Source organism: Notolabrus celidotus, chromosome 16, assembly GCF_009762535.1.
Source record: "Notolabrus celidotus isolate fNotCel1 chromosome 16, fNotCel1.pri, whole genome shotgun sequence".
Classification (NCBI taxonomy): domain Eukaryota; kingdom Metazoa; phylum Chordata; class Actinopteri; order Labriformes; family Labridae; genus Notolabrus; species Notolabrus celidotus.
Genome location: NC_048287.1, coordinates 31,776,687 through 31,900,433, shown reverse-complemented (window position 1 = coordinate 31,900,433; position 123,747 = coordinate 31,776,687). Strand labels below are relative to the sequence as shown.

General features: G+C 42.1%; 2 protein-coding genes across 5 annotated transcripts in view; both read left to right on the top strand.

The window, feature by feature from the left end:
* Nucleotides 1-2,052: 2,052 nt before the first annotated feature.
* LOC117828087 (tenascin-like) lies at nucleotides 2,053-116,624 on the top strand. Of its 4 annotated transcripts, XM_034705074.1 has the most exons (27): nucleotides 2,053-2,324; nucleotides 3,927-4,100; nucleotides 6,100-6,150; nucleotides 6,612-6,714; nucleotides 9,037-9,184; nucleotides 9,405-9,514; nucleotides 23,777-23,899; nucleotides 33,498-33,588; nucleotides 43,185-43,947; nucleotides 55,173-55,491; nucleotides 57,052-57,109; nucleotides 57,230-57,442; nucleotides 69,280-70,926; nucleotides 76,224-76,339; nucleotides 93,963-94,116; nucleotides 97,349-97,618; nucleotides 108,159-108,281; nucleotides 110,074-110,217; nucleotides 110,563-110,682; nucleotides 110,762-110,911; nucleotides 112,568-112,710; nucleotides 112,793-112,925; nucleotides 113,004-113,155; nucleotides 113,232-113,328; nucleotides 115,037-115,192; nucleotides 115,285-115,448; nucleotides 115,564-116,624. In XM_034705074.1, the coding sequence occupies exons 10-27, from the start codon at nucleotides 55,366-55,368 to the stop codon at nucleotides 115,648-115,650; spliced, it is 4,053 nt and encodes a 1,350-aa protein (XP_034560965.1). In that variant the 5' UTR covers nucleotides 2,053-2,324; nucleotides 3,927-4,100; nucleotides 6,100-6,150; nucleotides 6,612-6,714; nucleotides 9,037-9,184; nucleotides 9,405-9,514; nucleotides 23,777-23,899; nucleotides 33,498-33,588; nucleotides 43,185-43,947; nucleotides 55,173-55,365; the 3' UTR covers nucleotides 115,651-116,624. The 4 variants fall into 4 exon arrangements, with proteins under 4 accessions (XP_034560965.1, XP_034560964.1, XP_034560966.1 ...); XM_034705073.1 differs by lacking the exon at nucleotides 6,100-6,150; XM_034705075.1 differs by lacking the exons at nucleotides 6,100-6,150; nucleotides 6,612-6,714.
* Nucleotides 116,625-119,132: 2,508 nt separating this feature from the next.
* Nucleotides 119,133-123,747, top strand: part of LOC117828089 (LIM/homeobox protein Lhx9-like) — a 7,694-nt gene continuing 3,079 nt past the window's right edge. The window contains exons 1-5 of the mRNA XM_034705077.1: nucleotides 119,133-119,270; nucleotides 122,052-122,184; nucleotides 122,310-122,512; nucleotides 122,602-122,710; nucleotides 122,791-122,926. Of these exons, the coding sequence (XP_034560968.1) occupies nucleotides 122,059-122,184; nucleotides 122,310-122,512; nucleotides 122,602-122,710; nucleotides 122,791-122,926 (574 nt within the window). The 5' untranslated portion in view covers nucleotides 119,133-119,270; nucleotides 122,052-122,058. The remainder of the gene's footprint in view (nucleotides 119,271-122,051; nucleotides 122,185-122,309; nucleotides 122,513-122,601; nucleotides 122,711-122,790; nucleotides 122,927-123,747) is intronic.

Here is a 123,747-nt window from a genome sequence, read left to right as displayed (position 1 = left end):
GATTCAGACAGATGAAATAAATATTCATGCATCAAAAAAAAAAATTCTATTTGTTTTATCAATTGAAACAGAAGCTTACTGTCATGATTGATTACCTTTTTGGATAATCCTTGATCTGTTTTGGTTGTAAAATACCAGAAAAGGTGAAAAAAGCTGAATTAAAAAATTATAAAAGTGTCAACAAACGTCTCAGTGATGCAGAGACGAACAGAAAGGAGTCAAAAATGAGCTTTTCTCTACATTAAAGGTGATATTGATTTTTATTAATGTCCCTTTAGGAGAAATCACCTCACTTAGAAGAAGCTTTATTTCATTTAGATTGGTAGATTGTCAGTATTCTGCAATAAGAGGACCTTCCTGAAGACATTTAATGCTGACTTAATGAGTCATTTTAATATTTTAAAGGGTTTTAAGTGTAACAAAACTTGAGTTGAGAACCACCGACCTGATCAGGGACAAATATCAGACCCTGTTTTTTAAACGTCAGACCCTCGGTTCATCTCTTCCAGCATGCAGCGATCCGTGGTGACTAAAGGTATCGATGTAAATACTGCGACGCACGCAGAGTAAACTTTGTGTTTTTGTATTTAAATGCTGAATAAAATAAATGTGTAAATAAATCTTTGTAATTCCATCCCCTCTGAGGAGACAACTGAACTGCTGCCTTCAATGTTTGTAGAAATGAAGCGATGAATTTCATAAAGATATAATAAAGTGACTCTCAGAGCTCCTGTTGTTTGTTTTGAAACTCTCACACAGCACCACAAAATAAACACAATGTTAACCTTTTTATTTGGGCATTGTTTGTTTGTTTGTTTCCTTCGTTTTTGGTGTAAACAAACAAAAAAAATGCACAAAAAAAAGGTTAAAAATGTGTATTAAATCAGCTTCAGATGTGATATCCTCCCAGGCTGCATCATGATGAAATCTAGGCTCAAACATATTCGAAACAGTCTGCTTAAACTCACAGCTGCAGGTCACCTGAGGCCTCCAGCTCACAGGTGAGACGTCTGATTACACAGCTGTAAATGTTTTGAAGCTTCAATGAGCTGAAAGTAACCCTGCAGAGGTCAGAGTCATAAAAACAGCAGCCTGAGGAGACATGGAGGCAAAGGTGGAGGAGGAGCACACACACACACACACACAGCCAGGGGGTGGTCACACCTTATTTTACTCCCACACACACACACACAAGTTTCTTCATGCTTATCTGAGGAAAACATCTCATGTTGAAGTAAATCAGAGCCCACATGAGGAGATTTCAAATCCTAATAAAATAAAATTAACTTTAACATTTTATTTTATTCTATTTCAAAATTCTACTTCACTACATTTATTTGACTTTTAAATGTGAGGCATTTTTAACAGGGTGCGTTGCAGGAGAGTAAAAATAGTTCATTTCCACATGAACTAAATTATGATTATATATATAAAAAGAAATTGAATAAGTAGAAAAATTCTGAAGAATAACATAATGCTTTTACAGTAAATACAAATTTAAAAAAGTGATGTTTGAGCTCTGGATAAAGACTAATAAATCGAAGAAGTACTTCACTTCATTGTACTATTACAGGACATGTACTGCGCATGCGCAAGGCCAACGGCTCAATCTGCTGGGCGGACCCAAGCGGCAACAGTTGTCGTAATTACCATAATATACAAATTATGAATTAATAATTAAGCACACTAAAAATACTTCTAAAGCTACTAGTACTACTTCTACTACACTGTTATTAATAATAAAACACAGCATTCCTAAAAATAACATTTAGATATTTAAAATAAGGAAGGTATTCATTAAAATTCAAACATTTTTTGCTTTATGATAGCATTTCTTATCATCATAATATTTTACATATTTAAAAAAAAATTCTCAGATGATTATTTATCCTTCAATAAAAGTTTTAGCCTCATTTCTGTCCTTTTAGCATTTATGGAACTGAAAAATGTGAAACCCGCTTGCTCCTCTATAACAGAAATTACGGTAATCATTTACTTCTACTGATATGACGTCATTGATCATGACCTTTGACCTTTTTTTTAACATTGACCGTTAGCTGCTGTTTTTATTGCTACTTTCTCAATATCTTATTAATTATTCTTTATTTATTATCTATTTCTGACAGTTTCCGGTTAGTAAAGTGAGAAATTTAAATTAAATTAATTGTGTGAATAATAATAATCTGAAGATTTAACAGTTTTTCACACCATCATCTCCTGTTCACGGATGCTAACTGCTAGCTAGCAGACATCTTGACTCCACTAACAAGGTTCGTAAAGAAGATGAAGAGGACGGTGATGAAGAGGAGGCTACATTAAAAACTGTGAGTTATCTTTATGAGTTTAAAGAAAGTTACTTCTGTCAAGTTCTGTTTGCATTGGGCTAAAGTTAGCTCCAGGTTAGCTCCAGCGCCTAGCAAGCAACCGGAGGTACTTCACTCCCACTTCCGGTGTTACGGTGATATTAATATATGGCATTAATCGAGCGTGAAGGTTTAATAATATGACTTTTATGGCTTTTAATAATAAATGTGACATTATTTAATCTTTTTTATGCATCTATATAATTAGTTGTGTTTTATTATAATGGTCTCTGTCATGAATCTACCTCTATGATGGCTAAAATACAATAAAAACACCTATGACAGAGGGAAATACAAACAACAAAAACATTATAAAAGGCATTTTAAAATCATTTTAAAAAGAGGAGAAGTTAAAAGAACCGACTTAAACTGAAGTGAAATAAATCGAGACAGTTATTAAATATAGGAGAAAGTATTACAGTGGATTGATAAGATAATTATTAAGATAAAATATTGAATTAAAACTATGAAATAATTTATTGTATTCTTAATTTATAATTTTTATTTTTATTTATTATTTATTTTCTATTTATTTGTTTATTTCAACAGGGACAGTGTACAGCCATTTATTTGTACCAGAGTTAGCTAGCAGCTAATTTACATCTGTAGTCCCTGGGCAGGAGACAGAGGCGATGCCTCTGTTAAAAACAAATAATACATTATTTAAACACCTACACAATAATACATAACTACTATAAAACAACAGGGATACATTTACATCAAAACTACCAACACAATGATAAAATATAAATAGCTAAAAGCACTACACTATGAAGGTCCTTGTATTTAAGTGTGATGAGTCCATGATTGGGTTGATTTTAGCCATGATTTCATCCTGGATTAAATTCAGCAAAGCTGCAGCACTCTCTGATTTTACTCGATAATGACTTCCATGCAGTTGTTGCTCTAATAGAGAGGAGGGCTGATTTACCAATTATAGAAAGTAAGAATAATATGGAAGAGGATTAGACCCACTGAAAAAATAAATTAAGAGCCAATTATTTTCATTATTATTATTATTATTCTGAGATTAAAGTCAGAATTCTGAGAAAAAAGTTCTGACTGTTTTTCTCAGAATATTTATAATAAAAAAATGATCTTTACCTTAATTTTTTTTTCAATGCCCCTAACCTTCTTTCGTAGAATAAAGTAATAAAAAATAGTACAAAAATGAAGAATATTTTGCTTTTTACAAAGCACTGAAAATCAAAGTAATACATTCAAACAGCAAATGTTACATATACTGCACAGTAAAATATTTTTTTGCTTGGATAACATGAGATACATTTTGTGTGATTCTCAGATTTGATTTTAAAGAACTGGATTCTGTTTACTGGGATGAAGTTAGTATAAAGCATGATGTCATTAAGTGCCTTTAAAATGGAGAACAGGATACATGGTCCTCTAGGTCAGAGGAGATGTCTTCCTGAATGTTTTTAGTGTTTTAAAGTAATCTAAAATATCATATTTTACCCGTTATTCTAAAAATATTAACAAAAACAGAAAAATAAAATCTTGCAAATAATAAAATGTGACTAGTTTTCTTCCTTCCTTTGTTGCCAGATGACTCCTGAGGTTAGGATCAGAGTTAGCAGTTAACTTACAAAAGCATCAGTAATCAAGGCGGGCCCTGAGGACAGTGGACCGGGATGAAGGGGGCCTACATGCTGCCACACACCAGGGATGCTGTCCCAAGACTGTGGAACAACAAGGGGGCGAGGTCGTCCGTCGTATCAGGTAGGACAACCAAACCTCTATAAATCAGCAGACAGACACGTCACAACAACAACACCTCATGACTCTTCTGAAGAAGACTGTGTCAGACCTGATGAACCTCTTTGGACTGTAGTGGTGTAAATCACTGCTGGTGCTTCATTCAGCAGCTAGAGGGCGACGTAGAACTGATAACAGACGATTTGTGAGGCAGACAGGTGTTTGCTGCACTCTGAGTTGTTGTACTCTTGAATTTGCAGCAACTGTAATTTGATTTACAGTGAAACTTTTGGGAATAACAGTCAGAAATGACCGTTCTTAAAGTCTCCTACAGGATCATGTATGTTTAAAAATGTAGATTACAACATTATGTGCTGTTTCTACCTGAACAAACTCTAATCTGTCTCTTTAATGACCATAAACAACCCTGACTGCTCTGTTTCTTACTCTAAAATTAACTTGTTATTACTCACATGTTCATGTTTGTTACAGAGAACGACACAAAAACACACCCACGTCTAAATCATGAATGTAGAGACCGCAGAAACACACACACAGTGAGTGTGTGACAGGGAGACGCATCAGCCATCTGATTCTCAGCATGAGGTCATCTCCACTATGTGTGTGTGTGTATGTGTGTGTGATGAAGTCATAGTGTATGCTTCACTGTCCTGGTTTATAGCTCTGTATTAATGAGCTCTTCCTCTGCAGACTCTAAATCAGCAGCTGATGACAGACACTGCTGACTCTTAGTCTCTTGCCCTCTCTCTCTCTCTCTCTCTCTCTCTCTCTCTTTATGACTCTCTCTGTTGACTCCAGGCCTGGCTCCGCTCATCATGACTTTGGTTTGTTGTTGTAGTTAAGTGAAATACGATCTGGTGATAACACAGAGTCGTTTATTCTGAAAATTAACCGGATGTTTTCATTATAAATATCTTAAAATCATCAAAATGTTCAAGAATTGTTTTTAAAAATCACCTTTTGTTTATTTTTTGTGATTAAATTTATGAACCATAAAGACAGAACCTTGTTTTTTTGCACCAGGCCTTAAAAAGTAACATTTAACACAGAGTCTAATGGGGTCTGACTCACTTCTGGAGTCTGCCTCAAGTGGACACTCGAGGAACTGCAGGTTGTTTAGTGCTTCAGCATGAGCTTTATTTTTCAACACAGGAAGTAGGAGAAAGAAAAAGATGATGGAGGAAAACAGGATAAAGGTAGGGTGGGGGAAACTAGGGATGAAGTTGAAGGAAAGGAGGAAAGGAGAAAGAGAGGAAGCAAGGTAGGGAAAGTGAGGGAGAAAGGTAGCGATGTAGGAAAGAAGAGATGGAACTCTTCCTCTTCCCTCTCTTTTCATTCCCTTCCTCTCCTGTCCAACTTTCTACGCTCACACTTTTCCACAGCTTTTGTCTCATAATCCTCACCCATTTATTTCCCTCCCTCCCTCCCTCCCTCCCTCCCTCCCTCCCTCCCTCCTTTCAGAGTCTTTTATTCTGAAAATTAACCGGATGTTTTCATTTTGTTTTGGTGAAACCTGACTTCCTGTCCCGCTCCATCTGCTCTGTTGAGATTGATGCGTCGTGCTCCGGCATCCGGCAACAATAGAAGTCTTGTGTATCTGATCAGGAGGACTCCGACCTGCCGGATCAGAGACACAGCCAGGATCCAACGGAGCGGATCCAGTGGAAGTTAACACATTGACTAGAATAGAAACCTATCAGATCCGGAGCTGTGACGAATCAGAGACAGATCTGGTGGAATTTGGCCGTAAAGATAGTTATTGTGGTACATTAGCAGATTAGTTAAGAAGCACTTAATCCACCTGGTTAGCGTTTAAATATTTTAAATAAGACTGACACAGGAATATTAGCTAACTCAACAGATATTGACATCATTAACCGTAGCTAGTTTTAATCTAGCTCAACAAAAATGAGTACCTTCTTCAGATCCCTGCAGCGTGAAGCAGAGGTTTTGTGTTTGTGTGAACTTTGTGTGTCTCTTAAAGTAGCTTTAAACCCTGCAGGTATCCAGCGTGTGACATAAATACTGAAGTCTTCCATCATATAACAAAAAGGTAAGAATGAAAAGAGATTGATGTGATATTTCTAACATGTGCTGCACGTCATGGCAGCTTTAATATCTCCTCCTCAGAGCTCGTCGACAGTAAACATCCATCAGGAGAGACTCGAGTCCTGATTTATTCCGTCCTGTCGGAGTTACAGGGTCAGATTTAGAGCTTCTGTTGAAGGCCAGACGCTCCTCCCAGATAAAACATGTAAAAACTACAGAAAGAAAACAGAGAGAGTGAGGTTTCAGGGATTTAAAGCAGCACTTGTTCACTCGGTTTCCTCTGACGGCACCTGAGGGTCACACAAAACCTGAAACCTGAACATGACGCCTTAAAGAAACAACGTCTGTGTTCAACATGTCTGCGCCGTCACGACAGGAATAAACACAATGAAACAAGCAGCCAAGTCCTCTTAATCTGTTCAGTATTCTGACATGCTGATAAAAAGATGAATTATCTCTTTACAGTGTGTGGACTTCTCTCTCTGACGACAGCAGTTTCCTCCTCGTGGGACGGAGCTGACTCATGACGAACTGGCTGATGGAGCCTGTTTGTGTTTGGATACAAACAGTAAGTGTGGGAACTCGTCTACATGATGTGTAATGCAGATATTTTCCATTGTAAACAAGCTGCTCAGGCGAGGAGCAAATAAACATCCAGAGATTTTATAGCTGAGAGTCATCAGACCGGGAGTTCTGACATTATTATTAGTTGCAGAGTATTACAGCCTTTTTCCACCAGATCCGTCTCTGATTCGTCACAGCACCAGATCTGATAGGTTTCTATTCTAGTCAATGTGTTAACTTCCACTGGATCCGCTCCATTGCGTTCCGGCTGTGTCTCTGATCCAGCAGGTCGGAGTCCTCCGAATCAGATACACAAGACTTCTATGTTTGCAGGATGCCGGAGCACGACGCATCAATCTCAACAGAGCAGATGGAGCGGGACAGGAAGTCAGGTTTCACCAAAACAAAATGAAAACATCCGGTTAATTTTCAGAATAAAACTCTCTGAGAGGAGGGAGGGAGGGATGGAGGGAAGTAAATGGGTGAGGATTATGAGACAAAAGCTGAGAAAAGTGTGAACGCAGAAAGTTGGACAGGAGAGGAAGGGAATGAAAAGGGAGGGAAGAGGAAGAGTTCCATCTCTTCTCATCCATCCATCCATTCATCCATCCATCCATTCATCCATTCATCCATCCATTCATCCATCCATCCATTCATCCACCCATCCATCCATTCATTCATCCAGTCAACCATCCATTCATTCATCCAGTCATCCATTCATCCATCCATTCATTCATCCAGTCATCCATCCATTCATCCATCCATTCATTCATCCAGTCGTCCATCCATTCATTCATCCAGTCATCCATCCATTCATCCATCCATCCATTCATCCATTCATCCATCCATCCATTCATCCATCCATTCATTCATCCAGTCATCCATCCATCCATCCAGTCATCCATCCATTCATTCATCCATCCATCCATTCATCCATCCATTCATTCATCCAGTCATCCATCCTTCCATTCATCCATCCATCCATCCATCCATCCATCCATCCATTCATTCATCCAGTCATCCATCCATCCATCCATCCATTCATCCATCCATCCATCCATCCATTCATTCATCCAGTCATCCATCCATTCATTCAACCAGTCATCCATCCATCCATCCATTCATTCATCCAGTCATCCATCTATTCATCCATCCAATTATTCATCCATCCATCCATCCACCCATTTATTCATCCATTCATCCATTCATCCATCCATCCATCCATCCATCCATCCATCCATTCATCCATCTATCAATTCATTCATCCATTCATCCATCCATTCATCCATCCATTCATCCATCCATTCATCCATCCATCCATCCATCCATTCATCCATTCATTCATCCATCCATCTATCCATTCATTCATCCATTCATCCATCCATCCATCCATCCATCCATCCATCCATTTTCTTCCAGTTATCCGGGGCTGAGCTGTGTAATCATTTCCTTCACATGACGTCATGAAAGGCAGAGTCAGTTTTAATCTCTGACTTTAAAAAGAAGTGATGCCTGAGGATCTGAGGGCTGCCCAGAGCATAAATATTTTTAAAGGCAAACTCAAGACCTACCTTTTTAGTCTAGCTTTTAACTAAGTTTTATTTTTATTCTTAACAGTTTTATCTATTTATTTATTTATTATCTATTTCAAATTTAGTCACTTTTATTCTACTTATTTATTTATTTTAAGTCTCACATCTGATTTTCTTTTAATGGTTTAATATTTTAGTCTTTTATTATCTTAGAAATGTATTTTACTTTGGTGATTTTAATTTCCTGTTTTGAGTTTTAACATCTTATTTTACCTCCAGTGTTTCCTCATTAAGATGACATGAGAGCGTTTCCTCAGTTCGTTCAGCAAATTTTTATTTTTATTTTTATTTATTTATTTATTTATTTTTATTTTATTTATTTTAGTGTTTTTATTACTATTGTTGCATATTGTGTTGTTAGCCTTAGGATTATGGGGTGGGTTCGGGGTCGGGGCTGAGGCTGGGATCTTAATTTATTCTATTTTAAGCTGTTTTTCTTGTACAGCACTTTGTGTTACAATGTCATTGTATGAAAAGCGCTTTATAAATAAAGTCTGATTGATTGATTGATTGATGAGAAGACTCTGATCCTCTGTGTTTACCAGCAGCAGAGCTCGGCACAGAGAAGCAGAGAAGGTTCTAAATGTGGAAATGAAGCAGCAGGTTTATGGTCTGCTGTAAGCCAGAGAGAACACTTTGTCTCCTTCCTGAATAAAACTCTTTTATAGACACTCGGAGGCCCGTGTGCTGACGACCGCCATGTTTGTGCTCCCTGTCTTTGTCTCGTCTCCCAGCTCCCAGATGAAAAACTCATCCGTGGACTTTAACAACGACAATTCAGGGTACGGACTCTCCGATCCGCTTCCAACGTTTCCAATAAGTCGTAACGTGGAATCTGGAAAGAAGAAGAGGAGGAGGCCAGGGAGGGATGAAGAGATGGAGGTAACAGAAGTGAAGACGTAACTGAACATCAGAGTGTGTTTTGATCCTTGCAGATTATCCTCTTCTCTCTACATTCAGCACAGACTGTTTGAGCAGTCTTTATCCAGGCTTAGTTTGAGGTTTTGTTTCTTGACTTACATGCAGCTCAGATTTATGTTTGTCTGCAAGAAATCTGGATTTGAGCATGAGAAGTTTTCTGATTTCTGTCTGTAAACTGCAGGACTGACCAATCACGTACGGCTGGTGCATGCAGGAGAAACATGGATGTCTGGAGAGCGAAACACCATCAGCAGTAAAGACACCGTGACTCCCATCAGCAGTGATCAGAAGGTAATTAATGCATCTCTGTGGACGGATATCTGCAACAAATGCAAACAAACTCACTGTGTCACGAAAGCCAATCAGAGTTAAGATTCCTGACTTCCTTCAATCAATCTTTATTAATAAAGCACCAAATCACAACAAACGTTCTCCTCAGACTCTCTCCAAACAGAGCCGGTCTAGACCGTACTCTATGTTCTATTATTAACAAAGACCCAACATCAAGACCAGGATCAGATCCAGTCCCATCTTACAGTCAGGACTCAGTCTGATCTCATCTTAATCCACCATGAGCAGAGCACTTTGCAGCATTTAGCAAGTTACAGTGGCAAGGACAAACTTCCTTTAACAGGCAGAAACCTCCAGCAGGACCAGACTCATGTTAGACACACATCTGCTGAGACCGTGTTGGAGAGAGGGATAGAGGGAGATGAAGAGAGAGAGAGATGATAGTGGGGAGACGGATAGTAGTAGTTGTAGCAGCTGGAGTCTGGACCACGTCCACAGCAGCAGAGATCCAGAGGAACCTACGAGACAAGGGAGCTCAGGGACTCCAGAAAGGTCTAAGAAAAGAGAGAAGAGAGGGAGACCAGAAGAAAGAGGAGAAGAAATGGTGAAGGAAAGGATAGAAGGAAAGGACGGGATAAGAAAAGGAGACATAAAGGAGGAAGAAACATGGAAAGAAAGAAAGAGAGAAAGAAGGAATGAAAGAAAAAACAAAGGAATGAAAGAGAGATGGAAAGAAGGAAATAAAGAAAGACAGCAGGAAAGAAAGAATGGAAGGAAAAGGGAAAGAAAGAAAGAAAGAAGGAATGAAAGGAAGAAAGAAAGACAGCAAGAAAGTGGGGAGGAAATGAAAAGGAATGAAAGAAAGAAGAACAGAACAGAGAGAAAGAACCAAAAGAATCCGAAGAAAGAAGGAAAGCAAAGAAAGGTAAAGAAGGGAATGAGGAAAGACAGAAGGACAGCAGGAAGAGAGGAAAGAAGAAAGAAAGAAGAAAGAAAGAAAGAAGAAAGAAACAGGGAAAGAAAAGAAAGCAAAGAACGAAGATGGAAAAGAAAGAACTGGAATGAAGGAACGGAGGAAAGAAAGAAAGAACGGAAGGAAGGAAGGAAGGAAGGAAAGACAGGAAGAAAGGAAAAAAAGAAATGAAAGAGAGAAAGGAAGAAGAACAGAAAAGAAAGAAAAGAAAGAAAGAAAGAAAGGATGAATAACAGACCCCAAAAAAGGAATCTACAGCAGAGATCCAGAGGAACCTACGAGACAAGGGAGCTCAGGGCCTCCAGGACGGTCTATGGTTAGTAACTTTAATGGGACAGGGTTTCCTCGTCGACTCGTCAGAATTTAGATTTCTGCTTTAAGTGATTAGGAAGCGATTCCTCTCAGAACACCCTGAAGAACAGCGTTCAGTTATAAATCTGGAGGATGAAGGTTAATATTTGGACGTTAAACCTCAGAGTTGGGAGTGACATCACGGTCCCTCCGGTTCCTCTCCTTGTGTGGTAAAACTGAAATAATATATGGACGCTGCCATCCAGCAGCCAGAGTGAAATTCCAACACCGCCGCGCTGACAGCCAGCGGCTTCTCCTGCCGCCAGCAGAAACACGGAGATCAGACAGAACAGACCAGAACCTCCACATGTCGGTCGTATAATCTGTTCTCTGGCTTTACGGCTTCTCAGAGTTCACGCATGGAGAGAGAGACGGAGGAGAGATGGAAACATCAGGAGGGGAGTCCTAATGTAAAGGTTAGTCCTCCTCTCATGATCCTGCTGCTGCTGTCAAAGAGAGTCAGGAAGGGTTAGAGGAAGCAGAAGAAGAAGAATGAAGAGGAACTGTTTGTTTGTAAGATTAATTAAACTCTCTCTGACGACCTCATCCAACCTGTTTCCTGGGTCAAAGAGAGAAAGCCTCCATCTCCCACAATCCAGCATTCCACAGGCCTGTTCCCTGGTCTCCTGGTGACTGTGTTGATGTGAGTCTGACTCACTGACATTCTTACCTGTGGACTGTGGAAAGAGGGAGACGATGCGTACCTTTTCCTCGGTTGGATTCTGAGTTTTAGAGCGCTGACGTTCACTCGCCCGTCTCACGGCTCTGCAGGAAATATTTCTATAAGAAGAGTTTCAGTCTTACATCCACACATCGAGGTATCAGGCATGACGGGAGGCTTGTTTTCTCAGCAGCTGCTCTCCATGCAGGGACGATAAAGAAATCATTACATATTTGGAGAAACGTGTACATTTAGATTCTTAGGAATTCAATAAAAAAACACAACATTCATATTTTAGGAGATGTACTTCTGGACTAAAGACATAGAGAGGCTTTCATATACAGTCATGGCCAAAAGTTTTGAGAATGACACAAATATTACATTTTCACAAATTCTGCTGTTTCAGTTTTTATAATGGCAATTTGCATATACTCCAGAATGTTATGAGGAGTGATCAGCTCAACTGCAATTAATTGCAAAGTCCCTCTTTGCCTTGAAAATGAACTTTATCACCAAAAACACATTTCCACTGCATTTCAGCCCTGCCACAAAAGGACCAGCTAACATCATTTCAATGACACACAGGTGTCACACACATTAACACAGGTGTGGGTGTTGGTGAGGACAAGGCTGGCAATCAATCTGTCATGATTGAGTGACTGGACACTTTTAAAGGAAGATGGTGCATGACACCATTGTTCCTCATCTGTTAGCCATGGTTACCTGCAAGGAAACACGTGCAGCCATCATTGCATTGCACAAAAAGGGCCTAACAGGGAAGTTTATAGCAGCGAGTAAGATTGCACCTCAGTCAAGCGTCTATCGAATTATCAAGAACTTCAAGGAGAGAGGTTCAATTGTTGCCAAACAGGCTCCAGGGCGCCCAAGAAAGTCCAGCAAGCGCCAGGACCGTCTCCTGAAGGTGTTACAGCTGCGGGATCGGGCCACCACCAGTGCAGAGCTTGCTCAGGAATGGCAGCAGGCAGGTGTGAGTGCATCTGCACGCACAGTGAGGCGAAGACTTTTGGAGGATGGCCTGGTGTCAAGGAGAGCAGCAAAGAAGCCACTTCTCTCCAGTAAAAACATCAGGGACAGACTGATATTCTGCAGAAGGTACAGGGACTGGACTGCTGAGGACTGGGGTAAAGTCATTTTCTCTGATGAATCCCCTTTCCCATTGTTTGGGGCATCTGGAGGAAGGCTTGTTCGGAGAAGACGAGGTGAGCGCTACCATCAGTCCTGTCTCTTGCCAACAGTGAAGCATCCTGAGACCATTCATGTGTGGGGTTGCTTTTCGGTCAAGGGAGTGGGCTCTCTCACAATCTTGCCTAAAAACACAGCCATGAATAAAGAATGGTACCAGAACGTCCTCCGAGAGCAACTTCTCCCAACCATCCAAGGGCAGTTTGGTGATGAAGAATGCCTTTTCCAGCATGATGGAGCACCTTGCCATAAAGCAAAAGTCAGAACAAAATGGCTCGGGGAACAAAACATTAAGATTTTGGGCCCTTGGCCAGGAAACTCCCCAGATCTTAATCCCATTGAGAACTTGTGGTCAATCCTCAAGAGGCGGGTGGACAATCAAAAACCCACAAATTCTGACAAACTCCAAGCATTGATTATGCAAGAATGGACTGCCATCAGTCAGGATTTGGTCCAGAAGTTGATTGACAGCATGCCAGGGAGAATTGCAGAGGTCTTGAAAAAGAAGGGTCAACATGTTAATCTTTCACAGTTTTAAATCACTAGTAGTCGTAGAGGCCACAATGGCTGCTGCTCAGCTCGTCTCCTGTAATGAGGAACTGCAGGAGAGAAATGAAACACAAGCTAGGCTACAGTTTCTGCAGACGGGGTCATTTCTGCCACGTGATTTAGTGAATTTTGAGCCAAAATAACCCAGTGTTGAATTGATCTCTTATCGGCCATTGGATTTTTAAAAAAGGCTGATGCCGATATCATTGCCCATCCCTACTACTGACGCTGACGACACAGTACGGGTACATGGTTGTTGTAAAAATAGATGGTATCTCCAGTATTGTCATCACATTATTTTTAGTGCAGTATTCAGGTTTACCTCCGAAAGGCAGCAGAAAAGTCTGTAAACACATCAAATTAAAAATGCTAATTCTTGTATTTTTCCATCCGCCCCAGGAATGCATATGTTAGCAGTTTTTGTTTATCACTTTGGCGCCAATACTCCGTTGCGGTGGAACTGGATACTTGAAGGATTTACTACATTTTGTTTCAGCTGACTTCTGAGTTACATATTTTCAGTACTCTGCGTCCCAGCTCAGATTTTGTTGGAGCTTCTTTGGAGACTTTATGTGCTCGGTTGAAGTTGAATAAGCCCAGAAAGAAAAAGCTCATATCAAACACAAGGCTTCACGCTCAATCACATCTTTAGATTTCTAACGGTTTGTTTGTGGTTGAATTTGCAGAGAAAGACATCAGCACAGTTCTATGATCTCAAACTTGACATTTAGATCTTTGAGAATTTAAAAACAATCATTTCATAAAACCTCTGAGAGCTCCCGTCTGAAACGTTTCCACTTTACAGAAACAAATCATCCATCATCATTACTCCTTTAAACTCCGCCTGGTAATCCAATTACCTCTGGAACCCGCCAGCCTCAGACCGTCACTACCTTTAAGAAAATCCCTCATTTGTTTTGACTCTTCCAGCAGCCGTGATGTTCCAGCAGATGTCATTTATTTTAGTCAGACACGGAACAATCCTCTTCACTTCGTGGCACCAGGTCCCGGATATATTGGATCCATTCCTCTGGCTGTAATCACCGCCAACGCTCCGCCCACCTCATACATCATAACCACAGAGTGACGGACATTTCCAAACTCGCAGCGTACGCCACTGACCGTTACTGTCCATCAAATAAAACTAACTCCACCGCAGCCACCTCACCAGGATCCACGTCCTTTCATTTTCCACTGCAGCTCCAACCGCCGTGACCACTTCAATGTTCCCTTTTAAATGATTTCATCACACAGCAGAGCGCCATCATCCTCGATTATTAAAGCACGTCTGCCTCATCCTCATTAGGAGAGAAAATTACTTCAAGTTACCTCAACGTTGATTCAACTGTAAGACTAAAAGAAGTGTCGCATTAAGAAGGATCACCAGAAAGAGGAAGATTTGAAGGTCCAGCATTTGTTCCCCTTTGATTCTTCCCCCTGTCTGCACCTTTGGCGCCCCCTGCTGGTCGCCTTTGAAACACTGCGAGCCGCCTGAAGGTCTCGTCACGTCTCAGTCGAAGTCAGTGTTTTCAGTGTAGTAGCAGAGACACCTCAAAGTCCGGGGTCTCACGGGGAAACAAAGGTAAACAGAGAGCGAGGGGAGAACCTCTCACCTGGGAACCATTAACCTTACAGCTGTGTTTTCAGGGGGTTTGCGTTGCAGTCATGTGTCCCCAATAAAAGTGTTCCCCCTCAGCCAGATGTTCAGGTTTTCACCGATGCTTTTAACAGCTGTTGGTGAAATATGCATCTCTAATGTAAGACAGGAACCTGCACTCTGAAGTCTCAGTCCTCAGCGGCCTCTATAAAGTCATTGTGTCAGTCACAGACGCACTAAAACCTAATGTCTGTGTGCTGTTTGAGCAAAGTCTTAAAAACAACAACAACAGTAAGTCAGAGTGAGAAAAACACAACAGCTACTTATTGACATTCAGCTTACTGATCATGGTGAAAATCTGATATGGTGACATTCCTATTTTATACTTAATCTTACATATTTGCATCGCGGTGCATTTAATTGTACCTTACTGAATCACATTACATAGTACATTGTTTAATTGTATCTCACTGTATCCTAACGCATCGCAACGCATTGCAGCGCATCGCAATGCAACGCATCGCAATGCAACGCACCGCAACGCAACGCACCGCAACGCACCGCAACGCAATGCACCGCAACGCAACGCATCGCAACACACAGCACAGCAACGCAACACAGCTCAACACATCGCTACGCATTGCATCGCATCGCTTCGCATTGCAACGCATCGCTACGCATTGCAACACAATGTATTGCATCAGAAATTATTGCAACGCATCGCATCGCAACGCATCGCAACGCATTGCACCACAACGCATCGCAACACAATGTATTGCATCAGAAATTATCGCAACGCATCGCAACGCATCGCAACGCATCGCAACGCATCGCAACGCATCGCAACGCATCGCAACGCATCGCATCGCAACGCATCGCGACGCATTGCACCGCAATGCATCGCAACACAATGTATAGCATCAGAAATTATCGCAACGCATCGCAACGCATTGCACCACAACGCATCGCAACACAATGTATAGCATCAGAAATTATCGCAACGCATCGCAACGCATCGCAACGCATCGCAACGCATCGCAACGCATCGCAACGCATCGCAACGCAACGCAACGCAGCGAATCGCAACGCATCGAATCGCAACGCATCGAATCGCAACGCATCGAATCGCAACGCATCGCATCGCAACGCAGTGCAACGCAGCGCAACGCAGCGCAACGCAGCGCAACGCATCGCAACGCAACGCATCGCAACGCAACGCATTGCATCGCAACGCATTGCATCGCAACGCAACGCATCGCAACGCATCGCAACGCATCGCAACGCATCGCAACGCATTGCAACGCATCGCAACGCATCGCAACGCATCGCAACACACTGCAAGTTGTCCATTAAATCCAAGGTGTAAGCTTCATATTTGCTTCATTTCAATGAGATTAAACTGACAGAACATAAAAACGTTGATGAGCGCAGTGGAGAATCCAAAAGTTGAACTATCTCCAGCTGAGGTCTCTGTGGGCTTTACGGACAGTTTGTCATCCTAAAATCAAGCTAGCGTAAGCTATGTGATTTTTGTGTCATGTGTTTTCAAATGTTTGTTGAAGGTATAACAAACACAGTCTTGCCCAACATTTAGCTGGTATTAACAGCAGCATGTGTTCAGAGCCTTCTTCTCGTCCTGTATTTGATGAACTGAAATGACTCATCATGAAATCATCTTGATGCGTGCCTCCTCTTTGGCGATTCCACGTTGTGTGTATTTCAGCATCGAGGACAGTTCCTGCTCTGTGCCGTGCTCAAAGGCTGTTTGGCGGGACTTGTTGATGGAACGAGTTTTGGATTGTTTCCCTGGGTTCTGTTTTCACACCTTCACAGACCGTTTGACTGGCAGAGGTAGAAGAATTTACCACTTCATAAATCCATGTTTCTGAGATCCTCCAGGCGGGATGGATGCAGAGCCAGTTGGCCCTGAGTGGTGATGTTTGAAAACAGGAAGCAGATTTGAGGTGGAGACGCAGCTGGAGTCAGAACGCATCGACTGAGTCACACCGGGCTGACAGAAAAGTCAACACACCTAATCTGCACAAACACACACGCTGTTTCCAGATCAGAATCAAGGTTTTCACTTTATAAAGCACTCTGCTGCTTTCCCAGAATCTGCTCTTTAAACTCTGAAGTGATTGTTACTGAGCCGCTTCCAACCTGAGGGTCAGGAACCTGCTGAGGAGTCGCAGGAGAGATGTCAGAGGACTCAAGAGACTATAGTTCAAACAGAGACAACCATAAAAACTGAACCTCAAAGACTGGACATTACAACATCCAAATATTTAGTCCAAACAATCATATAAACCTGGGACAGATTATAAAGCAATTACATTTATTTTCACATTAAAATTAAAATTGTATGTGCGTGTGTGTGTGTGTGTGTGTGTGTGTGTGTGTGTGTGTCTGAGTGCTAAAGATCGACTTATTTAACATGCTTTAAAGCAAAAAGAGTCAATATTTGTCGTAAGGCTATTTCCCTTTCCCCTCTCCCAGGTTAATTTCACAAACAGCCGCTTGTTGTGTAGGCCGGCTGAAGATGTTTGTCAGTTTGGATCACATTGAGTATTTGAAAAGTCAAAGCTGACTTCCAGCATGACTCAGAAAAGACAAATATGTCTGTGCTATAAAAGACTAGTGTGAACATGCTGTGGATAAGAAGATTACAACCTAAAGGAAGAAATATGAAAGCGAGATGATCAGAAAGACATTTTGTTATAGCGCCTGTGCAAAATGTTCTCTGACTGGATAGATGATCTTTTAGGGCTCATCATCCTCAGACATCACACTCTGTGACTTCGTATTTCAGATCAGTGTCAGCTGTTTAACGTCTCTGCTGCATTGATAACCATTATCTTACAGTCAGCATCATAACCCCGCCTACTTTTGGTAAATATCTCCAGCTACTTTAGGTGAATAACCCACTTATTTTTGGTGATTAACTCTGCCTACTTTTGGTGAATAACTCCACCTACTATAGGTGAATAACTCCAACTACTTTTGGTAAATAACTCCACCTACTATAGTTGAATAACTCAGCCTTCTTTAGGTGAATAACTCCACCTACTTTAGGTGAATAACTCCACCTACTTTTGGTAAATAACTCCACCTACTATAGGTGAATAACTCAGCCTTCTTTAGGTGAATAACTCCACCTACTTTAGGTGAATAACTCCAACTACTTAAGGGGGAATAACTCCACCTACTTTAGGTGGATCACTCCGCCTACTTTTGGGGAATAACTCTGCCTAATTTAGGTGAATAACTCCGCCTTCTTTTGGTGAATGACGGTCGTAACTTTTGCTAAAAAACCCCGGCTACTTTTGGTGAATAACCCCGCCTACTTTTGGCTACTTTGGGTGATTCACTCAGCATACTTTAGGTGAATAACCTTGCCTTCTGTACGTAAATAAACGGTCCTTACTCTTGCTTAAAACTCTTCCTAATTTTGGTGAATAACCTCACCTACTTCTGGCGATTAACTCAGCTACTCCAGGTGAATAACTCAACCTTCTTTTTGTGAATGACGGTCCTAACTTTTGCTGAAAAAAACACGCCTACTTCAGGGGAATAACCCGCCTACTTTTGATAATGAACTCCGCCCACTTTTGGTGAATAACCCTGCCTACCATTGAGTCTCTTTGTTATGTATGATCGCTGTGTCTCTCCGTCTTTCATCCCCCTGCTGCTGTAGTTGTGAGCGGCGTCATCCAGTGTTGTGAACAAATATTGGCAGATTCAGATCGTGAAGGATTCCATTGTTTCAGATTTATTATAAGGGATAGTAAAAAGTCAAGACAGGAATTTTCAGCAGACAGTAAAACATGTTTCTGTCATATTGTTGTAATGTCCCTTTAAGCAGACGTCACTGACTTCTCACTGTGTGAAACTAAACCGTGCATGAAAGTGTTCATGGTCCGGGATTTGGCTGTAGAACAGTGAAAACATGAAGTCATTTTCTTTCCTGTGATTTATCTTCATGCTGTATTCGTGCAAATGCGACCATTGAATGCACCCCTGATGTCTGACCGTTGACCTTGGAGTGTGCAGTGAGAAACTGGAGGAAGAGTTCTCCTACAGGGATGAAAAGGAAACCCCTCATAGAAGAACGATCCAGGCTCCTGACTCTGAATACAGATCGTGTTGATGACTGTTCCTCCAGCAGCAGAAGCCCTGATGATGAAGATGCTGCTGCTGCTGATGATGATGCTTTTGGAGCTCAGCCTGCTGGACCTGCATGACATCACTGTTGCTTTCTCTTCTCTGCAGCTTCTTTACCTTCAGATATTCAGTTTCCAAACCCCCAGATGATAGAACAAACTGATGTTACAGATGTGAGTGGAGGAGCTGTTGATCTGGAGCAGCTCCCGTTGGCGTGTACAAACAGAAGCTCTGTTGTGTCTTTAACGAGCGCAGCCTCAGATGACAGACTGTGTTTCACGTTTGGATCTCACACTGGAACCATTTAGGAATCCCGGACTCCTTCCACTCACACACTCAGTGGATGTGACGGCAGAGGAAACTTTTTATATTATGAACCTATTTTTCATATCGATAGAGATCAGAAGTGAGTGTCAGGATGTTTCTACATCACCTCCTTCAAAGTCAATGACAGGTTTAACTCACTGATAACCGTTTTCTGAATATACAGCTCCAAAGTAAAGGTTTGGAAAACTCTTATTACAAAGCACTTGTTGGGGTTTAGTCAAGATAATAGGGAAAGGACTGTTTGAAGTTATATTTTGGGCCTTTTTGCCTTTATTTGTAGGACAGCTGAAGAGACAGGAAATGTGGGGAGTAAAGAGTAGGGGAAGACATGCAGGAAATGGTTGACCAGCTGGGACCCTGCAACGGGGACTGTAGCCTCTGTATGTGGAGCGCTCGGACCACTAGGCCACCAGCGCCCCGAAAAGACTGTTTTTAACAGTAAAATGAAGCCAATACTTAAGTGCATGAAACTGCAGTTCCTCGAGTGTCCACTGGAGGCTGTCTCCAAAAGTGAGTCAGTCCTCATCGAGCCCAAAGTCCAACTTAACAGCAGAAATAAACATTTTTACGTGGTAGTACAAAATAAAGATGAGTCAAACATGAATTCAAATCAGGACTAAACACCAAGAAATCTGTCAAAATTTGGCATGGTTTACTTCAAACGGCAAAACCTAGCGCTACGAGATGGCATCCATCCACTTCGCTTGGTAGTAAAGCAGGTAGAGCAGGTCCATCAACTGGATCTACAGTCCACCTAGTGGCAGGAAGCTGAGTTACAGCTTGGATACAACTTTAATGATAATTTTGGGCCTACATAAATAAAAAATCTTAGCTAGTTTAACTGACTCATAATTCTGGTGCTGACTAGTAGGGACGTCCCGATCAGCTTTTTCGGCCCCCGATCCCGATGCGATTTTTTAATATCAAATATTTGCCGATACCAAGTCCCGATCCGATACTTGTGTTTGCCCAGATCATAGTTGAGCTGCACACTGTTTTTTTTTCATTTAACAAAATTAAGTAATTAATAAAATAACTAAAATATGTCTTTATAATTATTCCATTCAACTTAATCCAGCTAGCATTGATGTAAAAACTCATAATCTGTTTTACAAGCTCTGCTGTATGAGACCACCAAACCGGTGTGCTGCATTACAGCACGCTTAGATCTAAGGCTGCTCTGAACGCAACTCTCACGAGACAGTGCGTGATTCACAACGGCAGCATCCGACTGCAAGACGTAAATATTGGGAGTGACAATGAAATTGGAACAAGCCCGGTTGCATGCCGCTAGTTACGGAGCGACATGCCGGTATAGAGAACGGCAGCTGCCACTTGGCTCAGTTACACTCGCACGTTAGCCTTCAGCTGCAAATTGTGTTCAGTGACAGCAGACGTAAATGATCGGACGAGATGATCGCTGATCACCAGTCAATTACAAAAACACCCAGATCAGCTCCGATCCAGAAGTAGAGATCGGGATCGGGACATCCCTACTGACGAGCGATGTTGAAAACGTCTAAAGGTTAAGATGACAAAATGTGCTCATGTGTAACTAACAGACAATCCAAGAGGTTTGAGGTCTGTTTTTTTACACGTTTGATTTTCTAAATGTGAAATAATCTTATAGTGAAAGTGCTTCTTTATTTAATCCTTGAGGTGGAAGCACTTTGTGAACACTTTGTTTAATCATCTCATATTCATTAATCATGTATCATGTGTGTTTTTAACAGTCCCAGTATTTAGAATCTTTTAATACAAACTTTAACTAAACAAACATTTCAGCAGCGCGCAGATGAAGCGCGTGCCCGAGCCGGCACCGCAGCAGCAGCGATCATCAGCTGACAAACACACATTCAAAAACCAGCTCCTACCGGCTGCCTCTTCGGTTTCTTTAGATTGTCCTCTGCACCACCGATCTACTCCATACAGCAGTCTGTTTTAAAGTGCAGCGCTTCTGCCCGCTGCTCTCCAGTGCGCGCTCTGACCTGCACCAGGTGCGCCTGATGAGACACCTCATGCCCTTCCGGGTAGACGCTGTTCACAGCTGATTTCTGGTTTATTTACAGATTTATATTCAGATTTATACTACATACTAAACAATCTAATCATGATTTAGTATATTTATCTAGTCATTATCGTAACATCTCTCTAACATCTTTATTTATTTGCTCTGCATAGCAGCATACGTTTTAGTCATACTATATAGATACTTATTTTTGTAAACTCACCTAGGATAGAGTAGATTTTATTTCTACTATCATAAATATATAATATAAATATAAATATATATCTCTTAATATATTAGAGCCTAGTTAATTATGATTAGTTAATTTTCTACAGTTTTTAATTCTATTTTTACAGTTTGACTTGACAACGACCTCTATACATCATTTACCGATATTAAAGATTGACTCGTGCTCTTAAACCGATCCTTAATACCGATCTAATGGATAGAGAGAGAGCAGAACTTGGAGCCATTTCATATCAATATCTTATTTCTTTTACAAACATGACCACCAAAAGGCTCCAAACTCTGTCTGATAAAAAGTAAATATTTCATGCTGCATTCAGGGCAGCCTTGTTAATCACATTTCTCAATCTGCTGCTCTGATATTTGTGTAACATCTCCTACTCCTTACTCCCACAGTGACTCTGCATAATTCAGATTCTCCCTCTCCATCCGTCATTGAATAGTTTGAATTTCAGAGAGGGAGAAATCCTTTCCCTCCTCTCCGCTGCCACAAAGACTCATTTAGCTTTTAGAGAAAGCTCTTTTCTGAGCTGCTCGTTCAAATTACATCAGACCTTTTCATCCGTCAACCTTTTGGATCATTTGTCTGTTTTTTTATACAGAGTGCACATTTTAAAAAATGCTGAAACCGTTAACTCCCAACAACAATCCGTGTTTTGGTGACATATGAGTAACTCCACAGGAATCCCCTCCTCGGCCCACAGGACGTGTTTTCCCACAGCAGCACTCGGCCAAAACAAAGGCAGCCCCCGACACTTCAGTGAGAAACACTTAACCTTTGACAGAGCAGTCAAATATTTCACTGACTGACAGACGGACAGACGAGGGGACGCTGACAAGTTCCCAACCACATAAAGTGACATGAAAACACAACTTAAAGGTGACATATCATGCAAAATGGACTTTTTAATGGTTCTCTCCCTGAAATCTGTGTCCCTGTCTACGAAACCCCCGAGAATGAAAAGAATCCATTCTGCCCCTGTTCTGATTTCTCCACCTTTCTGTAAATGTGTGCTGAAACCAGCCGTTTCAGTTTTCAGTGTTTTTCATACGTCACAACGCCATCCGGTCTGTAACAGGAAGTCAGAGCTCGGAGCTTGTTCAGCCCATAGACTGTAGAAAATACAACTCAACCCCTCCTCCGTTTTTCATTCCCTGCACACATGTGTGCTAACAAGGAGCTTAGGAGGGAGGCATGCTAGTTGTAGGCTGTCTTAATAAACACAAAGGTCGCTTTGACTCCCCACGTCTGCAGATTTGAAGATCTAGTGGATGAGTTTTAGTTTTCATGGAAAAGTGCTAGCGCTAGTTAGCATAGCCACATAGCTACATAGCTACATGTCGTAGCTGTAGCTGTAGCTGTGTACCAAGACACATGTCTGCATACTGACAAATGAAACAACAAGTAGCACAGAATCTGTGACCAATCCTTCAAAAAGGTCCTGCTGCCTTTCTGGCAGAGGTCGGTTTTACTCCCCACGTCTGCAGATTTGAAGATCTAGTGGATGATTTTTAGTTATCATGGATAAGTGCTAGCGCTAGTTAGCATAGCCGCATAGCTACATGTTGGTAGCCGTGTACCAAGACACACGTCGACATGCTGACAAATAAAACAACAAGAAACACTAAATCTGTGACCAATGGTTCAGAAAGGTCCTGCTGCAGGCGCCTCTCCATCAGGATCAGATTCTGGATCAGATTCTGCGGGTTGAAGTAACGCGGGTCTGTGAGCAGCCGTGTATATTCAGCCAACATGTAAACATTAGATCAACGTGCTGGACAGCCGAGGCCACACCCACTTCCTGAGGGGGCGTGGTCAGAGAGAAAACAGACTGTTCTGAGGAGGACTGAAGAAGAGGCGTTTTCAGGCAGACCAAAATCTGATTTCAAAGTGTTTTTTTGAGCATAAACTTTAAAGACATGTTTGGGTGACCTCTTAGACCAATATATGTTGATGAAAAAAGCGTGATATGTCACCTTTAATAAAGTTTGCAGTGTGTGGATGAACTTATGCCTCACCTCAGGCCAGACAGCTCCTCACAGAGACGTCAAACTGAGGCTTCACCTCTGACACTCTGACACCCTGAGACTCTGCGGCCTCTCCACACATGTACACGTTTCATACAGACATGAATGAAAACTTCTCTTTTATGATATTTTCTTCCTCTCTGTTCTTTCTCTTCCAGAGGTCACGTCTTCCACCTCTCTCCGCTCCAGCTTTCTGTCCTTCAGCCGTTTACGAGACGCCCGGTAAAGGAGCCCCATATGGTGAAGGAATGATGAAGAGGTGGAAGAAGAGAAGTCAAAAGGTAGGCAGAGGAAAACGTGGCCTGATATCCCCCCCCCCCCCTCTCTCTCTCTCTCTCTCTCTCTCTCTCTCTCTCTCTCTCTCTCTCCTCTCTCTTACCTCCATCTCCCTCCGAGGGCTGATAGCTGGGATGTTACTTGATGTTCTTCCAGTCTCAGTCAGCTTCTCTCTGAGATCGACAAACCAGAGATTTAGGAGCGCTTACTTACCGGGTTACGACCAAAACAAAACGACACAACAATAGTCGGACTGTTTGTCATTGAAGCTGTCAAAAACAGAAGAAGGAAGAAAGGAAGTTTACATCCAAAACCCCAACAAACGTCATCCTCAGACTCTCTCCAAACAGAGCAGGTCTAGACCGTACTCTATGTTCTATTATCAACAAAGACCCAACATCAAGACCGGATCAGATCCAGTCCCATCTTCCAGACAGGACTCAGTCTGATCTCATCTTAATCCACCATGAGCAGAGCACTTTGCAGCATTTAGCAAGTTACAGTGGCAAGGACAAAGTTCCTTTAACAGGCAGAAACCTCCAGCAGGACCAGACTCATGTTAGACACACATCTGCTGAGACCGTGTTGGAGAGAGGGATAGAGGGAGATGAAGAGAGAAAGAGATGATAGTGGGGAGACGGATAGTAGTAGTTGTAGCAGCTGGAGTCTGGCACGTCCACAGCAGCAGAGATCCAGAGGAACCTACGAGACAAGGGAGCTCAGGGACTCCAGAAAGGACTAAGACAAGAGAGAAGAGAGGGAGACCAGAAGAAAGAAAAAGAGGAGAAGAAATGGTGAAGGAAAGACAGAAGGAAAGGACGGGATGAGAAAAGGAGACAAAGGATGAAGAAACATGGAAAGAACAAAGAGAGAAAGAAAGAAAGAAAGAAAGAAAGAAGAAAAAGGGAATGAAAGAGAGAATAAAGAAAGAAGAACAGAAAAGAAAGGGGAAAAGAAATAAACAAAGGAATGAAAGAAGGAAGGAAAGAAAGAAAGAAAGAAGAAAGGAAAAGGAAGAAAGAAAGAAAGAATAGAAGGGAAAGGGAATGAAGGAGAGAATGAAAGAACAGAAAAGAAAGAAAAAGAAAGAAGGAAAGAAAGAAAGAAAGAAAGAAAAAAAGGAAGGAAGGAAGAAATGAATGAATGAAAGAAGGAAAGAAAGTAAGGAAAAAGGAAAGAAAGAAAGGAATGAAAGTGAAAGGGAAGACTGAAAGAGCAAAAGAAAGAAAGAGAGAAAGAAAGAAAGAAATAAAGGACTGCAGGAAAGAAAGAATGAAAGGAACAGGGAAAAGAATACAGCAGGAAATAATAAAGAACTAGAGAACAGGTAGTCAGATGAACTCCGAAAGGCAATGGTTAGAAATAAATGAAAAAGAAAGTTAAAGAAGAGACAGGAGAAGATGAAAGAAGAAAGGAAAGACACGACCCCCAAAAAACGATCTATAGCAGCAGAACTAAGACCTGGTCCAAGCCTGATCCAGCTCTAACTAGAAGCTTTATCATAAAGTTCCTGACGTCTTTAAACGCCGGCCTCTAAAGTCTGCAGATCTATACACTGAACTGATCCAGCCTTTGTGTTTACGTCTAACCACAGACCAGGTCTTAACGGATCTGTTGGTCCTGGCAGGCAGAGAGAGAGAGAGATCTCCCCTTCACTGCTCTGTATGGTTTTTATATGACTCCACATGTACTCTCTATGAGCTCTGTACGTACACATCTGGCTGCTGTAGAGCCAAAGTAAAGACCCTGTTCACTTCACTGTACCCACTCCTCTCTGAATCTGGAGCGTCGGAGTGGAAACTGTGAGTGTGCTGAAACAGTCAGAGCGGTCAGAGCGTCTCTCTGTGTGGCCGACATGTGCCCTCTCGTACCCAGTATGTGTTGGCGCGAGTCGAAGTCACGCACCGGGGAGCATGGGTTTGCGGTGCGGCCTCTGAGTATGTTTGTAAAACCAGAAGGATTTGATCTTAACGACAATCAGACTACAAGGACAAACGCCTGAACGCAACAAATAACAGACAAACAGGAAGTAAGGACATAAATAAACACTCAGGGTCTGTTATGAGGTCCACATGAGGTCCACAACAGATCTGCATTAAAGTTTATGACGCCTGTACTTTCATTTAGTTTTTATGATGCTGTGACAGTCATGCTGAGCTTCACAGAGGCAGGATGACACACACAGAAACCCACTTACCACATCAGCGACCCTGCTGCAAACATTTGGGATCAAGACGTTATTATCTCACTGAAACAAACTGAAAGGAATATTTATGGAACACATAAAGGCAATTTGTTTTCTGGCAGGTAAAAGATTGGCTGGATTTTATCATCTACTTGCAACTAGGCAAGTTTCTCCCATTCGTGGATTCGATAATGAACGTGCTTTTCAGTTCCCAACAGAGACATAAATCTTTCACCTCAGTAAGAACTTTGCAGTCCACAGACAGCCTTTCTCTCTCCTCCTCTGCTGTCCAAACCCTCACCCATGTCTTTAAAAACCTCCAGACTCGACTACTGCAACAGCATCCTTTACAGCCTCCCCTCCACTGACCTCCAAAAACTCCAACATGTCTAGTACTCAGCTCCACTCCTGCTCCAGAGCCCACATCACACCCATCCCCCAGCATATTCACATTCTCCATACAGCACTGAGATCCTGCTAACCTCGCCCCCTCATACCTTTTATTCTTTTCATATGCATTATTTTTTTACTTACAAAAATAATGAAATCAGAATCAGGAATCGATAAAATTGAAACGGACCCAACCCTACCTTCCACCTCGTTTTCCATCTACCTGCTACCTTAGCCTGTGAATCAAAAAGTACATTTAGAAGCCTGCACATAGTGACAGGATTTCTACACTCTGTCTTTCTGCTCATTAAACCAGTGGAACAACATATTCAATACCTTAACATCTCATCACATGGTGTTGCGTTCAAGTTCTGCCTCTCTGAGTTTATTTGGCTCTGAGCAGTAAAGACCTCGGCCGTAAAACTCTGCAGAAACATGTCATCCTCACGAACCAGCAACGAGCCACACTCACTGTGAAACATGAGGTCACAGGCCAGCAAAGGACGTGAGGCATCCTGGCGCTGACAGACGCATCATTTCACTTCTTTAAACACTGAGGAGGAATTAGTGCGACCGCTGACAGACCTCGACCCGGGCGGGGAAACTATACCTCAACATTTTCACCATTTCGTCCCACGCTCAGAAACCGATCCTGAACTCTGCAGAGCGTGTGGAAGGTGATTCCCCTGGAAAAGTCCACGTCAGTCTAAATGACGTGCAGCACTGATGGTGACTTTTGCTCAGCTGTTTCCTGGTTCTGGATTTTCCTTCACTTTCAAACATCTCACACATCAGCTTCCCTTTTTTTACTTTGCACATATTTGATTCTTTGAATATCTGACGAACACGCCGCTCTAATCTGACATCTGTGCTCGTTTACATCCTGGTCACAGAGCGTTGTTGCATCCTGGCAGTAAACCTGTGTGTTGTTATCGTCAGTGGTGTGTTGTCTGTGTTTATTTGGACAGATGTTGAAAGTGTTACAGTGCACGTCCCATAAAGTGGACTCAGGATTCCTCTCTGTTGTTGTCAAACTGACACTTTAACGATCAGACGACGGTGACCCGTGTCCCGGGGCGGATTCCTTCCAGGTCTGAACTTTGTCGCCATTAAACACCTGAAGAGGTGAAGACCGGGTCGTCCATGTTTACGTGAGACTACCACACAAAATGAGACTTTGTGCATCGTTTCAACAGGACTTAGAGCTCGCCTCATGAGCTGAAAGCTGCTGAATCACCTCATGAGAGCAGGATTTGTGTCTTCATGATCTGCAAGTGTTCAGGTTGATTTATAAAAACTGTCTGGTGCCCTTTAAAGCCTCAGCAGTGTCAGTCAGCTGTGTAATACTGCATTAGCTAAGAGGTCTGGCAGGTAAAAACACATGACCTACATGAGATTCAGTGCTCTGATGGTCCCTTAGCGTGTCCTTTTGTGCATTGCATCCAGAGGAGAGCAAGGCAGGAGACACACACACACACATGCATGCAGGGGTCCTGGCGGTCCCGTTGTCCATGAGCTACACTCTAATGAAAACCTGATCCCTCCTGAGGTAATGCTGCAGTCGCTCTGCGTTGGAGTCCTACGTAGAACGGGGAGCGAGCTGGATCCCCTCGCCTCTAATAGATTCTCAGTCTGGACGTTTGGTCGTATTTCACAGCAGACTCAGAACAAACACAATAAAGACTCTTACAAACACACACCAGCACTCAGACGGATTCATTACTGTACATGTATGTACGGATAAAACATGGTTTATGTGTCTGAGGGTCTTTACTGCACTGCTCCCTGCAGGTATCACTGGGCTTCCTTCACCAAAGTGTAGAAAGTCAGTCATGTTTGCAAAGATGAGGGTCATCTTCCTCGTAAAGGAAAAGTGTGCACCAGTTCTTCCTTATCGTCGTATGTCTGTGTTACATACTTGACTCTGATTGGTCAGTTTGCCACAGTAACAGCTGTTATTGAAGTATTATCACCCGGCTTTCTTGGACCCCTTTTTGATCGAGGCAGTTTCTGGGCCGGTTCGGAGCCGACGCTCAATTGAGATGCGGTTTTTCGTGTTTCGACTGAGAGTGAACCGACTCTCAGCCGGGACAACAAGTTCCAGAGCGGCTCCAACTCTTTGCTGGTCTAGAACGTCGAACCGCTTACATCAGGGGCGAGGGGCCGAGGTTGCCATGATCAAAAACACAAACCCAACATGTTTCTGCCATCGTCCTGCAGCGTACAAATAAAAGAGACTAATGGATTCAAAGGCAAAGCAGCGGTCGGCCGAGGAGACAAGCTACCGTTGTCCGCCATCGTTGTTGTTGTTGTGAGGGGAAAGTTCGCGCTAGCGCTGCTGGAAAAAGTGGTCATGTAAATCTGACGTCATGACCAAGCGGCAACCTTTTTTCTCTAATGTGATGGTTCAGAAGATATTAAGATTAGGAGTTTTTGCCCAAATAAGGACATGACTAACTTGACTCCCTGTCGGGAACGCATAGCTATTGGCTAGGAGGCTCAAACTCCGCCCCTTTACGTCACACTCTGCCTGATTGAGTTCAACATTTCCAATATGGCTGCTGCCATCGATTGGCTTCAAAACAGCTCTCAGGAACAGACGGGTGACGTCACGGATACTACGTCCATATTTATACAGTCATGGCCAAAAGTTTTGAGAATGACACAAATATTACATTTTCACAAAGTCTGCTGCTTCAGGGTTTTTAGGTGTTTTTGTCAGATGTTTCTATGGTATAATGAAATACAATTAGAAGCATTTCATAAGTATCAAAAGCTTTTACTGAGAATTACACAGAATTCATGCAATAAGTCAATATTTGCAGTGTTGACCCTTCTTTTTCAAGACCTCTGCAATTCTCCCTGGCATGCTGTCAATCAACTTCTGGACCAAATCCTGACTGATGGCAGTCCATTCTTGCATAATCAATGCTTGGAGTTTGTCAGAATTTGTGGGTTTTTGATTGTCCACCCGCCTCTTGAGGATTGACCACAAGTTCTCAATGGGATTAAGATCTGGGGAGTTTCCTGGCCAAGGGCCCAAAATCTTAATGTTTTGTTCCCCGAGCCATTTTGTTATGACTTTTGCTTTATGGCAAGGTGCTCCATCATGCTGGAAAAGGCATTCTTCATCACCAAACTGCCCTTGGATGGTTGGGAGAAGTTGCTCTCGGAGGACGTTCTGGTACCATTCTTTATTCATGGCTGTGTTTTTAGGCAAGATTGTGAGAGAGCCCACTCCCTTGACCGAAAAGCAACCCCACACATGAATGGTCTCAGGATGCTTCACTGTTGGCAAGAGACAGGACCGATGGTAGCGCTCACCTCGTCTTCTCCGAACAAGCCTTCCTCCAGATGCCCCAAACAATCGGAAAGGGGATTCATCAGAGAAAATGACTTTACCCCAGTCCTCAGCAGTCCAGTCCCTGTACCTTCTGCAGAATATCAGTCTGTCCCTGATGTTTTTACTGGAGAGAAGTGGCTTCTTTGCTGCCCTCCTTGACACCAGGCCTTCCTCCAAAAGTCTTTGCCTCACACCTGCCTGCTGCCATTCCTGAGCAAGCTCTGCACTGGTGGTGGCCCGATCCCGCAGCTGTAACACCTTCAGGAGACGGTCCTGGCGCTTGCTGGACTTTCTTGGGCGCCCTGGAGCCTGTTTGGCAACAATTGAACCTCTCTCCTTGAAGTTCTTGATAATTGGATAGATGGTTGACTGAGGTGCAATCTTACTTGCTGCTATAAACTTCCCTGTTAGGCCCTTTTTGTGCAATGCAATGATGGCTGCACGTGTTTCCTTGCAGGTAACCATGGCTAACAGATGAGGAACAATGGTGTCATGCACCATCTTCCTTTTAAAGTGTCCAGTCACTCAATCATGACAGATTGATCGCCAGCCTTGTCCTCATCAACACCCACACCTGTGTTAATGTGTGTGACACCTGTGTGTCATTGAAATGATGTTAGCTGGTCCTTTTGTGGCAGGGCTGAAATGCAGTGGAAATGTGTTTTTGGTGATAAAGTTCATTTTCAAGGCAAAGAGGGACTTTACAATTAATTGCAGTTGAGCTGATCACTCCTCATAACATTCTGGAGTATATGCAAATTGCCATTATAAAAACTGAAACAGCAGACTTTGTGAAAATTAATAGTTGTGTCATTCTCAAAACTTTTGGCCATGACTGTACAGTCTATGGTCATGGCGTGCCTCTTCCACTGGCTTGAGCGGGCGGAAAAACAAACGGGTGCTGTGTTGGTTCGCGAGTGCAACCAGTGCCAGCACCAGCCTGGAAATACAACCCGGTTCACGTTGGTCGAAGAGAGGTATTACTGATCTTCCGATTGTGCTTGATTCTGATTGGTCCAAACCCCTTGACGACGGTTATTAACTTTCACTAACATGAGCAACACCAGAGGCAAACTGATCACACGTCACACGTTTGGCTTGAAATGCCCATCCCTGATAACGACTCCACAGAAGCATGTGGACGTCCACCTGCGAGGAGGAGCGGAGGCCGGTGGTGCATCAGAATTCAAATTTCAGTTTAAACGAGGAGGAAGTGAACGGCTTCGACATCCTGAGTGTGCCCAAAGTGGAATCAGAAGGTGATTTAAGGGGAGTTTCTTTCTCTCTCGCCGTCCACACGCTGAGACCTGTGCTCCTTAAGTGAGGTCTGTATCAGTTTACAGAAACACTCTCTGTGCAGCGTCTCCTCTCGCTGCTCTGATGTGGTTCTGTGGTTAAAGTGGGGAGAGGCTGTGAATCATTCAACCGCTGCGGCTGCTGCTGCTGCTGGTGGTTTGTTTTCGAGTAGTGAATGCACAGCAGGCAGGAAGTCAGGAAACGAAACCTCACTCTGTAAACCGCCGACCACGGAGCGGCTTTTTATACCAACGCTGGTGTAGAAGTGAAACCCACAGTGATCACTGTGACTGACGGTTCTCTTCACTCAGCAGAGACCACCTACTCATGAAATCCCCTTCAAAGGCCCTTCTTCAGTGGACTTTAATGGACGTCTGATGTAAAAGAAACGACCCACAGGAGAGGAGATATCGCTGTTTCAGAGCTGCTCACTCGCTCATTCACACTCTGAACTCTCTGAGTCTTGGCGGGTGTTTGTGAACGTGTCAGCTCTTTGGCAGAAACATCCCCACAAACCTCCTCTAATGACTCTTTCCCTCTCTTCTCTCTCAGCCTTCTCTTCGATCACCCTCTTCCCTCCTTCTCCTCTAAGGTCTGATGTAACCACCTCTGCTCTTTCCTAATGACCTATTTCCTCTGCTGTCGTTATGACTTCACCTCCGCTATTCTCTCTGTTCCTCTTCAGACGACTCGTCCCTTTACTTTCTTCTTTTCAAGAATGTCCTCTATGTTCTATTATCTACAAAGACCCAACATCAAGACCGGATCAGATCCAGTCCCCTCTTCCAGACAGGACTCAGTCTGATCTCATCTTAATCCACCATGAGCAGAGCACTTTGCAGCATTTAGCAAGTTACAGTGGCAAGGACAAACTTCCTTTAACAGGCAGAAACCTCCAGCAGGACCAGACTCATGTTAGAGAGAGGGATAGAGGGAGGTGAAGAGAGAGAGAGATGATAGTGGGGAGATGGATAGTAGTAGTTGTAGCAGCTGGAGTCTGGACCACGTCCACAGCAGCAGAGATCCAGAGGAACCTACGAGACAAGGGAGCTCAGGGACTCCAGAAAGGTCTAAGAAAAGAGAGAAGAGAGGGAGACCAGAAGAAAGAAAAAGAGGAGAAGAAATGGTGAAGGAATGACAGAAGGAAAGGACGGGATAAGAAAAGGAGACATGAAGGATGAAGAAACATGGAAAGAACAAAGAGAGAAAAAAAGACAGCAGGAAAGAAGGAAGGAAGGAAAAAGGAATAAAAGAGAGAATGAAAGAAAGAAGAACAGAAAAGAAAGAAAGAAACAAAGGTATAAAATAAATAAGAAACAAAGGAAGGAAAGAAAGAAAGGAAAGGAGGAGAGAAAGAAGGAAGGAAAGTAAAGAGGAAAAAGGTCTAAGAAAAAAGAGAAGAGAGGGAGACCAGAAGAAAGAAAAAGAGGAGAATACATGGTGAAGAAATGATAGAAGGAAAGGACGGAGTAAGAAAAGGAGACATGAAGGATGAAGAAAGAAAGAAAGGAAAGGCAGAAGAAAAGAGAGAAGTGAAGGAAGAATGAAAGGAATGAAAGAATAAAAGAAAGGAAGGAAGGAAGGAAGGAAGGAAGGAAGGAAGGAAGGAAGGAAGGAAGGAAGGAAGGAAGGAAGGAAGGAAGGAAGGATGGAAGGAAGGAAGGAAGGATGGAAGGATGGATGAATGAATAACAGACCCCAAAAAAGGAATCTACAGCAGAGATCCAGAGGAACCTACGAGACAAGGGAGCTCAGGGACTCCAGAAAGGTCTATGGTTAGTAACTTTAATGGGACAGGAAGAGTTAAAGTGAGAGACAGGCAGAGAGAGGAGAGAGAGGGAAAGACAGGATCCCAGTGTGTCAGTTTAAGCCTATAGCAGCAGAACTAAGACCTGGTCCAAGCCTGATCCAGCTCTAACTATAAGCTTTATCAAAAAGGAAAGTTTGAAGCCTACTCTTAAAAGTAGAGAGGGTGTCTGCCTCCCGGACCCTGACTGGTAGATGATTCCAAAGGAGAGGGGCCTGATAACTGAAGGCTCGACCTCCCATACTACTTTTAGACAGGCTATCTAGCCCGCACACAATCGATACTACATGTACCACAATGCACTGCAACAGCAGGATTTGTGGCTTTAAAGATAACTTCAGGGTTAACTCTGGGTTTAGGGTCTACAAAGGGGGTAAAGAGTGAGTCCTTCACTTGATCACAGAGGTCTGTGAGCTGATGAAGAGCAGAGGGGAGTGAAACCAGGGAACTCAAAGTGAACCTGGGATGTTGAACTCGCTGCAGGCCTCCACCTGTCCTCTGCTGTGTCTCCAGTTTTGCATTTTTCTAATAAAGGAGGTGTTTATCCTGACTTATCTTTTCTTCTCCTCCTTTTGGTTTCAGGAAACGTTCCTGAAGAGGAGAGGGAGCTTAAGAGGTGACGCCTGGAAGAATTTCGGCCTCCCACCTGCTCAGCATGGCCGCCCATACTCAGGTTACTGCACACACACACACACACACACACACACACACACACACACACACACACAGAAGGGAAATACTCTGATAGCAGTTTTATGATGAAACCCTGACCCAGCAGACAAAGAAATGAGCTGTTAATAGCACACACAGTACGCGGTGTCACACACACACACACACACACACACACACACACACAGCTTTGATTGCTAGATTTGGACCAATGCTGACACTCACGCAGGATTCAGAGGTCTGCACTTCTACAGCAGTAAAACGAGTGTAACAGATTTTCCCCTCCTCTTCCTCTTCTTCTCTTCTCTCTCTGAAAAAAGTCGACATATTGAAGTTCGTCTTCCTCAAAAGCGACAGCAGGGATCAGACCCGGGGTTGAAGTGAGTTTAAGGAAGAGTAATGTAGTGCTGATGAAGAGGAGGAGGGAGGAGAAACTAACATATCAAGGAAAACAAATGAACAGGGGATGAATCCTCCTCACAGGACGAGAGCGTGAAGTCACAAACCGCTCAATTTAGAAACTGGAGGACGTGTAGAGAGTGATGCAACAGCTGTGCCTGGATTAAAAGATCATCTTACTCTTGAACTAACTGGTCCATCTTGAGGTCCTCTTGTTGGGGACTGTGTATGAGTTTGAGGAGAAGGAGAGGTTTTGGAGGTTGCTGGTTTAATTCCAGGAGTCTGACAATTTAAATGACTGCTCCTCTAACGATGTGCTGTTCATATTACTCCTAATGTGAGGAAACAGAGGAGATGTTGAGGTTTACAGCGTTTCCTTCAAACAGGCTGGGACAGCTGAACCACATGACATTTAGGAATCCATGCAGAGTCAAGACCAAGACATTTAGGAATCCATGAAGAGTCAAGACCAAGACATTTAGGAATCCATGCAGAGTCAAGACCAAGACAATCCAGGGATCGAGACCGAGTCAAGACCAAAACATTTAGAGATCAAGACCTAGTCAAGACCAAGACATTTAGAGATCAAGACCGAGTCAAGACCAAGACATTTAGGAATCCATGCAGAGTCAAGACCAAGACATTCCAGGGATTGAGACCAAGTCAAGACCAAGACAATCCAGGGATCGAGACCGAGTCAAAGACCAAAACATTTAGGGACAGAGAACAAGACATTCAGGGATCGAGACCGAGTCAAGACCAAGACATTTAGGAACAGAGAACAAGACATTCAGGGATCAAGACTGAGTCAAGACCAAGATATTTAGGAATCCATGCAGAGTCAAGACCAAGACAATCCAGGGATCAAGACCGAGTCAAGACCAAGACATATAGGGACAGCGAACAAGACATTTAGGGATCGAGACCGAGTCAAGACCAAGATATTTAGGGATTGAGACCAAGACATTTAGGGGTCGAGACTGAATCAAGACTAAGACATTTAGGGACAGAGACCAAGACATTTAGGGATCAAGACCGAGTCAAGACCAAGATATTTAGGGATCGAGACCAAGTCAAGACCAAGACATTTAGGGATCAAGACCATGTCAAGACCAAGACATTTAGGGATCGAGACCAAGACATTTAGGGATGGAAACTGAGACATTTAGGGATCTCTTATCACAGTAATGACAGGGACACAGAGTCCATCAGTGTTTCTCTACGGGTCTTGATTTAGAATACGTCCAGACAGAGAACGAGACAGGTCCGAGTAAAACGCATCAGATTCCAAGATGAGACTGAGACCTTGAATAAGAGGTCCGGAGACCAAGACTGATCTCTTATTTAAGGTCTCGATCTCATCTCTCGTCCATTTAAAGGCCTTTCATATTCTTCAGTCAGATATTTGGATGAATCATTATATGACGGAGCTTCTGTTCAATATTTAGTCATTATAATAATCAGCGTTTAAACGATGTGCATAAGTCAGAGGTCTACACTGAGTCTGAAGTCTGAGTGAAAGCAGAGCCCTCTGTGGGTCAGAAACAGCCTGAAAGCTCAGTGGAAAGAAACAACCAATTACCCACAGTGGACCTGGTTCTCCTGGTCTCACACAAACTCAGTCAGAGTTATTGACAGGACTATCAAGAAGTAAGTGTCCACTTCAATTAGCCGTTCTCCAGCTTTACAAGATCCACGCACTCGTTATTTTCAGGCTCTGCTCTCCGGCTCTGCTCTCCGGCTCCCACAGACTTCAGGCTCACATGGGGCAATTAGGCCTGGCTTCATCGTGCATGTGTTCCTGGTTTCTGAGGCATTCGGGGGCTCCCACAGAGGCAGTGAAAGTGCTGTTGATGAGTCCAGCGGGGCAAACTAAAGGCTTCTGAGCCAGGTAGTTAAAGAGAGTGGTTAAGGTGATTATCTCTGCGGTGTGAGACGCACAAGGCCAGAGGGGGAAACGAGAGTTCTCCCAGAGATAAGGTTTAAAAAGAGTCAGAGCCAGACGCTCTTGTGACCGAGGTTTTCCTGCAGTAATCCCTGAATCAAGGATCCTCCTCCTCCTCCTCTCCTCATCCATGTTGTCTACCTGGTCCTCTGAAAACCTCTGACCTGTTGACTCCAGGCCTGTCTCCGCTCATCATGACTTTGGTTTGTTGTTGTAGTTAAGTGAAATACGATCTGGTGATAACACAGAGTCTTTTATTCTGAAAATTAACCGGATGTTTTCCTGTTGTTTTGGTGAAACCTGACTTCCTGTCCCGCTCCATCTGCTCTGTTGAGATTGATGCGTCATGCTCCGGCATCCAGCACAAATAGAAGTCTAGTGCATCCGATCCAGAGGACTCCGACCTGCCGGACTGGACTCGGCAACGGAGCGGATCCAGTGGAAGTCAACACATTGACTAGAATAGAAACCGATCAGATCCAGAGCTGTGACGGATCAGAGATGGATCTGGTGGAATTTGGCCGTGACTTTTGATTAAGACCTGCAAAGAGGCGGAGTTAAAGCTACAGCTTAGCCACTTTGAAATCAGCAACATGACACCCACCTGTCAGTCAAATAGACCACGCCCCTTAATGCGCCTCATTTTGCAGAACTCCTAGCTTTGAGGAGTTGCCTCTTCTTCTTTGACTCTGCTGTTGATCTGAGCTCCTTCAAGAAAATCTGAAGCCCGACTGTTGAACACGAAGAGTCAAATTCTTTACCTTGACATCACTCGCAATCAGGGGTGTAACGATTCTTTTTAACAGCGATTCGATTCGTATCATGATTCGTGGTTTGCCGATACGAATAAAGGACGATATTGGTTCATTTAGAACGATACGATCCGAAGCCAAAAGTTCAACCAGTGTGACTGAGAGATAAATCCCTTGATACTGGACAGTCCTAGAGTCCTGTTGTTGCCGTGATGCAGAGCTGATGTGACCTTGATGAACGCTTCAAGAGGCGCCTGGACGTCTGGCGTTGTGTGAAATCCCATGGCACCTTAGTAGGTGGGTTGGATAGATGTGTCATGTTGCCGTGGTAACTTTACTTGACCTTTACATATCCTACAAACAGCGAGCGACTTATTAAGAAACATCTCCGTCTCTGAAAAGCCAAAGTGTTTCCACACACTGGACCGCAATGGTGGCTTGATCGTTTCTGGCTCATCGGCTTCTCCTCTGCCGTCCGCCATGTTTATGTTTTGTTGTCTGCTGGCGCGTGGCGATGACGTCACAGACATGTTAATAATAATAATAATAATAATAATAATTCATAGAATTTATAAAGCGCTTTTCTCAGTACTCAAAGTGGCTTTACATAAGATGAAAACTAAAGAAAGAAAATAAAACACATAAATAAAAACAAACAAAACAGGGACAGAGGTGGGGCGGGGTCAGAGGTCATGTGTGGTATGCTTTTTGGAACAGGTAGGTCTTGAGGTGGTTTTTGAAAGAGAGTCAGAGAGTCAGAGTTGAGGATGTGTGGAGGGAGAGAGTTCCAGAGAGTGGGGGGCAGCGATGGTAAAGGCTCTGTCCCCCCAAGGTGCGGTGCTTGGACTTGGTGATAGGGGGACAGGAGGTTGGCATCTGATGATCTGAGGCGGCGAGATGGGGAGTGGCGTTTGAGGAGGTTGGTCAGGTAAGAGGGGGCGAGGTTATTGAGGGCTTTGTAGCTGATGAGCAGGATCTTGAAGTGGATTCGGTGCTGAATGGAGAGCCAGTGGAGGTGCTGAAGGATGGGTGTGATGTGGGCTCTGGGTGAGTAAACGGGCAGCTGAGTTTTGGACATATTGAAGTTTTTTGAGGTGGGTGGAGGGGAGGCCGTAAAGAATGCTGTTGCAATAATCCAGTCTGGAGGTTATGAAGGCGTGGAGGAGGGTTTCTGCAACATATTACCTTTTAAAACGATGTTAGATCGATATATATGTCGTCTGGAAGGCCAATTAGCCGAGCACAGATCGATGTAGTCGGATCATAGGAATATAAATCGATACACCAATGTAGTAGATGAATCGTTTAACCCCTACTTGCGATATTTCCTACAAGCTCCCTTCGTATAATTTCAGGTGAAAGGTTGGCGAGCTCACACCAGGAAATGTCCAGGCCGGTGTTCTGTCCAATTTTGCTTCCTCAATGAAAAATGCTGCTGTCAGCGTTCAGTTTGCTGGGTCACAGACGGTTTTTAAGCAGGTTGTAAAAGTGGGACATAATCATACTTAGTAAGACGCAGTAAATCCCCTCCGAGTGAAGTTTGAAGCGTGGCGTGCCAGCTTCGGCGTTATGAGCGGCGAGCTGGGACGCCCAGGGGAGCGGTGAGAGTTTCTTCACCCCGGAGGAGGTCTGACAGGCTTTAGGGCCGGCTGTAAACCTGATAGTAAACTTGATTGGCCTTCAGCTTCTGATTAGTGAGCAGTCTGCGTCTCTCTTACTGCAGGCAACGACGGAGAACACATGAACCGGGGAATCCGTTTCACCTCGCCAACAAGACGAGATGTAGTGAATGCTGGATTTGAAGCTATGTGTAAAGAAGGAGCAAAGTTATGAAACAGTGATTCAAACCAGGACAGACTGAGTGTCAGGAGGCAGAGGTCAGTCAGAGTTTAGACCCAGGTTGTAAAGTTGAGGGTTCATAAACTTGACAGGCTTCAGTCTCCAACGAACGGCTCTGAAGTTTTACATTTCAGCTTCTTTGGTCACATTTTATAAAACTGATTCATGTCTGCCGGTTTGCTCGAAGCCCGATCAAAGCAAACTTTACATGTGCAGAAAAAGTAACATCCTAAGTTTGCAGTAGAATTAGTTTATCAAAACCATAGACTGTATAATAAATGGACGTAGTCTCCGTTCTGAAGCGCTGTTTTGAAGCCGGTCGTCGGTGGGTGCCATATTGGAAATTCTGAACTCAACCTAACTTCTGTTGATCTAGTGTGAGGTAAAGAGGCGGGCCTTTAGCCTCCTCACTAACAGCAGAACAGTGTTCCCGCCTGTCAATCAAGTCAGCCACGCCCTTATTTGGGCAAAACTCATAGGTTTAACATCTTCGAAAATAATGAGTTATAAAGGACCAAAACATTTAGGGGTCGAGACCGAGTCAAGACCAAGACATTAATGGGTTGTCTGAGTCAAGACCAAGACATTAAGGGATCAAGACCAGGTCAAGACCAAGACAGTTAGGGATCAGGACCGAGTCAAGACCAAGACATTTAGGGATCGAGACCGAGTCAAGACCAAGACATTTAGGGATCAAGACCGAGTCAAGACCAAGACATTTAGGGATCCATGTGGAATCAAAACTGAGTCAAGACCAAGACATTTAGGGACAGAGACCAAGACATTTAGGGATCGAGACCAAGACATTTAGGGGTCAAGATCGAGTCAAGACCAAGACATTTAGGGACAGAGAACAAGACATTTAGGGATCGAGACCGAGTCAAGACCAAGACATTTAGGGATCGAGACCGAGTCAAGACCAAGACATTTAGGGATCGAGACCGAGTCAAGACCAAGACATTTAGGGGTCAAGATCGAGTCAAGACCAAGACATTTAGGGATCGAGACCGAGTCAAGACCAAGACATTTAGGGATCGAGACCGAGTCAAGACCAAGACATTTGGCGACAGAGAACAAGACATTTAGGGATCGAGACCGAGTCAAGACCAAGACATTTAGGGATCGAGACCAAGTCAAGACCAAGAAATTTAGGGATCGAGACCGAGTCAAGACCAAGACATTTAGGGATCAAGACTGGGTCATGACCATTACCTCTATCACTTCAATAGAGAAAAGAGCTCCTCAGACATAAACTGTTTTTTGAACCAGGCTGTAAACATGTTTATTTCTGCTGTAAAGATCGTCTTCTTTGAATGGATGTGTATGTGGTTTCTGGTGTTTCTGTAGCCAGCCTCTAGTGGACGCTCAAGGAACTGCAGTTTGGGTTTCATATTTTAAGACCGGAGGTTGCCTCTTTTTTTGTTTATTGTCTTCTAGACCGACTTGTATAAAGAATTATTCTTATTAAGAGTCTACACGATGCAGTTATTTTGACATCCTTCCAAAGTGTCCAATACAATAAAATAACAGTTTAATGTGCTCGTATGGGTTCTCAGGGCTGTAGTTAGCTTGATTTCAGCTCAACATATGAAGACCGCCTGTTGGTAGTTGGTGTCAATCAGAGAAATCCTGGTACCTCGTCCAGGATTAAACCCTGCTGCATGCATATCTAGATGATTTTATGAACCAGGACCTGATGGCGTTCTGTTTTTGGACGTTTGTAAAGGTTCATATATTCTCTGCAGAGTTAGATCAGAATCTTCACTAAACTAAAATATCAAAACCTGCATGTGAAAGTAAAAAAATCAGCAGATGTTGATCCTGGGCACATGATTTAGAAATATTACAGCTTCACTGTTTTTATTTCAGCAGATAAAGAGATCAATAAATCCACTGAACATCAGATAGTCTTATTTATTCTCCTGTTAGCCGGTTGCTCGGTGCAGCATGTCAAACATGGACAGGAATCAGTGAGCGCGTGTGTTCAGAGGTGGACTCAGATGCTGAATCCGTCTTTTTACACCGTCTGTCTAAACGGGAATAAATTGAGTTTATCGTCGTCTGTCGTTCAAAGGCAGAGTTCAGCAGTCCGGCAGAGACGCTTTGAAGACGAGTCACGGCGAGACAAAGGATCCAGGCGGTTCACGCGGGGTCATCCAGAGGACTGTGGGAAGAGGGGATGAGTTACTGACTCTGGACGTGAGTGATGAGTTCCTGCTGCAGGTAGCTCTGTGCCCTGTTTGGTTCAACTTAGTGAGAATTGTCTAATCCTGGCAGAGCTGGCTGGAAACTCTGGAGAGTGTTCCAGGACGCTGGGATCGAGGTTCAGATAGTGTTCTTCTTTTTTAAAGTGCATCCAGCTTCTGGAAACGGTTTGTCCTGGGCATGTTTTGATTTTCAGATATCTATATACAACACAGAATCCTTGAAAGTTTGGATTTTGATATTTTGGAAATCATTTAGACGCTTTATTCAATTGAAGATAATTCAAAGACAACATCTTAAATGTTGAAACTGAAAAGTTTTATAAAAAAATAAATGCTCATTTAGAATTTTATCCCAGCAACTCTTTTTAAAGAAGTTGGAACAGAGACGACAAAACACAGAAAGATGTTTAATTTAATGCAACAAAAAAAACAAGTAGTGAAGGTCCAAAGAGAATCATGAGAAAATGTAACTTTAAATCTTTATTTGTGTAAATATGTTTTTGATAATAAAAACCTTTTATTAAAACCTGAGCTGCAAAAAAAATGCAGTTCCTCAATTGGCCACTTGGGGCTGGCTCCAAAAGCGAGTCAGTCCCCGTTGACCCCTTTACTGTTTGTAAACAGTTACGACTGCGCGCGCATCCTGGCAACGGAAGGACTGTGGAGTACAATAGTTTTCAAAGCTACGCAAGAGACTTAACCATCAAAACCACAATCTGAAACCAGTGTGTACACCAGAGACTGACTAAGCACACTAGTTAGTCCATGCTCTACATTATCTGTGGACATGTACAGACCACGGGTGCGGCTCACTCGGCTGGAGGTGAAGCTTCCACCAAAGCGTCTGCCCCCTGGTGGCTGGCTGCAGTATAGGTCAAGAACTCTGTCTCCCCCATTCATTTGAATGAGGCTGCGGTCAAACTTTAAAACATAAACACACGTCGTACGAATGTTTCTCCCATCCGTATGCTGTGGTGATATGTAGTTATTATTTGACTGTTTTGTGTCCAAGGTCTCTTTTTCCTGAAAAGTTTCTTCTTCGTTGGTTATTAGAGGTTAAAAAACAGGGTTTTACTTCCTGTTTGCTTTGATTGACAGCTGCTGTAGAGGGAAACTTCATAGGATCTTGTGATGCTACCCAGTAGGGTGGAGCTCGTTACCGTGGCAACACAGAAATTACCGTGGCAACCACAGAAATTCTCTACAGCGCAGACTCTGGCTGCATAATGGCTGCGCCTTGGAGCGGGGTTTTTTGGCTTCAAAACCGGCGGAGCAACGCTGTCCATTTTTATTTACAGTCTATGGTTCAGACTGTCAAATATCAAGACAGGAACTTGTGTATAGAAATAAGACATCCAGGGTGCTGGTGGCCTAGCGGTCTAAGGAGGCTACAGTCCTCGTCGCAGGGGTCGCCGGTTCAATACCCGGCCGGTCGACCATTTCCTGCATGTCTTCCCCCCGCTCTCTACTCCCCACTTTTCCTGTCTCTCTTCAGCTGTCCTATACAATAAAGACAAAAGGGCCAAAAATATAACTTAAAAAAAAAAAAAAGAAATAAGACATCCTCCAACGCCTCAATCGTCTTATCTGGTCACAAACCAACTTTTTCACGGTGTTAACTGGGTTCAGATGTTCATTGATGTCAATATAATTTAATTACAGTCAGACCTGATGAACTGAGGACAGATAAAGAAGAGATTTAACAGCTCGCAGCTACAGGTGCCTCTGGTGTTTCAGTGAAAAGTGTGACCGTGTTAACTGGTGACTGTCAGCCGAGTGCGCCTCTCACAAATGCTTTTAGTTTTTCATGAAACACACATCTCATGAGTTTATTTTATATTACATTACAGAATAAACTAGGTAGCATTCATGAGGACTCTTAATGTTTCAACAGCTGTGTAATCGCAACAATCATGGTCACGAACGTCACCAGATAGCACGGTCACTCTTAACACCAAAACACCAGTTGCTCTGAAACGGTCGTAGGCCTGTCTGAATTCTGGAGAGCTTGAATCTGTGGTGGAGTATCGATTCTGAACAACCCGGCACTTTGATGCTGCACACAGTTTTAATTCAGTGTTTAAAGCTTGCTAACTCGTCTGAATGAACGCAGCGAAACGCCATTTCCATTGTGAAAATGCTTCTTTCTAGCATGTTAGCTTGTTCAGTGTTTGTCATAGAGAGGCAGGATCTTTGTTGTGCTTTACACGGTGGTTAATGTAGGCGAGCAGACAGTGAGTCCCTGTAGTTCCAGCAGCTCTCTTTGCTTTTCAAGTCTAATAAATAATAAAACCTCTGTCAGCTACCGTCACAGATTAAATCCCCCTCTGTGGGAAACACTGGCTGGTCTGCAGATATCATGTAAGCCATGGACAGATTGTTCAGCTTTGATAACTTGGCCCCTCACACCTCTCCAGCTCCACCCTCCCATCTGAAATATGTTCCCTTCTGGCTCCAGGAATCAACCAGACCGCCGGACTGGAGTCCAAACAGCAAGTCCACAAACCAACGGGCAGCATGACAGTGACTGCAGCCATTGCTTATGCAGCTTTTCTCATCACATCAGAACCCTGCAGTCTGCTGCCCCGCCACACGCAGGTGGAGCCTCTGCTGCGTCCTGCTTTAGATTTACATGAATCAACGAGGTCCCAGATCAAAACAAGACCAAAGGAGGCAGCCAAGTGTCTGTCTGAGTGAAGTCAGACCCTGGATGGAGAGCGGTTCCTCAGCAGCATCAGCACGTGAGCAACAAACAAAAACAATCAGACAGAAGAGGAGGAGGAAGAGGAGGAAGAGGAGGAAGAGAGGAGAGTCTCTCTAACGTCATGAAGAGTCCAGCAGAGGACAGAGACTGTCCAAAACACATTTAAGATTTCAGGCCCCGGCGCTCCAGTTAAAAAACATCTAAAAATTCAGATGTTTTCCATCGCTGATCCTCCGCCCAGGAGGGACCTGTAAAGCTCACAGAATTACATCAGAGAGAGAGAAGAGGAGGAGGAGGAGAGAGAGAGGAAGAGAGGAGAGGGAGGAAAAATTCTTCAAGTATGAGAAAATTTTACAGCTCTCCTCCCCTCTCTCCTTCTCTCTCTCTCTCCTTCTCCCTCTCTCTCTCTCTCTCTCTGTCCATTCTGCTGCTGGTCAGTCTGTGAGAGATTCCCAAACACACACAGAGAGGCTTCAGAAGCTGCTGAGAGTGAACGTCCACCTGCAGCTCTGAGCAGGTAAGACGCTCCTCAGCTTACTCCACACGTTTGTTTCTGCAGCTCTGATTTCATCTCATGCAGAGTCATGGAGGAGGAGAGGTCCTGGTTTTATTGAGAGTGTTGATATTATGTGGACTTTATTTAATCTGCAGGTTCAGCCAAATATGTGAGTAATTCCTGAAATTTGTGGCAATTTTTTTGATTTTGATGTTTCATTGCCAAGCTTTGAATTGTTTGATGTGACTCCAGACTTCTGCTGGAATAATCAGATTCATTTAATGTTAAACTTTAACCTTTTATCTGATATTTCAAAGATTAAAAACTCAATCAGTTCATCTAAAAGATAAAAATATATGTTTTTAAAAAATAATGATTATATAACTGTGATTTTCTATCCATTTAAATTGAAATATTTAGAAATATTTTGTGTTTTCTTTTTTTTTTCAAAGATCTGTTTATTTGAATTTTTACACATTAGGTACAAAATATTAATTTTAACAATTTAGCTAAGTGATGTTCTTCTTGTATAAGGGAGAAAAAAAGTAGATAAGTAAATGAATAATAAAAACAGCAATATTAATAAATGCTAATAATTTAAAATAAAAAAGAAATAATACAGAAGAAAAAAATAATAGTAGAAATACAATAGAATAATGGGTTAATATTAAAAAAATAAACAAGTACAAAGATAAAAAAAACCAATTATAATAAATGCTAATTATTTTAAATAAAAATGAAAATAAGAATATTTTTTATATTTTTTTTGTAAAACAATAAAATAAATAGGTGACTATTTAAGTACAAATTAATTTAAAATAAAAAAAAAGAATTATAAAGAAGGAAAAAAATAATAAAAATGGAAATACAATAAAAATAATGGGTTAATATTTTAAAAATAAATAAATACAAAAGGTAAAAAAAATAATTCTAATAATAAATTAAAATAATTTAAATCAAAATAAAGAATAATAGAGAAGAAAAAAATTATAGTAAGAATAGAATAAAAATAATATGTTCATTAAAAAAATAAGTACAAAAGGTAAAAAAAGAACAATAATTATAATACTAAAAATAAATGATAATTATTATTATTATAAAAAGAAACAGAGAAATTAAAATAGTAAACACCACATGTGATAATCTACATCTACAGAACAACACAACATGTTTTTCCCTGAATTTAGATGTCGTGTTAAAAAAATTGTTGTTTTCTTTAATCAATCTTTTGTTTATATTCATGATGAAAATTTGAAATACTCTCAGAACCAAAAAGTCAATATTTACAAGTAATTATTTAAAATATTGGCAACTTTATTCCTATTCCTTTTCTCCCTTGAGTCATATAAATAAATTGAATTTTCCCAAACAACACTAAGTGTTTACACAGCAGAGATATGATGTAAACAATCTGGATGTTGTATTGTAAAAAGATAAAAAGTTAACCTGCTTTGGAAACATTAGAAATCACCTCGTTGGTGTTTTACAGCTGGATTTAACGAGCTTTGATTTCAGCTCTCCAGATGTGTCAGCAGAAACAGAAATAACGAGCAGTTCATTCGAGGATGAGTTTCATTCATGATGGAAAACCACAGAGCAGATTGTGAGACTGAACCTCTCTGACATGAAGGTGAACTCTGCCTGTTGAGAAGTTCTTCAGAGACAGAAATTAATGTAAATGTAAATATGGAACCTCAGATTTTTCCTCCTCAGAATGATTCCATATTCCTGACCTCTGTAAAAACCCTCTGATGGGTTTCACAGACTCTGCAGGAAGGCCCGTATACGTGATAATGGATTCAGGGGGATTGGATGTCAACCAGTCCGTGCAATGTGATGTGATGGTCTTCTTTTTTAATATGAATGATTTATAAGGGGGACTCCAGAAAATGTTAAGCTCCAGGAATGTCCTTACGGGATGTCTCTGGAGCCAGTTTGGGCAGAAGACTCCTTCTGTTGCATAAAACCTGGACCTCATCTCAGTGGCGTCACCTGTTGGTTTCTAACAAAGTGTTATGAAGCCCAGAGACGGTTGTCGTTGTGGAAATGCTGACCCAGTCCAGCTTCTGATTAATCCAGGAACAAGACTGTCCCGTGTTTGGTGTGTCCCTGCAGAGTTACTCTATCGGGGTTCCCTTGACTTTTGGGCCCCAGCCTTCACATCAGAAGGAAACAGCCTATTTATACAAACCTTTCATCCATTCAACATGCAGCCCAGAGTGCAGAGAGACAGGAAACAACAGCAAATAGGTCAAATAATACAAGACTCAAACAAGATAGAAAATAAAAATTAAATACAATTAATTAAAATAAAATCATAAAATAAATACCAGAAGAATAAAATAAAATAATTAATAAAGAAGATAGAATTGTAATTAAATTAAATTAAACATATCAAATTAAATTAAATAAATACCAGAATAAATAAAATAAAAATAATAAAGAAGAAGATAGAATGAAAATAAAACATAATAAAATAAGATAATTAATAAAGAAGAAGATTGAATAAAAATGTAATTAAATTAAATCAATTAAATTAATTAAATTAAATTAAATTAAATCAAATTAAATAAATACCAGAATAGATCAAATAAAAATAATAAAGAAGATAGAATGCAAATAAAATATAATACATCAATTCAATAAAATAAATACCAGAAGAATAAAATAAAATAATGAATAAAGAAGAAAATATAATTACAATTAAATATAATAAAATCAATTAAATAAAATAAAATAAATACCAGAAGAATAAGATAAAATATGATCATTGGAAATGAAAAACATAGAATAAAAATAAAATAAAATAAAATCAATTAAATCCAATAAAATAAAATAAATATCAGAAGAATACAATTTTATAAAAAAAAATAATTAAAAATTAGAAGATAGAATAAAAATTAAAAATTATCCTTAAACAATGGTCATCAAGGTAATAATAATAAATAATAATAATAATAACAATAATAATAATAATAATAATAATAATAATAATAATAATAATAATAATAAATAATAATAATAAATAATAATTCCTGTCCGGGGCTAAAAGGAAATTATTACAAGGTTAAAAGCCAGATAAAAAAGTTAAGTCTTAAGTTTGCTTTTAAAAGAAAGCATTTAATCAAAAGGATAAAGTCTGAACAGGGTCTGATATCTTTGATGTTCTGATCACCTCGTCATCCTTTTTTCTACAGAGCATCGTGAGTTAAGAACCAGCAGAGTGTTCATTTTGAAAAGTTAGTCTTGAGTATCAGATCTCCAGGAATGAATAAACATCACCAAATAATTTGTATTTGTAGTTATTCTGCAGGAAACAGTCACTGAGCAAGCTTGCTCTAAGAGCTTCTAAGAGCAAACATTGTCTTCCTCTCCTCATGTGAATCCTGCTGCTGTTCCCTCTCTCAGTCCTGGTTTATTGTGACTCCTGAACGCTGCGCTCGGTCTGAACAGGAGGACAGACTCAAACCAGCAGCAGACAGAGACGGGGAAGGTGTTGAGAGTCTCTGTGGTGCGTTCAGGGACCTTGTGTTGCCCTCCCGTTGTCCTCTTGAGACATCCAGGCTGTGAACAGCTGTGAGCGGCAGGTATTTACAAGCTAATTGTTCCCATCGAGGTCAATGCAGGAGGCTCACTAACAGGCCCAGGTCTAGACAAAGACGCCATTAAAGTCCAGATGCTGAACCCTGTTTGTGTCGGGTCAACTCAAATCAGCAACACAGGGAGTAAAGGGGGACGAGGTCAGGTCCAGGTGTGGGGTGGATGGGGTTTAAAGGGGGATCACTGAGATTAAGAGGTGAGGTTTGCTCAGAGTGACCCTGAATCACATGCAGACGTGCTTTTAGTGATCCGGACTGGATTCTTGATTCTTCCTAAAGTGCATGAAACACTCGACATGTGTGGCTCCATGTGCTCCGTCACCTCTCCAGCAGCAGCAGCAGCAGCAGCAGCCTGCATGACGTGATGTTGTGGATCAGCACAGGCAGCTGCTGGATGCATTCAGACCCGCTGCTGGATGCAGGCTACACAGCAGATCTCTTTAGTTCTAACCAGCTCTGGTGATAAATCTCCGTGAGGGGACGGGGTGGGCGGATTGTTCAGGGTTGGACTCACGTCTGTGGATTCAGCTTCTGGAGGGAACGTCAGGGGAGAGCTTTATGAATGAGTGGTAATCCGTCAGGTTGTTCTTTGTGGGGTTTCTGTCAACCGTTAAACTGGAAACTATTACATATGCATCCATACATGCAGACTATAAAACTCTGCATTGGTGCCTTCAGAGTGGGGTGTGACAGGGACTGAAGGACTGGGACAAGCAGCAGTGTTTTCACTGGGCTGGTTTGGCTGATGATATCCTGACTCCTCAACATTCAGCTGTCACGGGTTTCTTCAGACTGACTGTTTAAAGTTATGAAGGTTGAGTCATTGCTGCTTCTGGTCTCTGTGTTTTATCTCTCAGAACAAATATGCATCTTTTCAACCATAACGTCATTTAAAGCTACAGTAGGCGACTTTTGGAAGCACACTCTGTTATCTTGTGTTACTCGAGGTGTGAAAAAATATCAAGAACTTGTAGTGGACTTCTCTTCATCCTTTGACACCTTCTTCTTCTTCTTTATTTATTTAACCAGGTAAGAGACTCTTAGAGATTTAAAACCTCTTTTTTTTTTTTTTTTTTTTTTTTTTCCTCTTGTCTGCATATATATTTCTGGTTTGTGTCATGTTTGTCACAAACTGTCAAATATTAATGCAATTTGTTCTTGCAGCAAAAGAAAAGAAAGGAAGCCTTTATCTTCTGTGCTTGTGACTGTGTGCATGAGACCATCACCATCCCTCTTAGAACTCTGGCCTCTCTTTTATTGGCAGCTAATATCATGTTCTGTAAAAGAGGGCGTGCACACCTAGGTGGGCCAAAAAAATAAAAATAAGAGAAAGTGAAAGAAAGATTACATAAGGATATACAAAGGGACAGGGAGAGAGAAGGAGAGAGAGACCTAACACACTTAGATGGAGAGGGACCATCTCACCATGATGCCAAAAAAAAACTCTGTAGGGTGATCCTAATGATTAAGCAACCCTTAGTGTCCACAATCATTACTGAAGCTTGGGTCAGAGGGTTGCCGCCGTGCTGTGTTCTATTTGTGTAACAAGACCACCACTGGTGCAGATGAAACCACTTGGGTCAGATCAGCCGAGCGGTACGGCCCGGCACCCGGGCCGCGAGAGCAGTCAGACCGAAGGACCCAACCTCCCACGGGAGACCCAGGCCAGGGGACAAGACAAGGACCCAGACCGGAAGCAAGCAGGTACCGCCGGAGCACCCAGGGTGACCCCCAGGTCACCCAGCAGGAGGCAAGGGGGGCGAGGGGGGAGAGATCCCGCAGCCCCCCCAAGGGACACCCCCACAACACCGCCCCCACAGCCCCCCAAGACGGAGCCAAAAATGCCACCAGGGCCGAGGGGACCCGGCACCAGGAGCAGACAGCCAGGCAGACGGGCAGGACCAGGACCAGAGCCCGCCAACCGGTGCGCCGGAGAGGGGGGAGGGCGGAGGCGGCAGGGCCAATCCCCCCTGCCCCCCCCAGACGGCCTGACCACTCCCCCCAGCCACGCCCCCCACCCACGCCCTGCGACTGATGGACCAGGCCGCGGGGGCATGGAGGGACACCCCAATGGCTGCCGTAGTAACACCCCCCCAGCCGCGCACCACCCCACCCCCCCAAGAGGACTGCGAGGGAACCCCGGGAAACCCGGCCCCGAGGGCAGCCGCGGACCAGGCCCCCACAGGGGAGGGGGCAGCAGGGGGACGGAGGGTGACAGGGACACCAGCCACCCACCCAGCCCCGATGGACCCCCAACGAGTAGGGCCGAGCCAAACACTAAGGCCCCGCCAAACCTGATCTGTGTGTGTATGAAAACCTCTTTTTGTGACCTGGCCAAGACGGCAGCACCAACAGGTTACAACACACAACAAGCACACAAAACAACACAAATAGAACACGGTCACAGCTTCACATGGTTACATGGTTACACAGTGCAATCACAAGATCCAATGGAGCTTGTTTCTCTGTGTTTTATGAGTCACTTAAATTCCCACAGAGTTACAGGATGTGTCAGTTTCAAGTCCTTCTGCACATCATTCCAGGGAACAGGGCTGAAAATGTAAAAGCCTTTTTGCCCAGTTCAGTTCTGACTCACGGGACCTGCAACTGTATGATGTCCTGAGAGCACAGGTCATACCTGCTGAGGTTTCTACACATGTACACACAAGTATGTAGGGAGAAGTCCAAGAATACATTTATAATAATAATAAGTGCTTTACAGTAAAATACAATTATACAATAGGAAAGCAAAAGGAAAACAGTGCAAAAAAAGCAAAGAAAAGCAAGGCAGCAAAATAAAACAAAACAAGAAAAAAACAAAACAATCAATTCTAGTTTAAAAGCCTTTGTAAAAAGGTGTGTTTTGAGTCCGGATTTGAATTTGGTGAGTGAGGGAGAGAATCTGAGGTGTTGGGGGAGAGAGTTCCAGAGGGTGGGGGCAGCGACAGAGAAGGCCCTGTCCCCCCAGGTTCGGTGCTTGGGTTTGGTGAGAGGGGTGAGGAGGTTGGCGTTGGTGGAGGGATTATATGGCTGCAGAAGGTCGGTGAGGTAGGAGGGAGCTAGGTTATGGAGGGCTTTATAGGTGATGAGGAGGATCTTGTACTGAATTCTGAAGGGGATGGGAAGCCAATGGAGGTTCTGGAGGACTGGGGTGATGTGGTCTCTGGAGCGGGTATGAGTGAGGAGGCGTGCAGCTGAGTTTTGTATGTATTGTAATTTGTTGAGGAGGGTGTTGGGTGTACCGTAGAGGATGCTATTGCAGTAATCGAGTCTTGAGGTGATGAAGGCGTGGATGAGAGTTTCAGCTGCTGTGAAGGAAAGGGAGGGGCGGAGACGGGCGATGTTTTTCGAGGTGGAAGAAAGCAGGTTTTATAAATAAAGATCAGCGAGGGAGAGAGTCTACAACCGGACGAAGATGGACAGTGTGCGGCGGCGTATAAGGAACAGTGATGTACATGATCGCTGCAACCGGTAATAAAACGCAACACACAGTGATACACAGGATCTAATGCAGGGATGTCAAACTCATATCAGTTCAGGGGCCACATTCAGTCCAATTTGATCTCAAGTGGGCCGGCACTGTAAAATCATAAGATAATAACCTATGAATAACAAAAACTCCAATTTTATCCCTTTGTTTAAAGTTAAAGTACATTCTAAAAATGTTCACTTTTTTTTTTTTTTGATCATGGTCTTTTTATTAATATATTACAAGAAAAGTAAACAGTCATTTTCATCGTACAAACCTTTTTTCGTTTTTCTCCCCTTCCCCCCCACGTCTCATTACCAGTACCAGAACATACTTGCCAAAAATCAAAAGACAAAACATACGTACATGTAAAAATAATAATAATAAAACATAAACACTCCTACATATACTGTATATACACATACATACCTACACAATATACACATACACATACATCTACACATTACACACTAAGATCAATTTCGTCAGCACTTAGAGTCTCAAAGAAAGTCAAGAAAGGTTGCCAAGTGTCAAAGAAATTCTTAACTGATCCCTTTATAGTGTATCTTATCTTTTCTAGTTGGACATAGTACATGACCTCTCTTACCCAGTGTCCATATACAGGTGGCCATCGTTCTTTCCACTTTTGCAATATCATCCTTCTGGCTAAGAGAGTACAAAAAGCTGTCATGTTGGTCTGTTGTTTAGTCAAACCGATGATCCCCGGAGTCACTCCAAACAGGTCTAGAAAAGGACATGGTTCTAATGAGGTGTTACAAACGTTTGACAAGGTGTTAAAGATGGACTCCCAAAAACTGTTCAGTTTTGGACAAGTCCAGAACAAGTGCATGAGAGTGGCAGGTTCTTGTAGACATCTGTCACATGTGGGATCAAGATCTGTCTTAATCTTACAAAGTCTTGCTTTAGTCCAGTGCAGACGGTGTACAATTTTAAATTGAATTACTACGTGTTTAAGACAAATAGAAGAAGAACAGATTCTGTCAATTATTTTCTGCCACAGTTCTTCTGACATTTGTTGACCTAAATCACCCTCCCATTTATTCTTGAGTGACTCCAGAGACATGAGCTTATAAGTGTTCAACAGCTGATAGATTATACTAATAACTCGTTTTGAATCTGGTTTATGACTAAAAATTTCATCCAAAAGGGATGGAGATGGACATGAGGGAAAGAGGTCAGTATTACAGGCAATAAAAAAAATGTTCACATTTAATGAATTATCTTTTTTTTTTACAAAGACAGTTGTTGTATTTTTCTCCATGATGAGTCTCAAAGTGGGGCCGAATATGATATTCTATAAGCCAGGCATGTCCAAAGTGCGGCCCGGGGGCCAATTGCGGCCCGAGGTCCATTTATTTATGGCCCCAAGCTTCCATCTTAAAATGTGTTATTTATAGCACAGAAATTAATCACCTTCTGAATCATCTGTACATTTGCAGTTTCTTTCAAGCACACAAACAAAACTAAATCAATCCAGAAACGTCTCAAAAAGCTTCATATGGACTACTTGTGTAAAGCCACAGCTCTGGGAATTCTTCAAGGTGGCAATAAAGAAGAAACACGTGAACTCTTAAAGCTGACGGGGTTTTCAAATTAATGTTCTTATCATGATGTGAAAATGTTCTTGATGAACACTAAAAGTTCAGAATACACAAAAGAGGACACCAGACAAGACCAAAATTATGAAATTGTACAGAAAAGGCTAAATTTGGTGCATAAAAAATGTTCAGAATGCAGGAAAATAATGATTTTGTTCTAAAAATGTTGCCTGCTGGTCAGAAAAGTCTTAAAAACAACATGAAAAAGAAGTGTGATTAAATCCAGATCATGATCCTGCCATAGGAAAATAATGAGACAATATTTTTCCCACTTTGCCCGACCCGAATGAAAAACATTTTCCTCCAGAAGAAGATAACGTTTGCTAATCTACTGTTACTGTTACTGATTTATTGAGAAAACATTTAAAATAATTGTTATTAAAAAGAGATTTCATATATAACTTGTATGATTCCTAAGTCTCAGTAGGAGCCACTGGCCCTGAGGTATTCTGACAACATCATATGTGGCCCTCTTTGAAAGAAGTTTGGACACCCCTGCTGTGAGCACTGAAATCTGCTGCAAAACACACCGAGCACACAGGTTTCCCATTCACCTGACACACAGAGTGTTACGTTTACAGGTAAAGTTGACCCCCCCCCACCCCCACACACACAGCACCAGCATGAACAGTTTGCTTGCTGGACAGTGTTGTATGCAAGGGTCCAAAAAGTCTATGAGTTTCCACCAGATTATGCAAACTGCAAATATTATTTTTCCTCACTTTGAGAAATAAAAAGTCCGGGAGCGTTGTTCAGGTGCGCTCTGTCAGCCGTTTGATTGTAGGACAAATTTGAAATAGCAGTTACTTTATTGAAAAATTGCAGTTTCTGACTTCTCTGTAATTTTTTCACTTTGCCAGAAACCTTGGTGTAGTCATAGACTCAGACCTTAATTTCAGCAGCCACATTAAGACCATCACAAAGTCCGCCTACTATCACCTTCAGAATATATCAAGGATTAAAGGACTCATGTCTCAGCAGGATGCAGAAAAACTCCTCCATGCATTTATCTTTAGCAGACTAGACTACTGTAACGGGGTCTTTACAGGACTCCCTAAAAAGTCCATCAGACGGCTGCAGCTCATACAGAATGCTGCTGCTCGAGTCCTAACAAGGACCAAAAAAGTAGACCACATTACTCCAGTTCTTAGATCTCTACACTGGCTTCCTGTCTGTCCGAGAATAGACTTTAAAATCCTGCTGATGGTTTATAAAGCACTGAATGGTTTAGGCCCAAAATACATTGCTGATCTGCTACTACTTTATGAACCACCTCGACCTCTGAGGTCATCAGGTACTGGTCTGCTTTCAGTTCCCTAGAGTCAGAAGGAAACATGGTGAAGCAGCGTTTAGTCATTATGCACCACATATCTGGAACACAGCTCCCTGAAAGCTGTAGGTCTGCTCCAACTCTCACCTCTTTTAAATCAAAGACTAAGACTTTTTTATTTACCTCTGCCTTCCTATCTTAGATTATTTTAACTCACTTTTAATTAACATTTTAATGTGATTTTTAATATATTTCTAATTTTCCTTTTCTTTTCTGTTTTATCATATTTGTCATTTTAATTATGTTCTTTTATGCCTGTCTGAATGTCTCCAATGCTTTTAATGTATTAATGTAAAGCACATTGAGTTGCCCTCGTGTATGAAATGCGCTATACAAATAAAGCTGCCTTGCCTTGCCTTGCCTTGCCTTTGCAAAGTCATCCCGAGGGCCGGATTGGAACCTCTGGCGGGCCGCATGTTTGACACCCCTGATCTAATGTCTTTAAAAACTGAGCAGGAGCATTCATAAAAAGCAGGTCTCCGTAGTCCAACAAGGGTGTTTTCTGACTTTCAATGAAAAACATGATTTATTTCTAAAAAAGAAGCTCAATTTCAGCTTCAACTTTGAAACAAGTTTATCAATGTGTAGTTTAAAAGACAGATTCTCATCAAGCAGGATGCCTTGATGAGATATTTAAACTCTGAAATATGTCAAAGAAACAGAGTCCATGTTTTTTAGACATCCTTAATACCACCTTGAAATCATTTCTGTGTTTAAGTGATCCTGGACTTTGTCACGCTGATTTGATAAGGAGAATACAAATAACAGTGATTAAGTATCAGCGTGTCCGTAGAAGCTGAACGCAGTGGAAACTGAAATCAGAAACACACTCACAGATGTCGACTGTAAATAGTTGAATCTAAATTGCTCTCGAAAACAAACAAACTTCTATTGAGCTGAGTGTTCGCCCTGCAGAGAAAATCCAAACCAATCAGGACCAGAGAGGCCTGACGGAGCCAGACGAATGAGACACCAGGATCTGCCTTCAGTTCGACTCGTGCACGCCGACACGTGAGGCGGCGGCGTCAGGATCTGGCGGCAGGACGCATAATTACTCGCTCTGACCGAGTTACTTTTTCCGTTGTGTTTTACGAGCTGACACGCTGCACTGACAGGCCCGTAAACAGCTAATGGCCTCGTTTCTGCTAATTGAGACTGAAGTGGAGTCTGCTGAGCTCAGGAGAAACTTTAACATGGCTTTAAAAATGTGTTTCTGACGTCTCTTCCAGGTCTACGGAGAGCGGAGAGGAGGATCACCCTGCTGGAGATCTGCAGTCAGAGCGCTGATAACCCGATCATCTTTGAAATAAGTAAATCTGCTCCAATTCCCTGAGCAGGCAGAAAGTCCAGCATCTTTTTCTACACCTTACTTTTTTTCCCTGAACAACCAGAGGAGGATACTTCCCTGCTCTGACTCTGGAAATGTCTCCCTCCCTCCTCCTCGTCCTCCTCCTGGCTGCCCCCGCCTTCCTGACCCCTTCACCCTCCAGGGAGTTAGAGGTCAGAGGTCACAGGATGCCCAGGGACACCAAGCAGGACTCCATCAAGGTGAGACATTAGGTGCATTTCCACCAAGAGTTCTGAAGTATTTTAGCCCCCAGAACTACTTCCCCCTGAACTAAAAGGTTCCTGTGCCCCCATTGATGTCTGCGTTTGGACCGAGGCCTGAAGTCCCGGGTAGATTGTGTAAATCAGGCCAGTGACGTATGGAGGAATTAAAAAGTAAATGCACTACACCACCAAACCAGTAGAGGGCAGTAACACAAAGAGGAATGCCATTCATCACAGATGACACCATAGAAGCAGACGGACAGGCAGGTATCATTATGAGCAACACAACAGTTAGCCTGTTAGCATGAAGAGACTCAGCTGGTCTGTTTTAGATGGTGCTATATTTCATCACAGATGGATTCACTGAATCAACACGTGAGAGGAGATAAGCTCGAGTAGCAAAGACGTTTCAACACGGCTTTAAAATCCTTTTGAACTCAAAAAGCCGTGATCGCAGAGATCGGCCGGTGTTTTGGTTTAAACGGCGACCCTGTTAACTGGAGACTCTCAGCCGGATGCATCCCTCATAAACGTCTTTAGACGATCATTAAATATCTGATGAGGATATTTTGAAATCTTAATAAAAACTAAATTAGTTTGCATTCCCAGGAACTCTCTCTGTGTTTCAACAGCTGTGTAAACTCCACAAACACTGACACGTTCAGCTGAAGGTCTCCAGTTTACAGGGTCACTTTTAAAAGTGGAACACCGGGAGGAGAGACGCATTCACGGTGGGCTGAGAGAAGACTACTGTTACAAGCTGCTAAATCAAGAGAATCACAGCTTCTTCTTTTGAAAACACACACAGATACAAAAAAGATAGAACAAATAAAAACTAATGAAAGAAAGAGAAATCAAGTGAATCACAGATGACTGTGAATGGTTTTTGGAAAATTGAAAAAAAAAATTGAAAAAAAAATTTGAACAAAAAAAAAATTGAAAAAAAATATTTGAACAAAAAAACTTTGAAAATTTTTTTGGAAAAAAAACATTTGGGACAAAATTTTGGAAAAAAAAAATTTGAGACAAAACTTTGGAAAAAAAAAATCTGAGACAAAATTTTGGAGAAAAAAAAATTTGAGACAAAATTTTGAAATTTTTTTTTTTGAAAAAATATGTTTTGACAAATTATTTTTTGACAACATTTTTTTTGCTGCTAAATCAAGAGAATCACAGCTTCTTCTTTTGAAAAGTACACACACATACAAAAAAGATAGAACAAATAAAAACTAATGAAAGAAAGAGAAATCAAGAGAATCACAGATGTGTGTGATGAAGGGTGGAATAAAAACACTGCGGTTAGTCTACCAATCAGACACTTTCAGCATTGCAGGCCACGCACCCTGAAACTCCTGGGGCCTTTGAGAAGTACTACCGCCCTAGCAGGGGCTTTTTAGGGGGGAGATTATCTACCCCTGAACTAAAGTTAGACCCTGGGTCCACCGGTCGAGACACACGTAGTTCAGTAGTAAAGTTTTATAAGAGAAGTGTGTCAGGATATGGAATTAAACCAAACTTAGAGACGAACGCTGCTCTGATGTTTGACCCTTGTTACAGGTGGTGATCTCTGAGGGCTGCGCTACTCAGGGGGATTCATCTGACGCCAGCCTGGGAGGTAAAAACCTGCAGAACTAAAACACTCATTTTGATATTTAACTTACCTGCCCCCTTTCCCCCCGAGGTTTCCTTTCTTCTCTCGGTGATGAATCTCTGAATTTGTCTCTGTGATTCCCAGGAAAAGAAATCGACCTGACCCCCGGCTCTCCTCTGGTCCTGACCCATAAGATCAAACTGGTCCCATCCGGTTCTGGGTCCGGGTCTTGCGGCTGCGAGGCGGACTTCGCCGCCCTGCGGGAGCGTCTGGAGAGGCTGGAGAGGGAGGTGTCCAGCCTGAGGGAGAAATGCGGAGGAGCCGAGGGAGGCTGCTGCACCTCCAAGGAGAGCAAAGGTAAACAAAAACAACAGACGGTTGTCTCAAACGAAGAAAGCCGGTTATATTGATATTTAATAACCACTTTAACACCAGGAGAACAAAGAGAAGAGGCAGCTCTGTGTTTATCTTTCCTCTTTCTGCAAACAGCTCTCCTATAGTTCTGTTTGCAGAAAAAATAAGGATTAAAATGTCACTGTACATTAAGCTTTTAGCAACAAACAGCAGGCTGACACAATTATAAACTAGCTTAAGAACTCATTGGAGCATTTAACTGCTGAAGAGGGACATTTTATCCAATCCAATCAAATCCACTTTATTTATATAGCACATTTAAAAGAACACTTAAGTTTAGCAAAGTGCTGCACAGTGAGGTAAAATGAGTTAAAACACACAGAAACATAAAACGCTGTCAGAAAAATAAAATAGAATAAAGTAAAAGAATCATGATAAAACAAATAAGACACTTAAAAAGAATAAAAACACTAAGAGCAAATAAAAATACAATAAAAGAACAGACAGAGACCACACAACTCTCAAACTGGGTTAAAAGACAAGGAATAAAACTGTATTTTAAGGTGGGATTTAAAAGTCAGTAATGTTGGGTACAGTCTAACATGGGGGGGGGGGGGGGGCAGCTCGTTCCAGAGTTTGGGGGCCACTGCTGAGAAGGCACGGCCACCCCTGGTTTTCAGCCTGGTCTTAGGGACCACAAGAAGCTGCTGTCCTGCAGACCTCAAAGACCTTGCGGGAGTGTAGCTTTGCAGGAGGTCGGTGATGCACTGTGGGGCGATTCCATTTAAAGATTTAAAAACAAACAATACAATCCTAAAATGAAGACGGACCCCGTGGAGGGAGGCGAGGATGGGGGTTATGTTAAAAGCAGAGCAGCAGCATTCTGGACTAGCTGAAGGCGTGCCAGGGAGGCCGGGTTAACGCTGACATAAAGTGAGTTACAGTCGTCCAGACAAGTTGAAATAAAAGCATCTCTCAAAATCATTAAAAGATTAAACAGATTTAATCTTAGATAAAAGCCTCAAATGATAAAAACAAGATCAGACGACGGAATGTATTTGTTTATCTAATTTAAAATCCTGATCCGTTATGACACCAAGATTGGTTACTGACTGTTTTACGTGAGGTTGCAGGGAGCCCAGGTCCAATATTGGGGCCTTAAAGGTGACATATCATGCAAAATGGACTTTTTAATGGTTCTCTACCTGAAATCTGTGTCCCTGTCTACAAACCCCCTGAAAAGTAAAAGAATCCATTCTGCCCCTGTTCTGATTTCTCCACCTTTCTGTAAATGTGTGCTGAAACCAGCCGTTTCAGTTTTCAGTGTTTTTGTTACGTAACAACAATATCCGGTCTGTCACGGAGTCAGAGCTCGGAGCTTGTTCAGCCCATAGACTGTATAAAATACAACTCAACCCCTCCTCCGTTTTTCATTACCTGCACACGTGTGTGCTAACAAGGAGCTTAGGAGGGAGGCATGCTAGTTGTAGGCTGTCTTAATAAACACAAAGGTCGGTTTTACTCCCCACGTCTGCAGATTTGAAGATCTAGTGGATGATTTTTAGTTTTCATGGAAAAGTGCTAGCGCTAGTTAGCATAGCCACATAGCTACATGTTGGTAGCTGTGTACCAAGACACACGTCGACATACTGACAAATAAAACAACAAGAAACACTAAATCTGTGACCAATGGTTCAGAAAAGGTCCTGCTGCCTTTCTGGTAGAGGTTGGTGACATATCACGCTTTTTTCATCAATATATATTGGTCTAAGAGGTCCCCAAAACATGTCTTTAAAGTTTATGCTCAAAAAAACTTTTTGAAATCAGATTCTGGTCTGCCTGAAAAGCCCTCTTCTTCAGCCCTGCTCAGAACAGTCTGTTTTCTCTCTGACCACGCCCCCTCAGGAAGTGGGTGTGCTCTCGGCCGTCCGGCACGTTGATCTAATGTTTACATGTTGGCTGAATATACACGGCTGCTCACAGACCCGCGTTACTTCAACCCTCTGAATCTGATCCAGAATCTGATCCTTACGGAGAGGCGCCTGCAGTATGTCGACGTGTGTCTTGCTACACAGCTACAGCTACGACTTGTAGCTATGTAGCTATGCTAACTAGCGCTAGCACTTATCCATGATAAATAAAAATCATCCACTATATCTTCAAATCTGCAGACGTGGGGAGTCAAAGCGACCTTTGTGTTTATTAAGACAGTCTACAACTAGCATGCCTCCCTCCTAAGCTCCTTGTTAGCACACATGTGTGCAGGGAATGAAAAACGGAGGAGGGGTTGAGTTGTATTTTATACAGTCTATGGGCTGAACAAGCTCCGAGCTCTGACTTCCTGTTACAGACCGGATATTGTTGTTACGTAACAAAAACACGGAAGTCTGAAACGGCTGGTTTCAGCACACATTTACAGAAAGGTGGAGAAATCAGAACAGGGGCAGAATGGATTCTTTTCATTCTCGGGGGGTTTGTAGACATGCCAGGGAAACAGATTTCAGGTAGAGAACCATTTAAAAGTCCATTTTGCATGATATGTCACCTTTAAGACTGCGCGAAATAGATTAGGCTACTTGCTGTTTGCATAATCCGGTTGAGATTCATAAAGACTTTTTAGAGCACTATAAGATGATCCACTGAAAAGTCAACTTTACCTTCTTCATTATTATAATCTATCTTTTCTTTTGCAGTAAACATTCCATTCAACTAGATTAGATCAACTTGGGCCGTATGTGGCCCCTGAACTGAAATGAGTTTGACACCCCTGCTCTGACTCCATGTTCTGAGGACATAAGGTCATTATTTTGTCCATTGTTTCAAACTCCAGTCATTCACATTTCATTTTTCTGTACACAGTAAGTCATCTGTACCGCCAGGCGTTCCAACAGAACCTTAACGAGCCAAAACTCTCAAAGCACAAACAGACGTTCCTTCTCAGCACGCTGTGAACAACGTTACATCACTTCTGTCGTCTCTGTGTTCGCTGTCACCTCAGCGAAAAAAGCAAACAAAGCAGATAAAAGTTCAACATAACAACATAAAACCCAACATGATCCCAAAAGCTCTCATCGGTCCAAACTGCTCCCCAAACAGGAAATGTGATTTAAGGTCCTGACTGTCCTCCTTCTCCTGCACCATGACAGCAAACACAAACACACGCCCGCTCATATGAATATGATTTATCTGGTATTAGAAACAAACAAACCACAGGAACACAGTCTACCTTGTTCTGGTCCAAATGATTTTAGTCTATTTACATTCTGAATCACACGCGTGTGGGTGTGTGTGTGGGTGTGTGCGTGTGTGTGTGTGTGTTCTGCGTTGTTGTTTTGCTCCTCTGTGTGTTTGTACCAACATGTGGTCTGTAAACACACTGAGCTGTCTTTAATGAGAAACCTCCTCTCTGCCCTGAAGTTTGTCGTCATTAGAGACAGTCTGATTGTAAACTGCACACAAACTCTGCAGCGACAACAAACAAACAAACAAACAAACAAACAAACAAACAAACAAACACACACACACTCACGTCAGGCAGTTATCAGGGATTGTGCTGAGTCTAAGGAAAGAGGGATACAGTTTTAAATCAAGGGTTGTTAGTCATGTTTTCAGAAACACGACGTCAGTTCAGAGTCGACATGTTTGATTTAGGTTTTTATGATGTTCTGTGAAACATGTCGGTCTGCAGAGGATCAATCACAGAGACTTTTATAAACACATCAGTCTTTCTTCTTGCAGCACCGAGGCTGGAGTTTGTGATTTACAGAGAAATATCTCAACAACTTTCAGACTCATGATGTAAAATCATTTCTTTCTAAGAGGGGACAAGACCTCCATGGACCAGTATATCAGCATTAAGCATAGTACAGGTGATATCCATCCATCCATCCATCCATCCATCCATCCATCCATCCATCCATTCATCCATCCATCCATCCATTCATCCATCCATCCATCCATCCATCCATTCATCCATCCATCCATCCATTCATCCATCCATTCATCCATCCATCCATCCATTCATCCATCCATCCATTCATCCATCCATCCATCCATTCATCCATCCATCCATCCATCCATCCATTCATCCATCCATCCATCCATTCATCCATCCATCCATCCATCCATCCATTCATCCATCCATCCATCCATTCATCCATCCATTCATCCATCCATCCATTCATCCATCCATCCATCCATTCATCCATTCATCCATCCAACCATTCATCCATCCATCCATCCATTCATCCATCCATCCATCCATCCATCCATCCATCTATCCATCCATTCATCCATCCATCCATCCATATCCATCCATTCTCCATCCATCCATCCATTCATCCATCCAGTCATTCATCCATCCAATCATCCATCCATCCATCCATTCATCCATCCATCCATTCATTCATCCATCCAATCATCCATTCATCCATCCATCCATTCATCCATCCATTCATCCATCCATCCATCCATTCATCCATCCATCCATTCATTCATCCATCCAATCATCCATTCATCCATCCATCCATTCATCCATCCATTCATCCATCCAATCATCCATCCATTCATCCATCCATCCATCCATTCATCCATCCATCCATTCATTCATCCATCCAATCATCCATTCATCCATCCATCCATTCATCCATCCATTCATCCATCCATCCCTCCATCCATTCATCCATCCATCCATCCATCCATCCATCCATCCATCCATCCATCTATCCAAGAATCCATCCATCCATCCATCCATCCATCCATCTATCCAAGAATCCATTCATCCAACCATCATTCCATCCATCTATCCTATATTCCATCCATCCATCCTTCCAACCACACATCAATCCATTCATCCATCCATCCAATCATCCATCCACCCAGTCAGCTGTCCATCTATCGAATTATCTATCTGTCCATTCATCCATCCATTCAACCATCCATCCATCCATCTATCCATCTATCCATCTGTCCAAGAATCCATTCATCCATCCTTCCAACCACTCATCATTTCATCCATCCATCTATCATCCATCCATCTATCCATCCAGAAAAACATCCATCCAATCATCCATCCATTCACCCTTCCATTTATCCATCCATCTATCCACCGTTCAATCCAATCATCCATCCAGTCAGCTGTCCATCTATCCAACACACCATCTAATCATCTATCTATCAATCCATCCATCTATCCTATATTCCATCCATCCAACCACCCATCAATCCATCCATCAATCCATCCATCCATCCATCCAATCATCCATCCACCCAGTCAGCTGTCCATCTATAGAATCATCTATCTGTCCATTCATCCAACCATTCATCCTTCCATCCTTTCATCAATTCAACTATCCAACCATCCATCCATCCATCCATCCATCTATCATCTATCCATCCATCCAGAAAAACATCCATCCAATCATCCATCCAGTCAGCTGTCCATCTATCCAACACACCATCCAATCATCTATCTATCTATCTATCTATCTATCTATCTATCTATCTATCTATCTATCTATCTATCTATCTATCTATCTATCTATCTATCTATCTATCTATCTATCTATCTATCTATCTATCTATCTATCTATCCTACAATCCATCCATCCATCTTACCATTCATTCAACCATTCACTCAATTATATATCTGTCCATACATCAATCTACCCAATTTTCAGTCCATCCGCCCATCCTTCAATCCTTCCAACCATCAAACCAACCATCGATCTGTTCATCCATCCTTCCATCCCTCCGTCCACCTGTCCTACCAACGATACATCCATCCTTCCAGCAAACCATCCATCTAACCATCCATCCATCTTCCCTTACTTCCATCCATCAATCTATCCATCCAGCGATGGAATCAAAGTAAAAAGAAAATGAAACCCAGTCTTCCCTGAGGCCGTGACCCTGCAGACACAGAGTGTGTCTTCATCTGAATCAGGAAGTGACTCAGAGAAGTTCCCTCCTGTTAATAATAGTAAAAACAGTAAATCAGTCGGTGGTGACTCGTCTAGCTCTGGTTCTATTTCTCTTCACATCTCTCCCCGCTGTGACTCTTCATATGAGCTGGAAACCAACTCATGTATTGATGATCTGCCCCATCACGTGCATGTGTCTCTGTTTCAGCCAAGTTTATATTACTTCACTGATCGGCCTGTAGCTGACTGACTCATCCTCCACACACACACACACACAGATACACACACACGGATACACACACCCACTGAGCGTTAGCCGACGGATGACAAATATATCAAAAATGTCGATTCTTTATACAATTATGTTTTTATTAAGAGCAGGGTTCGACTCTTATGCAAGCCATTCTCTCCATCCTCTCTTTTTTTTACTTCCAAAGTACACAAACACAAACCAGAACGACACAAACAAACAAAAACAAGAACAACAACATCAGAGAGAAACACAAAGAGGCTGAACTTCTCTCTTCTGAGGCTGCAGAGGTCTTCAGTGTAGGCTGGGAGACCAACCTGCTGTTCTAGATTCACTCACAATAACATCACACACATCTGTGATTCACTTGATTTCTCTTTCTTTCATTAGTTTTTATTTGTTCTATCTTTTTTGTATGTGTGTGTACTTTTCAAAAGAAGAAGCTGTGATTCTCTTGATTTAGCAGCTTGTAACAGTAGTCTTCTCTCAGCCCACCGTGAATGCGTCTCTCCTCCCGGTGTTCCGCTTTTAAAAGTGACCCTGTAAACTGGAGACCTTCAGCTCACGTGAGAGTCAATGTTTTTAACCACATGGCCAACATTTTCACTTTTTTTCATGTTTTTCTGCTTTTGGAGCACAATTTCAAGTTTGAGGAATTTTTTTTTTTTCGACAGGGTCAACTTTTTTGTCAAATTTTTTTGTCAAATTTCAAATTTTTCAATAAAAAAATGTGTCAAAAAAAATTCTGGCAAAAAAAATTTTGTCAAAAGTTTTTTTTGTCCAAAAATTTTTTTGTCAAAAGTTTTTTTTGTCCAAAAATTTTTTTGTCAAAATTTTTTTTTGTCAAAAATTTTTTCAAAAGGAGGAACTTGACCCCCGAACTATGTACATTTCGACCGGTGGACCCAGGGTGTAAATTTAGTTCAGGGATAGATAATCTCCCCCCTAAAAAGCCCCTGCTAGGGGGGTAGTACTTTTCAAAGGTCCCAGGAGTTTCATGGGGCGGGGCCTGCAATGCTGAACGTGTCTGATTGGTAGATTCCTGATTCCTCCCTCCGTCCACAATAACATCACACACATCTGCGATTCTCTTGATTTCTCTTTCTTTCATTAGTTTTTATTTGTTCTATCTTTTTTTTTTTTTTTTTAATTGTCAAAAAAAATTTGGTCAAATTTTTTTTTTAATTTTTTTTTCAAAAAATTTTTTCAAAGATTTTCTCAAATTTTTTTCTTCAAAATGTTTTTTCAAAATTTTTTGGTTCAAATTTTTTTTTTTTTTCAAATTTTCCAAAAACCATTCAGTCATTGTTTTTTTCCATCTGTGATTCTCTTGATTTCTCTTTCTTTCATTAGTCTTTATTTGTTCCATCTTTTTTGTATGTGTGTGTACTTTTCAAAAGAAGAAGCTGTGATTCTCTTGATTTAGCAGCTTGTAACAGTAGTCTTCTCTCAGCCCACCATGAATGCGTCTCTCCTCCCGGTGTTCCGCTTTTAAAAGTGACCCTGTAAACTGGAGACCTTCAGCTCACGTGAGAGTCAATGTTTTTAACCACATGCACAACATTTTCACTTTCTTTCATGTTTTTCTGCTTTTGGAGCACAATTTCAAGTTTGAGGAATTTTTTTTTTTTTCGACAGGGTCAACTTTTTTGTCAAATTTTTTTGTCAAATTTTATATTTTTCAATAAAAAAAATTGTCCAAAAAAAATTCTGTCAAAAAAAATTTTGTCAAAAGTTTTTTTGTCAAAACATTTTTTGACAAATTTTTTTTTGTCAAAATGTTTTTTTGTCAAATTTTTTTTCAAAAAGAGGAACTTTACCTCCGAACTATGTACATTTCGACCGGTGGACCCAGGGTGTAAATTTAGTTCAGGGGTAGATAATCTCCCCCCTAAAAAGCCCCTGCTAGGGGGGTAGTACTTTTCAAAGGTCCCAGGAGTTTCAGGGGGCGGGGCCTGCAATGCTGAACGTGTCTGATTGGTAGATTGACCGCAGTGTTTTTATTCCTCCCTCCGTCCACAATAACATCACACACATCTGTGATTCTCTTGATTTCTCTTTCTTTCATTAGTTTTTATTTGTTCTATCTTTTTTGCATTTGTGTGTACTTTTCAAAAGAAGAAGCTCTACTGGTCTGGTGGTGTAGTGCATTTACTTTTCCTCTCCATACGTCACTGCCCTGATTTACACAATCTACCCGGGACTTCAGCCCGCGGTCGAAACGCAGACAACAATGGGGGCACAGGAACCTTTTAGTTCAGGGTGAAGTAGTCCTGGGGGCTAAAAGACCCCTGGAATCTTGGTGGAAATGCACCTCAGTGTCTTTGAGCCACCTTCCTCCATGCTAGCTCTCACCACTCAAGACTCAAGTCTTTCAACATTACAGAAGAAATCCTTGCAGTATTTGTTTCATGGCTCTCTTCAAAGTCTGACTCTATCAATTAAAACTGTTACTTGATGGGAGAGGGATGTAACGGCTGTTTCTGCTTTCCAAACAGAACCTTTACTCTTTAACAGAAAGGTCTGTCTCTGCAGGGATCCTCTCCGAGAGTCCGAGCCTGAGTCAGTGACAAAAACAAGAACTCTTAGTGGACTTCTTTTGGTCAGGAGTGAATGTCCCTGAAGATAACGCTGCAGCTGGTTCAAGCAATAACAAGACTCAGTAAACAAAGAGCAGATTTATAATGCTGGAGTTCACCCTCAATTATAAAATTAGACTTAATCTCAGCGCTCAAAGTAAAGCACACAACTCTGATGTCAGTCGAGTTATTTCTTACAGATTTACAATCATCACTCAGGACGTCTGTGAGAGCAGAACAGATCACGTGTTTTACTGGCAGAGCTCAACGTGTGAGCTAACCCGGCTCTCTCTGTGTGTGTGTGTGTGTGTGTGTGTGTGTGTGTGCGTGTGTGTGTGTGTGTGTGTGTGTGTGTGAAGCTCTCTGCCCAGTGTGATCTCAGTCTCGACCTCCTCCCAATCCATTGTAGCCCCCCCCTCCTCCACCCTCTCCACCCTCCGCACAAACAGAGCAGGATAATTACAAACTCATCAGAGAGGATCAGACCTCCACACCCCAACCACCCAAACACAAAAGCAGGACACTGGATGGAAAGTTTTAAAGGGTTCGTCAGTAAACTTCCACGACTCTAACTCGACAAGCTAAAGCTTCTTTCTGCCCTGGTGACGGCGATGTCCGTCTAGAGGCAGATAATCAACTCCTTGACATTCCCCAGGATTACTTCAAAGTCTGACCTCTTCTTAGCACCTCCCTCAGGATAAACTTCACATTTTTAACTACATCAGCTTTAAGTCTCCTGCAGGTAGACATCTGACGGACATTTGTTTTTCTGTGCTCCTTTTCAAATCATCCGTCAACCCCTCTGCATCATTTTAAACCCCCGGGGTTCGAGATGTCTAGCCGGATTCAGACGCTTTGTTTTTAGTGACTGTAGATGTAAGAGCATCATGGTCATGGTACCCATATGTTCTCTCTGTTTATAATTCAGTTTGTTTCTTTCTAACCTAAAGGACTCATGCCACATGCTGCAGATCGCAGAAAAAATGTCTAAATCTGTAGAAAATTACCTTTGATCACTGAAGTGATCTCTTTTATTCCAGTGAGTTAAACTACGTCCATTTGGTCCATCTGGTTCCAAACAGATGTGACAGAAAGAGAAACAAGAGACGGACACTTCCAACATAGCAGGACTCTCAGAAAAGGCCAGACGATGCACAAAAGACTTTTCAAGTGCCAGATATGCACGAAGGAATGTGAGGTGCATGAATCCAGTTACAGAATGGACTGAAACATTATCAAGGGGACACATGAGATCAATGAGGATCCTAATAAATACAGATCATCATCTGGATGATACTGATATGCAAAGTTTAAGGATCCAGCACAAATCAATAAAGTTTGCAGTGAGGGTAGCGTGAGATCGGATCCATCACAGGTACTTAAAAAGACTTTGTCCAGATTTCTGTAACAGATCTTCACAAAAAAAATCTGAGGGACGCCTGTTTGGTTTTGAAACGTGCGACATGTGCAGAAGCTGTAGTCCACCAGCCAGGCCACCAGGGTCTGGTTATAACCAATAAATCAATCAATCTTTATTCGTAAAGCGCCAATTCACGTGACGTCAGCCATCTGTTCCTGAAGCGCTGTTTTGAAGCCAATCGTTGGCGGCAGCCATATTGGAAATGCTGAACTCACAACATAACTGCTGTCGAGCGAGTGTGACTTAAAGAGGCGGGCCTTTAGCCTCCTCGCTAACAGCTACAGTGTTCCCACCTGTCAATCAAGTCAGCCACGCCTCTCGTAATGGAAAACTCGTAATCTCAATATCTTCGAATTTGCCGTGTTATGAAAAAATTCACCCCCCGTACAGTGTGTGCCGATCGAGCAATGAGCTATCCAGACTACACTTGTCTTTTGAACCAGGCTGTAAACATGTTTTGAATGGGTGTGTATGTGGTTTCTGGTACTTCCGGAGCCAGCCTCTAGTGGACACTCGATGAACTGCAGTTTTTAACACTTCCACAATAGCTTCAAATACGAGATTTTACAAACAGAGCAGTACAAATCGGACGTGCTGGACTCCAGCGGCAACAGCTTCTACGACTCGTCTCATCACTATCACTTCTCTCTCTTACTCCCCTCTATCTGTCTTTCCAGACCCAACTCGGTCGAGGCATGATGGCTGTCTAACATGAGTCTGGTCCTGCTGGAGGTTTCTGCCTTTTAAAAGGAAGTTTTTCCTCACCACTGTAACTAGCTAAATACTGCGATGTGTAATGCTCATGATGGATTAAGGTGGGGTCAGACTGAGTCTTACCCTGTCTTGGTGTTGGGTCTCTGTTCATAATTTGACATAGAGTGGTCTAGACCTCCTATGTTTGTAAAAGCGTCTTGAGATAACGTTTGTTGTGATTTGGCGCTATACAAATAAAGATTGATTGACAAATAGACTGTACTCTATGTTAAATTATTAACAGAGACCCAACATCAAGACAGGATCAGACCTGATCTCATCTCTGTGCTATCCCGGTCCATCGGACAGTCTGGAAGCCGTCAATGGAGACGTTGTGGTTGGGAATATCCAGATTCAGCTAAGTAGTAGTAGGAGAAGTATCTGTTGACGCTGGAGTCCAGCACGTCCGTGAGAAAGTAGACTGTATAAAACATGGACCTAGTCTCCTTGACGTCACTCGTCAGATTCTCAAGCAGACTTTGTAAGCCTATCGACGATGGTCGCCATATTGGAAATGCTGAGCCTAACTTAAGTCAACGTAGATTGAGGCAAAGAAGTGGAGTTGAGACGGGCCTTTAGCCTCTGCACTAGCAGCTCCATTGTGCTCCTAATTATGCAAAACTCGTAACCTTAATATCTTCAAAGATCAGCTTTTTGAATGTGTGTGTATGTGGCTTCCAGGGCTTTCAGAACCAGCCTCAAGTGGACACTTGAGGAACTGCAGTTTTTAGCACGTCAGCATTAGCTTCGTCTCTCAAACCTGGAGGTTGCCACAGGGTTGCGACTTGCAGCCCTTTCTCCAAGGTCCCTGATGTATCCTGATCATTTTGCTGTCATGCTGCAAGAAATGTCTGTTTCATGTCCGTCTGAAGAGTCTAACCGATCTGTGTCTTTCCCCTCCCCTCCCTCTGCTTCAGGTGTGGGCTGTACCATCAAACCAGGCGTTGGCGAGTGTCCCAACGAGTGCAATGATCAGGGTCGATGCGTGGACGGCAAGTGTGTCTGCTTCCCAGGTTACAGCGGAACGGACTGCAGCGAGTCCAACTGTCCTGGAAACTGCAACAACAAGGGCAAGTGTGTGAACGGACAGTGTGTCTGCGATCCTGGTTTCACTGGTCCCGACTGCCTACAGGGAGGCTGCCCTGACAACTGCAGCAACAAGGGGCGATGCGTCAACGGGAAGTGCGTGTGCGACAGCGGCTTCACCGGCCCGAGTTGCTCGGACGAATCCTGTCCTGGTAAGTGCAACAACAAGGGGCGCTGCGTCAACGGACGGTGTGTGTGTAATCCTGGATTCACCGGACCAGATTGCTCCAAGAGGGGCTGTCCGGACAACTGCAACAACCGAGGAAGGTGTGTAAACGGTAGATGTGTGTGCGAAAGCGGTTACTCTGGTACAGATTGCTCAAAGTCCGCCTGCCCTGGGAACTGCAACAACAAGGGGCGCTGTGTAGACGGGGAGTGTGTCTGCGACGAGGGATTCGGTGGCCCAGATTGCTCGGAGATAATCTGCCTAAACGACTGCTACGACCGGGGGAGGTGTGTGAACGGTCAATGTATGTGTGACGCTGGCTTCACGGGGGAGGACTGCTCTGAGACCGCCTGTCCCGGAAACTGCAACAACAAGGGGAGGTGTGTTAACGGACAGTGCGTCTGTGACAGCGGCTTCACTGGCAAAGATTGCTCTGAGAGGGCCTGTCCCGGAAACTGCAACAACAAGGGGCGGTGCGTTAACGGACAGTGCGTCTGTGACAGCGGCTTCACTGGGAAGGACTGCTCTGAGAGGGCCTGTCCTGGAAACTGCAACAACAAGGGGAGGTGTGTTAACGGACAGTGTGTCTGTGACAGCGGCTTCACTGGGAAGGACTGCTCTGAGAGGGCCTGTCCTGGAAACTGCAACAACAAGGGGCGGTGCCTTAACGGACAGTGCGTCTGTGATGCTGGCTTCACCGGCGAGGACTGCTCTGAGAGGGCCTGTCCTGGAAACTGCAAGAACAGAGGGCGGTGCGTGAACGGGAAGTGCGTTTGTGACAGCGGCTTCACGGGTGACGATTGCTCTGAGAGGGCCTGTCCTGGAAACTGCAAGAACAGGGGGCGGTGCGTTAACGGACAGTGCGTCTGTGACGCTGGCTTCATCGGTGAGGACTGCTCTGAGAGGGCCTGTCCTGGAAACTGCAAGAACAGGGGGCGGTGCGTTAACGGACAGTGCGTCTGTGACGCTGGCTTCACCGGTGAGGACTGCTCCGAGACCGCCTGCCCCGGAAACTGCAACAACAAAGGTCGGTGCGTTAACGGACAGTGCGTCTGCAACGATGGATTCACAGGCGAAGACTGCTCCGCCAAAGCGTGCCCCAATAACTGCAGCAACCGTGGGAAGTGCGTGAACGGGAAATGCATTTGCGACGTTGGCCTCGCTGGGCCGGACTGCTCCGCCAAAGGCTGCCCCAATAACTGCAGCAACAAAGGAAAGTGTGTCAAAGGAAAGTGCGTTTGCCGGCGTGGGTTCACCGGACCGGACTGCAGCCAGTGCGAGGAGGGAAAGACCGGACCTAACTGTGACACAGGTGAGTCAAACCCAACGAATTCATAACATATCCTGATTGGGTTTCCAGATTGTCCTCATCTGTGACACTTAATTATGGTGTACCACAGGGCTGTGTCCTAGGCTCCCTTATGTATGCCTGAAATATGAATCATGAACAGCAAATAACTGGTTTTACATTGTGACGTTTCACTTCTACGCAGACGATACCCAATTCTATAAATAATAGGGGTGTAACGATTCTTTTTAACTACGCTTCAATTCATATCATGATTCGTGGTTGCCGATACGATTAAAGGACGATATTGGTGCATTTAGAACGATACGATCTGAAACAATTCAGTAACTTCTTAGCCAAAAGAAGTATGACTGTGAGATAAGTACCTTAATACTGGACAGTGCTAGATTCCTGTTGTTGCCGTCATGTTTTTGGCCCGAGCCGAGTTTTGTCCTCGTCTCTGACTAAACATGCTGGAGAGACCTGAGGCTTCTGCAGAGCTGATGTTACCTTGATGATCTAAGCGCCCCACGTACAGAGGCTACAGTCCTCATCGCAGGGGTCGCCGGTTCGATTCCCGGCCGGTCGACCATTTCCTGCATGTCTTCCCCCTCTCTCTGCTCCCCACGTTTCCTGTCTCTCTTCAGCTGTCCTATCAAATAAAGAAAAAAAAGGCCAAAAAATATAACTTTAAAAAAAGTGCAAAAAAAAAAGACATCCTTATAAAGCCTGCCGTTCTTAAATCACATGTGTTATTTCCTAGAATCCATACAATCAATTTATTACCTTTTAAAACGACGTTAGATCGATATATGTCGTCCGGAAGGCTAACTTGCCGAGCACAGATCGATGTAGTCGGATCATAGGGATATAAATCGATACATGGATGTAGTAGTTGAATCGTTACACCCCTAATATTTGATATCAGTCCCAAAACTTCAAGTCTGACTCACATTGCACAACTTTTACACCTGCTAAATGTGCACTAATAAGATAAGATAAGATCCTCCTTTATTCGTCCCACAACGGGGAAATTCATGGAGTTACAGCAGCAAACAAGAAGGTGTACAGAACAAGAATTTAACAAGAATATATAGAGGAAAGAAATGTTCATCAGAGACGACAGCTTGGTCATAATCCTCCTGTCAGCCACCACCTCCACAGGGTCCAGGACTGAGCTGGCCTGCTTCCCCAGTTAGTTCGGTCCTGCTCTCCTGTATCCTGTCCGCCCACAGCAGGTGAAATCCTTCCAATGTGGCGTTCGTGTCCGGTGTTAGCTCTGTTAGCATGATGCTACTCTGGTGCTGGGTTAGCTCGTCCACCTTATCGTAGATAGATCTTACAGTCCCCATAACAGTGGGTGGAAGGATAAGTCCATGTCGTCCTTGCCTCCTTCTCCTCAGCTCGCAGGGATCATTGGGCCTAGCATTTAGCATCGACATGCTACAGGCTGCTAACAGCTGATTTCGCATGTAAACAATGCAACCATGGTTACATGCAGGATCTCCGGACACACACAGGAACAAAAATAGTAAAAACACCCCTGCAAACGTAGGCAGTTTGGTGTCTATGGCCAACAAATGAGTCCTTAAAAGTCCTGACAGGCAAAGAAATCAAAGAGAAGTAAACAGATATGAAAAAAGAACCAAGAGAGAGCTGCTGCAACAAGCAGACACTCGAGCGACGCTAAACAACGAAAAAAGAGTATGTAAAGAAGCTTTATGCATTCATTTGGGGCTAGATTGGCGATGCACATGAGCCTTTAGGTGCTTCAGTATCTCATGGGATGTCACGCACAAACTTTTCACCTCTGGATGACCTCAAAATAATCTGTACATGAATTCAATTTAACTTTGACAGTACGATATATTTAGTTATACACTCAGGGAATCCAGAGCACAGACCTCTCTCCTTTAGTTTTTCAGGTTTAGAGAACACTTCATAAGAAGAGTTTGCTCATCCCAGATGTTAAACTCTAATGTCACACATTTCCTCATGATTACTAAATGAGTCTGACACTTGAGAGCCGACAGTTTGTCATTTCTGGGAGGATGCAGGTGTTAAATGTTTGCAGACTTTAAGGATATTCTAATATCTCATTATTTCCCTCCTGACAGAAACAGATCTCTCTGTTTTGAGGACATTTTTATTCACTTCCCTGCTTTAAGGCATCATTACCGACTCAGTGGGTCTTTTTACTTGCTTCACACTTCTTCTTGTTTTTGTTGTTGCCAGGCTACATTAGCGTATTAGCTTGTCCGTGCTTCCAGTGAGGGAACTGTTTCATTAACAGCGCAGCGGGAGTCAGATCTGCTGCCCGTAAAAACGCCCTCAGACTGCTGCGGGCGGCCTGAGGGCGAGGCTGCTCACACATGTGGGAGTGTTAAGTGTTTTTCAAAATCTAGCTGACCTCTGGTCACAGCGAAAGACGGGATGTCTCACAATCTGAGGCTCCATGAGAGAGGGAGGGAGAGAGAGATAACAGGGATGAAGCAACTTTTGAGTTTAGTTTTATCTACAAGTTTCTATGAGGCGCATACAGGCCCTTTAACATTTCCTCTCTTGGTCTGTTTTAACTCATCTTTATTTATATTTAACCTTTCATACATTAAAGCATGCAGTTCAAAGTGCTTCAATAAACAACAGAGAGACAGAGAACAACACCATCAGGTTAAATTATACAAGACTAAACAAAATAGAGGAATGTGACATGATATACTTCAAAATAAAATAAATCTATTAAATTCAATTAAATAAATACTAGAGAAATCAAATAATAGAAAAAGAATATAGAATAGAAATAAAACAAAATCGAGTTAAAAATAAAATAAAAATCCAGAAAAATAAAATAAAAAGAATAGAAATAAAAGAAAATCAATAATATAAAAGAAAACAAAAAACCAGAGAAATACAATTAAATAACAAAAAAGAATATAGAATAGAAATTAAATTAAATAAATCTATTAAATAAGAATTAAATAAAAATCAAGAGAAATAAAATAAAAAAAAATATAGAATAGAAATAAAATAAAATCAATCAATAAAATACAATCTAATAAACACCAGAGGAATAAAATAAAATAAATCAATTAAATAAGAATAAAATAAATACCAGAGAAATAAAATAAAAAAGAATATAAAATAGAAATAAAATCAATCAATAAAATAAATACCAGAGAAATAAGATAATAAAAACAAATATAGAATACAAATTTAAAATAAAATCAATTAAATAGAATCTAATAAACACAAGAGGAATAAAATAATATAAATCAATAAAATAAGAATAAAATAAATACCAGAGAAATAAAATAATAAAAAAGAATGTAGAATACAAATTAAAAAATCAAACAATTAAATGAAATCTAATAAACACAAGAGGAATAAAATAAAATAAAATGATAAAAAGATAATAAAGAATAGAAATAAAATAAATCAATTAAATTAGAATAAAATAAATACCAGAGAAATAAAATAAAAAAAGAACATAGAATACAAATAAAATCAATCAATAAAATAAAATAAAATAAATACCAGAGAAATTAAATAAAATAAAAAGATGAGCATAAAAATAAAATAAAATCCATTAGAACAAAAGCAATCAATTAAATAAAATCTTAGGGGGCGTTCTGCAGGTCTAAATGTTTAGGTCTCCCCATGTTCGGGTCTTTCTTCAAAAGAACCTTGTCGGCCGGCAGAAGTCTCTATTTCATTCTTCACCAGTGGTAGAAAACTTCCTCAACAGTGGTTACATGCAGTTTAATGATGTTTAACGGTGTGGTTAGCTAAATACACACATCACTCATCATGACTGTTTATTTATGACAGACTCGAGAACAGCCGTGACTCTCAGGCTTCTTGGTTTTTCAGCTCACTGGTCACAAAATTCAAATGAAACAAACAAAGTCAAGAACTCTGCGTCACCACTTGTTACCACAACTCAGTTTCCAGCTCCTAAAAGAGACCAAAACTACAGAAACAAGAACAACAGGAACTGTTTCCTGTTTGTGCTGCTGGAGGGGAGAATCACTGCTTCAGTTGTATTCTTGTTTTACCATCATGAGAATCTTTCTATAAAATGTTTTCTTTGGAATAAACATAAAATGAGTTTAATGTTTGTGACCACGTGTGAGCAGGTTTGGTCGCCCGCCACACACCTCAGAGTCTCTCTCTCTCTCTCTCTCTCTCTCTCTCTCTCTCTCTCTCTCTCTCTCTCTCTGGTTCAGTTTGTTACGGAAAACTCTGCGTCAGATTCTCGGTGACCCACTGAGCAGTGAATTCTTCAGAACAGACTTTATGTGGAACTCGTGCACGAAAACCTTCTCCGTGTGACGCTGCACATCAGCTGTGTGCCTCTGCCAGGCGGAGGGCTCCGTGCTGGCAGCCTCGCTCAGCTCAGCTCGACACATGTTTCAGTTTGTGGTTTATTAGAGTGAATTATGTCCGATGTTGATGGAACATGGTGGAAAATCTGAATCTGAAGCTGCTGCTTTAGAAGAATGTTAAATGGATAAACACTTCATGTTACACCTTTCCAGTCATCTGACAACTCAGAGCGCTCTACATGTCAAACTCAACCTCACTCAGAGATGACAGACGCTGTGATGTACGGTGCCAACCTGGTGGATCTAATTTAATCTAATAGGTTGAGCCTCAGAGTCTCGCTTATTGACTCTACTGTATATAAAGATAAACCACATGTCTCCACCTCCTCCTGAAGCTTGAGCACTTGGCTAGAGTCTGCACATTAAGGAAGAGGACCAGAGCTCTACCAGGAGCTTTAAACCGGCGCTCTGTGTTTGATCTGAATTAAAGCTCCAGTAAGGAGTTTTAGAGGTTAAAACTCAGCCTCCTTTAAGACCTGAAACAAACAAACAAGACCACCAACAGGAAGAGGAAGAGGAAGATCTGGACTCTAACAGAGTGAATGAAAGAATCAGAGTTAGATAAAGAAGCTGTGTCATCACCTTGTCTTCCTCAGTCCATGTTGTCTAGCTCTGATTCTACATCACAGACATCTCCTTCCCTCCTTCCTCTTCCTTTAAAGGATCCTCCTCTTCCTTCTCCTCTTCCTCCTGCTTCTTCTGCTGGGCCTCTTCATCCCTCTTGGAGAGTTAATATCGCCCCATAACTTTATCCTTTAACCCTCCTGTTGTGTTCGTTTCTTAGGGACAGCAATAATGTTCCTGGGTCAACTTGACCCGGGGCATGTTTAATGATCCAAAAGTGTCAGAACCCAAAAGATCCCAACAAAAAGTGGATCTAAATCTGACGACCAACCCCAGCTTTAATGAATGTGAATCTGTCTTCTCTTCCTCCAGCCATGTCAGGTGTTTCTCAGCTGACCACTCGTGATGTGACAGAGACATCCGTCACTCTGCTCTGGACTCCGCCTCCCATCCAGTACATGACCTACTACATCACCTTCACCAGCCAGGTAGGAACATCTTCTACCTGTCATTTAGGACTCAGTCTGATCTCATCTTAATCCACCATGAGCAGAGCACTGTGCAGTATTTAGCAAGTTACAGTGGCAAGGACAAACTTCCTTTAACAGGCAGAAACCTCCAGCAGGACCAGACTCATGTTAGACACACATCTGCTGAGACCGTGTTGGAGAGAGGGATAGAGGGAGATGAAGAGAGAGAGAGAGATGATAGTGGGGAGACGGATAGTAGTAGTTGTAGCAGCTGGAGTCTGGACCACGTCCACAGCAGCAGAGATCCAGAGGAACCTACGAGACAAGGGAGCTCAGGGACTCCAGAAAGGACTAAGAAAAGAGAGAAGAGAGGGAGACCAGAAGAAAGAAAAAGAGGAGACGAAATGGTGAAGGAATGACAGAAGGAAAGGATGGGATAAGAAAAGGAGACAGAGAAAGAAAGAAAGAAAGAAAGAAAGAAAGAAAGAAAGAAAGAAAGAAAGAAAGAAAGAAAGAAAGAAAGAAAGAAAGAAAGAAAGAAAGAAAGGAAGGACGGAAAGAAGGAAGGAAAGGAAAAGTAGGAAAGAAAGAAAGAAAGAATGACAGAGGGAAAGGACGGGATAAGAAAAGGAGGCAAAGGATGAAGAAACATGGGAAAAAGAAAGAAAGAAAGAAAGAAAGAAAGATATAAGATATAAAGAAAGATGGAATGCTAGGGAAAAAGGAAAGAAAGAAAGAAAGAAGAATGGAATGAAAAGAAAAGGGAAATAATGTAAGAGAAAAAGAAAGAAAGAAAGAAAGAAAGAAAGAAAGAAAGAAAGGATGAATAACAGACCCCAAAAAAGGAATCTCCAGCAGAGATCCAGAGGAACCTACGAGACAAGGGAGCTCAGGGACTCCAGAAAGGTCTATGGTTAGTAACTTTAATGGGACAGGAAGAGTTAAAGTGAGAGACAGGCAGAGAGAGGAGAGAGAGGGAAAGACAGGATCCCAGTGTGTCAGTCTAAGCCTATAGCAGCAGAACTAAGTCCTGGTCCAAGCCTGATCCAGCTCTAACTATAAGCTTTATCAAAAAGGAAAGTTTGAAGCCTACTCTTAAAAGTAGAGAGGGTGTCTGCCTCCCGGACCCTGACTGGTAGATGATTCCAAAGGAGAGGGGCCTGATAACTGAAGGCTCTACCTCCCATACTACTTTTAGAGACTTCAGCAGGCCTGCATGTTGGGAGCGTAGTGTTCTAGAGGGGTAATATGGCACTATGAGCTCTTTAAGATACAAAGGGGTCTGATGTGATATAATATCAAACGAGGTCAAATAAGAGTTTAACAGGAGTCTTAATAATTCAGATTTATGCTCCTGTTCACGACCTCAGAGACAAAACACATCAACACATGCTTCTGTTATAATTCAGGCAGCAGATGTATCTGCTGACAGACGTGGCTCTGCGTCAAAATGACCTTTCCTTTTCCGTCCGACTGAGAGAGCCGCTCGATGGTCAAAATCCACATCCGCCAAATCATGTAGAGTCGACTCTGACAGTTGGACGGCGTGTCTGAAATCTGTCCCTTAAATTAACCGGAGCTCCACAGGGATCCTACCAAAATATGTGGATGAGATCTGCAGATTGTGCGTCACCTCAGACGACCTCTGCAGTCTGAAAAAAGGAAGAGGGAATGAAACTGTAGATCTTCTTCTAATGTGATTTCACATTTCAGCTGTCCAGGTTTAGATTGCATAAAAGAAGCAGTTTGAAAACAGATTCATTCAAACCAAGTGTGAAATCAAATCAACCTTTTCATGTCACGTAATGGTTTTGTCTGCAGATCTGGTTTCTCCCCTGATGACAACCAACAATTTTCCACAAATTTTCCACGAAAATATTAAACACAACATCAACTTTGATACAAGTTCAGACATCACAGCAGCTCCATGGAGGTGCCCATTCGGTCTTGGGGGGACATCAGGGGCCGTCTGGTGGGCCTAAACGTCGAGGTGAGGGCGTATGGGACGAGTTCCCTCACTGAGCGCTTCATTAGAGAGCGAGCACCTGGTGTTTATGTGAAAGGAGTTGTTGTGGTTGAACTGAAACAGGCATTTAAAAGATGAATGATCTTAATGGGATGTATTTAAAGTTAAACAACTCATAAAGCTTTAATTAATATGGAAATATGGTCGTTACTAAAGCTTGTGTAATTGACGACACATTTATGAGTCATGGGGAGGCTTGATGTTTTGGTTTGCTGATAGTTACCTCCTCAATAACAGATCCCAGACTGAGCTTGTCTCCTCGAGTTTTTAAAGAGACTTGAGTCTGAGTGGAGCTCTTTACTTGTTAACTTTGCACCTTGGTAGGCCGGCTGAAAATTAAAGAACACCATCGTCACATTTTACAGTTTTTAGGTGTGTGTTTTTGATAATTTTGTCAGGCTAATTTTTCCTCGTTAATTCAATCTCATCTTATCTTATCTGAAAGTATCTAATCTCATCGTATCTTATCTAATCATATCGCAACTTATCTCATAGTATCGTAACTTATCTCATCGTATCGTAACTTATCTCATCGTATCGTAACTTATCTCATAGCATCATAACTTATCTCATAGTATCGTAACTTATCTCATCGTATCGTAACTTATCTCATTATATCGTAACTTATTGTATCGTAACTTATCTCATCATATCGTAACTTATCTCATTGTATCGGAACTTATCTCATCGTATCGGAACTTATCTCATCATATTGTAACTTATTGTATCGTAACTTATCTCATCGTATCCTAACTTATGTCATCGTATCGGAACTTATCTCATCGTATCTGAACTTATCTCATTATATCCTAACTTATTGTATCGTAACTTATCTCATCGAATCCTAACTTATGTCATCGTATCGGAACTTATCTCATCGTATCTAAACTTATCTCATCATATTGTAACTTATCTCATCATATCGGAACTTATCACATTGTATCGGAACTTATCTCATTATATCCTAACTTATTGTATCGTAACTTATCTCATCATATCGTAACTTATCTCATTATATCGTAACTTATCTCATCATATCGTAACTTATCTCATTATATCGTAACTTATCTCATCGTATCAGAACTTATCTCATCGTATCCTAACTTATCGTATCCTATCTTATCTTATCATATCGTAACTTATCTCATCTTATCACATCATATTGTAACTTATATCATCATATCCTAACTTATCTCATCGTATCAGAACTTATCTCATCGTATCCTATCTTATCTTATCATATCGTAACTTATCTCATCGTATCCTAGCTTATCTCATTATATCCTAGCTTATCTCATTATATCCTAGCTTATCTCATTATATCCTAGCTTATCTCATTGTATCGTAACTTATCTCATCGTATCGTAACTTATCTCATTATATCGTAACTTATCTCATTATATCGTAACTTATCTCATTATATCCTAGCTTATCTCATCGTATCGTAACTTATCTCATTGTATCGTAACTTATCTCATCGTATCGTAACTTATCTCATTGTATCGTAACTTATCTCATTGTATCGTAACTTATCTCATCATATCCTAACTTATCTCATTGTATCGTAACTTATCTCATTGTATCGTAACTTATCTCATTGTATCGTAACTTATCTCATCGTATCCTAACTTATCTCATTGTATCGTAACTTATGGCCTTCGTGGTCTTTAGTTGTTATTTTGCACCTTGGTAACCCGGGTGAAATTAAAGAACACCGTCGTCACATTTTACAGTTTTTGTTGTTTGTGTTTTTGATATTTTAATCTCTGGTTTTCATCTCCTGTCGGTGTGTTACCACCTCATGTTACCACCTCATGTTACCACCTCATGTTACCACCTCTTGTTACCACCTCATGTTACCACCTCTTGTTACCACCTCATGTTACCACCTCATGTTACCACCTCATGTTACCACCTCATGTTACCACCTCATGTTACCACCTCATGTTACCACCTCATGTTACCACCTCATGTTACCACCTCATGATACCACCTCATGTTACCACCTCATGTTACCACCTCTTGTTACCACCTCATGTTACCACCTCATGTTACCACCTCATGTTACCACCTCATGTTACCACCTCATTCAGAGCGTCTCCTGTAAGACGAGCTTGTGAAGTGTTTCTCGTCTCTTAAAGTGATCCATGATTTCATTTTGGCGTCCTGCTCTGGAGGCAGAGGTCGTGTGTTGCCCGTGTTCTCCTCTCAGCTGGATGAACTCCTGAGTGTAAACCTACCAGGAGGACAGTAACACTTCATCTCCTCTTTTTGAAGATGTGTTGCATTTCCGAGATCTGCTTCTCACACTCGTTTTAATCCCTCGCAGGAACCGCTGGGTGTGTCGCTGGAGACAGAGTTAGCAACACAAACAGCTCAAACCCATGACTCACAAACACGAACCCAACATAGCAACAGAGAGGGATTAGCAGCTCCCCGTTACTGACTAACAAGGCTAACCCTGCTTCTAATGTTTACTTCTGTTTGGTGTTAGGAAGGAAATATTATAGCCTTGAGGTTTCACTAACAATCTCTTTCATTATTATAAGAGTCAGTTCAGCTGTGATCTGTGTGTTTCTGTTTATCAAAACACACACACACACACACACATGCAACCCCACCTTCTAGAGTTCATTATATTTTATTATTTAGTTCTTATTATTTATTACTTTAAAGTAAAGTTCATCTTGATTTGAATTCCTTAGTTTTGGTTTTTTCTGCCTTCAAAGTAGGAAACAGAGGAGAGAGAGAGAGAGCAGGAAACAACATGTAACACAGGGCCAAAGGTGGGAGTCACATCCGGAGATGCTGCTCTGAGGATTCTTCATTCTGCAGACAAAGAAGAGTGATGTCATGATGCTGAATCAGAACCTCAGTAACTTCAACTTATCTACAGGCTCTGAGTTTGGAATCAAATCTCTTAGTTTCGCTTTGCATCAAATCTTAAAGTATTGTATCCAATCTCATATTATTACATCGTATCGTGTCGTAATGTATCTCATCGTAGCATATCAGATCGCATCGTATGGAATTATTTTGTATCATATCGTCTCCAATGTAATCCTACAGTATGGCAATGTAATGTATCGAAACTTATCTCATCTCAGTATATCAAATCTAACCTCATCGCATCTAATCTCATCGTAGCAATCTCATCATATCGTAACTTATCTCATCATATCGTAACTTATCTCATCTTATCGTAACTTATCTCACCATATCGTAACTTATCTCATCATATCGTAACTTATCTCACCATATCGTAACTTATCTCACCATATCGTAACTTATCTCATCATATCGTAACTTATCTCATCGTATCGTAACTTATCTCATCGTATCGTAACTTATCTCATCATATCGTAACTTATCTCATCTCAGTATATCATATCTAATCTCATCGCATCTAACCTCATCGTAGCAATCTCATCATATCGTAACTTATCTCATCGTAGCAATCTCATCATATCGTAACTTTATCTCATCGTATCGTAACTAATCTTAGCGTGCCGTAATCGTATCGTAAATTATCTCAACGTATCATATCTGATCTCTTTGTATCGTAACTTATCTCACCATATCGTAACTTATTTCATCATATCGTAACCTATTTTATCGTATCGTAACTTATCTCATCATATCTTAATTTATCTCATCGTATCGTAACTTATCTCATTGTATTGTAATCATATTGTAACTTATCTCATCGTATCATAATCGTATCGTTACTTATTTCATCTTATTATAACATATCATCGTATTGTAACTTATCTCATCGTATCTTAATCGTATCGTAACTTATCTCATCGTATTGTAATCGTATCGTTACTTATTTCATCTTATCGTAACTTATCTCATCGTATCTTAATCGTATCGTAACTTATCTCATCGTATCATAATCGTATCGTTACTTATTTCATCTTATTATAACATATCATCGTATTGTAACTTATGTGATGGTATCGTTATCCTATCGTATCTTTTTTCATCGTATTGTAACTTATCTCATCGTATCTTAATCGTATCGTTACTTATTTCATTGTATCGTAACTTATCTCATCGTATTGTTACTTATTTTATCGCATCATAACTTATCTCTTTGTATTATCGTAATTTATTGAATCTCATTATCTTGTATAATATCAAATTGAACTCGTAGCCCACACTGGCTCTAGAAGGTCTTTTGAGTTCTGTGTTCTCCTCAGGTCAGGTCACACGGGGGGAGTAAAAGTCATCCAGTCATATTTATTTATTCTTTCTGTTTGTAAATCATAATCTGAAGCTTCACAGGACGTCTTGGCAGCTGAAGATTCTCTGCTGTCTGATCGATCAATATGGAGCAGAGAGGTTAACGGTGCAGCTGGGTGCAGGAACACTTTGAAGTGTTTGCACCTGTTACTAATGGGTGTGGTTAAAACTGCAGAAAGGATGAAACAGGGGTGATGATTATTGTGTAATATGATATGACCGTCGTTCCTCCTGTGGCTCCGTACATCACTAACCTCTGCTTCACTTATCCATCACGACGACCCGCTCACAAACATGTGCGATCAATCTGCAGCGGGACGCGTTTAAAACCTGGAAAATGACTAATTGCGTTGGTATTTATGAGAGTCGTTCTAAAGAAAGAGGGAGTGGGAAGCCGAACAAAGGAAACACTCTGAGCCGCACTTTCTAAATCCGTCACAATCGACTCCGCACCGTCACCGAGATGAAAAGAGAAAGCTGCTCTCTCTCAGGCTGGACGCTTCAGCACAGAGGGATCACCTCACCGCACATGTCCTGGCTTCCTCTCAGACGTGTTTTCCCACACACCCACATGGTTACGGCGATCATCTTGAACTGTGGACAAAAACAGAACAGAATATCTTCCTGCGGTGACATCACCCAGGGATTAAGCCTCTGTAATGACCCTTAATGTTTGGACCATGGTTACACCAGGAAGTGTCCACAACCGCCAACAACTACAGAGAGGATGCACGGAGATAAAGAAGACATGGAGGGACTGTAAAATGTCCTGCAGAGGGAATAAGACTGAGAGATGAGAGGATGTCATAAAAACAACAACATGACTTATGATTTTTACTTTATGGATCCATAGAGAGGAGGAGGATATATCCTGAACGCTGCCATTTGAGACGCAGAGAAGAAAGAGGGAAAGAAAATGAGATTTGCAGAAATTACGTAACTAATTCTGATAAAAACAAAAGTGCAGATTCAAAGTAAAGGACTTCAAAGAAACCAGAAACTTTTACGAAGCAGACAGATCATTTGATTTGGCACATCTGTCCTCAAGGACCATGATGCAGCCACAGCAACCAATTAGATCCCCTTCAAGTTAGGAGACACTGAAAGGCTGAACTGAAACTTTAGTTCAGGGGTAGATAATCTCCCCCCTGAAAAGCCCCTGCTAGGGGGGTAGTTCTTTTCAAAGGTCCCTGGCCTGCAATGCTGAACGTGTCTGATTGGTAGATTAACCTCAGTGTTTTTATTCCTCCCTCCGCCCACAATAACATCACACACATCTGTGATTCTCTTGATTTCTCTTTCTTTCATTAGTTTTTATTTGTTCTATCTTTTTTGTATGTGTGTGTACTTTTCAAAAGAAGAAGCTGTGATTCTCTTGATTTAGCAGCTTGTAACAGTAGTCTTCTCTCAGCCCACCGTGAATGCGTCTCTCCTCCCGGTGTTCCGCTTTTAAAAGTGACCCTGTAAACTGGAGACCTTCAGCTGAAAGTGTCAGTGTTTGTGTTGATTCATTCATTGCTTTTTCCATGTTTCTAACCGCAGGCACAACATTTTCACTTTTTTTCATATTTTTCTGCTTTTGGAGCACAATTTCAAGTTTGAGGAAAAAAAAAAATTTCGACAGGGTCAACTTTTTTGTCAATTTTTTTTTTGTCAAATTTATTTTTTTTCAAAAAAAAAATTGTCAACAAGAAACTTTTATCAAAAACAAATGTAAAAAAAAAAAATTGTCAAATTTTTTTTTTGTCAAAACATTTTTTGTCAAAAAAAATTTGTCCAAAAAAATTCGTCAAAAAAAAATTGTCAAAAAAAAATTGTTTTGTCAAATTTTTTTGTCAATTTTTTTTTTTTTTTTTTTTCAATTTTCCAAAAATCATTCACAGTCATTGTTTTTTTCATCTGTGATTCTCTTGATTTCTCTTTCTTTCATTAGTTTTTATTTGTTCTATCTTTTTTGTATGTGTGTGTACTTTTCAAAAGAAGAAGCTGTGATTCTCTTGATTTAGCAGCTTGTAACAGTAGTCTTCTCTCAGCCCACCGTGAATGCGTCTCTCCTCCCGGTGTTCCGCTTTTAAAAGTGACCCTGTAAACTGGAGCCCTTCAGCTGAACGTGTCAGTGTTTGTGGAGTTTACACAGCTGTTGAAACACAGAGGGAGTTCCTGGGAATGCAAACTACTTTAGTTTTTATTAAGACTTCAAAATATCCTCATCAGATATTTAATGATGGTCTAAAGACGTTTATGAGGGATGCATCCGGCTGAGAGTCTCCAGTTAAAAGGGTCGCCGTTTAAACCAAAACACCGGCCGATCTCTGCGATCACGGCTTTTTGAGTTCAAAAGGATTTAAAGCCGTGTTGAAACGTCTTTGCTACTCGCGCTTATCTCCTCTCACGTGTTGATTCAGTGAATCCATCTGTGATGAAATATAGCACCATCTAAAACAGACCAGCTGAGTCTCTTCATGCTAACAGGCTAACTGTTGTGTTGCTCAGAATGATACCTGCCTGTCCGTCTGCTTCTATGGTGTCATCTGTGATGAATGGCATTCCTCTTTGTGTTTCTACCCTCTACTGCCGTTGATTCATTCATTGCTTTTTCCATGCTTTCAACCGCGGGCACAAAATTTTCACTTTTTTTCAGTTTTTTTCTGCTTTTGCAGCACAATTTCAAATTTGAGGAAAATTAATTTTTTCAACAGGCTCCGGGTCAACTTTTTTATCAATTTTTTTCTGTTTAAGTTTTTCTGTCAAAACTTTTTCTGTCAAATTTTTCTGTCAAAATTTTTTTCAAATCTTTTTTTTTCAAAATCTTTTTTTTTTTCAAAAATTTTTTTCCCATTTTTTTTTTTTGTCAATTTTTTTTTTGGTCAAATTTTTTTTTGTCAGAATCTTTTTTAATTTTTTTTTGTCAAATTTTTTTTTTAATTTTTTTTTGTCACATTTTTTCAAAAACCATTCACAGTCCTTGTTTTTTTCATCTGTGATGAAATATAGCACCATCTAAAACAGCGCCAGCTGAGTCTCTTCATGCTAACAGGCTAACTGTTGTGTTGCTCATAATGATACCTGCCTGTCCGTCTGCTTCTATGGTGTCATCTGTGATGAATGGGATTCCTCTTTGTGTTACTGCCCTCTACTGGTCTGGTGGTGTAGTGCATTTACTTTTTTTCCTCTATACATCACTGGCCTGATTTACACAATCTACCCGGGACTTCAGCCCGCGGTCGAAACATAGACAACAATGGGGGACCAGGAACATTTTAGTTCAGGGGGAAGTAGTTCTGGGGGCTAAAAGACCCCGGGACTCTTGGTTGAAATACACCTCCATCCATAGATGGCACTTTATCCAGTTACCGTTCTTAAATGGGAGACACCGTGAGGAAAGATGGAGATTTGGTACATCTGTCTCTCTGGATCTTTGTGGCGTCTGCATGTTTTTTGCAGCTTGTTGTCTCCAGGAATCCTTTGGATCCAGCTGAGGCAAAGGCTGACTGCTAATCATCATTCAGACCATGAAAATGTTAAATAGGGATTGTGTTTGAAAGCACCAAAGATGATCCACCACTCCCCCAGTAAGCCTTCAGCCTTTTCAATATCTCTCTGTTTCTTCTTCTTCTTTCTCTCCTAAAACTTTGGATTAAAGCGATATCATCTCCCCCCGCACGAAGAAACCTTGAACTGGTCAGTTTAGAAAACATGTTTGAAAGCAACGCCTCTCTTTGTACCGTTCTGTTTAGTTTGTTTAACTCGCTGCAGCAGGCGAATTGTGAAATTTTGGTCCCAAATTTCAGACTCTGGCTCGTCTTTGGTCTCCAGAGCTTCAAACCAGCCGCAGGTGGACGTGTCTCACAGTGTGGTCCAACCGTCTTTCAGCTGATCGCTTCCTCATGTCTCCCTCGCAAACGTCAGACATTCTTTTGGACCGCTTAAAACTCTCACATCGTCAAAGTTAGAGGACGAGAAAGACGACAAAGGACGCTCTGAGCAGAGAACACAGTCAGAAGGAGCAGTGAATGAACAGAGAGCTCGGAGCTGGAGAGGAAAAGATGCAGATGTGGGATGCTTGTTGCTACAGCAACATGTAAACACTGTCAAAAACATGGCGGCTGCCAGATGGATGACATCAGCGCCGGTCCACAGCTGTGACACAGAAAGAGAGAGACAGAGGGAGACATAGAAAGAGATGTTTGCTAGACAGACAAACAACAAGACAGTGTCACAACAACCAGCTGAAGTGAGAACAGACTGTCACGAGGGACAGAGGAAGACGTCTGAGAGGGACCAGAGAACATCTGGATCCAAGAAATGATGCTCAAGTAGTTTAATGAGGCGCGTTTACATCCGGCTGATATTTATTGTTTCCACGTTACGTCATTAATCTTCCCTCCAAGAATAGATTTTTACATTTCCCTTTTAACACCACGCCGCAGGAAGGTTACAACATCAGTTCAGTACTCCTGGGCTGCAAGTAATTATCATTTCATTGCCCATTATGTGAGGAATCAATAAACATTTCCTTTAAATGGTCAGAAAAGTTTCCCTCACAGATGCTTAAATTACCTGTTTGTTGAAATAACAGCCTTAGAGCTCCAAAAAGTTCAGTTTACAATCATATAAACAGGAAGAAACATCAAGTCTGGCTGTTCTCACTTCTACACTGAGACTAGTAAGACTGCAAGTTCCCATGAAGCATCATATCTTCATTACCAACGAGCTGTGTGTGAATATAAGAGGTTAAAATGCATGCACCTCTCCAACAGCAAAGGAATAAGGTGAATTTCAACCAAGAGTCCCGGGGTCTTTTAGCCCCAAGAACTACTTTCCCCTGAACTAAAAGGTTCCTGGTCCCCCATTGTTGTCTGTGTTTCAAACGCGGGCTGAAGTCCCGGGTAGATTGTGTAAATCAGGCCAGTGATGTATGGAGGAAAAACAAGTATATGCACTACACCACCAGACCAGTAGAGGGCAGTAACACAAAGAGGAATGCCATTCATCACAGATGACACCATAGAAGCAGACGGACAGGCAGGTATCATTATGAGCAACACAACAGTTAGCCTGTTAGCATGAAGAGACTCAGCTGGTCTGTTTTAGATGGTGCTATATTTCATCACAGATGGATTCACTGAATCAACACGTGAGAGGAGATAAGCGCGAGTAGCAAAGACGTTTCAACACGGCTTTAAAATCCTTTTGAACTCAAAAAGCCGTGATCGCAGAGATCGGCCGGTGTTTTGGTTTGAACAGCGACCCTGTTAACTGGAGACTCTCAGCCGGATGCATCCCTCATAAACGTCTTTAGACCATCATTAAATATCTGATGAGGATATTTTGAAATCTTAATAAAAACTAAACTAGTTTGCATTCCCAGGAACTCCCTCTGTGTTTCAACAGCTGTGTAAACTCCACAAACACTGACACTTTCAGCTGAAGGTCTCCAGTTTACAGGGTCACTTTTAAAACCGGAACACCGGGAGGAGAGACCCATTCACGGTGGGCTGAGAGAAGACTACTGTTACAAGCTGCTAAATCAAGAGAATCACAGCTTCTTCTTTTGAAAAGTACACACACATACAAAAAAGATAGAACAAATACAAACTAATGAAAGAAAGAGAAATCAAGAGAATCACAGATGAAAAAAACAATGACTGTGAATGGTTTTGGGAAAATTGAAAAAAAAAAATTGAATTTTTTGTCAAAAAAAAAATTTGAACAAAAAAATGTTAAGAAAAATGACACATTTTTTTGGACACTTTTTTTTTTGACACATTTTTTTGGACAATTTTTTTTTTTGACAAAAAAATTTTTTTTTTTTGACACATTTTTTTGGACAATTTTTTTTTTTTGACAAAAAAATTTTTTGACAATTTTTTTTTTGACAAAAAAATTTTTGACAATTTTTTTTTTTTGAAAAAGATAAAATTTGACAAAAAAAATTGTCAAAAAAGTTGACCCTGTCGGAAAAAAAATCCTCAAACTTGAAATTGTGCTCCAAAAGCAGAAAAACATGAAAAAAAGTGAAAATGTTGTGCCTGCGGTTAAAAACATGGAAAAAGCAATGAATGAATCAACACAAACACTGACACGTTCAGCTGAAGGTCTCCAGTTTACAGGGTCACTTTTGAAACCGGAACACCGGGAGAAGAGACGCATTCACGGTGGGCTGAGAGAAGACTACTGTTACAAGCTGCTAAATCAAGAGAATCACAGCTTCTTCTTTTGAAAAGTACACACACATACAAAAAAGATAGAACAAATAAAAACTAATGAAAGAAAGAGAAATCAAGAGAATCACAGATGTGTGTGATGTTATTGTGGACGGAGGGCGGAATAAAAACACTGAGGTTAATCTACCAATCAGGCACGTTCAGCATTGCAGGCCCCGCCCCCTGAAACTCCTGGGACCTTTGAGAAGTACTACCCCTCTAGCAGGGGCTTTTTAGGGGGGAGATTATCTACCCCTGAACTAAACTAGACCCTGGGACCACCGGTCCAAACGCACGTAGTTCAGGGGTAAAGTTCCTCTAATGGTCAATAGACCTTTAAACTGAGCTGTAGTGAACACTTTGATGCTTCTTAGTATTGGATTCCTTTATTCTGAAGTAGTTGTCACTGGTACTTTTCCTTCACCACCGACCTGAGTTCTTCCAGTCCTGGGCTCTGGCAGACACCCTGTGCTGGTACTTCAGTCTCAATCTGGCGATCCTTCTTCCCCACATGTGATGACACTTTGGCATAAATGAAACCAAACACAGAAAATGACGCTGATGAAAACCCTCTTCATTTATTTTCCGTCGTAAACACTCGAGTCACTCAAGACCTCCTTGCGTGCTGAAAGGATCAAAACCCCACGGTCCCTGAACGCCTCACAGGCATGCTGCACAGCCTCGACTCGTTTCAAAGCGTATCGTGAATTTATTAGAGCCTCGGTTTTTAACGACGTCACCCTCGTTCGTATGGAGACGGATGAAAGCCTGGTGACACGAGGACACTAATCCAGGACGACCTCTGGAACAGCCAACATGGCAGCCAGCTGGGGTGCATTTGCTTTACAACACGGTACCCATTCAGTTGAGTAATGCTGAGTAATGCTCAGATTTGAATGCATGAGAACTTTCAGGCCTTCCAGCAGATAATCTGAATAATGGGAACTTTGTGTTTTATTTAAATGACGCTGACTGAAGTACAGAAATGACAGAACAAAGGAGAAACACTGAACACAACAGAGTGTTTATCATTAGAGCTGAGGCTGAACGCAGCACTGATCAAGACCAGACACCTCAGCTATCATGGAGAGTACAAACTATAAGGGGAATTCCAATATCACACACACACACACACACACTTTTTTGTTGTTATTTGGGGACTGATTTCTGCAGTCCGATTTGACCAATCACGTGTCAGCAGGTTTTGGTGTATGCAGTCTGTATGGAGAGCAAAAGCAGGAGGAATGCAGTTGTTGTCACGACAGTCCCTGAACCTGATGACAATGTATCCGTCTCTATAAACAGATATCTGCATGCAAGTTCAGCTAGTTCAGCTAACAGTCTGTTCTACATCAAACATTTACACTGACACACGGAACTGCTTGATGCTATGTTGTGGGTTGAGACTTCCTGGAATGCGTCCGATATCATCAATCAGACGTTCGTTTGACAAACATTTGAAAAGCTGTTTTCATCTTCTCGTGAGGACAGACCCGACAAAGCTTGACCTTTGACTTATCTGTATTGGGGCATTATTTCAGCAAACAAAGACCAGTTAATAAAAAATAAATCAAAAGAGAATCAGCTCCTTTTTCAGGTTCATACCGCTAAGTCTGACCTTTTTATAACTAACAATTTACAGCGAAACTGAGACTTGTACATTTACAGGGCTCTTTTTGGGAAGATGTGAGGCCTGTTAAATGAAGGTAAATAACAAAATAATTAGTTAGTAATAAGTTTTCTTTCAAGTTCCTACCAATGAAGTAAACCAGGGTGAAGCCTATGAATAACGTACTATTTACAGTGAAACTGAGACCCACCAGAAACAAATTAATGGTTGCTCCCTTGAGGAATATATAAGGCCTGTTAAATGCAAGTAAATCACACACAAAAAAAAATTTGTTTCAAGTTCCTAATGGTGAAGTAACCAGATTAAGCCTATGAGTAACTTATTTTTGACAGTAAAACTGAGACTTATCAGAAACAAATTTACAGGTGCACCTTATGGGAATAAAAGGCTGGTGAAGAGCAAGTAAATCAAAAAAATATGTATACTTTTTTTCAAGTTCCTACTGATGAAGTAAGCCAGAGTGTGACCATTTTATAACTAAAAATTTACAGTGAAACTGAGACTCAACAGAATCAAATTTAGAGGTGATCTTTCTGGGAACTTAAAAGGCCGGTGAAGAGCAAGTAAACAACGAGAACAATTTTCGTTTTTTTCGAGTTCTTGCAGATGAAGTAAACCAGATTGAAACCTTTGAATAACTGAATGTTTACAGTGAAACTGAGACCCATCAGAAACAAATTAAAAGCCCCCCTTTTGGGAACATATAAGGCCTGTTAAATGAGTGTTGTTCTTTCAAGTATTTACTGATGAAGTAAACCAGAGTGAAGCCTGTGAGAGTAACTTCCTATTTACAGTGAAACTGAGACTCATCAGAAACAAATTAATGGTTGCTCCCTTGAGGAATATATAAGGCCTATTAAATGCAAGTAAATCACAAAAAAAAAATGTTTTCTTTCAAGTTCCTAATGGTGAAGTAATCAGATTAAAGCCTATGAGTAACTTATTTTTGACAGTAAAACTGAGACTTATCAGAAACAAATTTACAGGTGCACCTTATGGGAATAAAAGGCTGGTGAAGAGCAAGTAAATCAAAAAAATATGTATACTTTTTTTCAAGTTCCTACTGATGAAGTAAGCCAGAGTGTGACCATTTTATAGCTAAAAATTTACAGTGAAACTGAGACTCAACAGAATCAAATTTAGAGCTGATCTTTCTGGGAACTTAAAAGGCCGGTGAAGAGCAAGTAAATAATGAGAACTATTTTTGTTTTTTGAAGTTCTTACTGATGAAGTAAACCAGATTGAAGTTGAATTTACTATGAAACTGAGACTCACCAGAAACAAATTAACAAGGCTTTATTTGGGAAGATATAAGGCCTGTTAAATGCAAGTAAATCACAAAAAAATTGGTTTATATTTTGTGGTTCATACTGATGAAGTAAGCCAGAGTGAAGCCTCTGAGTAACTTCCCTATTTACAGTGAAACTGTGACTCACCATAAAACATATTAACAGGTGCTCTTTTGGGGAACATATAAGGCCGGTGAAGAGCAAATAAATTGCAACATATATATATATATATATATTTTCCGAGTTCTTACTGATGAAGTAATCCTGAGTGAAGCCTTTGAGTAACTTACAATTTACAGTGAAACTGAGACTCACCAGAACAGATGAGCAGAAGTTTGTATAGGTGTTGTAATGACCTGAGGAAGTACTGTACTTTAATTAAAAAGGTTGGGTCTTGATTGAAGTTGTTTGTAGTTAATTGCTGGCTACACTTGAACTACTGTCCTTATTATAAGTTGATGATATCAGACACTAAGAATAACAGTCTGAGCCTGTCGGTGACAAAACAAGAACTGTAATTGGATGTTCTTGAATCTTCTTTGATCAGGAAACTTGTACCCATTAAATCCTGACTCACTTCTGCAACGTGAAGGAGTCGAGTTGAGATCCAAATCTGTCTGTACCCACTTGTCCTTTAGATCCCAAAATATGCCCGTGTTTAAAAACAAGATTCCTCCTTTAAAGCTGCTCAAACCCGACAGTGATCCATGAATCACCTTTTAATAAAAACTGTATTTCACATGTTTGATTGAGAACATTTCCCATCAGTGCATCAGAGACTTTTAAAAACACAGACTGAGACCGAGCATCTGTTTTTGCCCACACACACGTTGATGCCCTGCAGACAGCTTAATGTTTCCACTGCTCCTCTTCACGATGACTGCATTGTGATTTTATTATTATTGTTATTATGACTGAGAGCGTCTTTGTTCAGTCAGCTGGCTGAACTTTCAGCCGGCGTGCGGATCAGTTCAACAAACAGTTTGGAGGAGAGTTAATGGAGGCAATCACGATGCATCGGGAGCAATTCTCCCTGCTCGTCATCGTGAGGGATTGTAGTATCGCAATTTCACGATTAGAGCTGGAACCTTTTCAGCAGCTGATGGATCAGATGAGTCAGTGGATAAACCTCAGAGGGGATTTAATAATGTAGTACAAATCAGGGAAGCAGCCTTTTATCTACTGCAGCTCTAAATATAAAGATGATGTACTATTCTCTGTGGTGATCCTCACCTTTGGATCCATTTAAAGGTGACATATCATGCAGAATGGACTTTCTAATGGTTCTCTCCCTGAAATCTGTGTCCCTGTCTACAAATCCCCTGAAAAGTAAAAGAATCCATTCTGCCCCTGTTCTGATTTCTCCACCTTTCTGTAAATGTGTGCTGAAACCAGCCGTTTCAGTTTGCAGTGTTTTTCATACGTCACAACGCCATCCGGTCTGTAACAGGAAGTCAGAGCTCGGAGCTTGTTCAGCCCATAGACTGTATAAAATACAACTCAACCCCTCCTCTGTTTTTCATTACCTGCACACACGTGTGCTAACAAGGAGCTTAGGAGGGAGGCATGCTAGTTGTAGGCTGTCTTAATAAACACAAAGGTCGCTTTGACTCCCCACGTCTGCAGATTTGAAGATCTAGTGGATGATTTTTATTTGTCATGGGAAAGTGCTAGCGCTAGTTAGCATAGCAACATTGCTACATGTTGGTAGCTGTGTACCAAGACACACGTCGACATGCTGACAAATAAAACAACAAGAAACACTAAATCTGTGACCAATGGTTCAGAAAGGTCCTGCTGCAGGCGCCTCTCCATCAGGATCAGATTCTGGATCAGATTCAGAGGGTTGAAGTAACGCGGGTCTGTGAGCAGCCGTGTATATTCAGCCAACATGTAAACATTAGATCAACGTGCTGGACAGCAGAGGCCACACCCACTTCCTGAGGGGGCGTGGTCAGAGAGCTCATTCTCATTTAAAGGCACAGACACAGAAAACAGCCTGTTCTGAGCAGGGCTGAAAAAGAGGGGTTTACAGGCAGACCAGAATCTGATTTCAAAGTGTTTTTTTGAGCATAAACTTTAAAGACATGTTTTGGGGACCTCTTAGACCAATATATGTTGATGAAAAAGAGCAGAATATGTCACCTTTAACTAGATCTGAAACCCTCCTAAAAACTGAGATGCACCTGATTCTGCAGAACCCTGATGAACCGGTGTTTGGTTTATCCTTTCCCTCATGCAGAAGGAGAGTGACCAGCAGATCAACGTGCAGGTGGACGGCAGCCTGAACACCTTCACCCAGACGGGGCTGGCGGCAGGTCAGGAGTACACGGTCAGCATCACCGGAGAGATCGACGGCAGGCGAGGGGCCGAGAGCACCGCCGAATTCATGACCCGTGAGACACTTTCTCTTTTACTAAATCCAAACCTCTTTACTTTGCATTTTGTGGCATTATAAACAAAAACTCCACTGAAGGCCCATTATAAGAGCCATCTGAAGTGCAGTTTTTAACTCAGCCTAAAACTGGCAGAGAGAGTTTACACGTTTCCCTCCAGCTGCCCTTCCTGTGAAAGATGTCGTCTGTGGCAGCTGCAGGAGTGTGAGTAAAGTAAAGGAGAGGAAATGTCATGAGCCAAGGTAAATTTAAGGCTGACTGGATGTTTGTGCATCCACTTTTCCTGGACGGAATAACTCCCACGGTTACCTGATACCTGGTCACAAACAGGCTGGTTAAACTGGGGCAGGAGGGCTCGTTGGTCCGTCTCTGTGCAAAAGGTGGAAAACCAAAGTGACTTTGACTCCTTAAAATAACACTTTTGGTTGTACTTCTAGAACTTGTTCCTAATCTGTGGTAAGACTCCAAACATATGACTAATAATGATTGAATCTAATGAAATTAAAATAAGCCTCACTCTAATATTGAGCATGTCCCAGACTGACAGTGTTTTAGCCGTTACTTCAGTCCAGCTCTGGCAGCAGCTTTATCTGAGGAATGCCTGGACCGAGTAATCAATCAACTCAGAACCAAAGTCCACAAGAACCCAACGAGTCCCAGATCAGACTTTATCTCATCTCATCTCATCGTATTGCATCATGTCGTGTGTTGTCTTAACTTATCTTGTCTCTTCTTAACATGTTTGTTTATTTATTTTAAAGTTATAGTTTTGGAGCGTTTTCTCTTTATTGGAAGGACAGCTGAAGAGAGACAGGACATGTGGCGAGTAGAGTGCGAGGGAAGACATGGTCGAGGCCAGGGTCGAACCTGCGACCTCTGCAAGGAGGACTATAGCCTCTGTATGTGGGGCGCACTTAAACTGCCAGGCCAACAGCGCCCAAAATCCTATTGTATTTTTTCACATGAAAAGGTCTCCTGACAGGACTTAACGTCTCTTAACCTGATTTAACCTCTCCTAATGTAGTTTAAGGTCACTTAAAATCTCCTAAGAGGACTTAACGTCTCTTAACCTGACTTAACGTCTCCTAATGTAGTTTAACGTCACTTAAAATCTCCTAAGAGGACTTAACGTCTCTTAACCTGATTTAACCTCTCCTAATGTAGTTTAACGTCACTTAAAATCTCCTAAGGTCACTTAATGTCTCCTAATGTCTCGTAAGGTAACTAAGCGTCTCCTAACGTCATTTAAATTCTGTTAAAGTAACTTAAAATCTCTTAACCTCTCCTAACAGGACTTAACGTCTCTTAATGTAACATAACATCTCCTAACGTAAGTTAATGTCCCCCTAACGTAACTAAACGTCTCCTAACGTGACTTTACGTCTCCTAACGTAACTTAACGTCTCCTAATGTGACTTAATGTCCCCCTAACGTAACTAAATGTCTCCTAATGTAACTTAATGTCTCCTAACGTGACTTTGACGTCTCCTAACGTAACTCAATGTCTCCTAACGTAAATTAACGTCCCCTAACGTGACTTAATGTCTCCTAACGTAAATTAACGTCCCCTAACGTAACTAAACGTCTCCTAACGTGACTTTGACGTTTCCTAATGTAACTTAATGTCTCCTAACGTGACTTTGACGTCTCCTAACGTAACTTAATGTCTCCTAACGTGACTTTGACGTCTCCTAACGTAAATTAATGTGCCCTAACGTGACTTTACGTCTCCTAACGTAACTTAATGTCTCCTAACATGACTTTGACGTTTCCTAATGTAACTTAATGTCTCCTGACGTGACTTTGACGTCTCCTAACGTAAATTAATGTGCCCTAACGTGACTTTACGTCTCCTAATGTAACTTAACGTCTCCTAACGTCACTTAACGTGCCCTAACGTGACTTTACGTCTCCTAATGTAACTTAACGTCTCCTAATGTAACTTAACGTCTCCTAACGTAAATTAACGTCCCCTAACGTGACTTTACGTCTCCTAATGTAACTTAACGTCTCCTAACGTAAATTAACGTCCCCTAACGTAACTAAACGTCTCCTAACGTGACTAAACGTCTCCTAACGTAACTTAACGTCTCCTAATGTGACTTAATGTCCCCCTAACGTAACTAAATGTCTCCTAATGTAACTTAATGTCTCCTAACGTGACTTTGACGTCTCCTAACGTAACTCAATGTCTCCTAACGTAAATTAACGTCCCCTAACGTGACTTAATGTCTCCTAACGTAAATTAACGTCCCCTAACGTGACTTAATGTCTCCTAACGTAAATTAACGTCCCCTAACGTAACTAAACGTCTCCTAACGTGACTTTGACGTTTCCTAATGTAACTTAATGTCTCCTAACGTGACTTTGACGTCTCCTAACGTAACTTAATGTCTCCTAACGTGACTTTGACGTCTCCTAACGTAAATTAATGTGCCCTAACGTGACTTTACGTCTCCTAACGTAACTTAATGTCTCCTAACATGACTTTGACGTTTCCTAATGTAACTTAATGTCTCCTGACGTGACTTTGACGTCTCCTAACGAAAATTAATGTGCCCTAACGTGACTTTACGTCTCCTAATGTAACTTAACGTCTCCTAACGTAAATTAACGTGCCCTAACGTGACTTTACGTCTCCTAATGTAACTTAACGTCTCCTAATGTAACTTAACGTCTCCTAACGTAAATTAACGTCCCCTAACGTAACTTAACGTCTCCTAACGTGACTTTAACATTGCTTAACACAACCCTAACGTCTCCTCACGTGACTTAACATCTCCTTAACTAACTTTACGTCCCTTTTACGTAACTTAACGTCTCCTAACGTAATTTATCCTCTCCTAGCGTAACTTAACCTCTCCTAGCGTAACTTAACCTCTCCTAGCGTAACTTTAACGTCCCCTAGGTAACTTTAACATTTCCTAATATGACTTAACGTCTCCTAACCCAACTTTAACGTCTCCTAATGTAACTTTAACATTTCCTAAACTTACTCTGTCTCCTATTGTAACTGAACGTCTCCTTAACTTTTTTCTGAAATGTATTTTTTAATGATTAGAATTTGTTTAGTCTTGTCGTATCGGGATGTTTTGTAATGTAACGAAGCGTATCGTCTTCTGAAGATCCCTGCACCCGTCGAGAAACACTGATGGATGTTATCTTTGATTTCCTGGCGGAGGACAGCACACGACCACTGGGCCTAACTCTTCTTCTTCTTCTTCATCCTCAGTCATCTCCGGTCCATCCAACCTCCACGTTGTCAAGACGTCCACGACCTCGGCAGTTGTCCAGTGGGAGGAGTCTCAGGGTGAGATCGACAGGTACCGTCTGACCGTCACGGCCAACGACGGATCAGGGAGGATTAAAGAAATGACCGTTCCAGCTGGCCAAGACTCCGCCCACATCCAGGAGCTGGAGGCGGGGCGTTTGTATGACATCATACTCGTGGCGGAGAAAGGAGGGAGTCAGAGCGGACCGGCAACCACCCAGGTCACTCCAGGTGAGTAGAGTCTTTCTGAACCATCAAGGTTTCTACTCTTTTCTTTTCAGCTCACAGTAAAAACTGAGTTTCTCACACAGCTGGTCGGCAGAAAGGACTCATGGGAAAGTTTCCTCTTTACGCCTTTTCTCTCATAAATGTGAAACACTTCCATTAAAGCTGCCGGACACAACAACAAACAGATGCAGTCTTTAAATAAGTTATTTATGGATCCGTCATATGTCATGGAAATATACAAACCAATAAGGTGGGCAGATATCAGGACCTGAGGGCGATGACTCAGAGTTTAAACCAGGTCTGCGTCTCTCTATAAAACCTTTCCTGTCTCACCTGCTCTTATCTTATCTTCACACAGAGAAGACTTTCAGTTTTCAGCATCCTGCTCCTCACTGAATCTGGACCTCTCTGTCTCAGATGTCTTGGTTCACAGGAATAAAAAGTCTGATTCATATTAGAGCAATAATTATTAAACACAGAGAGAATTAGAAACAAAATATCGTGCTGCTACATCAAATTACCCTTTCCATGACCGTTTCCTGGACCTCACTCCTCTCCATTTTCCTCCTCGGGACATCGCCCAGGAATGAAGATGAGACGGCGTCCAGAACATAATCACTGATTTTGTCTGAGTCTGTTTTTCTCCCGTCAGAAAGTCACTCGTTTTCTTCTGTCAGGCTCTCAGAGGTGGTCTGAGAAAACCTGATACATGACGAAAAGGTGTTTCCTGAATGATGGGGTGATGGTGTTTAAGTTTAGAGGTTAGTTTACTGATTTAAAAGGAGAGACTGAGTTCCTCGGGCAGGTCTGAACAGCACTTTGGTTTCTTTTACTATTCAAGCGTGATATTGGAACATTCAGAAGGTTCGTAACTTGTTATTGGTAGCACGAGTGCTTCCAACTTCAGAACACCTGCAAAAAGTTAGGAGCAAACACTTAAAGGTGACATATCACGCTTTTTTCATCAACATATATTGGTCTAAGAGGTCCCCAAAACATGTCTTTAAAGTTTATGCTCAAAAAAACACTTTGAAATCAGATTCTGGTCTGCCTGTAAACCCCTCTTCTTCAGTCCTCCTCAGAACACTCTGTTTTCTCTCTGACCACGCCCCCTCAGGAAGTGGGTGTGGCCTCGGCCGTCCAGCACGTTGATCTAATGTTTACATGTTGGCTGAATATACACGGCTGCTCACAGACCCGCGTTACTTCAACCCTCTGAATCTGATCCAGAATCTGATCCTGACAGAGAGGCGCCTGCAGCAGGACCTTTCTGAACCATTGGTCACAGATTTAGTGTTTCTTGTTGTTTTATTTGTCAGTATGTCGACGCGTCTTGGTACACAGCTACCAACATGTAGCTATGTCGCTATGCTAACTAGCACTAGCACTTTTCCATGAAAACTAAAAATCATCCACTAGATCTTCAAATCTGCAGACGTGGGGAGTCAAAGCGACCTTTGTGTTTATTAAGACAGCCTACAACTAGCATGCCTCCCTCCTAAGCTCCTTGTTAGCACACATGTTTGCAGGGAATGAAAAACAGAGGAGGGGTTGAGTTGTATTTTATACAGTCTATGGGCTGAACAAGCTCCGAGCTCTGACTTCCTGTTACAGACCGGATGGCGTTGTGTCGTAACAAAAACACTGAAAACTGAAACGGCTGGTTTCAGCACACATTTACAGAAAGGTGGAGAAATCAGAACAGGGGCAGAATGGATTCTCTGACTTTTCATGGGGTTTGTAGACAGGGACACAGATTTCAGGGAGAGAACCATTAAAAAGTCCATTTTGCATGATATGTCACCTTTAATATCAAGGCTTCACAGTGAACACTGTGCCCCTCTGGATCGTGGTCCCCGAGGCGACCTCTCATATAGCCTATACCTTGACCCAGCCTTCTAGCACTGCACGTCTTTTCAGGCATTACTGATCAACTTCCTGTCGCTGTAGTAGCAAGCGTTTGATAGCTCCGGATCTGATAGGTTTCTATTCTAGTCAATGTGTTAACTTCCACTGGATCCGCTCCATTGCCGAGTCCAGTCCGGCAGGTTGGAGTCCTCCGGATCAGATACACAAGACTTCTATTCTTGCCGGGTCCCGGAGCACGACGCATCAATCTCAACAGAGCAGATGGAGCGGGACAGGAAGTCAGGTTTCACCAAAACAAAATGAAAACATCCGGTTAATTTTCAGAATCAAACACTCTGTGTTATCACCAGATCGTATTTCACTTAACTACAGCAACAAACCAAAGTCATGATGAGCGGAGCCAGGCCTGGAGTCAACAGGTCAGAGGTTTTCAGAGGACCAGAAAGACAACATGGATGAGGAGAGGAGGAGGAGGAGAATCCTTGATTCAGTGATTACTGCAGGGGGAAACCTCGGTCACGTGACTCCAGCTGAGTTCAGGCAGGGTTAACAGCGGGATAACGGGGTGCTGGTGGCCTAGTGGTCTCATACCTCTTTTCGACCAACATAAACCAGGTTGTATTTCCAGGCTGGTGCTTGCGCTGGTTTGGAGCTGGATGAGTTTGTGAACCAGCACGGCACCCGTTTGTTTTTCCTTCTTTCCCTCACAATAACAACGATGGCGGACAATGGCAGCTAGTCTCCTCGGCCGACCGCTGCTTTGCCTTGGAATCCATTAGTCTCTTTAATTTTTTGACTGCGGGACAATGGAGGAAACACGTTTGATTTGTGGTTTTGATCACGGCAACTCCGCTCCTCGCCCCTGACGTTAGCGGTTCGCGGTTCTAGACCAGCAAAGGAGCCACTCTGGAACCGTTTTTTCCACCCGGGAGCCGGTTCACTCGCAGTCGAAATACGAAAAAGCAGTTTTCAATTAAGCACCGGCTCCAAACAGGCCCTGAAACTGCCTCGGTCAAAAAGGGGTATAAGCGACCCACATACAGAGGCTATAGTCCTCGTCGCAGAGGTCACTGGGTAGACTCCCGGTTGGACCATTTCCTGCATGTCCTCCCCCTCTCTCTACTCCCCACATTTCCTGTCAAAGGCAAAATATCCAAGAATATATAACTTTTAAAGCGATATAACAAAGAGGCAATGATACCAATGTCTCCTAGGTTGGGATTGGTAACGTGTCGTACTCAAAAGTTGCATTTTATGTCGTTTTCTTCCATTTGTTAGAAGATTAATTTTCATATGTGGAGCTAAGGGTCAATTTTAAAACAACAAATCAGACATTGAACCTTTATATTTCCTAAAAACTCTTCCCTAAAATCGAGTGTTTCCTAAAAACAGGTAGCTAACGTTCATCCCGGTGATGCTATCAAAAACACACCAATGAGTCCTCATCAGTATAACCACACACTCACAGGTGTGGTGGTTTATTTTGATTCAGTCCATGAGAAACAAATGTGTGTGTGTGTGTGTGTGTGAGTGTGTGTGTGTGTTTCCTTCAAGGTGAGAATGGACCTGCTCCAGTTAAATAAAGGAAAGTGAGAGTTTATGTGTTCTGACACCTCATCATTCAATGGAACGCATCATATAAAACACACCACAGCGCGGGGAAACGTTTCGGTGGAAGTTAACGAAGCGAGCTCCAGCCTCCAGGAGCAAAAATAATGAAGGAGAAAATAGTTCTTTAACTGCTGTTTCCCACTCTGCCATGATGTTTTCCTCCTCAGCAGAGAACCTGACACCAAGCATGTTTAATTTCACTCTCTGAGCTCAACATGAATTCATATTTCAGTCTTTCCTTGCAGGTTCCACCCGGACGCCACGGCCTTAAGATGTTGTTTTTAAATAAGTATAATAATGACTACTTCTCTTCCCAACTTCTTCTCTAGAGGTGGTGTCTTCAGGATGACTCACGACTCTAACACTGAATCCAAATGCTCACTCCCTTCATATCTTTAGGAAACACATTACCAAGGGGACCGACGGCAGCTTTGACCCTGCAGGTCCCAACAGCACGCAGACAAGATGTTGATGGCAGAGATCAACAGTTAAACCCGTCCGCTGAGAAGCAAGTCTTTGACCAACAGGGGCTGAGAGGGGGTGAGAGGGACTCTGTGAAAGACAGAGGCACTGATGGATCTAAGAAAGACTCCACAGCCTCTGTGATTGCAAGAACAAAACCCAAAAAGGTGGCAACAGATGGGACCAGGCCCAAACTCACTGGAAAGCCCACAGTGCCCAAGAAGCCAAACGTCCCAGGGCCTTTCCGATCAAACGCAACCAGAGTTGTGCCCGGAGGTAGGAAGGTCGGTCCTGTGAAAAAGATCCCAGTCGGTACCAGGAAGGTACCAATAACAGCCAAAAAACCTAAACCAGGTGTCCCGAGCACAGCTGACAGGACGATAGGTTTAAATTTCAGAGACCCGAGTAAAGAGGCATCGAGCACAGAGAGGCCTGATGCCAAAAAACCAGCGATGATATCTGGGGCTGATTCAGATACACAGAGACAAAGTAGCTCAGAGGGACCAAGTTTTACTGTCGGCTCCAAAGAGCAACCAGATGTTGGCAAAGAAGGTCTCGGTAACGACACTGCCCCAGTGTCTTCAGAGCCAACTGGGACGGTTCAAGGCCAAGAAAAGAAATGTTTGAACAAAATTAAAATGACGCACATCAGATTTCCTTTTACGGACAAAGGCATCGGGTGCAGGGGGGACGGACAAGTGTTGGCAGGGAAGACACCCCATCCAGACCCCGATTACTCACCAGATCCTTTACATAAGCTCTTGACGGACACTTTTGACAGTTTGAACATCACAACATTTTCTGTTCACCTGTCCAAAACATCAGACCTCTCTGATGATGCTGACACGGTGAGGGGACAGATCATAGATGAACTGATGCCACTGTCTTCATTCAAGTCCTCTTCATCAGCCGAGGAGGACTCACAACAATCATCAGAGTCATCAGCTTCACGAGCTTCGCCTTCATCAATAGTAGAGCCATCATCATCACTGACAGTATCAGCACCCTCATCGTTGCCAGCACCCTCACCTTTATCACCATCGCCTCCACCATCGCCTCCACCATCACCTCCACCATCTCCTCCATCACCCTCCCATTCCAGCTCCGAAAAATCTGAATCATTTGAGAGCAATGAACCAGACGCCGACAACAGCAAGACTTCAGTGAACATTGCATCACCCGAAGATCGGAAACCACCAACCTCAGGAAAAGGTGGGCCACCCTTCACCCGCCGCATGCCCATAAAACCAGGATTTGGCCGTCGCCCAATTAACGGACCTTTCCAGAACAGAACCAATCAGAATCTGAGAGTTCAGCAACGCCCCCCTCTCCGCGTGAACGTCAAACCTGGGAGAGAGACAGAGATCACACATACATCCACAGGTGAACTACTATCTACAGCGTCTCCCTCTGCCTCAGAGGACTCATCCTCAGTTGAGGTGAATGCACATGTGAGACATTCAAGTGAAGAGAAAGATGGAGCAACCCCGCCTGCGTCCTCTGGAGTCGAACAAAACGAGAGAAAGATTCAAACAGAAAGAGGGAAACTCCCATTTCGGCGTGTTCCTCCAAAGGGAGGATTTCAACGTCGCCCGTTTGGTAACTTTGGGCCACTTCAGAACCGGACTCGTCCAAATTGGAGGCAGCTGCCGCCCCCCTCTAGACCTTTAAATCCTGCTTCAGAAACAAGGGAAGAACAGTTATCCTCCACTGGAACTCCGGCCCCTTCGTCTTCTCCTGTCCCCAAAGAGCCCTACCCGGCTGAAGGAACCGCACCAGTACAAGAGGAGAACGATGGCAGAGCAGGGCCAAGAATATCCACAACAAGCACGACCAGGGAGTTCAATCGAACCCTCAGAGGAGGTGGTGTACCCGCTTCTCATCGCCCGACTAAAGTGGGTCCCTTCCGTCGCCCGATGTATGGTGGACGTTTCCAAAACAGAACCCATCCGAATCTGCCTCACAGAGGTCCCATACGCAAGCCTCTTCCCACCAGAGTACTGAATGGTGGCAGCAGCATCCCCACTGGGAGTCCAACAAACCAGTTAGAGAAGCATAGTACTGATGAGATCCCAGATAGCCCCTCAGGAGGGCAGGATGCCCACATGCCTGCACAGGGAGTCCGAATTAGACAACCAGGGGAACAAGACCCTGCAGAAGTCGTTCCAAGTGTCCAGATTCATGAGCGGGACTCCCCTGACGAACCAGAAACTAACGTACTACAAGAAAGAGGCAATGCTCCAATCCAAACCACCAAACTGGGAACAGAAGAAACGAGGGACCAGGATTCCAACTCTAAGCTGTATGAAGAGGAACTCAGCGCTGGGGAAAACACTGGAGACACAGATCAAGATAGACCAACAACCAAAGATCTTGATTCATCCGATTCAGAACGTAGACCACTTCCTCTTCCGAAGAGACAACCCCCAACGAGAGGTACAATAACACAACAGCACAGACGTATAAGTCACTACGTTAGTGGGGGTCAAAGAAGAGAGAGTACAAAAACAAACAATACTGCCAAAGGTGGACTCGTCAGGAAAACAGCTGATTCCAAACCTCCGATAGGATCAAAAGTGTCCTCCACCGGAGTCACAAGGGAACCTCTGGACCATGTTGGGGTAACAAACCGGACCGCGGATGGATTCACGCTCGTATGGGACTCACCAGAAGGGAAGTATAAAAACTTTGTCGTGACGAGAAGCGAAGTTGAAAAGGATAAAAGCCCAAAGCAGACGGACAGGAAGAAAGATCAGGGAGGAAAACTGGAACACCCTGAGGAACAGGGTGGCGATGTTCAGGAGGGCGTGAAGCGTCAACCAACCACAGGAAGCAGTGAAGACGAAAATATAGTTCCTGGAAGTGACCTTACACAGTTTCCAAGAATCAAGACTAGCACCACAGCCAAACCCGTAACAGGGAGCGACTCAACCTTCAAAGAAGCTCTCCCTGGATCCGCTCGCTCCTTCCAGTTTGAGAAGCTGCCTCCTCAGACTGAATACACCGTGACCCTGCTCGGAAAGGGTCCTGGCATCCTGTCCAGACTGCACAAGCTTGTCATCAGCACAGGTACAAGCAACTGTGAGAGTAGAACGACACCAGTTACTACTTCACATTGCTTCAACATTACTGTCAATGTTGTGAAGTCCTCTCCAGAGAACTTGTTGTGTTTCATATGAAAACTTCACCCCACATCGTACGTCTTTACCTCACTAAACAAAATGTGATCATGAACTAATCGTCACGTGTCGTAAGTATGACTGTAAGTGTTCGCTCACCAACTAAATGCTTCCTCCATGTTCATATCAAAGACTTCAGTTCCATACTGCTTGCATCTATTCGTCCCCTAATCATGACGCTTGTGTTTTCTTTGTTTTCAGTGACGGTCATTGTTCCCTTGAGTCTCATGTTTTGTGTTGATGCTGTATTTGTGTGCTAGCAGTCAAACATAATGATGATTAACATTGTCTCAACCATAATCATACACTCTGTTATTTGATGTCAAACCTCAGATGGATCTTATCAGAGAGAGAGCTAGCAAAGGTACGCACTAGCTTATGGTCAAATGGTAATGAAAGACAAAATGTCAGCAACACGTTTCAAAAAAGTCAGGACATGGACCAGTTCACCTCTCAGGCCAGTTCAGCACCTGGACTCTTCTACTACAGAGCCATGCTGTTGTAATCCGTGCAGGATGTGGTTTTGCTGAATCTGTAAGGTCTTCCTGAAGACGTCATGGTCTGGATGGCAGCATGTGTTGCTCCTAAACCTGTAGATATTGTTCGGCATTAATGGAGCCTTCACAGATGTGGAAGCTACCCATGCCAGCAGGACGAGGTGCTGCTAATAGCGGGTGCTAACAGCGTCTGTCTCGGTCTTTATGTCAGTGTTTCTGTGAGGCGGCGTGTGTGTTTATGTTTTACAGCCGTGCTCAGTCTCAGTCAGAAATACGTGTGTAGTAGTGTGAGATTCAGAAACAGAGAAAATCGCAGCAACTGTCGCTAATGTTTTCTTCTTCTTTTGCTATTTAATGCGGTTAGCAAACAGCTTTAAGATGCTATATCGCCACCGTCTGGCGGGAGTACCGTATTACAACCAGGCACCTGGGAAAACGATGAAAAATTGTACTTTTAAAATTAGAAAATATTCAAAGTAACTCTTCTATTTTTACTAAGTGAACGAATATTCGAAAATCATTGCCCATCTCTAGTGACTAAAGGCTGACTTATACTTATACAGCTGGGGTGGACGCGGACATGAGCTCCACATACTTGTGCGTCGATGTGTCCGTGTCGCGCTGCAATTCTCCTCCTAAACTCTAGAGGGCAGTGCGGTCTCTGATAGCCGGTCGCCTGCTTCCGGCCCCACTACGATCTCTGTTTCCTTTTCCACAGAGTTTCAGAGCGTGTTCTGTTAATCTACAGCTGATACATGTTACTGTTTATCATACAGACGTGATTACATGAAGAATAGAGAGGAGGAGATGAAATACACGGCCGATGTCCGGGATCCCAGAAGTCCTGTAAACGCAGGAAACACAATGCCGCCAAGCAGACCAATCACAGGGCTTGCGGTCCGCGTCGATTCTACGCGCAGTTACCATAGACTGTAAATAAAAATGGACAGCGTTGCTCCGCCTCTTCCTGTTGTACGGTTCTGAAGCCAAAAAATCCCTCTCCTGGGCGCCGCCATTGTGCAGCCAGAGCCTGTGAAGCCACGGTAACAAGCTCCGCCCTACAGCGTAGCGTCATAAGCATAGACTGTATAAAATATGGACGTAGTATCCGTGACGTCACCCATCTGTTCCTGAGAGCTGTTTTGAAGCAAATCGACGGCGGCAGCCATATTGGAAATGCGGAACTCAACTAGGCAGAGTGTGACGTAGTGTGAGTCTCTTAGCCAATGGCTGTGTGTTCCCGACCGGGAGTCACGTCAGTCATGTCCTTATTTGGGCAAAACTCGTAATCCTAATATCTTCTGAACCGTCACGTTAGAAAAAAATTCACTCCCCGTACAGTGTGTGCCATTAGAGAGATTAGCTTCATAGGGCCAAGCCGTTTTTTGAACCAGGCTGTAAACATGTTTATTAATGCTGCAAAGATCGTCTTTTTCCCATTCATATCTATGTGGTTTCCGGTGTTTCTGCAGCCAGCCTCAAGAGGATTCTCGATGTATTGCAGTTTATAGCACTTCCGCATTGGCTTCATCGTTTGAGACCGGAGTTTGCCGCTTGGTCACAAGACGCTGTGTGTCCTTTGACGTTTCCCTCTACGGCGGCTGTGAATCAAAGGAAACAGGAAGTAAAACCCAGTTTTTTAAACTCTAATAACCAACGAAGAAGAAACTTTTCAAAAAAAAAAAAGGCCTTGAACACAAAACAGTCAAATACTAACTACATATCACCACAGCATACGGAGGAGAGAAACATTCGTACGACGTGTATTTATTTTTTATTCAAATGAATGGAGGAGACAGATTTTTTGACCTATACTGCAGCCAGCCACCAGGGGGCAGTCGCTCTGCTGAAAGCTTCACCACCAGGGTAGCATCCGGCATGCTTGGTAGTTACATTTTGGAGGAGATGCACGTCAGCTACGTGCGTAGGCCTCTGCGTAGGTATGGGAGCGACGCGAACCCCCGGCGTAGGTTACGCCATCGATTGGACGCAGAAGTATAAATAAGACTTAACCTGTTGATTATTAACCTCATTAATCGGGGGATGTTCCTCCTTACTGTCCCAACTTTTTAAAAACGTGTTGCTGGCATCAAATTCATAAAGGGCATTATTTTTCATGCAATGATTTTTAAATGATCAACAAACAAATCGAAGTCTGTTTTAAGACGTCAGGAAAGCAGCAGACCTCTGTCCTTTCTCTCTGAGTTGACATCAAATGAGAGTTGAAACCAAACCTCGACGTAACAACAAATTCATTCACTGCTGCTCTGGTCTTCTCTCATTCAGGGTAAGCTAACAGCCAGCTTCACTGACACTCCTTCATCTCTCACCCAAAGCAGGGTAAGACCACGGCTGGTCTCCGTTGTTGGTCTGTCTTCAGAAAAACAAACAAAATGTACTCGACTTATTAATGCAACGTGTTTGTGTCTGGTATTACAAAGAGTCTAGTCCTCTGTTGTAATACGTACGTAAGTATCTCATGCGTTTCAGGATGCATGCATAAATGTGTTGTTTATCTGTTCAGCCTTCTTTGTTGTCTGATTTTTAACATTACGTGGTTCATGTTGTGAAAGTGTCCTCTTCTTTATTTTGTGCTCTTCAGACTTGAAACACTTTATATTTCCAGGTTTGAGGGACCAGCTAACTGTTCACTTCACCTTTCTTTCCTCTGCTGCTGCCCAGGACCCATCACCTGCCTTTGACTGTCAGAATTGATCACTGTGTGTCTGTATATGAATTGTATACTGTATATATGTTTGCACTGTACATATATACACACAAACTCATCAGAGCACTAATAGTGAACGTGTGGATGAATAAAAGTTGATGTACACACTCTGTTAGCGTCTTTTCACCTCCTTTATAAACGTCCGTCTATCGATGCTCTGACTCGCCTTCAATCATCTCTCTCGTGGTTTCCTTCAGGACCGGAGCCTCCCACCGACATAGTCTTCAGTGAGTTGACTGAAAAGTCTCTGACCGTGTCGTGGACCAAACCCAAGACTCCGGTCAGTGGCTTCAAGGTCACCTACACCCACTTGGAGGAAGGTGAGGAATGGATTTGTTAAATTCAATCTTTATTTATAAAGCACCAAATCCCAACAAATGTTCTCCTCAGACTCTTTCCAAACAGAGCCGGTCTAGACCGTACTCTATGTTCTATTATTAACAAAGACCCAACATCAAGACCGGATCAGATCCAGTCCCGTCTTCCAGACAGGACTCAGTCTGATCTCATCTTAATCCACCATGAGCAGAGCACTTTGCAGCATTTAGCAAGTTACAGTGGCAAGGACAAACTTCCTTTAACAGGCAGAAACCTCCAGCAGGACCAGACTCATGTTAGACACACATCTGCTGAGACCGTGTTGGAGAGAGGGATAGAGGGAGATGAAGAGAGAGAGAGATGATAGTGGGGAGACGGATAGTAGTAGTTGTAGCAGCTGGAGTCTGGACCACGTCCACAGCAGCAGAGATCCAGAGGAACCTACGAGACAAGGGAGCTCAGGGACTCCAGAAAGGTCTAAGAAAAGAGAGAAGAGAGGGAGACCAGAAGAAAGAAAAAGAGGAGAAGAAATGGTGAAGGAATGACAGAAGGAAAGGAGGGGATAAGAGAAGGAGACATAAAGGATGAAGAAACATGGAAAGAAAGAAAGAAAGAAAGAAAGAGAGAAAGAAGGAAGGAATGAAAGAGAGAAGGAAAGACGGAAATAAAGAAAGACAGCAGGAAAGAAGGAATGGAAGGAAAAGGGGAAGAAAGAGAGAAAGAAAGAACAGAAAAGAGGAAAAGAAAGAAAGAAAGACAGCAAGAAAGTAGGGAGGGAATGAAAAGGAATGAAAGAAATAAGAACAGAAAAGAGAGAAAGAACCAAAAGAATGAAAGAAAGAAGGAAGGAAAGAAGGGAAAAGAAGGAATTGAAGAAAGACAGAAGGACAGCAGGAAAGAAAGAAAGAAAGAAAGAAAGAAAGAAAGAAAGAAAGAAAGAAAGGAAGAACGGAAGAACGGAAGGAAGGAAGGAAAGAAAGGAAAAAGGAATGAAAGAAAGGAAGAAGGATGTAAAGAATGAAAGAAAGACAGAAAAAAGAAAGAAAGAAATAATGGGATGAAAGGAAAAGGGAAATAATGAAAGAGCAAAAAAAAAAAGTATGAAAGAATGAAAAAGAAATGAAGAGAAAGAAGTAAAGAAAGCCAGAAAGAAAACAAGGAAGGACAGAAAGTAAGGAAAAAAAGAAAGAAAGGAAGAAAGAAGAATAGAAAGGACAGCAGGACCACAGGAAAGAAATAGAGAAAGAAAGAAAGAAAAGAAAGAAAGAAAGAAAGAAAGAAAGGATGAATAACAGACCCCAAAAAAGGAATCTACAGCAGAGATCCAGAGGAACCTACGGGACAAGGGAGCTCAGGGACTCCAGAAGGTCTATGGTTAGTAACTTTAATGGGACAGGAAGAGTTAAAGTGAGAGACAGGCAGAGAGAGGAGAGAGAGGGAAAGACAGGATCCCAGTGTGTCAGTCTAAGCCTATAGCAGCAGAACTAAGACCTGGTCCAAGCCTGATCCAGCTCTAACTATAAGCTTTATCAGAAAGGAAAGTTTGAAGCCTACTCTTAAAAGTAGAGAGGGTGTCTGCCTCCCGGACCCTGACTGGTAGATGATTCCAAAGGAGAGGGGCCTGATAGCTGAGGGCTCTACCTCCCATACTACTTTTATATAACCTATTGTGGTTTAGAGTCATTCCTAGATTTGCGTAATGAGAAGTGTGGCTGGGTTGACTCAGATACAGGCGTGATGAAGCTGTTCTTTACGAGGACTTAGTCCGGATTAAGACTGATTGTGTCTCTTCAGGTGAGCCGGTGTCGGTGTCTGTGGACTCAGGCGACTCCAATCTCCCCCTGTCCAAGCTCTCGCCCGGGTCTACCTACGAGGTCAGCATCATCTCCGTCCTCGGACTGGACGAGAGCGATCCACTGAAGGACTCTGTCACAACTCGTAAGTCCTCCCGGTCTCTGGTGTAACTTTGATTTAATCTTTTGAGCTTTAGTATCTGCACATCGTGTCAGTTTCCCTCTGATGTGTGCAGCAGGTGTTTGATGTGGAAACAGTCTGAGTTATGACTCAGAGGAGACTCGTCCTGGATCTGATCACAGCTCTGTTTTATTTCAGAACACTTTTCTTTGTGAGATAATTCCCCTCGCTGACGGAGTAACTGTTGACTAACCAAACATCATCCGTCACACATCGTCAAATCATCTGTTTCTGTCCTTTTTACACATTCTCTGTTTACTTTGGTTCAGGTAACATAAACTCCTGTATCTCTCTCTGTCTCTCTCTTAGTCCCCGACCCCCCAACAGACCTCAGAGCTGTAAACGTCACAGACACAACCGCCTTGCTGCTGTGGCGTCCAGCGTTGGGTGCTGTTGATAAATACGCCATCGTGTACGGAGCTGGTACAGGTGAGAGGTGGCTGAATCTAAACTTCTCTGGTGGCTTTAAGATCTCCCCGTCTTTAACTTCTCCCGTGTGTTGGATCAGATTCAGAGTTGAGGATCTCAGTGTCTGGAAACACAGCAGAGCATCAGCTGAGCGGTCTGGAAGGATCCACCACCTACACCGTCAGAATAACCAGCCAGCTGGGCAGCCAGGAGAGCACCGAGGCCACCACCAGCTTCACCACCACCAGAGGTCAGTACACCCAGAACTCTAACGGACGGATTCCACCAGATCCATGTCCAGACCGTCTCCGGTCCATGACAGATCCGGATCTGATAGGTTTCCATTCTAGTCAATGTGTTAACTTCCACTGGATCCGCTCTGTTGCGTTCCGGCTGCGTCTCTGTGCTTCTACCTTTAAGTGTTGTTTTTATACTGAAGTGGGTCCTAAACTAATGCAGCTGGACTCTCTGTGTCTACTCTTTTTATTAACTTTAAAATATTGAATTTACACGTCAAAGTGTTTTTAGATATTTAGGTTTTCAGTTAATGCAAACTAGCAAACTTATAATTTAATTTATTTATTTATTTATTTATTCGTTCATTTATTTATTTATTCATTCATTCATTTATTGATTCGTTTATTTATTCATTCATTTATTCATTCATTCATTCATTTATTGATTCATTTATTTATTTATTCATTTATTGATTCATTTATTTATTCATTCATTCATTTATTGATTCATTCATTCATTTATTCATTTATTGATTCATTTATTTATTTATTCATTTATTCATTCATTTATTTATTCATTCATTCATTTATTGATTCATTCATTCATTTATTCATTTATTCATTCATTCATTCATTTATTGATTCATTTATTTATTCATTCATTTATTGATTCATTTATTTATTTATTCATTTATTCATTCATTCATTCATTTATTGATTCATTTATTTATTTATTCATTTATTGATTCATTTATTTATTCATTTATTCATTCATTCATTCATTTATTGATTCATTTATTTATTTATTCATTTATTGATTCATTTATTTATTCATTTATTCATTCATTCATTCATTTATTGATTCATTTATTTATTTATTCATTTATTGATTCATTTATTTATTCATTCATTCATTTATTCATTCGTTTATTTATTCATTCATTCATTCACTTATTGATTCATTTATTTATTTATTCATTTATTGATTCATTTATTTATTTATTCATTTATTCATTCATTCATTCATTTATTGATTCATTTATTTATTTATTCATTTATTGATTCATTTATTTATTCATTCATTTATTGATTCATTTATTTATTCATTTATTCATTCATTCATTCATTTATTGATTCATTTATTTATTTATTCATTTATTGATTCATTTATTTATTCATTCATTCATTTATTGATTCGTTTATTTATTGATTCATTCATTTATTGATTCATTTATTTATTTATTCATTTATTGATTCATTTATTTATTGATTCATTTATTTATTCATTCATTCATTTATTGATTCATTTATTTATTTTTTCGTTTATTTATTGATTCATTTATTTATTTATTCATTTATTGATTCATTCATTTATTAATTCTTTCATTCATTAATTTATTTATTTTTTCGTTTATTTATTGATTCATTTATTCATTTATGTATTAATTAATTTATTTATTTTTATATATCTTTTTTAATTTATTGATTTATTATCTGAGTTTTTTTTGTCCCTTTTGATTCTTCAGTCTCAGTCGGGTGTTGTGTTTGTATTTCTATCAAAGTAAAGTTGTCTCTGACTCTGATCACGTACTGGAGTGACTAAACTCAGAGAAGAAGAAGAAGAAGAAGAAGAACTGAAGGTTTGTAACGCCTCCTCTCTTCCTCTGCAGGTTCAGGCGGAGACGGCGAAGGACCACGAGATCTTCAGGCGAGCAATGTGACTCCTCGCACCGCCATGTTGACGTGGAAGCCGCCCCTGAACCCCGTGGGAAGCTACAGACTGACGTACCAGACCGAAGACCAGGGGATGAAGGTAAAGGTTAAAACTGAAGCTCAAGATTTAAAGACGCCACAGTCATCTTTGTTAAATCCACTTCCTGTTGGTCTCTCATCAGGAGGTGATCGTGGACGCCTCGGTGACTCAGTACAACCTGAGCAGACTTTACCCCGGCTCGAAGTACTCTGTGCAGCTGCAGGCAGAGAGCGGAGGAGTGTACGGCGCCGCCATCTCCACCGAGTTCACCACGGGTAACCGCCGCTCACGTCACACGTCTCATGTTTTATAAATAACTGAGCGCTAACTCCTGGTCTTCCTCTCCGTCTCAGGCCCGCTGAGGTTCCCGTTCCCCACAGACTGTTCCCAGGAGCTGCTGAACGGCATCAGGACGTCAGGAGAGCTGGAGATCTTCCCTACGGGCAAACACGGGACGACCATGATGGTTTCCTGCGACATGGAGACGGACGGAGGCGGCTGGACGGTACGCTGAAACGCTCCTCTTAGATTACAGGGAGGTGGTTTTGATTGGAACCAGGTCTGAGTGTTTCTGTCTGCAGGTCTTCCAGAGGAGGAAGGACGGCTCGGTGAACTTCTTCAGGGGATGGAAGGATTACACGAGAGGGTTCGGAGACGTGAACGGAGAGTTCTGGCTGGGTGAGACTTTCAGAAACATCGGCCGAGAGCGAATCCGAATTACTGGAGGAGTTCTCTTTAATGTGAAACACGACGTTCTCTCCAGTGTTCACTTCATTCACGAGAATTATGACGATAAATGTTCATCAACGACTCATTGATCATGACGAAAACGAGACAATGACGAGCTAAAGTGCTTCACTGACCATAAAAACTCTGACCAACGTATGTTTTGAATTTGTTAACGAGACGATGATGAGACGAAAACATTAGAGGCCGACCGCTGGACATTCAAAACCCATGTTTCCCCCGCTGTGTCTAACCTTTCAAAATAAAAGTGCTGCCTTTATTCCCATAGATTCCTATTTATTCCCATTTATTCCCATATTCCCATAGATTCCTTTTTATTCCCATTAATGCCCATATTCCCATTAATTCCTGTTTATTCCCATATTCCCATTAGTTCTTGATTATTCCCATATTCCCATTAATTCCTGTTTATTCCCATATTCTCATTAATTCCTGTTTATTCCCATATTCCTGTTTATTCCCATTAATTCCTGTTTATTCCCATATTGCCATTAATTCCTGTTTATTCCCATATTGCCATTAATTCCTGTTTATTCCCATATTCTCATTAATTCCTGTTTATTCCCATATTGCCATTAATTCCTGTTTATTCCCATATTCCCATTAATTCCTGTTTATTCCCATATTGCCATTAATTCCTGTTTATTCCCATATTCTCATTAATTCCTGTTTATTCCCATTAATTCCCATTAATTCCCATATTCCCATTAATTCCTGTTTATTCCCATATTCCCATTAATTCCTGTTTATTCCCATATTCCTGTTTATTCCCATTAATTCCTGTTTATTCCCAAATTCCCATTAATTCCTGTTTATTCCCAAATTCCCATTAATTCCTGTTTATTCCCATATTCCTGTTGATTCCCATTAATTCCTGTTGATTCCCATATTCCCATTAGTTCTTGATTATTCCCATATTCCTGTTTATTCCCATTAATTCCTGATTATTCCCATATTCCTGTTGATTCCAATTAATTCCTGTTTATTCCCATATTCCCATTAATTCCTGTTTATTCCCATATTCCTGTTTATTCCCATTAATTCCTGTTTATTCCCTTTAATTCCTGTTTATTCCCTTTAATTCCCATTTATTCCCATATCCCCATTAATTCCCATATCCCCATTAATTCCATTTTATTCTCATTAATTCCTGATTATTCCCATATCCCCATTTATTCCCATATCCCCATTAATTCCATTTTATTCTCATTAATTCCCATTTATTCCCATATCCCCATTAATTCCCTTGGAAAGTTTCCAACTTTGAAGATTCTCAGAATTTCACACCCCACTTAACTCTGTCAGGTGCATTCAGGGACCGTTGTAAATGTGCAATACAGTCCTTTCATGGCATTTCTCTGTGAGTCAAGAGAATCCAAATACAGTCACAGTGGTCACAGAGAGAATGTTCTCTTTTGACTTTTCAGCAGGGCCAGGCTGAATTATTTAATTTAAGATATTACCCAAAAGTGTTAAAGGAGTGTTGATGATTTTACCTCTTGGTATAACCCTGATACTGATATCTGATCCACTACATGAATTATTTAAAGAGTGAAGATGTTTCAGCAGAAATCAAAGACTCAAACTAACTGAGCTCTAAAAGAGACGCCAAAACTAACTGCTTCTCTCGCTCCGTCAGGACTCGATAACCTTCACAACCTGACCACCATGACCCGGATGAATCTGCGCGTCGACCTGCGAGACCAAGCCGACGCGGTGTTCGCTAAATACATGACCTTTGAGGTGGCGAAGAGGAACTACAAACTGTCTGTGGGCGGGTACAGCGGCACGGCAGGTGAGAGGAGGCGGGACCTAACGGGAGCAACCGGATGATTCAAAACGTTTCACTCCTATTTAATCAACAACGACTTCCTGTTTCCCTTTCAGGCGACTCTCTCACGTATCACAACAACCGGCTGTTCTCCACCAAAGACCGGGACCCCACGCCGTTCATCACCCGCTGCGCCATGTCGTACCGAGGAGGCTGGTGGTACAAGAACTGCCACGAAGCCAACCTCAACGGGCTCTACGGCATCGACGTCAAACACCAGGTAACCTCACGGCGGACACGCCTGACCTCATGAACCGTCTCAGGGGAGCTCGTGGAGTACTCAGGTGTGTGTGTGTGTGTGTGTGTGTGTGTGTGTGTGTGTGTGTGTGTTTCAGGGAATCATCTGGACCAGCTGGAAGGGCAAAGAGCACTCCATCCAGTTCACCGAGATGAAGATGAGACCGGCGTCCTTCAGAGGATGAAGAATTAGAGGAAGAGGAGGAGGAGGATGATGAACTGTTAAACACATGCATGGACAGCAGTGTTGTTCATTACATGTGCTCACACACACACACACACACACACACACACACACACACACACACACACACAGCAGAGATGAAGTCGTATTTTTTCATTTGTATAGAGGTCAGTTATCAGTATTTTACTGTAGATTGTACAGTTTTTATCTTTACTTCTTAAAGCAGGGCTGCTCCCACTTCTTTCTCCGTATTTAAAGGGCCAGTTCACCAACATGAGAACAAAACACAGCCAGCCGCGCCCTGAGTTTAAAGGTTGATCGTAACGCTCCTGCAGATACTCGGGTATAAAGACAGAGTGTCGTTTACATGGAGCGGATGTTCGCAGCACTTTAGAGGCGACTGTCTTAATGTTCACAGAGAAGACATCGAAGGGTTAATACGAGGCGTATAAAGGAACAGTTCCCCAAGAATGATCCAGATTATGAATTCCACTGTTTTCAATCCAGAACCAGAGCTCTAAATGGAACTGCTTGTTACATACTTTGTCCACAAGGGGGCGCCAGACTCCACACAATGTTACAGAACCACACGGCTGCTTTAAAAGACAGATGTTTGATATTAACCGCTTTATGATGGATCGTCTACAACCACAGTGGCCACGGTTACATGATGTTTCTTAATTCTGAATTGAGGTTTACATGGAAAACACATTTAATCGTCTTTATTCCTCTTAAGGTCTGGGGGTTGGGAAGGGTTCTGATTGGACAGGAGTGGCGTGACGTCCTGCTTCAACTATTTCCACTTGTGTTTTTTTTACCTGGGTGGCGTCTCTGTCAGGGAAACCTCCCTCCATTAACTCGGACGCTACAGCTTTAAGAAGGTCCACATTTTGATGCTTCTGTCCATCAACTCTTTTCATCATATCCATTTCTTCTAAGGCTCCTGTTAAATAAATAGTCTCAGCTCGAGTCCAACGCTTGCTTCGGGCGGCCATCTTGGAATATGTGCGTCATGGCGACAGAGCAAGGGAACGAGCATGCTCAGAACGACCGGGATTAATTTAAAGTGGAATGAACGTATACAAGGCAAGGCGGCTTTATTTGTATAGAGCATTTCATACATGAGGGCAACTCAATGTGCTTTACATTAAAACATTAGAAGCATTGGAGACATTCAGACAAGCATAAAAGAACATAATTAAAATGACAAATATAATAAAACAAATAAAATATATTAAAAGTACATTTAAAATTTGCTTTTAAAGTGAGTTAAAATAATCTAAGATAGGAAGGCAGTGGGAAATAAAAAAGTCTTAGTCTTTGATTTTAAAGAGGTGAGAGTTGGAGCAGACCTGCAGCTTTCAGGGAGTGTGTTCCAGATATGTGGAGCATAATGACTAAACGCTGCTTCACCATGTTTCCTTCTGACTCTAGGGACTGAAAGCAGACCAGTACCTGATGACCTCAGAGGTCGAGGTGGTTCATACAGTAGCAGCAGATCAGCCTAAACCATTCAGGTCTTTATAAACCATCAGCAGGATTTTACATGATTGAGGAATTAATCAATTCAGATTTAAGATCAGAATAAATCAGACACTTACTTTGGATTTAACTTTAATTTGGATTGGTCATTCTCATTCTGAATCAGGTCTTTACAAGGTCATTTTTAATCTTTTTAAAGAGGATTTAATTTTTATTCTGAATTAAAGAAGAATTAAAAGTCTCATGGAAACGTAGACAGTGTCTCCTTTATTTACTGAAGCCCTTCAAATTCCACCTGATCTGTGTCCGGTCCGTCTCCGAACCGTCACAGCACCAGATCTGATAGGTTTCTATTCTAGTCAATGTGTTAACTTCCACTGGATCCGCTCCGTTGCAGAGTCCAGTCCGGCAGGTCTGAGTCCTCCGGATCAGATACACAAGACTTCTATGTTTGCCGGATGCCGGAGCACGACGCATCAATCTCAACAGAGCAGATGGAGCGGGACAGGAAGTCAGGTTTCACCAAAACAAAATGAAAACATCCGGTTAATTTTCAGAATAAAACACTCTGTGTTATCACCAGATCGTATTTCACTTAACTACAACAACAAACCAAAGTCATGATGAGCGGAGCCAGGCCTGGAGTCAACAGGTCAGAGGTTTTCAGAGGACCAGGAAGACAACATGGATGAGGAGAGGAGGAGGAGAATCCTTGATTCAGGGATTACAGCGGGGAAAACCTCGGTCACATGACTCCAGCTGTCCGGAGGTCCTGCTCCTTGGATCAGAGACAGATCGGACAGGGATCTGGTGGAAGTCTGATGTGGGATCAGGGTCCCCCAATCTGACTCAAAAGTTTCTAACAGCCTGAATCCAGATCAGACTTGTAAACCCATCCAATGTTTTAATCTTTTTGGTCTTTTGAGAGACCCATCTTCAAGATTTAATCTAATCTGGTCTTTGTTTTCTGATCAGATTACTCTCAAACGACTTAAAGAATCAGAACCATGACACTCCTGGATCCGGCCTGTGGAGAGGGACACAAAGAATCTCAGATTAAAGAAGCCACAGCCGGACTCAGACCAGGTACAGGTACAGAGCAGTCTCTCAGGAAAAGACAGATAAAGAGCAGGAACGTGGACACACATCAGTCCTTAACAGGGAATAAAGAGCACTCAGATTCCAGTTTGTCACATGATCTTTCACTCAAACATGTCAACTCTTCACAGAGTGAAGAACAGCCTCGTTAGAAGCTCCATGTTTTATTTAAATTGAGATGTCTGTGTTTTCTCCACCAATGAACGGAGCTCTTAAAGAAACAGGGGGTATGATTTTGAAGCTCTCTTAGTGTCACTGCGTGGACTCTGTTTCAGCTGCTCGACTGCTCGACAGCTCGGCAGCGCCCCCTGCTGTCCGCTCTGAGCGATGGAGAGATGTTGTGGTTGAACTTCTTTTTGTAAATCCCTCTCTGTTTTTTTACTCCTCTCTTCGATGAGCTGCCTTAAAGAATATGATAATAAAAGGATTGAAAACTAAATCTGCAGACTCGCTTTGTTTGGTGTGGAAGAAGACAAAGACTCTCACTTCCTCCTCCTCCTTCTGACTCTTCTTCTTCTTCTTCTTCTTTTAATCAAACTGATCAGTTTCTTCTTCTGCGTTTGGTTTTGAAGCAGGACAGAGTCACCTTGAAGAGACGCCAGGTGAGACCGATCTGTCCTCGTCTTCGTCTGATCCCAGAAGTCCTTTTTTTATTTTTAATTGATCCCAAAGGTGCAGCTCCTCCCTCCTCTCTGCACACCAGGCGGCCAATCAGAGGCCTCCCTACCTGTGCTCCGAGCCACCTGGGCCTCTTGTTTACAGGTGTGTGTGTGTGTGTGTGTGTGTGTGCGTGTGTGTGTGGAACGTTGCAGCGGGGACAGGTGCTGATGCTGCTGTCAGGTCAGATGCTGTGACCGGTTTCAGGTAAGAGAAACTGATCCTGAAAGCACAGGACACCTGGAGGAGAGAGAGAGCGCTCAGGTGGGCGAGCAGAGGTGAATCTGAAAAGGTGTGAAGAAGAGGAAGTGTTTGTCTTCAGGTGTGAGAGGTTCAACAGAGCGCGCTCAGAGGGAACAAACCAGGAGTCTCTGCACAGCACAGGTAAGCTCCTCATTCCCCCTCATTTTATTTCCCTCCTCCTGACACACCTTTATCAGAAAGCTTTCATTCTGTGAATTTAATCTCATTTTTAATGCTTAACCTTTCCACTTCTATTGTTTTTGAGAAGCAATTTGTTACTATAATTTAAAATTGCTATTCAAATAAAATTATTATTATTATGTTCAGAATATTCCACGCCATCTTAACTCTTTTGGTGCATTTGTGCATTTCTTATTTGCAAATGAGAAGCATATTTATTTATTTTTGTGCACTTTAAAAAAAATAAATCTTAAAAAGGAAAAATATAAATTATGTTTGTACACTTGTACGTGTTGAAAAGGGATTAAATTGGAAAAATAATAATTTTTAGATAATGATCCCTCAACTTGTAATATAATAAAATGAAATAAATAAATAAAATAAGCAAATAAAAATAACAAAATGTTGAAAAATAGAATATTGTAAATGGATGGCTACACGTTTAAAAAAAATCAATAATTCAACTAAATTGAAAAAATTAAAATTAAACAATTAAAAATGAAATAGATACAAAATAAAGGATTTAATTAAACTAAAATTTAGAAATACAAATTTAACAAAAACGCTTAATAAAAAAAAAGTAAATAACTGGTGGTGAATATATACACACCACTGTCCCCTGTACTCTCAGCTGAACTGGCCTTCACAGAAACACTGGTTTCTATTCATTTACAAACCCCTCACTGATGGAACCCCGTTATATCTGCAGTCACTGATCAAACTTCACAGCACAAACCGGAGCCTGCGCTCAAGTAGCCTTTTCAAACTCACCCCACCCAAAACCCGGACCTCCTTTGGTCGCACCTCCTTCCAGTTTTTCACTGCAAATGACTGGAATCACCTTCAACAATCCCTGAAGCTGACCTCTCTCATTCCACTCGCCACTTTCAAAAACGTATTACATCCTATAACTCAACATCACTGCCATGCTTTTAGATTGCTTTTCAATCTTTATCTCAATCAATCAATCTTTATTTGTATCGCGCCAAATCACAACAAACGTTATCTCAAGACGCTTTTACAAACAGAGCAGGTCTAGACCACTCTATGTCAAATTATGAACAGAGACCCAACACCAAGACAGGGTAAGCCTCAGTCTGACCCCACCTTAATCCATCATGAGCATTGCACATCGCAGTATTTAGCAAGTTACAGTGGAGAGGACAAACTTCCTTTTAACAGGCAGAAACCTCCAGCAGGACCAGACTCATGTTAGACAGCCATCATGCCTCGACTGAGTTGGGTCTGGAAAGACAGATAGAGGGGAGTAAGAGAGAGAGGTGATAGTGATGAGACGAGTCGTAGAAGCTGTCGCCGCTGGAGTCCAGCATGTCTGTATCAGGAGGACGACTACGGCAGCTCAGAGGAATCTACGAGACAAGGGAGCTCAGGGACTCCAGAAAGGTCTATGGTTAGTAACTTTAATGGGACAGGCAGAGTTAAAGTAAGTGATGAAGGGGGTTGGGGGGGAAGGGGGTGAGCTAGGATCCCAGTGTGTCAGTGTGCCAGTTCCCCCGGCAGTCTAGGCCTATAGCAGCATGACAAAAGCTGGTCCAAGCCTGATCCAGCTCTAACTATAAGCTTTATCAAAAAGGAAAGTTTTAAGTCTACTCTTAAAAGTGGAGAGGGTGTCTGCCTCCCGGACCCTGACTGGTAGATGATTCCAAAGGAGAGAGGCCTGATAACTGAAGGTTCTACCTCCCACACTTTTAAGTTGTTCACTGCTGTCATATGTTTGTATTGTATTATTCTGTCTTTAAGCCTCTCTGTTTTTTGTTTTGTTTTTATTTATTGTCATGCCACCTGTGTTGCCTTCTCGCCCAGGTCGTTATTGCAAATGAGAATTGGTTCTTAATTAACTCACCTGGTTGAATAAAGGTTAAAAACATTAATAAGAAAAAAGGATTAAATAAAAATATTTAAATGGAATAGATTACATTAATTAAAAAAATCTGTTTACAACAAAATCAATACACAAAATAAAATAAATACATATAATTATTTGAATGTATTAAAAATAGACATAAATAAATACAGCAAACAAAACGTTCATATTTAAAATAAATACTTTAAATTTAATTTTTAAATAACGGAATAAAATAAAAATGGAAAATGTTTAGAATATTTTTTATAATATATTATTTAATTATCTTAAAGCTCCTGTGAGGAGATTCCAGCTGCTGATTAAACAGGATTAAATCAACACTGATGCTTCTCCTTGATTTTGAAAAGCAAACAAAACAATCAGAAAGAACATTAATATTTATTTAATGTTGTTCTTAGTGCTCGTCACAGCTGAAGCAGGGTAGGTGGCCGACGAGGGGACAGACGGCACGTCGCTTACACTGCCTTTAAATATTCTCAGACGTTTAAATCAAGATTATATGAAAGTTATTGTCTGAAAATACTTCTCACACATGTACAAGATCAGCAAAATCAACACAGGCTGAGAGTTACACACAGAAGTTTTAACCCTTCACCCTTCATGAGGACACCAACCTGTAAATGTAACATGAAAGTCCTTAAACCAGACTAAGAGTCCCTTTAAGACCTTGTTTCTATGACTTTGTGATTCGCCCTTCAGACAGAGTTCCACGCCGCACTCAGAGAACCTGTTTATCTCACGTGTTTCATCTCTCTGGTTTTTTAATAGACTCGTTGAATGAGTCTGTTTTTGGATCTCTAATGAGGGACGTGATTAACCTCCTGATAATTACCCCTCCTCCTCCTCTGCCTCTTCAGGACAATCATGATGTCGCCAGACGGCCCGGCCCTCGAGGACCTGCTTTATGGTGGTGACCTTGGTGATGAGGCAAAGGGGGCGGAGCTAAATCAGGTCCCAGGGGTGTCAGAGGAAGGAGCTGCTGCAGAGGATGTGAGTTTTACAGTTCAGGGGTTTATTTCTTTGTTTTTTATTTATCTGTTTCTTGTTGTTTTCTTTATTATGATGTTTAAAATAAAAGTGTTGCTCTCTAAATCTCTCTCTCTGGATCCGTCCAGACTCCGGCAGCCGTGTCCTTCCACGAGCCAGTTATGTGTGCCGGCTGTGGCGAGCAGGTGTGCGACCGTTTCTTCCTGCTGGCGGTGGGCCAGGTGTGGCACGGCGCCTGCCTACGGTGCAGCCAGTGTCACTGCGAGCTCCAGGCGCACCCCTCGCTTTACTGGAGGGACGGGAACATCTACTGCCAACAGGACTACTGCAGGTCAGAGGGTTCTTCAACATATTTGACCCCCCCCCTAAAATCTCTCTGCTCCCAGAATCTGACGGAGGTTTCTCTTCCCTCCCCGTCAGGCTGTTTGGAAGCGGTCAGTGCACACGCTGCTTACAGCCGATCCCCGCCTCAGCGCTGGTCATGAGGTCCGGGGAGCTGACCTTTCACCCTCACTGCTTCTCCTGTCAGGTACCTCAAACTTTCTAAGTTCATGGAGCTGTATTTCTACGCAGTTAAACGTTTCCTCACCTTGTCTGATGGTTTTGCAGGAGTGTGATGTAAAACTGATACCAGGGAACCTGTACTGCGTGCAGGGCCAGAGCCTGTACTGCCAGTCTCACTACCATGAAGACAGGAGTGTCTCGCTGTCCCACGATCTCCAGCCGGAACAAAACCCGACAGAAGGTGAGAGCGGCGTGTGTGTTCACGTCTTTCTCTACTTGTGTTTAACATGAAAACTACTTCCTGTTCCTGCTCCTCCACAGAAAGCCTGACCTGAGTCAAGCCGGTCCACATCAAAGAGACAAGGGAGCACAAAACTCTCTCTAGGAGAGAGAGCTAAGAGCTTGAACCAGACTCATGTTAGACACACATCTGCTGAGACCGTGTTGGAGAGAGGGATAGAGGGAGATGAAGAGAGAGAGAGAGATGATAGTGGGGAGACGGATAGTAGTAGTTGTAGCAGCTGGAGTCTGGACCACGTCCACAGCAGCAGAGATCCAGAGGAACCTACGAGACAAGGGAGCTCAGGGACTCCAGAAAGGTCTAAGAAAAGAGAGAAGAGAGGGAGACCAGAAGAAAGAAAAAGAGGAGAATAAATGGGGAAAGAAGGACAGAAGGAAAGGACGGGATAAGAGGGGGAGACAAAGAATGAAGAAACATGTAAGAAAGAAAGAAAGAAAGAAAGAAAGAAAGAAAGAAAGAAAGAAACAAAGAAAGAAAGAAAGAAAGAAACAAAGAAAGAAAGAAAGAAACAAAGAAAGAAACAAAGAAAGAAAGAAAGAAACAAAGAAAGAAACAAAGAAAGAAAGAAAGAAAGAAACAAGAAACAAAGAAAGAAACAAAGAAAGAAACAAAGACAGAAAGAAACAAAGAAAGAAAGAAAGAAAGAAAGAAAGGAACCTACGAGACAAGGGAGCTCAGGGACTCCAGAAAGGTCTATGAAAAGAGAGAAGAGAGGGAGACCAGAAGAAAGAAAAAGAGAAAGAAAGAAAGAAAGAAAGGAA

Excerpts from the sequence above, each read along its gene's own strand:
- LOC117828087 (XM_034705075.1), top strand. The coding sequence starts at position 55,366 with ATGTCTCCCTCCCTCCTCCTCGTCCTCCTCCTGGCTGCCCCCGCCTTC. Across the intron at positions 110,683-110,761 it reads CGTGTACGGAGCTGGTACAG|ATTCAGAGTTGAGGATCTCA; the intron begins GTGAGAGGTGGC and ends GTGTTGGATCAG. Across the intron at positions 113,156-113,231 it reads CGGACGGAGGCGGCTGGACG|GTCTTCCAGAGGAGGAAGGA; the intron begins GTACGCTGAAAC and ends TTCTGTCTGCAG.